This window comes from Toxotes jaculatrix, chromosome 17, assembly GCF_017976425.1.
Source record: "Toxotes jaculatrix isolate fToxJac2 chromosome 17, fToxJac2.pri, whole genome shotgun sequence".
Taxonomy (NCBI): domain Eukaryota; kingdom Metazoa; phylum Chordata; class Actinopteri; family Toxotidae; genus Toxotes; species Toxotes jaculatrix.
The window spans coordinates 5,947,835-6,058,408 of NC_054410.1; the positions used below are offsets into that span (position 1 = coordinate 5,947,835).

The 110,574-nt window shown below is 42.5% G+C and overlaps 2 protein-coding genes and 1 long non-coding RNA gene across 3 annotated transcripts; 1 reads left to right on the top strand and 2 right to left on the bottom strand.

Annotated features, from left to right (window-relative positions):
• Positions 1-620: 620 nt before the first annotated feature.
• Positions 621-95,956, bottom strand: LOC121197098. The gene is made up of 5 exons (XR_005896221.1): positions 95,815-95,956; positions 92,885-92,952; positions 32,185-32,262; positions 30,265-30,345; positions 621-2,852 (listed from the first exon to the last, which is right to left on the bottom strand). It is a non-coding gene; the product is annotated as an uncharacterized LOC121197098 (long non-coding RNA).
• Positions 23,554-28,273, top strand: zfp36l1a (zinc finger protein 36, C3H type-like 1a). The gene is made up of 2 exons (XM_041060500.1): positions 23,554-23,739; positions 25,026-28,273. Exons 1-2 carry the CDS (start codon positions 23,689-23,691, stop codon positions 26,091-26,093), a joined length of 1,119 nt encoding a protein of 372 aa, XP_040916434.1. The 5' UTR covers positions 23,554-23,688; the 3' UTR covers positions 26,094-28,273.
• A 3,528-nt stretch (positions 95,957-99,484) lies between the features above and the next one.
• tmem229b (transmembrane protein 229B) lies at positions 99,485-109,552 on the bottom strand. The gene is made up of 2 exons (XM_041061103.1): positions 109,309-109,552; positions 99,485-100,134 (listed from the first exon to the last, which is right to left on the bottom strand). Exon 2 carries the CDS (start codon positions 100,079-100,081, stop codon positions 99,485-99,487), a length of 597 nt encoding a protein of 198 aa, XP_040917037.1. The 5' UTR covers positions 100,082-100,134; positions 109,309-109,552.
• Positions 109,553-110,574: the final 1,022 nt, after the last annotated feature.

Here is a 110,574-nt window from a genome sequence, read left to right on the forward strand (position 1 = left end):
CTTTCTCAACACTCAATTCTTGATGGCTGCAAGAAGTATGTGGGTGTAACCTGGTGTTTTGAGTTTATCTTTGACATTTTTAGGGCTGCAGTCAAGAACCACCTGATGTTGCGTTTTGTGTCAAACTCTGTAAAAGAGGTATGGAAAAAAATGGTCAGATTAGATCAGCTTTTTATTGTCATTGCACAGAGAGCAAGTGCTGTGACAAATAAATGCAGTTTAGCATCTAACCAGACATGGCTTGTGCGATGCGTTGGGTTCTTTTCGGTCCGAGGCAGAGCACTTGCCATGCCCTTGCTGAAGTCGAAGAACAGCATTCTCATATAGGTGTTACTGTTGTCAAAGTGGGAGAGGTGGGAGTGTAGTGGTGTCAAGATTAGCTTCCTCCATACTCCTGTTATGGCAGTAGGTGGATTGGAGGCGGTCCAGTGTGGATGCTAGGCAGGTTTTGAGATGAGCCAGGGCCAGCCTCTTGAAGAATGTCATGATGGTGGGGGTAAGTGGAACAGAAGTCATTGAGGCTTCCACCACTGGGGTATGTAGGCCCCCCATGCATAAAAGCTGTTAAGCTCATCTATGAAGAGGCATTGCCGGTTGGTGAGGTGGTGTAGGTCGGCCCTGTGCTTGGCCCTCCTAATGCCCCTCTTCAGGTTAGCCCTGGATGAACTGTAGGCATATCTGTGTGGGAGTCCTGGGAGGCCAGAGCAGCAAACACAGTCCAGTTTGTGTTTTCAAACTGAAGCTGTAGTAGAGAGACGGCTCCCTCTGGCCACACTTCAGCTGTCCTCACTGACGGTTTCAAACGTTTGATGCGTGGTGTGTAAGAAGAATGAGAGGTCAGACTGTCGTAGGTGGGGGAAGGCTTTACAGGGCTCAGCCATGTTGGTGTAGACATGGTCCACAGGGTCGCCCTGTTAATGCAATTGCGCTATCATCAACGCCGCTGTTGTCATGTTTCTGTGAAAAATCCTGATGTTGCAGTCCATTATCCATTTGTGGGAGATGATCCGCAGCCACAGCTTATCCGTTTTGTTCGCCAGAGACCGAACATTGGCGAGAAAAATGCATCATCATCAGGCCCTTGTCTGACAGTCATCACTCTCAAGGAGCCAGTATATCATCCTGCACAACACTCCAACACTCACGCTTTAGGGAGGGAATCAGGAATTTTCTTGACAGGGAAGATGTTTAAGAAAAGAAACAGACCTAAAAATGTAGAAGTTCATGCTGGATTGACATAAACAATCTCAAAATAAAAAAGCTGAGATGGATTTAAGTGAGATGATGTAAGTTCTGAGCGGACATGAATAAGACAGCCTTTATGAAACCTGTGATATGCTGAGTCTTAAATTCAAGCATGAAGTATTTCATTTTCATCCTTGATCTCCTCTTTTCTGAACTGTCTGCACATGTGGAAAGTCTATTTTTACACATTTACCTGCACCTCAACCATGCGGACAGCTGGTTTCCATTTCTACTAGTCGAGAGGAGAACTAGAACATGGCCTCCCCACTTAGAGACTCTGTTATAGCACACAACAGCACCCACAAATCTTGAAATGTCCTCTGTGGAAAATTGAAGTTTTGAGACTTACCCCTAAACTACAAGGAAAAGTACAAGATTTGAGCAGCAGTACAGCTTTGTTTGTTGCTTTAGCCTTCATGCATTTATGCATTAAAATAATTCTTAAACACACATTTTGTGTCATAACAAAGAGAAAACACTATGAGTTTCACAGTGGAAAATGTAATTTCAGCCCATTAAAGTAATAGTTTGACAGTTTAGGAAATGGGCTCTTTTGTTCTCTTGCCAAGAGTCAGATAAGAAGACCGAAACCGCTGTCATGTCTGTTTGGCAACTATGAAAATGGAGGCCGGAAGCAGTTAGCTTAGCTTATCATAGAGACTGGAAACGAGGGGAAACAGCTACACTGACTCACTACTAAGGTAACATAACCAGCCTACAACACCTCTAAAGAAAAGCATGGCAGGGGGTTACGTGCCACACTAACAAGATAAAATGTGTTTGTTAGTGACTTTTAGAGACTTTAGAGGTAAAAAGGCTAGCTGTTTCTCTCTGCTTCCAGCCTTTTTGCTAAGCTAAGCTAAGTGTCTCCTGGTTCCAGGGCCATATTTAAAGTACAGATACGTGAGTGACATTGAACTAGGATGATTTTACAACTGCTGAATAGAGCCAGGGCTAGCTGTGTCCCACTGTACCCAGTCTTTACACTATGCTAAGCTAACCAACTGCCTACTGTAGCTTCACATTTACCAGACAGACATGAAAGTGGCATCAATCTTCTACTCTAAATCTTGGTGAAGAAAACAAATAAGCATATGTCCCAAAAAGACCCTGTCTAAACAAATTTCATATATATATATTTCTATAGCAGTAGTACAAATCTATACAATACAGTATGTGATGCATTACCCATCACTGGCAAAGCCTAAAATGTGAATGATTTGCTCTGATTTCTTTCTCCTGAGGCTGGATGACTGAACGTCAAAGATCGCATCACTTTAAGAAACAAATTCCACATTTTCTTTGCAAAATCGTAACTGCATCTGTTATTGAGGCCAAAAGTCACTACAATGAAATGTGTGTGTGAGTCTATCCACCCTTGTTTAACAAGATATTTAATTCCAGAGTTCTCAAGATGCACTGATCCCACAGCACAGAACACACAGCTAAAAAATGATTACAAGAATATGATCACAGTGTTTGTTTCCTACAGTCATGCCCCCTGGGACAGTGGTCACAGCTTGGTGGGAGTCTAGTCACGTTTCGGTTCCAATGGGCTTCCTCTCTGCGAGCTGATTAGAAAGCCTGTAGTCCATTACAGATGTTTTCTGAGGGGAAAACAAAGTGATTTTCTAAGAGACTGTTTTGTTTTGCACATGACTGTGGAGCAGCACAGAGATAGAGATCAACTCTTCATGTTATACTACACTGTAGGTGCACATGTGCAGCTCCATGTGCACATGAAACTAGATACAGCAGACACTGTGAGTGGAAAAGTACCCAACAGCAATGGCATCAAAAGGAAGTGCATGAGGAAGTTTGTCGTCGTTTTTTTTTTCCAGTTCTTTCTCCAGAATTGGAAAGTGCTTAATCATCAATATCTGTTCAGAGCAGCACAGTCGTTTAGTAACACTAGAAATTCACTAATCTCACCTTCATGACATCACCAGTCTTCACAAAAGGTGACTGCTTAAGGAGGTCAGAGGAAAATTGCTGCTTTTTGCCGTGTCGAATCTTGCCAAAAGACTTAAGGAGACACAGGGTGAAAGGACATCAGAGGAGCGAGGAGGGGAAAAGAAAACTTGTCACATCATAAGTATAAATAATATCCCAGGGCCAGAAGTAAAGTTAGAGGCTCCCTCCATGCAGTACACGATGACACCGAGGAGTTTCCTCTTGGACTTTCCTTTGCCTAACTTGGTCATGGAGGCCTGCTTCGCCAGCAGCCTTGTGTGGCTTTAAGCTTTCAGAAGGATAAAGACGATCAACACACCTCAGCAGCATCTGGGCCAGGGTGTCAGCTCTGTCAGGGGGTACTGCGCTCCTTCTCATAATGCCCTCATTCCTTTATATAATCATTAAATCACTGACGGATGTGAGAGAATAATAGTAGGGGGCTGGGTAAGACGAGTGCAAGATGAAGACAGAAAAAGAAATAAACAAGGCTCTGCAAGGTGTTTTTCCAGCATCGCTGGGACAGTACGTCAGTAAGCACAAGTCTGACCTACAGATAATGACGTGAGCTCTTATAAAAGGCAGATGTTGCTTTAGCATCACAAATATGCTCTGTTATGACCATGTGTCTCCATGTGTTTGTGCTTCATAATTAAAACATTTACAGACCGTGAGAGCCATGCTTCTAATTCAGCGTCATCCCTTCCAAAAATTACTCATCTAGCACTTGTTGAGTGTGCTCTAACGCTCAGAGCTTTGCATATCTGAGACTGTAGGTGATGTTCTCGAAAAGGCAAACATGAGTTGCATGTTTTGCAGCAAGCATTCTATGATCAAGTTATTTGTTGAGGTAAGAAGAGCTTCGCCACAATCACATCATTAAATCCACTCACACCATATAAAATACTGCTTCAGTTTCATGAAGGCTGAGAAAGAACTCTGTCTTTGGCAGAGCTAACTACCCAATATTTGAAAAAAAAATAAGTTACTTGTGCAAAGTCATACTGTAATTCTTTTTGAAGGATTGTAGATTATTTAAGCCCTTGACAAAATCCCAGTCTTACTACTTTGTTAAAGGCAGTGATAAATTAACTTGATGTAAGATTTTTTTTTCATTCCTGAAAACTGTTTTGACAGGAGAAACAATGCACCTTTTATGAGACTAATATTCGACTTCCTGTGTAGTCCCTGAGCTCAGTCTATTGTCTCGAGTCTAATGCAAGATTTTGTGACATGGTTTCCTTTACTGAGCCAATTCAGCCCTTTTAAACTCCAGCAGTGGCGAGCTGTGTCCACAGGCGTGCAGCCGTCCGCTAGAACCTGAAGTGCAGCACGTATGGAGGAAACTGCTCCAGTTGGAGAAATCGGATCCATCTATGGGGAATATCCCAAAATAAACCCCTCTGTTCTCCCATATCAGGCCTTGTATAAATAAGATAGCACTGCAGGCACACTGCACCATGGGAATTAGCCATTCCAGTCCTGTAAACATCAGCCAATGACTTCTGGCAGGCTGGCTGGCTCTCAGGAGGGGAGGTTCTGCACTGGAATTCATAAATAAATCACTTTTCTGGGAGGATTATGTGTCCACAGTCCCCGTCCTCCCGGCCCCCTCCCCCCAAAAATAAACAGGGCCAAGCAGAAATAGCAGAGTTTAAGCACCACTACAGGAAATTATCTGGGCTTGTTGCTATAATTTGGGGACATTATTTTCATAGCATTTGCATTTTAGTAAGACCAAAACTTTTTCAGGCCATGTTACACAACCCCTTCCAGTCCCCTCTACGATGTGTGACCGTACAAACCTAGTAACATGAATATAAATAAATATAATGAGTCACCCAAACAGTATAAAGAATCCTCTGTAGCACTTTAATGACTTTGATTTGATAAGAAGCACACTCACTTTCTCCAATTCTTTAAATAGTTTCCAACACAAAACTGAGGTCAAGTGACCTTTAACTGTGTTGCTTGTTTTGCTATCCACTGGTTGTTTTGGGGGACCGTTTGTGCCATTAACAGGTTCCCAGAGGAAGTAATGCAACACTACTTAAACCTACTTAGCCTGGCCCTGCCCTGGCCTTCACGTAATCATCACCCCCCCCCCCCTTAGGTAAACACAGGGGCCAAGTGACAGACGTAGTGGAAATGGTAAGATGGTTGGAATTCAGCTTTGATCGTGCCATTTTTGATAAAATACAGAAAGTCTAAGAAAACAGCAGATCATTAACCTCTCTGGGTATAAAATGGTGTTTAACTTGGCGACATGCAGGTCAAAAGATGTGTGGGTGGTTCAAACTGTGGTTCAAACTGAAAAGTTTGGTTGAAAAGGGAAAGTGTTTTAGAAATGTAGGTTACTTGTAACTGTTGTTTAAACACTATTTCAGTGACTATATTTCAATGTGTACTTGGAACCTGGGGCCCATTTCTAATGATTTGCAAGCTCTGATTATAAATAATTGTTGCTCATATGTTGGAATTTGCAAGTTTTACGGGTCTCTCTCATTCTCACATGAGGGTGATGAGAGTGACATTTATTTGGATTAGTCAAATAAAACATAACAAGAGCAAGAAGAAAGTGATGATGCAGCCATTTCTCAGTGAAATACAGTCCTGAAATCTAACCCAGTTTTAAACCTGCGAAAACTGATGATGATTGATCATTTTGCTACTTGGGGGAGGCTGTAACACTGATAGTTAATCACCTTTTAAGCTGATTTATTGAACTTGTTGGTAACCCTAATATTCACTCTCCTCCACTGGTTCCTAAGAAAAATGTCTGGCACTGCTAAATGCTCCACCATGGTGCTGGGCATGTAAAATGGGTTTTAGAGCTTTTTCACTGAAAACAGCTCCCTGCTGTGGACAAAAAAAACAACAGTATGAGGGCGGTGAGAGTGAAACTGTAAAGTTGTGGTCAGAAAACCAAACCAATGAGCTGAAGGATCTGTCATGCTCCAAACAGATGAGGGGAACTGCAGAGTCGGGTGACAATTCTCTGTGGGTTTGTCACTACAAACAGCACTGTTCACTTTATTCACAGCTATTTGATCCAAAGTTATTATAAAAATACTGATTATAGCTGCTTTAACCTGGATTACTAGATGGTCTTTTGACCTGTATATCACCTATTTGATGTTTACCAGAAAAGCAAGCAAGGAAAAATGGATCAAGGTTGGTTTGATTTCTTGTTCTGGGTTGTTAAGGATTAAGGTGTTGTGTAATAGATCTTATAGGAAACACATGAAACACATCACAGCTGCCATTTTTTTGTCATCTTGTCGAACAACAAACACTCTGACCTCAATAACAAGATCTTTGGTCCAAGTGATGATACGTGGACATCATGGAAATGATAAAGAAAGTGCTTCAGTAAATTATAGGTAACAAAGGGAGGACTTTCCGAATGGAGGAGGCTGTTGTTGTTCTCGCTCTTTCATGATGCGAATTTAATCGTGTGTGGGCACGAATGGGTTAAACAACTGACGCCTCATGCCCTCATATGTGCACAGAGGCATCAAAGAATGGAGCACTCCTCGCCTCCTCTGCATGTTCCATACAGTCTGCAGCACAACCTTTGCACATACAGTACAACGCACAGAAAAGCCTGGTGGGTGGGACGGATGCCTGCAAAAGGACACACACAGAACAACCCCCAACATCCTGTTCGATAGGTCTGCAGACAGGTGCTGCAACACAACAAGCACACCCAACAAGCACACCCCAATGCATGTGTATGTGACAGTTATAATACAGGAAATAATGGTAATTTTCACATCTGCTCCGTGGTGAAAAATTCAAGCTATTTCAGCTCTGAAACAGCATTACTGCACTTTTTGTGTGGTAATGCTGTCTGTGATAACTGGGTCTGGGCAAAGTAAGGGGGCTTTCTCTTTCCACATCAATAAGATAAGAAAGGAAGTGACATAACTTCCCTTCAGCAAGCTGTATGGCAGTGGCACGAGTATGTGCATGTGCTATGTTCATCAAAAAAAAAAAACAACAACTGACATTTCGGCTGACGTGAATTGCTTCAAATCTGCAAAGGATCTATAATCGTCATCTTTATTTGTCATTTATTATCGTCAATGCTTATCTGATATTCTTTCCTGATGTTTGGTCAAGCATCAGAAAACAGAAAACAAATGTCATTAGCTGTGTAAGAATATAAACCAGGTTGTGTGGAGGCACTCATGTTAGATTTACAGTTTGTCAGTCATAATCTGATCATTTACAGATAAGAAAATGTCCTGCAGCCATTTTGGAAGATGTTGCTACTTGAATTTGATCAGATTAGTTAATATTTCTGAAACAAAAGCAAGTTCACCGTGGGAAACAGAACTGAGTGACTTTAACATGACTTTTATTATGATCATGCCTGGACATAAATTCAAATGAATATCGTCAGAGGAGCTTTACAATGGTTGCTCAGAAAGGCAGAGGGCAGGCATTGAAGCGACCTTTTGAGTCAGATCTCGAATGGCACATCAGAAGACGAGTGTGACCGTGGCCAGAGAGGACACATTGAGCAACACTGTTTGTAAACTGAACCCTGAACTAACGACTGCCCGGTTCACAGAGCGAGTCACAGCGTGTGGTGTCGCCAGAGTTTAGCAGCTTGGTAAACAAGGCGACAGACTGCCAAACAGGAGAAAGTGCCCTGGAAAGTACCCGAGACGCTCTTCGCTGTACAGACGGGGAAAAAATCATCTTCAGACTCAATCAATTGATAAGCGGAGATAATCTCAGCCCAGCCTCAATCTCTACACGCTCAAGAGGAAACTGGAGATCAAAAGTTGAGGCGAAACGTTGTGTGCAGTTTGTGTGTGTTTTTATCTTTGTGTGTCGCAACGCAACAAGCAAGACTGAAAGAGAAAGAAAGAACGTTAAGCATTGAAAGGAAATAAATGAGGGAGGCACATAAAGAGTCTGAAACTGCTGCTCCACTTTCAGTAAAAAGGTCCATTTTGTCAGTTTGTGTTACATCACCAGTCAACAAGAAGACCATTTAATTCAACCTGACCCTTCACCATCTGAGGGGATTTTTAGAAACCATCCAACCCAGACATGGTCTCACCTTTTGTTCTGTGGGCCATGGAGTAGTGACTCACCCTCATCCCAAAACCAGGGCTGGCGAAGGTTAGCATGACCCTCTACTTCTGATAATGGACCAGCTGGGCCACATGAAGACCGAGTCGACGCACTGTCAAAGTCAAAAGTCTGGAGTTTGAACCCACTCCACTTTGGACTTGGCTGGGACTCAGAGAGGCTACAGGCCACTTGCTCAGTCTGATAAACAACTCCCGGGCAGAGAAACAGGCCGGCTGAGAGGGAGCTGAGCTGAATGTACGCATATTTCACACACACAGACAGAAGAAGTTCCATTAGCATGAAGTGATGATTTACATATTGGCAAATAAACACTGAACTTGCTGAGTTGAAGAATGAAACTTGCGGACCTCACAAACAGAGCTAGTCCATCCACCCTCAACCTATTGTAATACAAGAAAATAAATCAAATTAAGTGACTCAAAGATGTCATAAGGAACACTACAATGGCTTCATCTTTGAGTGTGCAGTTGATGGACACTATTGTCCCACAAAAGAAAACTGAGGAGTTAGTTTAGACTTGCATTTAACAAAACTGCATGAACCTCGTACTTCTAACAGTCTTTGAAGGCAGTGCTGGAATTTGTAGTCGATGGGTGATGGCACATCACTAGAATAATAACTTCTCTGTTTCCAAGGACAGTACAACAGTGTTTCTGTTGGCCAACCATGCACATCCACACTGTCAAACTTGAACAGAGGTGAACAAAGGTTAATCGCGCCAAAACAGGAAGCGCACTCTTTAATTCGTCTGTTGCGCAGGCCTCTTTGGAAGTAAACTGAAGACGGAGAAAAGAATTCCCGGGACAAAAGTGTAGCGTGACCATACGAGGGTTTGTGCTAATATGACTGACTGTCTCGGAGAAGGATCCTGTGTCCACACATCTTTTTCACAACTATCATTTTGACTTTTCTTAGTAGGAAAACAGTGTGACAGTGAACCAGCATGCACAACACTACGATCCTGAAACTGAAGAGGCTGAATGGAATTAAGCCATCATTCATTTTATTATTTACACCTGTCCTTTTCCAAGCGCGACATGCCATGATGTTTGCTGTGAAAAAGACTTTGTGTTTAATCGAATTACAATACACAAATCTGAGAAAGTCATATTCTAGCATACAATGGACACACTGCACAGAGAGAGAGGGAGGAACTGGGGGTTCACGCAGCTCACTTTTGGTGAAACAATATCTAGTATCACTTCCTGTTATGTAAACAGAAAAGTACTGTACATTACTGTGTTGTATACTAACTGAAAAAAAACAATATACTATTAAAAATTAAAATTAAAATTAACATATACTGAACGGAATTGGTATGTAACTGGGACACAGCTCTAGTCTTAGAGCATAGACACACTGCAGTAGCCTACAGGAGGCAAACGTATTTAACTGACAGTGACTGTGGGCTTCTACTGTTCATGATTTCACAGGCATTTCCCAGTTTGTGGGCACTTTAAAAACTTTCTTCTGCATTTTTGTCCTTTTGTCCTGTTGATTATCGAGCCTGCTGTCTTTGCGCAAGCTCACCTTACATCAAGACATGACAACAGGAAGTGGGTAGAAAGGGGAGTTCTGTTACGCCAAAAATAACTTGTCAGACACCAAGATGTATGTTTCTGAAGTTTGCTGCTAGGGCGCATCCTCTATCACGCGACAGTAAGAATTCATTGTAATAATATGAAGGGGAGGTCTTTTGAAGGCCTCTTTGTTGAAGAGAACCGGTTCTCCAAGACTCCAAAACTTCAAAACTGTAGCTTATGCAGTCCAAGTAGAGCCTTATGCAACCGGCAAGGCAATTTATTTTAACCCACTTAGGAAAGAAAGAGATCAGTGTAGTGGCTGCAAAGTTCATTAGCTAGTGATACTGTTCCTTGGAAGTCTCGAGGGTGCCGGCTGTGTCGGAGGTGTGTGGAGTTGACGTGAAAAGTCGGTACTCCAGCTTCGAGGAGGTCACCTCTTTAACAGCCATGAATCACCCAAAGATCAACAAGCCAAGTCGTTCCCACTACGGCCTTTTTCCATCAAACTACCGAGGGTCATATAAAGTACATGGCACCGTCACTGTGCGCTGTGTAAGGGAGTGCAGGTCATAAAAATATCTCGCCATAGTATATGAACCTTAATACTTTAACCTACTTCAGGAAACGGCTGTGTAATAATTCACCTTAGATTTATTGTTTTTTCAAGCTGACGGTGTCTTAAGAGTGAAACTGTCATCATCGCTGTCATCAGAACTTTTCTCTTTTTATCATATCTTTTCACGATTCATTAAATTGGGTTGCAACAACAAATTCATGACTCTGACCTACAAGCGGTGCTGACATAATTCAGGACAGAGGATTAACACGCTTGTCGCAGGACAAAACATAACAGAGCCTCACATATAGTGGAAGGAAGATGTACCGTATGACTGCAGACTAAACATAAACACACCAGGAGTTTACATTGAGAGCTCTGGGACTGTAACAGCACTGGCATGGCTGGTAGCAGCAGCTTCACCACAGCCACAGATGGGCAAAGTACTGCACTGTCAGCTGATTCTTAGTCAAAGATGCATCTGTTCCTAATCTTCAATAGTGCTCTGAAAATCTGAAAATTACAAGTCACAATATTATTTCATTACTTTTTATGTGGGTTTTGGTCTTTGTACTTTATATCCCTGTTCCATATATGTACAAAAGGGATTTTAGACTCCATACAGACACTCTGCGGAGTGTCTAAGAGCTTCTGCTTTGTCATTCTTCACAGCAGAGGTCTCAGGAGCAGCAGGAAGGCAGGAAGCTCCACCCTGCCCCCCTCAATCCTCCTTTAACCTTGCTCAGACTGCAGCCAGGCCGAGTCAAGGCCACAGCCTGAGCCCCTCCTACTTTTTACTGTGTTATCATGCATGCACAAAAGCGTCTTTACACAAACAAAACGATTTTTTTTTTTCCTTTTCCACATGATTCTCTTTCAGACGCTTTCTTTACACAACTCCTAAGGCCGGTCAAACATGGAGAAGAAATAAATTAACTTCACTAAAACTCAATCTCAGTCTCTACCAACTTCTCCTATCTCCCTTTTCTCTTTCTAACTTCTTCCAAAAACCCTGTACTCCCACTCCCCCTTCACGTCCTCCATCCTCCCAACTCCCCTTCCCCCCCTTCATCTTCTGGGCCCTCTCACTGACAGCTGGCTCTGATTATGGCTGTGAAAAATGGGGCAGTCACGCCAGCAATCCCCCCCTCCAGCATTCCTACAGCATGACTCCGCACTTTCTCCCTACTGGTTCTGGGCCTGTCTCTGCCTCCCTCCCTCTGCATCCCTCTGCTTTTCTCTGTCTTTCTTCAGCTGCCTTTCTTTCCTTTTTGCGCGTTGTTTTGCCGTTTAAATACTGTATACCAGAAAAGAAGGAGGTAAAGTTTATGCAAGCAGCTGTTTGTTTGAGGGGATTTGTGCCTTGCAGTATAATGGATGTTTTAAAAAAGGAGCTGGACAGAGGAGCTGGATGGTGAAAGAGAAGAAAAAAACTGAATGGGATATTAGGTTTAAGTTAGTCATACAATAAGGACAGATGGAAGAGACACTGAAGCAGCAGTCTGCAGCTTCTTCGCACATGGAGCACAATTCAAAAACACAATGAGCCCGCACAAGGGTAAACACACTTCATCACTGCCTCGTGCTCTGACGTTTATAGTACATTACATGACTGTATAATGATTACAGCATGTACCAGAGCACATTGTTTTGGCAGATCTTTATTTATTTGTCTAATCTGAAAAAGAGTAAAAACCGCTCCGTTGCTGGCATGAGCACAAACATCAAATGCTTGTTGGGTTTTGTTACATGACTTTGCTCCGCTGAGGCAATTCAGACCATAAAAAGCTGCAGTTTTAGCACATCCATCCACACCTGTGCTGGTCTGCCAAACTTTCCACCTTAGTGGCGTCCACTCTTTTCTGCCTGATATGCTGGAAAATTGGAAACTTGCCCAGAATTCCTAACAGAATCTTGATGCCATGAAACTTAGAAAAAGTTGGCTGAGAATTTATTTTCTTCATCAAGAAAAATGATCATGGGATTAATAGAAAGGGTTTCACAAACTGAACCGCAAACCTAAACATTACAGCTGAATAACAGCGTATACTATAACATCTAATGGAACATTTTATTATATCTGCACGATCTTGAACTTATTACGACAATAGCAAATAGCTTCACCAACAGGATATGGTGATGTGGCTACATGACAGGCTTTTCTGTAGTTGCGCAAGCAACATCACCACTAAAGATGTCATGTCTGTTTGCAAGGTGTTTGTTTATGAAACATGGCATGGAGACAGGTAATAAATACAGGCCAGTGCTTTGCTGAAAGGTTTATTGTACTGTAACTATAAGATCAGATGAGATTATACTCTGCCTTTGACTGTGCCATTCCTAATTGCCAGATGTTAGATTAAAGCTAGGTGTTGCTCAAACTGTCAAAAGAAAAAAAAAAAAGTACAAATAAGGTCAATGATCAAATGAATTGCAGTAATTTTCCCTCCTCTTAAATCTCCTGCATTTAAAATACTTAGTATTGGACAAAGAAATATTTTGACCTGATGATGGTGATGGAGAAAAAGTCAGATGATCACTGAAGTCATTAAAGTTAAAGGATTTAGCCTTAGCCTTTAGCCAGGCTAGATTAAAGCTAGCTAAGCAGGCTATTGGATTTGAGCTATGTGTTGTTCAGAGGTCAGTCAAAAAGTCCCCCTAGCACAGGTAAAATTTCCAAACGGACCAAGTGAACTAAACGTCCTTGAGCTAGCAGTAATTTTCCTACACCCTCCACTGTACGGGCTGTATCTGAAGCACCTTGATAATCTCTGTTTCACTGTCTAATAGGGAGCGGAGAGGGTTGTTGCAGCATGAAGTGAACGCTCCAGAGGCCAGCAGATCTGCAGATATGCCTTGTGTCAGGTTGCATAAACAAGATGGAACACTTTCATCCATCATGCTGCTGAACTGGGTGCTTTAGGACCTCTTATCCGGCTCAAGGCATCTTGTTGAAGCAAAGAAATACTCAGGGCGCCAACCTTGATATTACCTCAGTGGAGATAAATCATGGCTGAATACTGAGCTGCACAAAAACCAACTCTATGCCCCTCTCTGTCTTTCTGATCTCAGAAAAGGGCAGAAACATTATTATTTCACAACTCTTCAAACTCTAACGGTGTCAAAGTGTTTGATTCTTATTCATTCTGACATGTTTTATGAAAATAGAGGGAAGTTTTAATCTCACATGACAGCAATGTGATGGAAGCCGTTGTTTCAGAGGCTTGTCAAAGAGACTCATATCCTGTGTGTGAGGACTCTCAGACAAAAACATAACAGCCTCTGGCCCGAGTCGATTAAGTCACTCACTCTAAAAGACGTGATCATAAAAGGTAAAAAAGTCAAGAGCTGCACCCCCGAGTGTCATATAATGACACATTTTCTAATGTAAACGCCAAAGGCGCAAATTGTACGTCAACACTGATGTCATCATTCAGTATGAGAGTTTGTAGGTGCGAGCACATTTGTCTGAAACTCATGATGTTTTCTGGGGTATTTCAAATGTACAACCATCTCATGTAGTGAGTCATGCTGTGAGAAAGTTGCCCACAGTGGAAGCTGCACTCCACCAAGGTCCCACCCACACAATAGTTTCTCACCTGCTAACTGTTCCATTCTGTCTCTGAATTCATAGACTTGGTAGACTAAATTAAAACTTGATTGTTTATAATTTAAGTCAATGTGGATGATCAAAGCAGCTCAAGTTGAACCCCCGAGGTGCCTGGAAACAGCTGTGCAGGCCAAGCCCGCACAGCCCAACACTGCGGTTTTATTAAAATAAAGTAAATGATTGAGGTCACCATATTAAACATATTAATAGGTTTCCCCCCATAGGTCTGGTGCTCATGTGGAACTCATTTCATCCTCACTCTTCATAATATCTTTGATTTTATTGGATCGTGCTGACTCCTTGTTGGCGTTTTCCGTAGACCTGAATGAATGTCTCACATAGAAATTGACCGCATCCTTCTCTAACTGTACGTGTGAACATAAGCCAGCATGAAAGCAGAGTAATGTTGTGTGTTTTTTTTTTCTAGTTTGAAAAGCATAAGCTGGAAAAAGAAAGCATAGTTAGCATCAAAAGCTCATTTTGTGACTGACTTATTACAAATCCATTTCTTGCTGCAAAGCCTGTAATGAGTTTTATTAACTTTGGATCGAACATACTTTAGGCGGTGCAACACAGCTTTTAGTCGAACAGCAAAAAAGGCAGTTCTTTGATGCATGTGTATGCCTGTTAGACCACTTAAAGCACTTTATTATGTTAACAAAGGTTAAAAATGAAGATTGGAGTATAGTGGTGAAGTAGGTGCATGTAGAGTTCCCACCCAGAGCACTCGGGCTGTTCTTCCCTCTGAGTGATGAGTTAGAGGGCTTCAGCAGAGTAAACACTATTAACAGACAGTTGGAAGGTTTCAATGAGTAGAAAGGGGGATTGTTTGGGTGTACTTTGGCAGCGGTTTTGGCATATAGAGGTACTGGTAATGGTATGAAGGTGGGGACTGTCGGCTTAGGAGTTTTGGTAAAAGTGCCATTATTTACGAGTCGGGTGGGCTGAGGGGGACAATAAACTTTCATTTCTGGGAAAGCCATTCAATTTTACTAGACTTTGTAGAACCTATAAGTGTACAAGGCAAGAAAAAAAAAAAAAGGGCAAACCAGAAAGTATTTAACAAGCGCAAAAAGTGTTTCCATATTCAGCTGTCGCACAACACAGCAATAATGTGAGTACTCCCCGGGGCTGACACGGTCACATGGGCTGTCATTTTGGCCTAATGTGACACTAATAGTGCTTACTGGAAACATACACAGCCAGTGCTGTATATGTTCCTGAGGGCATGCTAATGACATTAAACCACTCACAAAAGCTAAAACCACACTAAATGCATAATTCATACCAGTTTTTGCTTGTTAAAGCAACTTGCTGACACACATGTTGCTGGTCAAATTACAATAAACATCTGTCTTGACAAGTAATTTAGTCTCATATTCAGCCTTCAGATCGCATTGTTATTAAAGCAAAAGAAAATCTATGCCAGTCGGGTGAAGTAATTCCACTTGTTCCCAATTAAGTTTCTTTTGTTTAAGGAAGTCCTCTAGAAATCAGTGTCACTACCTTGAAATGAGACGTAATGCGGCAACAGCATGAAGAAAATGACATTCGATTTTAATAATTCTTTAAACATGTAGCTCTGTGTTGGAAACAAGTGGACCAGGTCATTTTTAAAAATGCACTAATTGACTTGTTAAAATGGTAGTGTTCAGTGGTGCGCCCAAGTCTGGACCCCTGGATGTTTCCACAGTTTGGCAGACAGGCTACTGAACCCCCGTGTGGTATATGGCTGTAGGACAATCTCCATTGTCCTGTTGGACACAAGTGGCTGGAGCCCAGGAACTGCTCTGGACTGGATGTTAGGCCCTGGCAGCAGAAAATTATAGCTTTGGCCAGGAAAGTCAACCAAATGGGCTAATTCTTCTCATTCAGCCCAAAGGACTCCACACAGCTGCACTTTCTTTCACTGCCAGGGGAGAAGACAGGAGAAGAGGGAGTGGAGAAAGAGAGGCGGAGTGGGGAACAGTTGGGGGCAGTTGGACTGGACTAGCCTCAAAGACCCAGAGGGTTGTTTTCTTTGCAAAAAAAAAAAAGAAGCAGCTTAGACTCATCTTGGACATCAAACTCTATTTTGGGCTGTGCCGTGTTTGGACTGTGGGCAATCACACAAAATCCCTCACAGTTGTTTTCTTTGAGTGATTGGGAACGTTTTTGCAAAATTACAATCAAAGAGGTAAGGTGGTGATGTATTCTGGCCCCTTTGAGAATATAAAATGCTGTTTGAGCCCTTGTCTATATTCCTCTGAGGAACTCCTTCTGCCATAGGCTCCTTGATCTTTATCCACATAGCTGGAGTTTTGCTCATTTCCTCATCACTTTCCATTACAGAGAGGACGGATTTACTTCACGAGCTTATGTGACTCTCTGGGAGTCACGGCAGGTCACAGAGAAGAAAAGAGCAGACGTTACAAGGACTTTTCATCTCAGGAGGGTAGGCAAAGGTGCAGTTTAACAGATGAATAATCTTTTGCTGAAGCTCAAATACCTGCAGCTCTCAAGATAGCCATATATTAAAGAGCACAGACTTCACCACTACATCCACCTACAGTAGGCTCACTACTCCTTGTCTCCTAAGAAACCTTAAACTACAGTGGCCCAGAGGGCTCAAGAAGAAAGAACTGAACTGAAGAAAACAGTGCAAATTGAAAAAAACATAAGAAAATGAAGAGAACATCTTCACCAAATTAATAACACATCAATTGATTAATATTTTTTTTTATCCCCAAGAGAAACTGGCTTGCAGTTTGCACACAAAATTGAGCATACGCAGTGAAAACAGTCCAAGACACAGTCCACACATGGCAGAAACCCAATACAGACCCAGACAGTCCACTGTATATGGCGTCATACCACACAGAGAGAAACAAAACAATACAGCACTTAGCAGTACGCAATACTACACAGCACTGGTCTGCTGTGCTTATACAAGTGCAAGAATCTGATGTAAGAAACTGATGGTAGCATAAGTGCAACATAAGAAAATGCAACTGCAGATACATAAAATAATACAACTAAATACAGAAAGACTAGCAAATATATATATGTACTACAAATATAGAAAACATGACCAAATGCAGAGACACTCTACAAATACAGAAAACACAACCAAACACTGAGGACACACTGAAAAACAAACACCATGAACAAATACTGAAAACATAACCAAAAACGGAAACATGATGTAAATACAGAAAACCCAACCAGTGCATTTCTGTGTTTGGTTGTGGTGTGTGCTGCATATGCATTGCCAGATTGGTGAACGTGTTTCTCAACTTGTTTTTTTTAAATGCTCAGCATGGGTTTTCCAGTTTGCTCGTGTTATTCTATTTGCAAATTCGTTAGCTGCAGTCTGTTGAACTTTCAGCGCATCCGTAATACTGAAAGCACTAACCAGAAGTTTACAACCAACATGGAAAAAAAAAAAAAAAAAAACATCTCAAACCAGAGAACCCAGCTGACAAGTCCTGCTGTGCTGTATTCATCAAGTAGTCTGCAGATGATTATAATTTGTAGAATTCAAACAGCAATAAAGACAGGCACCAAAAAGATTCAAATTAGAGCTGCAGTAACAATAAAAGCACAGTTTTTCACAATAAATCCTCACACGCCTACAGCATGAAGGATTTTGACATCACCATTTGCCCTGGGTCAACTGAGGACGGCTCACAAACAACTGATCCTTTTCTCACATCTCGACATCATTTAATCAAAACCACGCGCCCATCAATTCACACATCATCAAAAGCTAATCTATTTTACGATAAGCAAGCTGTTGTCAAACACAAAATGCACCCATGTATCTCCTCAACAGCATCTGGAGGGATATCAATGGAGAGAAGACACGTCCAATTCAATAAATGTGCGGGGATGAAGTGTGAGAAAAGTGGGCAGGGTCACACGGGCGGTTGGCTTTGTGTATTGTCCAGAGCCGGACACATGGACTATGTAATTCTAGTCCAGGAGTGACCACACAGAGCCGGTTGTGAGGTCTGGGAGTGGTGGAGAATGGAGACAGATGGGACAGGGGCAGGATTTTTTTTGGACAGAGAATGCTTTCCACTGTTCCTACGTTGTACAAAGCCCATTGATTTTTTTTTTTTTCCTGTGTTGAGTGAGGAGCTGAGGAATATCTCGTTTCAGCGTCCGCCGCATGGTCATGACACCTGGACCAGGGTCAGGTCTGTCCGGACCCCAGTGGCGGCACAAAGAGCCCAGGGGGAACTGGACACAACAAGCACCAGATTCCTCTGTGCGTCCCTAACCCTTTCTCCACTGAGTGTGTCTGCACGTCCATGTCATCTGCCATCCCTGAGTGTGCAGCATTGTGTATCATACAGCTGCGATCATCGGCTCATTTTCCAGAGCTTGATGGCTTTGACCTGAGCTTCTTCCCCTGCGACCCCTAATGTGTGAGTGGAAAACCAAACTCTCCCTTCCCATTAGCCCTCTGGATAGACAGAAAGATTCTTCCTCAGGAAATGCGGGTCAGGAAGTCAGAAGAGGAAGCTGGCCTTTCCTTCTAAATACAACTCTCCTCCAGAGACCGGTGTGTCAGCAGAGAATTGGACTGTAAATCTCCTTTAAGCGCCGACCCCTCACCCTCTCGTTTTGTTGCTATTTTTGTGACCTTGCGTTTTACCAAAACATCATTATTCCTCTATTTTGCTGCTAACTGGCACTGACGGGGCCAAAGACTCCCATTTCCAAGATGGTGTTTGTTTTGAACTCTGCTCGTGTAATGCTGTGACGTGTCAGAGCTATCCGAGCGAGCCAAGGCTCGCATTGATGCCACATCCCACCCAGTGTGAGATGAAGGGCAGTGGAAGTGAGTGGATGGGCATGTTGGACCGATTCATGGGAACAACATCAGCAAGAGCAGTTGGCGGTTCACCACTAACAATGCTGTGGCTACTCTTATGGACAATTAATCGCTGCTAGTTCTTATTTTCCTCCCTCCCTGCCTCTCTCTCCCTCACTAACTCTCTTCCTCTGAGGCTAGTTTCACCCTGCACGATGACCACAGTCCTCTCATATGAATTTGGCTGACATACCATGAGACATGAAAGGAGGCAATCACAGTGTCCTGGCTGTCAAAGCTTGTACAGACAAGAACCGGATCACACAAACTGGGACATGGGGAAGAGAATGTATACAGAATGAAAACCCGTGCGGTGTTGCAGCGAACGCGGGCTGACGCATGACAGCACATTCAAGAAATCAAACCCTGTTTAGCTTGAACTTGGCAATCCCTGACTGCTGATTGCTCAACAATCAGCGGGCTGATTAGCTGTCCTGGCAGCGTTTCGAAAGATGTGCTCACATGTTTGGTACAGATGGGAAGTTAGAGGAGTATTAAGTAATCTATGGCTTTTTATAGGCGTTGAAACATCACTGACACTTTTTGGTCATGTGTCACGCTTGAAGCCGAAGCACTGTTTTAAGTATTGGACATTATTTGAGTAATATGGTGCACTGTTTAAACAAGATTAAACTACCAATACATTCAGTGGTTAAAATGAGCTCCATATTAAAAATTGTTGCTGATAATATTGTGTGTTTTTACTTTTTACACGTTTACACTGTGGTGATGCCACTTGCACATAAGTACAGGATTTCTCCACCACTGCACACTTGTCCGTTATTGACATAAATAATTCAGTCTTACTTTCACCGCGAGATACAAAGTAAAACAGAAATTCTCGTGAAGCTGTGCTGTTCCACTCACAGTTGCTCATAATACCCTTCAGTGTTAAGGAATTGAAAATGCAAGTGTGTGTGTGTGTGTGGGGGGGGGGGGGGGGGGGATTGTTCTACCAAAACAGATACTGCAGCTGGAAAGTTTACTTTATAGGAAATCATAAAGGCCAGTATGTGCCAAACAGCTAAGTCCCTAGATTTCATCAACAACCAACAACAACATAATATGTACGAAGCAGCAGTAAAAATACTACTTATTTCTGCTTTAAGATGTCGTTAATGAGTCTGTGGTTGCCCTGAGTGGGATGTGGTGCAGCACAGCTTGAGATTACAGCACTGCTAGTGTGAGCATTTGTGTTTCATAGCTGATAAGTCTCTTTGCTTCATATAAGGCCAGTAAGTTAGTGTGTCAGTGTAAAGGCTGATTACACAATATACAGGCTTGTGCTGAGTCCTAATTCACCTCAAAGCCACACAAGGAAACAGTTGTGTTTGACTGCGCTGACCTGCTTGTGTAATCTTTTATTTCAAATTCTAAGTCAAGGTGTAGCCGCTCTGATAATCTAAATTTATGCTTTAGGCAAACACAGGGACACTTTAAATACTTTACAAAGAGAGGGGAGTAAATAGGAAAAGCTGCAACGTGAGGACAGAGAACAGGAAGAACTCTACCCTCTGTTGGCTTTAGTGGGGAACTGCAGTAGGCTGTTGCTTTCAGTCACCACAGCCAATTTGTTGTTTCTCCATGACTTCTTGCATCTCCAGTTCAGATAGATAAAAAAATTTAACATCCTGTCATCCCACTAAAACATTATCAGTGACCTCAAGCCTCATTCCCATCCTCCCTCCTGAGGAGAGGTCATCAGAGACGACAGGGCAGGCGGCAGAAATCAAACCATCCAACAAAGGCTGAGGAGAGACTGACTGCAGCTCCTACAGAGACTGATAGGCCCTACAAGCCAAAGGAGGAGCACAAATCCTCGGAAACAAACTCTCCTGAGAGAAAAGTCATCTCTGTCAACAGCCAGCGGAAAATCCTGCCTGAGGAGCTCAGATTTAGTTTGTTCCTTTTGTGATTTTTGCTGTGGAAGTCAGTGGAATGACTGGATGGGAAAACCTCATAAATACTCCACCTGCACTTTTATAATATGTGATAGGATATACGAGATAAAAGAATTGATTAATCAATCTAATATTTTCAATATGTCAAACATTCTTTAGTAGTGAGAAAAGTTGTCTTTAATTGAATATAATCTTTAGTTGCAGGCCTAATGGTCGGAGTCCAGCCTACAGCCTAAAATCCCCACCAAATCCCATTTTGGGGACTTGGTCTCAACTTTTCTTGCAAGAAAAAAGTTTGTGTGACGTGTATTAAAGGAAAAACATAGTACATAACTGCTAAGTCTAACCTAAATATGTCAAAAGTGAGAAACATTGCAAATGTTTTAACTTATATGTGAAGTAAAGTTACTGAATACTTGTTTTAAGTCCATTCTACACTTTAACACAAATTAATTTTGTCACCATAAGACTGGAGAGGTTTGGCATGGAGGCCAGTAAATGCATTTTAGCCAACATAGCTTCTTAGCAAAACTAAATGTTAAAGAGTAAAAAGTCAAGGGGCGTGTTCAAACTTCTGCAGGGCACTGTGTCAAAGTTATGTCAGTTATGGGGGTTTACTGTCTGTATCTTTAAAACAGGAACGCATCTGACATTTTCCCCAGAGAGCGCAGCCTGTTTTTTTCTTTCTTTATATTTTCACTTTGGCAGGAAACAGGTGCCTCCTCCTAAACCTGGAAGGATAACAGAGTCGCACAATATCAAGCAGGCACGATACATCTGAGAGTATTAAAGTAAACAACTGCGGTGTATGAGGCTTCTTGAGGCCAAGGTCCAGCTAAGAAGACATTTCCATCAGAGTCAGTGGCTTGTTGTTGAGTTCAGAACCCCGCTGACCTTGTAGAGTATTTGCTTTAAAATTTCCAACTTCAACATCACAGCCCCCTGTGCATTTACTGTACTTAAATAAACTCTGGTTCTGATTCAATTTAATGTCTGACATGTTACCACATCTTTAGGTCAAGAGATTTTTTTTGTATTGCCAAAAAATAGAGAAAAATGTTGTGATTCCCACTTCTACTTCCCTGCTATAGTTATTCCTCAGAGGGAAACAATCGATCTGATCCATTTAATCAATCAGTGACAGGGCCTTTGAACCGCAGACGTGATTTCCAGCAAGTCTGTCATCCCACCCTGTCGTCTGTGAAAACACTCCAGGGGGAGATTACTCCACACAGCCGTGGCTCGTAAAACTCTTTTTATGTTAAAACACACACCCTCGCTCGTCACTGACTGGGTCCAGAATAACTCCATGTTTGCATATCTACTTTTCTTAATGCATGGGGATGACTGAGAGTCACAACTTTGTTTGAGATGGAGAGAAGTTTAGCTGTATCCAGGCCTTGCATCTGGTCTTTTCTACCTCAACTGAATTCAACATTTCAGCGCAAAAAAAAAAACAACTCCCCCTGCCTCCTCGGCGGCTGTTTGCAGTGAGACAAAGCTCTCCACCCCCTGTGTGGCTCCTGTATAGGCAAAGAAGAGGAAGGGGAAAGGGAATGTTTTTGCCTCTCTCTCCCCCCACCCCTCTTCCCTCACCTCCCTGGGGCAGCGCTGTGTAGTAATAAACGTCCCCCATAAATCTCCCCCTCACGCCATCAACCCCTCCTCCAACTCCAAGCCTTTTTTTTTTGTTAACAGCTTCTTTTCTTCTCCCCCCAGCCCTGCCTTTCTTTTCCCTCTCCTCTATACTATTGCAACCCAACCCTGACATTGACTCTGCACATGGCCGATGGCTGCTCTGTCATGGATTTAGAGAGGGAGAGGAGGGGGGGGGGGGAGAAGATGGACCACAATAGATTTGTATAGGTTTCACTCTGCGCAGCCGGGCTCTTTTATACGTGGGTGCAAGTGTCACAGTGACTGGCTGTGGTTAAATTCGGTGAGATCACTTGTGTATCAGGTTATCGCCTGCCTGGTGGAATGACACATACATGCATGCACATATTCAGCTGAGGAGAGAGGAGCTTTATACCCGCTGGTAAGGAAGAGGAGATGAACTGTGATGGAAACAGTTAGAGGAGAGAGTGAAAGAAGAATGTGGCGGGGGAAACAACTGTGGTCGGGAAAGAGTTAACAGCCCTGGCTGCCTGAATTCACCGGAAAGTCCCACAAGTGACGTTACAGTCCAGCAATTAAGAGTAAATTAATTACAGAGTAGTGGATGGTAGCTGAAACCCTGAGGATACTGCAGCGCCTCCCAGTAAACAACTGTTTAAGCCTCAGATTTCCATTAGAAAAAAAAAGGAGGAAATAAAGTTGTAGCTTACTCTTCACTACTAGGGTTTAAAATCTACTGATAGTAACTCGGTTTTATTTATAGTTTTACACTATTTACTTTTACATTAATCTAAAGACACAATTCCTCTAACAAAGTTCATAAACAGAACATGCACACTCTCACACACTGTAACAAGTCACTTTTTTTTTTATGTGTAATCCAAAGTCTGTACTCTCCTGATAAACTAATAAACTAAGTACAGAGATAAAAGACTAAAACTAACTTAGTTTCACTGTACGTTTCTCAGAAATAAAAAGCATACAACTGTTTAGTATTCTTACTGCGTGTAGCTGTGTAGTAATCTCAAACAAACTGTCAAACCAATGCAAGTTTGTCCAGCAGAGGAGGACGAAAAAAAAAAAAAAAAAAAAAGTTAACTGAAAGTTAACGCCCAGCGCTTGAGGCTCCTCCTGCAAAGGATTATAAGGCAAATGTCGGCGCTGGTGCAGGGCAGAGGGGGAGTTCTGCAGGGTCAAAAATACACAGGAGCTGCAAATCAAAAAAACTCAGCAGACCTGCGCAACTTTCTAACAAGCAGTTTTTTTTTTTTCCCTTTTACAACTTTGACTTGATTCCGGTCGCTGCAAAGATGACCACAGCCGTGGTGTCGCCTTTCTTCGACTTCGAAGTAATGAACAAGGTAGCTTGGAAACTTTGTTTTTGTTTCTCTCTCGTCTTACCCAGAAATGTGAACTCTTGTTAGCCTGTTAGCAGCCGCGAGTTAGCCGCTGTGGAGGAATGATGGGCTGCATGCATCATGCCCGCGGCCCTCTGCCGTGACTCCTGTGCGGAGGCTTGTTTTGTTTTTGCTGTGTTGAGCTTGTTTCTTTGAGTCCACTGTTTGTTGATTGTTTTTTTTTTTTTTTTATCCCCGCCTGTTATTTCCTCCCTAAGCGTGGTCACAGGTTGTTGTTTTTTTTATTTGTGTTAAACTGGCGTCTCAAAGGTGAGCCGAAGCCTGGCGGTAACACTGACTGAACATTTGTTGCACTGGTAAACTTTCGCGTTTTCATATTCAGCCTGTTGCCACATCAGCTAAGTTAACATTTATGGTTTCGCTTACCGGGTACGGTGCACGGTGGAGGGCGGGGGGTGGGGGGGCGCGGACAGGCGGCCGTTTTACGTTGGCTCCGGTCTGAACTCGTGTCATCTTTCTTTAAATGGGAGCAGTTAGTTTTTTGCGCCACTTTTAATGCCCCTCACAAAGCGGCCACATGCTCGCTAATCATTGACCAGGTCCGTTTGGCTTTAACCTACTCTTGCTCCTATAAAACTGTTTATGTAATTGGCCGTGTTTAACGTTAAGAACATGTTGGAAATTGGTGTTAAAGTCGTAGCGACTCTGCGGCTAAAGTTAACGTAACGCTAACGCACCGTTTTGCATACATTTTCAACTTTTCAGTGTCAGGTTTCCCTTTAAGAAAACTTTTTTTTTTTTGCCGCTGCGGTTGTTTTGTGATTTGAATTCCCTGCTTGCTTTAATACTCATGTAAATCAGCGACTAACCGGGTCGACTCCTCTAGTTTGGATGTGTATTGAGAAGCGGATCGGCTGCGCCTTGTCATTCAGCAGGATGCTCGGCCACTTTCATTATCTTTCAAATGATGCGGCCTCTTTGTGGCCACTAGCAGCCCACTGGCCTCTCATGTGCTGCTGCTCCATTTACTAAACAGGCACACATTCCTAACCAGGGCAACTTGCCAAACCAGCTGCTGTTCTATAGGCCTGTATCCGCTCATGTTGTCAGAGCCAAAAAGAACACAGTCATGCAAGAGGAGGCTGTGGATCCCCCCCCCCCCCCCCCCCTCTCTCTAGCCCACCAGCTCTTTTTTTTTTTTAAAATTCAGGACCACGCTCACTGTCAGTGCTGGAGCATCTGTTGTTGAATGGTTGTTCTAATAGTGTGTTTTCTTTGTGTCTTTGCAGAACAACAAACTGCTCAGCTACAACAACAACCTGGGTGCCCCTCATCCCATGTCTGTCCCTTGCACTGGCACCAATGTGCCCCTCTCCAGCCCCACCGGAGCCCTGCTGGACAGGAAGGCGGTGGGATCTCCCTCGGTGGGAAGCGTGTACCAGCGGCGGCACTCTGTCAGCAGCACAAAGTTCAGCCAGAACCAGTTTCTGAACAGCCTGAAGGCAGCGGACCACTCCTCACTCATCTCAGGGGTTGGCAATGCCAGCAACAACAAGGAGAACCGCCTGCGAGACCGCTCCTTCTCTGAGACAGGTGAGAGGCTCATCAACAAGTGCCTGGGCCCTGCCAGTCCCACCAGCGGCAGCAGCCAAGTGAACTCCAGCCGATACAAGACGGAGCTTTGCAGGCCCTTTGAGGAGAACGGTTCCTGCAAGTACGGCGACAAATGCCAGTTTGCTCACGGAATCCATGAACTGCGCAGCCTGAGCCGCCATCCCAAATACAAAACTGAGCTGTGCCGCACCTTCCACACCATTGGTTTCTGTCCATACGGGCCTCGCTGCCATTTCATCCACAATGCTGAGGAGCGCCGTGGACCTCCCCAGCAGTCCTCCTCTCTAAACTCTTCCAACAAGATAGAGAGGCCTCGGCTGCAGCACAGCTACAGCTTCGCAGGCTTCTCCAGCTCAGCTGGGCTGAGAGACAGCCCCACCTCGGTCACCCCTCCACCCATGTTCTTCCCTGATGAAGTCTCCGACTGGCCCAGCAGTAACCCCTTCACCTACTCCAGCCAGGAGCTGGCCAACCTGTTTGGGCCCAGCCTCAGTGCCGGTCCTGTAGGCACAGAGCCCAACACCCCTGCACCTCCCTCTCCAACAAGCACACCTTTTTATTTCAGACCCATGTTGGAGTCCCCTCAGATGTTCGAGTCTCCATCCAGCCCTCCTGACTCACTGTCAGACCAAGAGGGCTACCAGAGCAGCTCTGGAGGCAGCCTGAGTGGCTCTGAGTCCCCCACGCTGGACACCACCCGCCGCCTTCCCATCTTCAGCCGCCTCTCCATCTCTGACGACTAAACTGCACGCGCCCACCAATGACTTTAAGTTTGATGACACAAAGAGAACACGGCACTCCCCTCTACCTCTGCCCCTTTCCTAAGCCTCCCTGTCTTCCCTTACACAACACACCGTGTTTGTTCCTTGTTAGCATTATAAGGATGTAGTCAATTAAGGGAACCCAAATGATCATTTCACCCCTGTTAATCTGCGCCGCAAGTTTTAAAAAGTACCCTGCCATGTGTCATAGTGCCAAAAAAGGAGAGGAAATTGAACAATGAAAATCACAAGAACAAGAATTGACTGTATTGCCAGGTGCCACTTGTTTTTTTTTTTTCTTTCTTTCTTCTTCATTTGTTCTTGAATGTGTAGCAGCACAAGTGGCCTTGGAAAGGGGAGTGCATTGCACTAGCCCCCAGCCCCCCTCCCTCTCCCCTCCCTGACGATACCACTTCCCCCGAGCTAGCTAGAGGGTGCTCACTAACGTAACTGTAGATCTACCGCAGCCGTTTTTACAGACTGAGTTAAGACAAAAGGAAAAAAAAAGAAATAACAGACCCTGAAAAGATATGAATAGTTTTTAAAAAAAAGAAAAAAGTGCCTGGGGCGGTTTCTGCATGTGTTTAGGGTGAATGGACTACTGTTTGTTTTTGGTTCTTTCTCATTTGCCCCCCCCCCTCCTCCTCCCCTCTGTCACGGTTCTTCTCAAGCCCTGTCTTATGTAATTGTGGACTGGGTGAGTCTGCAGGAAGGACTTTGAACTGGAAGTTGGTTATGTTTCCCCCACCCCCCTCTGAGTTTTCTCCTCCTGTTGCTGGTCACTGGCTTTTTTTTTTCTTTTTGGGAAGGAAGTCTTGATATCAAACTGATCATTAAAACCTGTAAGACTTTGTCCCGCTTCTCAACCCTGCCTCCCTCCCTTCATCCTCGCCGATCTGGGGAATTCCACAATTCCCATGGTGCAGTTGTACATCCTGCGACTTGACAAGATCGGATCTCCAAGCTATTTTACTTTACTTCTCTCCCACTTTAAAGCCTGCTCCTAGGAGCACTCTCTGTACTCATTACATCCCTTTTGCTTTCTTTATTTGATAATTATTTTTTATTAATGTTATTATTACGGTTATTATTATTTGAAAAAACTTTCCAGACAGAAGGTTTTCTTGTCACTGCTTATTTAACTTATCAGAACATATTTATTGGTGATCATATGCATTTTTTGTTAATTTTGTTTTGTATTTATCTGGATAATGAACAATAGAATATATTTTCTTTTATGTTAAATTATGATCTTCCATATTAATCTAAAGATTGTGAAGACGTTTTTGTCAGTTTTCCTTTTTTCACAGTTTAATATATTGTACTTCAATGACTTTTGTTCTGCAACTACACTTTGTTAAAATGAAACTTAATTTAAAGCAAAAAAAAATGCAAAAAAAGATGTTTTGCGTTTTGATTATTTATTGTACTTTTTTTTCTTTACTCCCTTTTATTGGACTGCAATTCCATTTAAACTAGATTTGCTTGTATTCATTCCTGATGTCTTCCCCCTCCACGCCTTACAATAATCTGACAGTAACAGTAGCTAACTGTTATTACATTGATTCAACTCGTCTGTTTTTGTCTCAGATCTTGTCCCGACTTTAAAGAGAAGTATTCTCACAGTACTTGGGTTGATGGTAGAAGTAAAAGGGGTGCTGAAAAACCTCTCTCATCACTGGTTTAGGTGAGTCTCCAAGTTAGAAGACAGATTATGTTGAAAAGTCTTCTCTCAGTAAGATTAACAACCGGTCTGTTTATTACAAGCAATAGCTGTGACCAAATGGGTTGAGGAAAGTTTATTTAGTTTTCTTTTAATTTGATTGGATGCTTGATGCACTTGCTTGGCCCCCCCTCTCGACCATTGGAAGTGCCTCATTGAATACATTCCAGGTAGCTAAGGCTTCTCAAGCCTTTTATATTTGATAATGGAGGACAATGAATTTTTTAAGTCACTTGTTCTGTGTTGCCTTCACGTGTTTGGAAGAGGTGAACAGATTTTGACACAAAGAAAGTAAAACTGTTGAATGTATTTTTTCAGCCATGTTTTTTTTCACTACAGTAATTTCTGTGAGTTTATATGAAAACCTGTTTTTTTTTTCTCTTTTGTAAGTATTGATTGCAGTTAAGTCAATAAACCCCATATTTTTGGAAAACTTAAATGGTGTTTTTGAATTGTGTACAAGGGTTGTTATGGGAAATCAGGCTGATTTAGATGCCCCAACACCTGAAGCAGTTACAGTTGCATTTACAGCACACATTCATGACGAACGATGCTGCAGAATCTGTGAAATATTGAGGTTAAAGTCGTCTTTTTTTAAATTTGTGCCATTAAGATTAAGTTTTAAATGCCTGTTTAAAAAAAACATTAAAAACCAAGTAAAATCAAATAAATATGGGAAACACAAGAGGCCTGATGCATGATGTGGAACTAAAGGGTGTTTCACTGTGGTGGAAGTTGATTGGTGAGCTGCACAGAAAGCAGTCAGGGGTATTGACCTGGGGATGATCAAACTCAGACTGAGCAGGTTTAGTTACATAAAGACACAAAGCTCCTGGTTTCAGTAGAAATATTGATCTAGTGTATGTGTACGTGTGTGTGTGTGTGTGTGTTGGGGGGGGCTGTAACACGTTTCCAAGAATGAAAAAAGTGCTGAGGTTATGACCTAATCAGTGATCCTGAGATTGCATGAGAGCTGATCAATAAGTGTGTGAGGACTTTCTTTCTAAGAAAGGTATAAACAGTCGACTGTCACAGATTGTTACGATTACCAAACGATCTAGTACAGTTCCCCCTGTGGTCTATTTTATGTATTTTCACATAGAAAGTAAATGGAGATAACAATCTTTTTTTTTTACCGTTAATACAAGCAGAGTGGTATTTGATTTCAGTAACAATATACTGTAGCTTCCCCCTCATACTCTCCACTCAACATCCACACTGCTTCTGCTTTGCCTTGCTCTCTGGACACTTCCGTCTTTCCATGTTTATATTCTCTCAGATTGCAAAAAGGAGCCAGAACAGGAACTCCCTTCCCTCCATACAATGGAGGGTGCTGACCCGTCACAGCTGACCCGTGGAGGCCCCCTTGTTGCTTTATTCCAGGGAACCTGGGCCTGGTAGATTCTTGTCTTGTTCCTTTGCTCCCACCACCCACCCTCCAGCCCCATCTCTGAACAAGCTGCCTGCCTGCCTGCTGAGGGTCTGACTTTATTTCAGGGTCCAGGGTAACTTCAAGTAACTCTCTGCATACCAATAAGCTACAGGGAAACAACCTAATATATCACTTTTCTCAATATTCACAGGTGGTTATGACTAGTTTTGGGATGATGACTCACTGCCTCGTATTGTTTCATTCTGTGTCACACATTCTTTAAAAGCAGCAAAAGTTAAAAGTCCCACAACGTGTGGGACCACAAACTACACCCAGGGACTGTTCTGAAAAATCACTGCATAATAATAATAATGCGGATGACATACAGTAATTACAAATTCAGGGAGCCACCGCATGTACAAAAGCAAAAAAGCCATCAGTGTTATGGTTCATGATTTATCAGAGCAAAGAGCAGGGATGGATGTTCTGTGTGGGATCCCAGAGACCACAGGCCCCTTTTCATAGCTGAGAGAAACAAACTTAACACTGTTTTATTAGCTTTAAACTTTAACAGATTATTATGAGAATTGCTTATAAGCATGATGTTACTTGGTTTGTGAAACACGGTTAAATACAATGGGCTGTTATATTCTGTATAAAGTCATGGTAAGTCTGTTAGGATAACATCATGTATATTTCTTTGTCTGTGAATGACTTTTTAGCGAACAAAAATATAAAAGAACTGTGCCCTTGTGTGGTGTGACATGGCCATTTTCATATTTTGTCACCTTCATCAAATGTGCCAGTGTAGTTTATGGCAGGATGAATGGTTAACACTTTGAAACGTTTCTACATTTTGGGTTTTTGATAAGATGAGAAGAAAAACATATTTAAAGACTTAGGTTTTCATCTCATCTCCTCAAACGAAACCAGGTGAGTACGACTCACGCGCACCTTCATTTCTTGCTGCAGCTTTTCAGAAGAGCTTAAGCTGCATGCAGTGTGAGGGACATGAAAAAGAACTGTTTCCTGTTTGTGTGGTGTGTGAATACAGGCACCTTGAGATGAAGTACCAGGAAGTGGGTTTCTGAACCTCCAGCAGCAGGTCTGAGGTTTGCAGAGGGAGGGGGTCACCTGCTCTTTGATATGTGGCGACAAAGAGAAAAAGAAAAAGAAAAAACTTCCATTACTTCATCACATTTTAGAGCGGGTTACTTTCCAATATGGAAATAGTGCAGTGACACAGATCAAGCTTGTGGTTCAATCATTGCTTCCTGCACAACAGGATAAAGCAAGTGTGTAGTTTTACTCTCAGTCTTCATTCTCAGTCAATCTTCATTCACCTTTAACCTGCAGGGTTGAGCAAGAGAATGTGGCGGTGTGTACACTTTGTAAGTGTGTTATCAGAGGCAGGTTTACCTCTTTGTTTGAGAAAGAGGAGAGCAAATAGTGCTGGATGTGCTAACTGTGCTATTTTCCTTATCTGCACTCACAGCTGAGAGCAGGGTGGCTGCAGAGCTGCGTGCATGCATGTGTCTGCATCCCTGCAGAGTGACAGGTGATGTGGGCGGGATAATTAATCACCAAATAAGGGCTGAGGTCAACAATGAATGATCGGGTTAGGTTAGAGGGTATTCAGAGGCTGCTTTGTCTGTAGCAGCACGACTAACCTTCTTCAGACACACATACCAGAGCACAGAAAGCTGCATTAGAAACATCCACTCGGGTAAAAACTGCACTTTTAACATCAGTGGAGGGATTAGATGTTGCTCTGAGGAGGGAAAAGCACTGACCCAAGGTGAGATTATAATCTCACATGGAATAAATGTGCATGGTGCTCAAGATTAAAGGAGTAGTTCAACGATTTTTTGTGAAGATTTGTACCACTCTCATGTCTCTTATGAAGCTACAGACACCACGTGGTTAGTTAGTTTCCTTTGCCCAGGGCCAGGCTAGGGCTGTGTAACTAGTCACATAAAATCACATTTTTGACATTTACCTCCATTTATGGTTTTCTAAATTCCACAAAAAAGCATATAATGACTGAACAGGTATGGGTTCAGTGTCTAAAACATTCCTCAATGAGACGTGTCTGTCACAGTGATCGAACCTTTGACCTTGCTGTTACAGCAGACACTTGTAACCCTGCCACTGCTGCTAAAGGTCGCCTCTTGCTTACGTACAGTGAAAGTACACCTGTGCCTCTTTTATCTACACTCACTTTTAACTCTGCTGCTCTGTGCGCTGATCTGCCTAAGACTTCACAAGTGGGATTGTGGGGAGTTAGAGTCTTGTTTTTTACAAATATTGAAATTCTTAACTTAATTATGGGGATGTGCTTTATAATTTGTGCTAACAAGGGGGCTTCTTATCCCATCTCTAATCCCTTCCTGACTATTATCAGCTTGTAGCGTATACTGTATATTCCACTGTTTGGGAAGTTTATCTTCTGAATACAAAACAGTTCAGGTCACTGTAAAAATGTGGCCTCTGTCATTTACTTATTTTATTTTTTTACCTTCAAAACACAACAGAAACTATGCAATAGAAAAATACTCTATTGCAGCTGGCATAGAGGTAGCTTACTCATTATCAGCAACATCAGTATTGTCCTATTCTCAACCTCTCAGTTTCCCATAAATACAAACTTCTGGGTAATCACACAACTCAGACAATCATCTCATCTGATGATCATGCTTTAGCCGTAACTGCCAAGCTTTACAGTTAGCATTTCGGTAATCACATTGCTCTGATCTCAGTGTATGTAACACTACTTCATGCAGCTCTGCAGTTTTCTTTGCTGCCCGCAGGAAATGGCAGGCTTTATCTTTGTAGGTCTATGGCCATATATGTCACCATGAGTCTGATTGCAGATCAACAAAGACAACAGTCACAACCACTCCCTGATCCTGTGGGTTTAACCCAGGCGCTCCGCAGCCCTATTATCTAGGCGACTGAGGCTATGACACACTGCTTACCGGGTAATGACATTAGCCCTGCCGGGATCCAGTGTCACATGTGCTTTTCTTCCCTCAGGCAAAGTGGCAACCCTTGACCTGTAAAAGAAAGGAAGAGAAAACACATATGTGTTGAGCAGAGGAGCAGAGAGGTGAGGAGGCTTCAGAGGAGAGCACCAGTGATGGCCGTCTGACAGGTTGTGGAAACACACCCTTCCACTCCTTAGTGTGACGGAAAAACAAACACAGAGCCACTAAACTCTCACTGAGCCCCGCACTAATGGACAAGCGATGACGTTTTCCTAATGAGACACACTGGCCCGCTGGAAACGGGAGACAAAGAATGGCCAATGAGAGAACCCGTCCCGAACCTGACACTGTTGTGTTTTAGTTTTTCTGGCCCACTGGGCCGAGCGAGTCCCTCCTTCAGCTCCCCTGAGTGCCGAGCCACTTAGGTCTTCCTGTCTCATGACTCCCACCATCATGGCCTGATGGGAGGAAAGTGGCCTCCATTAGCAGGACCTGCTCAGCATTTTAACTTATGAACAGGATAAATCTGGTTTATAATAAGTTGGTTATTACAAACATGAACCAAGACGTTGGTCTGTTTCCTCCGTATAAGTTTGGCTAACCTGGGGGTTTGTTTAAAACCTGCCTGATTGTCTACCTGCTTCTGTTACATACATTTCCTTTTAGCAATGCTACCATTATCCCAGAGCTTTATGAGTAAAATGCTATTATTACCTGTAGATCTGAAAATATGACTAAATTTGTGTTCATATGCATTTCACAAACGCACAGTGACTAAAACACAAGGTGCATTACTGTACATGACATCTGGAGGAGATACTACGCAGCTTGCAAACTCCTCCCTTATTTCTGTCTGTGCGTGTGATGCACGGTAGTGAATGAGGTTAGCTTTAAGCCACTGAACCATGCTGAAGCTAAAAACAGCACGTTTCCTCGCACATGATTCTCAGTTTTGTTTTGCAGCATCTGTTTCCTCAGCGGCAGCGGTACTGGAAAACAACCTCTTTCTCACTTCTTAAACGTAGTTTTCAGTTTCTCACCAGTTCACTACTGATTTATATGACCTCAGAGCAGACACACACACACACACACACACACACACACACACACACACACACACACACACACACACACACACACACACACACACACTCCTTGTAATAAACAAACTCCTCCACCATTTCCTGCCTACAGATATGTCCTGGACCATGACAGACTTGTATGATTGACTAACCAGCCACTCTGAGTCACTCACGCCTGTCAGAGGACAGACAAAGATGACATCAGTAGTAGTTTTACAGGAAGTCCTTGCTCCATCTTGTATCGAGGCCAAGTCTGCGCTATGCACAGATCATCATCTTGTATCTGTGATCTGACACTCAACCCAGTCACATGATGTTAGCGAAAAAAATGACATTAAAATTAGGAAACGGTGAAAACGTGATAACACATAAGCTACTTCAAGGCTACAAAAGTTTTAATAAATGTGACACTGGCTGCTTGACAAACAAATAGAGAAAAGAGATAGAGAGACACAGAGGAGGACCAGACCTAAGTCACCCTCATGCTAAAATAACCATGGCTGTATCATTTTGTTGTTTGAACTGTAAACAAGCCCTCGATATCTGGCCTTGGGAGGTTAGGGAATAGTTAAAATTGAACTCTGTATGTCTCTCTCTCTTTCTGTGTGTATTTCACAATGATCTGCTGGCTGAGGCTCAGAGAGACGCAGATAAGAACTGACTGTGAGAAACCGCAGATCTCACACCCACTCACTGGGACAGAGCACACTGAAACAACCGGGCGTACACACCAAATGCACACACAGGAACATGCACGTACACACACACATACGAGGAGTACGTGCACCAGAGCTCCGGCTCATGTGTACGTCTGAACACACAAAGCAGCGTCCTCAGGAAAAGCACATTTAACAGTTGACACTGGGTTCCCTCGGGGACGTACGTGGGGCTCTTCATATTTGAGGAATTCAGTTGCAAAAACACAACACAGATTGTTTGGAAGTGACTGCCGCTCAGATTTCTCAAGGCAAGTCTTCCATCGAGATAAGGCCCCGGCCTGAAACATGTCAAGATCGCTCCTGTCCTGCACTCACCCCCGAGGCTCACCTGCTAACCTGCTGCGACATGCACTCTCACAGGTAGGCAGGAAAAAAGGATTAGAGCGTAACTTTGCACAAAAGCCTTGAGTAATGATGGTGTCAGGATATTACTAAATCAACAATCACAAACTCGCTCTACTTTCTATCTAAGAGTTTTTGTAAACTTTGATGTGATAGACAGTTGAGTCAAATTAGGATGATGATTATTAGAGGTGGGCTTTGGCTGGATCCACAGCTGTGGTTTTTTTGCACTTTAAACTTAGATCTGAGTCAGACACAAACCACAAAAACTTTGGACTTGACTGCTCTGAGACTCCATGACAAAACTGTGACATGACTCGAGACTTAAACTGAGAGAAACGTTAGACAACTTTTAAAAGAAAAACTAACGCAGTTTTTCATAAGAAAAGCTGAATTCAAAAGCAGTAAATAACACCCTTGCTTAATTCAGTACACTCAGGGTTTTTGCTTCTACAGCTTTTACTTTTCAACTAGTGAGCTTGTTTATCAAACATTAGACTTCATCTTTGTGCTACTGTTGTGACTGTTGTGCTACTCTTAAAATAGTATAAAAACTCATATAAGTAAAACAAGAAGTAAACACACCATACTTCCAGCTTGTGGTTCCATTTTCTTCTTCTTCATTCTTAGTTATGTTGCCTAATGATGTCTTTCAAGCAAGAAATAGCACAATAACACAATCTTCCTTGTGATTCTGAAAAGCTGAATTCATATGCAATAAAACCCACTGTAGTTCAAATTAATACACTTAGGAGTTTTGTTGCTACAGCCTTACTTGTTCTGGTATAATCGATAACTAGCTTATGGCAGCTAATGTCAGCAGATTTTATTATACAGTACAACTGACATAGTTACTGACTGTGCTTGTTCTGCAGTTACATTACGTTTTAGCATTTTAAAGATAAAAACTTCAATTTTTTTTTTTTTTTGTCGTAAAATGTGCAGAGACATAAAAAATACACTTTCAAAGTTTTCAGGGTCCATGTGCTAGCTGTTTCGTTTCACTTCAAAAAAATGTTTGAGTATTTGTATACCACTTCTTTTTTGTATACTGGTAAAACATAATATTTTTGATTATTTATCTTAAACTAGGGTGTGCATACAAGCATTTATTTAATCAAATGTGATTTGGGGCAACTAGCTAACTTCGGCTATCATAGGAAATGGTTGTTAGCTTGTACGACGTAGTAGCATACTTGATTAATGCATTAATTTCTCCCTCATCCTCTGGCATCTGATCTAACAACAACTCCTGGCTCTTCACTATGGGATTTGGCATTTAAAATGGGATTTGGACTTGCCTTCAAGGATTTGAAACTTAAGACATCTTGCTTCAACAAGACTTGAGAGTTGACTAGGAACAGTCCCAAAACAACATTTCTTGGGTCTGCATCTACCCAAGAAAAAGCCTAAACCACCTACACAATAGCTCTATGCGGGAAACAATAAATTTGTTCTCAAAGGGGAACTCATCTGGCTTTTCCACTCCGAGAATCAGGCATCATTGTTATCGGAGACACGGAATAACAGGCGAGAAGGGGAACATGATGTGTGAGGGCAGGCAAAGGCCCAGAGGAAGGCCGCAGCACAATGCAAGGCAAAGGAGAGCTCTATAAATCACAGCCCTAACTGATTCCCCACCTGTGTCCGCTGTCTTCCCAGAAACACAGAGTCACACAAACAGCTGCCCTGCTCTGGAAAACCATCACGTCCACGATGCTCAGACACAAAGTCACACAGTCAAGGGTTCTGGATATCAAACGCCGGCAATGCGTAGAACAAACTACGCCTTTAAGGGAGAAATTGCTGCTTTGGCATTGGATATCGGTATGACGTTCTACAGTGGCTCACACGCAGCTGTACAAATTAATGCTTTGCACACAAGCGATCAAACGGCACGGCCATTAATTTGATCAGAAGGCTCTTTACAATTTCCAGTTATCAATCTTAAAAGGGTATTGTGGTCTAAGCCAAGCCAAAAGCCTGAAATAAATTAACGTCATCCAAAAACCATCATCATATTAACAGTAAGGCGGTGCCATCCCGATTCATAGTATTTCCCAGTAAAACGTCGTCAGTGTTTCTGGAGGTGACGCAGTGTGTGTGTGTATATATATGTACATGTCTGCTGCATATGTAAACACATCCAAATGTGTATGAGCATACAAACACATATGTGTATGAGCATGTGTGCTGAAGGGGGAGGGTTGTTTACTCGGGCAGCCTCTCAGAGAGTGTTTCCTGGCCGGCTCCCACTTCCTGCCCCTGCGCCTGGAGCAGCAGCCTGTCTAGTCAGCCACCTAGGGCTGACAGGGAGACCACATGCTAAAAGACTTATTGGCCTACTTTAGAAGACCTATGGGAGAGAAGGGGGACTATAGGCCTGCTCTGGGTGGGGCTGGGACTGTTTTGAAGGGAGACTGGGGGGTCTAGGGGGTGTCTGATTTTTTTAATAAAGCACTCAGCCTCCCTCCCCTCTCTCCCTGCTTTTTCTCTGAGTGCTTACAGCTGCAGGGATGGGGAAGGGGGGCATAGCGGAACAGAGCGAACAGGCTCTGCATAGAGAGGGCCCTTCATGAAGTCACATCTGGACCTTTCCCAGAGAGCTCAATGGAGCGGAGAGGCTAATGAAAGTCTTAAGTTATGTAATTGAGCTCTTCCATGTGCACCAGACGGTAATGTTGGCTTGATCCGCAGCACAGGATGTTAGCAAAATCCTATGGACATTTATGTCCCTCACAAAGACATGCAAACTCATTCGGGCTCATGTTGCTACTGTCATGTCTGTAACAGCTCGCTAACACAGAATCTGGATATACTAGAGCTCCAGGCCCATACATGGAATCACTTCAGTGAGAGACTTGGCCTGTGAGGCATAACAAACAGGGTTTGGCATTTACTGCTACTAAAAGGCCTACTTAGGTTGATTGGCCCATGTTGTTTTGCTGTAGTTAGGCTTCCACTGTCCGGCAGCAGTGGAAAATCACTAGAGAATTATGAACATTAAGTACAGCGCATGATTAAATGTGGTGTACAATGATTCTTTTTGAACCTTGTTCAAAGTGTAAACTATTGTAATGTAATTTTGAGCCTTCCAGTTTATGACAAACATATGTCTGCTGGTGTATTGTTATGTTTAGCAGTGACTTGAACAGAGAAGCTGTAAAATAAGCTGCCCGGCTGGTTATGAGTGGGAGAGCGAAAGAAAGACCTGCACTATAGGATTACATGGTGAGAGGTGGAGTGTTGAGTGTTATAAAACACACATTTACAGTATACGTGTAGATGCAAACAAGCAAGCAGCCATGTGTATGTATGCATGCATATGTGTGTGTGTGTGTGTGTGTGTGTATGTGTGTGGGTGTATCCATATGTGTGGGGCAACTGTGGGATGGGTGTAGGTGTAACCACAATCAGATTGAATCGGGTTTCCAGTATCAGCCACAGCTTTGATTTTTCTTCCACGGCCGAGGGGAGAAGAAAGAGAAGCAGCCGAAGCAGAGGAGATGCTCCTGAAATGAACACCTTGGTAAAACCTGCCGCTGTATAAAGTGTCAGTGCTGGGCCTCTCTGTGGCACAGTGCCAACCCCAGACCACTATCACCTCCACCACCATCACCACCACAGCGCTGTGCCTTCCATTAATAAAGGAGAAGAATAACAGTGACGGAGGGGAAGATAGGCCAGGGCTACGATACATTACCTGCCAATTAGATGAAGGGTGGAGGCAATGAGGGGAAATGCAGACCATATGGGAGGCTATGTGAGAGGCCACCTGACCCAAGGGGCCCACAACTCTCACATCAACACTCCTCGCCAGACTGGACCTGTTTGAAGTCTTACATAATGCTCTGAATACCACCCTCTTCTCCTTCTCTCGCCACAGTCTTTCCAAACTACCCCTCACCCCCCGCCCCAAGTCCCCCTCCCCCTCCCTTGCCCTCTGCTTTCCACTCTGAGACCACAACCACAAAGACGGGCCCCAGCCAAGACAAACACAGCCCAGAATCAAATCAATTTTAAAAAGTTATGGTGCAACTATTACAGCTTAACACGCTGTTGACAAGCCGCATGAGACGATCCCCTCATGAGTGTGTGAAGAGTGAAGGCCGTTTCGTCTGTAACATAAGTGATCAGACACACAAGAGACATAACAGAGCCTGCTATTGACAAAGTCCTTCTTCATGCATCCTTTATATAACACGCATTGGTAATCCTGATGATTATTCCTTGGAAGGTGCTCAGTGGAATCAAGCATACCACGACACAGATTATCATTACATGGCCTTTCCTTGTGTTTTCTAATACTTAAAAAGAGAATTTTCCAAACATTTACTTTCAGTGATGGAGCTCAGGGTTTGCATTATTTCAACAAGCATGGAGTAAAAAGCTTAAAGGAGCAGTTTGGGAAATACACTTTGTGGCCAAGAGTTAGATGAGAAGATTAAAACCACTCTCCTAAGCGTATGTTCATTATGAAACTGCAGCCAGCAGCCAGGTAGCTTAGCATAAAGACTAGAAACAGGGGGAAACAGCAACAAAGGTAAGAAAATCGGCCTGGCAGCACCTTTAAAGCTCTTTAATTAACATTTTATGTCTTGTTTGTTTAATCTGTAATGTAATAAATAACGCCCAGTATATAAACCCCCCAAAATTATGTTTTTTTGGGGTTTTGATCTGACAAGTTTTGCTGGGTGCAGTGACTTCCTGGAGTCTTCTAGCAAACTCACAACCTACAAAATAATTTTGGACATACGCCTCCATTAAACAACAACTTGTCAGTGTTACACTATTGTGTCTATATGGACAAACAAGATATAACATGTTAATGAGTGAGCTTCAGAGGTGCTGTTTGGCAGATTTTGCAACTTGACAGAGCCAGGCTATTTGCTTATAGTCTTTATGCTAAGCTAAGCTAAACGGCTGCTGGCTAGCGTACAGATCGGAGAGTGACGTTGATCTCCTCTTGAACTCTTTGCAAAAAAAAAAAAAGAAAACAAATGTATTTCCCAAAATGTCAAACTCTCGTATTTAATCAGTATACACACAGGCACACAGTGTTCAGGGCTCCTCTGCTGCCTCAGCCTGGCTAGTGTATATGAGCGGCTCATGGCCAGGTCTAGTCAGAACCAGAAGGGCCAGCAGCAGCTCTATGGAAACACTGACTCACCAGCCAGGGGCCTTAACTCAACTCTGCCTCTTCACAGCTGGCTGATGGGGGAAAGAAACAATTTTATTTCTAAAACACCTTTATTGTTACCACACGAAACGTAACACAACTAAAACAAACTTGCAAGAAAACCCTACCGCAGTCCAGAGGAATAAATCTCACACCTCACACAAACTAGCCCCAGAAAGAAAAAGAAAAAAAACCCACATTAAAAATCAAGCAGCACTGCGCCACAGATCCTAAAAGAGAAAAGGAGCGAGAGAAAAACAGACAGAAAGTTGTATCATTAACGTGGTTGGACCCCTGGGAGACTGCAGGCCCATCATAAGCCTCTTATTAGACGACTCTCCTCAGAGAACTTGTGGCCTAATCTTATAAAACTCTGTACACCCACTCCCTGCATGCTCTACCACCGGCTTATTAGTCACAGCTCTGTTCTTGGTGCTTTGGTGTGGTTAAGTGGACTTGTTATACTTCAGGCTAACTTAAAAAAATGGCACTTTGACGGGGTCCCGTCTGAAATATGGTGGAAAAGCACACGGCGAAGAGGTGTTGAGGTGTCGTTAGAGTGGCACAGGTTTTTTTTCACACTGTTCCGTGCTGTTGCTGAAAGCTGAATCTTTCATCAGCCTAGCCTTGCTCAAACCTTGTAGTCATACACACAGGGCCCAGCCTACACGCCGCAGCGCTTAAAGTGAAGTCATACTTACCCAAAGCCAAAATAGAGTTTAACGCAACACAGTGTACGAATTTCTGTATAAATTCTGTGGTTTAATATTATTTGTGTTTTTACACTTCAGGCCTAGAAATCGCCATTGTAGCACCATGTTTACAATCTACAAGGTTTTATTTTAAACAGGTAATTTTACCTTGAACCACAAAAGAGGAATGAATCACTCAAGCATCGTCATTCTTGTTGAACTAACTTTTGACTTACCTAAGGAAACAGGAAGCAGCAGTGATAAAGGAAGTCAGAGAATAACAACAGCAATAGTTGTGGTGAAAGAGGCAGCTCAGAAAAAAATATGAGAATTTAACTGTTTGCCTGGAAGGTTTCAGATCCTCTAGCACAAGAAAAAAAAACATTCTGAAAGTGTCAATGTTAGATCAAGATGTAAACAAAGGCAAAGAAGCATAGCATAGAGGAAAAACTGACTGCGTTGCCAACAGATCGTATGATATATTTTGGGGCTATTTGCTGACGAGGCCAGTGCAGCATGAAGGCAATGCAGCATTGTATTGCTCTGCAGGTTTGTCTCAACTGTCACTTCCAGCCTATACGCTGCCATAAACTTTACCCATATCCGCTCACTCTATATTTATATTATCTTATATACGTGGTGACGAAAGGGCAGCAGTTGCAGTAAGGAGAGGTTGTTTTGAACTAGAAAAGATTTTGCAGGATCACAGAGATGCAGATTTATTCGGTGTTACACTGAGGAATTGCTCAATGTTTTGAGAAAGATGCTTTATGTTTTTCTTTCTGACAGTTAATTGAAAAGATTGATACCATTCTCATGTCTGTGCATTAACTACAGGGCTACAGCCAAAGGACAAGTAGCCTAGTTTAGCAAAAAAAAAAGGTAGCAGGGGCAAACTGCAAGCCTGGCTCTGTCCAAAGTATACAAATCCTCATACCAGCACCTCAGCAAACTCAGTAATTCACTCACTGTATTGCACATGTTTAATCTATTCAAAAACAGAAATGTGAAATGAACAATAATCAGACCCGGTGGTGTTTAGAAAATTAACTTTCAAGGGTCAGTTCACCCAAATTTCAGTTTACATAGAGACTATTTGTCCAGTAGAAAGTAGTTCTGATGAAATGAGTTTGTTAGCGAGGCCTGTGCTCAGAGATGAGGATGTTGAAAACAGGTTATAATAAACCATGGCTGTGTACCACTCACTCACTGGTAACTAAAACTGGAAAAAAAAAAAAAAAGAATCATTAAAACCTTGAATAAAATCTCCAGCCTGTGTCCCTGCACCACCTACACCCCCTGTGTTCGCTCTCCAGGCCAGGATTTGGTGTGAATCTGAGTTCCAGCAGCTGTGTCCAGGGCTGCAGAGACCTCTTGGTCTCTAGGCCAAGTTCCATGTCCGCTCTGATTATAGCACTAGAACAATGCGAGCCATTGTGGCGCAGTGAGAGTAGAGTCTCTGCAGTTTTCTCCATCATCTCTCTCAAATGCTCTCATTCAACACACACACACACACACACAAAGTGCTGTAATGGACTATGGCGTTAGGTGAACCACATAAAGGTAAAAATGTATGGTGTTTTTTTTTGAGTGAGCATGAAATATGGTTGACTGGGTCCCTGGTGTTCAGGCAGCCTGCCAAGACTTGAAGCAGGCAGTTGAAATTCATCACACACACACACACACACAGACTCACACACACACATATGCAGTCACACACATTCTCGCTGCCGGAGACCTCAGGCCACAGGGGAAGAACAATCTGACATGCCACACAGCGAGGCTCTCTGCAATTAGACAGTCACTTTATCACACTACAAACTTCTCTCTTTCCACCTCTTTCTCTCTCTCTCTCTCTCTCACACACACATACACACACACAGACACACACACACACCAAAACAAGCACACAAAGGTGTAATCACTCACAAACACACTGCCAAACTCAAAACTGCTATTATCTGTCATTAGGGACTCAAACACACACACACACATTTTGCAGCCCCACATTCCCCATAAGCAAACACAGTCAGCTTACTAACCGGCAAGTTCCCGAGAAGTGCAGTAATACACAACACTCTTGCAAAGAGAGTTATAAGGAGTTATAAATAGAGATGTGTTATGTTGTGCCTGTCCCTCCAGGGGAAGACCGGGAGGATCAGTCATAACCTCTGCAACCCATGACCTTTGACCCCTTACCCTGGGGATTCAGTGGACATGCTGAGAGTCAATGATGTCCAGAGGGGTACACAGGAATATTAGCTTTTATATGGTCTGTGCTCACCCCTTATATCAGCACACTCTTCAGCATGTGTACCCATTTCAACCTGCGAACCGATAATTGTAAGTCGATTTTAACACATGCTTATGCAGCTAGTACATATGTATGTACACAAACACATACGCAAGCACCACCGTGATCCTTGCATTTGGTGTAAATGTTTAATGTTTAATGTTTAAAGTGTGAGCAACCTCATCAACAAGTCACAGGAAGACTGTTGATGACAAAGCAAACATGGAACTCCAGACAGTGGATGTGTGGGTGGTCAGAAAGGCTCTTGGTCATGAAATTTTTGTCATGCCTTGGCATTACATGTGAAATTACAGGAAAAAACACTGAGCATGCCATGTTATGCTATGAGTTTGTTATGTTATGTAAAATTAACCATGTTTTTTCCCTTCAGACACTGTTTAGTTCTACAGATGCAATACTGAAGGAGCCTCTCACCCATCATCCACATGTGGTCACAACAGAGCAACCCATCAACCGAGAGGCTCACAGTGTGAACACAGTGTCAGAGGTCACACAGTGACTGGCCAATAAAGGGAACGTAATACGCAGGGCAGAGGTTTGCTGAAGATTTGTCACCCTTCGTTTCACTGCCATCCCTTTACAAAACAGATCCCTGCTCTGCGGCGTGAGTACAATAGCTTAAAAAGGACTTAAACCCCAGTTTAGAGGATGTTTTTGATTAGGTGGATGCAACAGTAAGAAGTAATGTGTGGACCGGATGGCACAGGAAGGCTGGGCGTGGAGTAGGTGGGGACAAGGCAGGACTGAACTGGCATGGAATAAATAGAACAAAGATAACTGACACTGTGTAAGTGATTCACACCAGTAATTGGACGTTGAGAGATGAGTTAAGATTAGCCACACAATATGTCACATTATTCGCCTGGAGTAGTTTACGGAAACGTGGCACCGTGAGATGACATAACATTTTTTACTGGAAGTAATGGGGGAAATTTATCAAGTTTTTTGCATCTGAAATAAATTCAAATGGCAATCTATAAAAGTACAGCATACTGTAGGTATACTGGTTCCCAACGTGGAGGTCGGGACCCTGCAAAAGGTCATAATTAATGTGGCAACTAAGGCCATAATCACTGATGAGGGGTTCACAAGTAGATATTGCTTCATTTTAAGCGATTACATGCCAAAAGGGTTGTGGATCAGCAGCTTGCTGCACTTGGGGAATTTAAGCCTGTTTGTACCACCAACCCTGCAATTAGTGGACGACCTGCTCTACCTGTTGTGTCACACATAAGTTTCTGTTACAACAATTCCCACTTCATAAATGAATATGAATATGTATACAGCACAAAATCACATCCACTTCAACTGTGAAAGCTGTTGTCACAGGAAGATTTGTCTCAATGAATCCAACCTTCAAATTAATGAGGGCAGACTGCATAAGTTTTGGATAGGTGTATCTAATGAACTCTGTGTATCTTAACTCTGTGTTGCAAGTAACTTTCATGATGCAACCAACCCATTTTTACCAAGTTAGAGTCTAACTTCCACAAATGTAAAGTCTGCTCCTCCTTACTAAAGCTGGGAGACTTATAAGTTAATCATAACTGAATAAATACAACTCTCAAAATGTTCTCCTCAAGTAAATGCTGCAGATGTTTTGCTCATCTGTTTCTTCACCCCCCCCCCCCCCCCCTCCCCGGTCTCAAAACAAACCCTCTGAGTAGAATGTAAGCAAAGCAAGAGTAAAGAGTAAAGTCAAAAGAAGACGCCAGGACAGATAAACAAATGCAATTCAACTTGACATCAGTTTTTATGTAGTGGGAGGAGTGAACACACAGACGCAAACAGCCCCAGGTCAAGATGGATTGACTTGCAGAGAGAACAAGAACGAGTTGTGAACGCCCTCCATGTAAAATGCTGGAGTGTGTGTACATTTGAATGTGTGTGTAAGCTACTAAGAAGAACATTGTGTCCACTGGTTGCAGGCATTGACTCAAGGCTGCAATCTGTGTGTGTGTGTGTGTGTGTGTGTACTTGTGTTTCAAACCTTGACACCACTGATGCTGCTGTGCGCTTTAGCCTGACTCCCTCACACCATGTTTTCTGCATAAACATTTCAATGATCTCTGCTCAGAAACAGTATGAAAGGAAGTGACTGGGGGCTGTACCTGCCCGTGGGGTGTTCTCCTCAACAGCACCTCAGATCAGTGTCTCCTTTCACTCTTCTGATCTTTGTAGCTGCCATCAAAGACACCGGAGCTGTTTGGCTGAGGCTGAGATGGGCCCAGCCCTGCCTGCAGTGCATATACACCCTGAGCTATTTCTCTTGCCCTGTAAAGGTGGTTTGGTTTCAGACAGGCTGCTACAGGCCTGCATCTGGGATCAGGATGGGGAGACACAGAGAGACTCCTGCTTGTGCGTGCTTTCCTGAGTCTGTGAATGTGTGTGTGTGTGTGAGTGTGTGTGTGTCATTGTATGTTTGCAGAGAGTGAAACAGATTTGCTAGAAAGGGCAGACGGGTTGCTGCATGCTGCCCTGTTCTGCTGTGTGTGTAATACTGTAAAACAATCTTCATATAACTACTTTTGAAACAGAAAAGTACGACACAGAGCAGTGCATCACAAATGCATCCATGTAAACAGAGTAAAGTAAGAGACAGAAATAACAGAATAATCATACATAGACCAATTGTGCTTGCTCTGGGGTCAGGCTCTGTGTCTCTGTAAAGTGCTTTGAGACAATTTTGATTGTGGAAGGCTCCATATAAATAAACTTAAAATAAATAAAAACTAAATCATACGCAATACAAACACTTTAAGTTAAAAGAAAACATATGTACACGTCTACAAACCATCTCCAGAAACTCAAAGCTAAATCCTTGGCCATGAATATAAAGTCTTCTTGAAATATAAGGTGCTAGGTGACGTAGTGAATACTTGTAGAGCTAGTTAGTGAACTACTGTATCTGGCAAGCCAGCACTCCTCAGTCACAACAGATGTCTGGAGTTCTTTCTTTTTTCTCTGTACTGGGCTGTTTATCCCCCCCTGACATGCTGTTCTCAGGGTTTTACATCATTTATTTCGATAAAGGTCTGCTGAAAAAGGAAATGAAGTTCAGTTTATCCTATAGACAGAGGAGGTTAAATAAAAATGGATGGTGCAACACAACTACGTAGCTTTGATAGCTTTCAAAGTAGTTCACCAAAGTTAAACTCACTGTCACAGATTTATTTACTGTGGTGATTGACTGAATTGATTTTGCCACAACATTTTGCTTTTGCTAGTGTGACAAGACCTTTCAGGTCATAATACTGTATGTTAAAGGATCAGGCCCAAACTTGCTGTTGTAAACAGTAAAAGTAAACAGCAAAATGTTGAAAATCTGTTCTATAATGCAAAGGTCGACCATTTAAAGAGGTTAAAAGTGGCATTACATGTCTCTTCTTTGGGATAGATACTTCTCTAATCTAGAAAGGTCTTCTCGGCTCAAACAGTAAATTGCAGCCGTCAAGATGAGATGATTTACATTAGGGCCTCTGGAGAATTTGGGTCGAAAGATTCAAAAGATACATGGGTGTGTTTTCTGGTTGTACGCATCTTATCAGTAAAATTATTTAAAGAATTCCTCACAACTTTCACGGGATGACTCACTGGTTTAACACAGGGTAACCTCTGCTAACAACACTGAAAAACACTTTTATATCTGACAAAACAATCTCACTGCACGGCCCATTTACTGCAGAGGCTGTTCTGGAGCTTTCCATCGTTCATCCACATGAACTTCTTTCTACTTGCTTTCTACTTCTTTTTTTGGCTTTCTAGTTTTGTGCTCTAGCTTTTTATTCTATCACACAATCAAGACAGACATGAAAAACTTAAATTTAAACATGTATAACTCCATGAAAACTGGGTAAACAACAGAGGACTGACATAATTTCTCCTTTCTAAGTTGAATTATTCATTAAGCCTTTAACCACAAAGATAAACTGGCTCATAAAATTTCAGTATCATGGCAGTGTTGGTTTAGTCTTTCTCCGTCTGTGCTCAGCAGAAGTGTTTGATTAACCAAGGCTAAAACATACAGGAACTTAAGGAACAACTTGGACAATAATCTGTGGTCTGAAAACCCAACATCAGTACCTAACATACACATTATTTAGTGGTTAAACGTAATTGAAAAGATGATCTAGAGTGTGGCTTTTCATACGTGTGGGATTAACAATAAATAAAAATTTCAGGAGCGGCTGAGGTGAATGTCTGTGAATAACCCCTAATAATAATAATAATACACTATCAAGGTTAAAGCTTCCTACCACAGCCTGTACTCGTCTGTCAGGAGGTGATTGAGCAAGGTAGCCTTGCATTAGAGACACCCAGTGACAGGTTTGATAAGAGTTGATGGAAGTGATTGTACTTCACGCCTCAGGTCCTCTCAATGTGGCGGGGCTACATTCAGGCAAGACCAGACAAGCTGAAACTCATGAAAAAGAACTCTGTGATTGCTTTATCGGCCATTTAAAAAAAACATATATATATATATATATATATATATATATATATATATACACACACACACACACACACACACACACACACACACACACACACACACACACACACACACACACACACACACACAGTGCAGCTATATTTTTTTTTTGAGGGTTCAGACAACAGGGTCATCTCACACTAAAGCGGCCTAAAGTAGTTCGAAACCAAGTTCAAGTGCATATCGGCACTGATTGACCCATTTACCACAGGTGCTTTATCTCAAAAGCAATTCATTTACTTATGGAAACTGCACATCAGGTTTCGACACTTCGTTGCAGTGTGTTTAAATTGGAAATTGTGTGCAGTTGGGTGTGCCTGTGTTTTCCCCTTATAGAAGCTTCTCTAACAACATTCAGAGATACAGGTACAGGTATCTGCTTTTGTTGCCAAGTTTGTGACAGACTCTTCTCTTAATGTGCAGAGCTTCGAAACGAGAGGCTAATGTTTAAAACTGGCAGCCAAACTTTAATGACACGTCTGATTTTCAAATAAGCTCATGAAAACCTGAAACCCTGAAAGGTTCAGGACACACTGACTGATAAATGGTAGCTCCTTATTTGAAAAATTTGTTTGTACTTCAATTTATTATATTAATGATGTCATTACTTGGTTCATAACCCTCAATTCACCATGTTTTACCAGCTGTAGGTATGATTGTGTAAACTCTAGCCATAAAGATAAACTAAATCACCATTTGCTAAGTCTTGTCCCCCTCAATGACGCTTTGACAAAAGGTCAATAAGGACGATCTGTTTCCTCACATGCTGTTTTTATTCCTCTACGGGTAAATGTCTGCTATTTCCTGCTGCTCTAATTTTCTCCATCACTTCCGCTTTCCCACGCTGTTAAAATCCTTACATTAACAGTTTCAACCTCAGCATACTCCGACCAGTCCCTGGTCTCTAAAGCTGAATATCAAAAAAGTACATATCAAAAAGTCAGAGCCAGAATATTGACTACTGTTGGCCAAACGCACCACCATCTTGGGGCCACCATCATCGAGTTTGGCTCGGCTTAACGTTGCTTAATCCATTCCTTAGCGATTTCAGCCATTTGTAATAAAATAGAACAAGAAAAAACCCAGTAAGCATGTACATAAGCATCAGGAAAGACAGCACATGCACTTACACATTCAAGCCTGTATGATATGCATATCCATACCTGTATCACATACACTGTTGCCCATAAAGGAACAATTGGAATAATTTTCTTCTTAGACAAAATCCACTTTTTATTCCTATTTATACACATGAGTAATCACATTGGAAGAGACTGATCAATAAAGTTCTGAGAAGATATACACTTAATCTATAAAGAATAAATCACATTGTAATAAAAAATAAAAAAATAACTAAAAATAAAAATAAAGGAAATAAAAATATACTCTAAGCATAATAAATTCAATAAAATAAAAATACGTACGCTGTACGTTGACGTTAAAGGTCAAATATGACTGAGTAAGAAAATGTGCGTGATTCACTTTTCTGTGTTAGAGTATATAAGCATTAGCCCCAAGACAATTAAGTGGGTGATGTTTGTTTGATTTCTGAGAGGGTGTTGCTCTCTTCTAAGGAAAATAATACAATCCATTACAAAGGTGCTTCGGTGCTGAAACATGCCTGTGTCCGCTTCCTTTACTTTGACATAATAGAAAAATCAGTCAGCAGGTGAAGGCCGCCAGGTATTTGGAGGAGGAGGAGGAGCCTGCGAGGGGTTCTCCAGCCAAACGTGTTCCAGCTGGGAGATTTTATGGGCTTGTCACATATGAACTCACTGCTAAACAAAACAACAGTTTCCTCATCCAAGGGCTCCCATTGTGCGAGGTGTGTGCTGTGTATCTGTCTGATGTCTAAATATTTTCAGTCAGGATGGAGGGACTTTGAGAGGACCAGGTCCCCCCCCTCACCCCCCATCCCCTCCTTCTGCAGCCCATTCCAGTTCCTTACCGTAAACGTGTGGTTAACCAGAAAAAGCTGTTGGTGGGGGCAGAGCAAATCTTGAGGGAAGCGCACTTTGAGAAATCCCGTCTTTTTTGGTAATGTTGAGGGCGCTGTGGATTTGTTTAGGCCGAGTCCATGACTTGCCCGAGGACGTGATGATTATTGTGATTGAGTTTATGCAGTTGTGTTGGGGGTAAAACACGTACGTCGCCTCTCTGTCAACCTCTGGCTATACACGAGCTTGGCAGCCAGAAGTCAGCCTCTGTGTGTTGAGACAGAAGAGAGGAGAAAGAGGGATAGAGACAGAGTGGGAGGAGAGGTGGAGGGCCAAAAACAAGGCTATGAATGAAAGAAACAGATAGGACTGAGAGAGGAGAGAATGACAGAAACAGCACGAGAGCGAGAGAGCAGAGAGGCAGAGCAGGAGGAGGGAGGGAGTGACTGAGCATTGCTTTTCAAGAGCAGAGAGAACAAAGGCTCCTTTGTGTGCAGTGCTGAGAGAGTGAAGTGGAGCCAGGGCTTAGGGAGTGTTTAACAGTGTACACCGACTGCATTCCTGCAATGTGATTACAAGACGCTTTTAATTTATACTCAGGAAATGGACTTAACTCTTCCCTCTCCTTGCATTCCCTTACTCTCTACCTGTCTCTGTTTTCACTCTCGCTGGGTTTCTTTCAGTGTTTTAATGAGCTCAGCTGTACCCGGTCAGCTTAAACAGTACAGTATGTGAGTTTGTACAGTAAAGTTCACTTTGTGCTCACTGACCTGCTTGTGGGGCCAGCCATTACAAACTCATATAGTAGAGCCAAACACTGTTGACATTTGTGTACTTCACGTTTTTAGTAGAGACTGATGATGAATCTAAGTCCAATTTATTTTCACTCTCCTTTTATCCCTATTTTGGTCTCCACCATCTTCTGAGAGGAATATCTGGCTCTTTGAACGGATGAACTGGTGATCATAAATGTCAAATCTACTGAAAAACAACTTCTGCAGTCGCCCCCCCCAAAAAACTCCACAGCATTGTTAACCAACCAGAGTGCCATTACATATTGTGGACAGCCTCCATCTATCTAATTATCTAATTTAGCAAATAACATTTGGGCCTCACAGTCTCCTGACTTGACTTGCCGAGTCAAAAAGGCCTGCTGGAAAGGGGGGGGGGGGGGGTCTGGAGGATCTGGAGGCCGAGGTCAGGGCACGTGGACATCAACCTCTGGCCTCGCTGCTGAAAAAAACCTGGTGTATGTCTGGAAGTGATCATCACAGCTGCTTGTTATCAGGAGGAAACATCTGATCTCAGATCATCGGCTCCCCCCTCCTCCTCCTCCTCCACCCCCTTCTCCTTCTCCGTCTCTTTGGGATGAAGACAAAAGTATAGTCTCAGTGTGTCCTCCTTACATGAGACTGGCCACTAACTGCTTCTTTTACAGCACACTTCCTCTCCTTTTTTTGTTATTCCAACCATCACCCCACTCCCCCACACCTACCACCCACTGCATTCATACATTCAAATGTAAGATAAAACTCCTCGCATTTCTCCCCACTCTAAATCCTCCTCCTTGCTGTGTGATTTACTTTTTTCCTTTCCCTTTCTCTTGCGACATCTCTGCTCAGACCCTGTTCCAGTAATGAGGCTCTGCATTGTCCACCTCGCTCTCAATCTTCCATCAAACGCAGAGAGGGGAAAAAAAATAATTCACTAAGGGTAAAGAAAACCAGGGGTGGGCTGAGAAATGGAGTGCATGAAACAAGAAAAGTTTTTTGAAAACTCTTTTATAAGCATGGACAGGCCAGTTCCCACCCACCAGATTAGCTTCTCCTCAGAAAGACGGTATAAAGATTTAATTAGTGAACTGATTCTGCGTGGCCCACTATTCACCCTCTTTTTTTCTTTTATCTGTATTTCAATATGCCCACTCTGCATTTTCCAGACCACCTCAAAACCTTAACTCCAATTTTCTTTTTCTTTTTTTTTTTTGTGCGTGTCTTTTCTTTTCCCTAATCACAAATGCAGGTCTGTGGTGAAAGGAAGGGCTAAAGGGTGAGACGAGTGAGGAGGGAAAGCGTTTGGAATCGGGAATGGGGGTGAGGGGTGTTACAGTATATTGTCCATCAAAAACAATACCAGCTTTTATAATTCAGCGGGGATTAAGCGTCCAATCAACAGGTCTTGAGTGCAGTAAGAACCACATGAGAAGCTTATGTGTGTGTAGTGAGACAACTAAGCAAATCTATGCGTGTGTGTTGCTGCCAAACTTCTGGGTTTTGACACTGAATGACTTGAAAATGCTAAGGTGCATGGAAAATAAATCCATTCTCCAACTGAATATGACAAAACTGCTGCTCCTATCAGGAGGATGACATTTGTCCCCACACTCCCTGTACAGTTTTATTGTAAACAAGCTAATTTTTTTGTTGCACCAAATGCAGGCAGTTACATCAAAATAAAACTAATAAAATTCATTCAGCTTAAGCCTCAGTTATACTCCTTTGCGGACACAGATAGCTGCGGATATCATTGGCATGTATTCGTTCTTATTAGTCCACTTGGTTTCCAGTGGTGCGGACCATGTGCAGCTGGTGCCCTTGCAGCATAGTGGCACCTGGAACCACATGTACACCCAAAGTTTACATCACTCTGATGCTAGCAGACCCTCGCATACTTCTGGATGTGGAAAGTACAACTCTAGCCTTATTTAAAAGGAGCAACACACTGTTTGTTTGTATCTGGTTTCGCTTGGAAACCGAATGCTACGAATACACAACGAAAGTAGCTAATTTAAGCTATTTATCTGGTGTGAATACAAGGTTAGCACTAGGACTAACCACCTTGGAATAATGCATGAACATTCCCGAGTTTGAATAAGGGTTGTTTTTCCTGATCTTCCCATTCTGCTGACAGAAGAGTGCATTTCCTTCCTCATAAAACATTTGAGACTAGAGGGGATGGAGGAGAAAAGAGTGGAGGAGTGCAAAAAGAGCGGAGAGCAAAAAGAGCTGGATAAGTTTGGAGGAGGCAGCTCAGTGTGCCCGAGGGTCTGTTTTGTCAGTTGAAGAGAGACAGAGTGAGGGTCAGAGAAGAGAGAAGCAGTGGGGGACTAAAGGCGGGAGGAGGCAGGACAGGGAGGGGAGGGAGGCATGGTGAAAGTTAGTCTGTATGAAATCCCTCTTTTTTCACTTTACATCAAAGCTGAGCCTGGCAATAGAATTCAAAGAGGCAATCTGCATTTCCATAGGCTCCTCCTGACCCTGCCCCCCCCCACACACACACTTTCCACCAACACCACCACCCTTCCTCCTCCCCCACGCCACCTTCCTCATCCTCCAAAACCTCTCAACCAACCACCAACCACCCTCCCATCCCACCCACACCTTTCTCAGCAGGACCATTGTCATCCACCCACATTATCCTTCAACTGTAACCCTGTCCAGATCGCTTGGCCCACCCCCCGCCCCCCCAGCCCCCATCTTCCCCCACCTTCACCTCCTCTGACACCCTTCTCTTGTATGTGTGTCCAGTTAGAACAGTATACACAAAAAAAACCAAACCAAACTAGAAATAAAATCATCAAGTATATGGCAGCGTGAAATGATGATGATATTATTGTTCATTAATCCCTTTAGAAAAGTTCCAGTTTTTGCTTCCACACTCTGGTAAAGCCTAAGGTCAAGTTCAGCTACAGAACAGCATCTCTCTCAAGGGCACATCAGCAGGGCAGAAGCTTGCCAACACAGGTTATGCATCCAGGCCATTCTCTAACAAAGCACCATGCTGTGGATGAGAATATTGATTTGTGTATAAAGATTCATATATACTGTATCTTTTCATATTTAATATCATTCTTAGTAAACTTCTCGTCTACTCATGTAAAATGCTCTCTCCTGTGTTTAACAGTTATCATACAAGATCATCTAGACTGATAGTCTTCCAGGAAAAGTTTGACATTTTGGGAAATACACTTATTTGCTTTCTTATCAAGAGATGAGAAGATTGATTCTGCTCCAAGTCTGTACTGTAAATATGAAGCTACAGCCAGCATCTGGTTTGTTTGGCTTAGCATAAGGAGTGGAAACAGGGGGAAACAGCTAGCCTGGCTCTGTCCAAAGGGGGAAAAAAAAATAGGTCCACCAGAACCTCTGAAGTCCACTTATGAACATGTTATATTTTGTTTTTCCAACTCATACAAAAACCCTAATGTAAAAATGACAACTGGTGGTTTAGCAGCTGTTGGTTTCAGCTTCATACTGACTGGACAAATATGAAAGTGGTATAAATCTCATCTAACTCCCTGTGACTGAGCAAATAAGCATACTGCCCAAAATATTAAACTATGCTCTTAAGAGTCCTTAAACTCCCAAACGTAAAATATGTACGTAGTAAAAATGTAACTTTTTTCTACACATCCTGAACACTTCTACACTTCCTTGTTGAATAAGTATTATTAAAGGTTAAAGGAAATTCCTAAAAATACAACAACACAGTTTCATTGTTGTTGTGGTGTAAATGTCATTGACTGTCCGGCTGGTGAGTCATGAATATCTATATCTATATATATCTATATACATATGTGGGGTAATGAATGAACAATGAGCCTGAACAACACTGTTCAGGCTATCAAATTATGTTTCATAGCCTGATTTTTTATTATATGTTCAGTGTTTACTGTAGCAAATAAAATCTACATTTATTTGTTCTGACTACTGCCGGTACTGGTTTTTATTTGTCTTGTTTTTGTTAATGCAGTGGTTTCTGTGGGTGTAGGTCGACATTTTGTTCCACTGACGGTTGTGTAGTGCCAAAATTTTCTTCTGGGTTTTAGATGCATGCTTAGTGGTTTTCTGATAAAAAAAAAAAATCTGCTCCATTTTTCTGGGTCAACAAACTCTGTGAAGAATCTCTTAGCCACAGATTCACCTACAGTGGCCTACAAGACATCTACGGCAGCCTTAAGGGGACAAGAAATGAATCTGAAATTGCAGCAAAAAGAACAAAAGCTAAATAAGTTACACTTATTTTGTTAAAAAAAAAAAAAAACCCAAAAAACTACTTTGGCCCTTTCAATTTTTGAATTCTAATTGTTATAAAACATACACATGTGCTTTATCATTCAGTTACTTACTAGTTCAGCTATTCATCATTGATACTTGTACTGTTTGACATTATACGGCATGTAAGAGGACAAAAACACAGTCACTATCTTTGTCTATCGACCCGTGCTCCATTGCAATGGGACTCCCACACATCACTAGTTTCAGGTTCTGGCCTTTCGTTTGTCTGTGGTTGAAGAAGACGTGTCAGCACACCTTAAAAGGTCAAACCACAAATGGAGAACATCTCTGAGAGGCAGAGAGTGATCGCCAAAAATGTCGGTTTCCAAACCCACCACTGGGGAGCCGGACTTTCAGAAAACTTTTGCTGGAAGATGTGAAGAAGGACCAGGGTAGCCATGACGCATTGGGTACCGCGCGCCGTGGCCAGCTAGTGTGATGTGGTCGGAAAAAGACATACAGGACATGACAAGTGGCACTGAAGAAAGTGTGCAAGATAAAGCACAGATAGAGGAGAGATGAGACCGTGTGAATTCGAAGACACAGACACTTCAGTCAAAACCAAAACATGTTGCTATTACTGTTTACTGTGAGATAAACTTTAATGAATCAGCCAAGAAACTATATGTTTGGCTTTTTAATGTGTGCTGTGATGACAATAAAGTTTCCACCAAATAACTAACTTAGTGGAAGTGATGGCAGAGAGAGAGAGAGAGAGAGAGAGAGAGAGAGAGAGAGAGAGCATTACTTCTACATCTAAATCATCTTTAAGTCTCCTGTGGCCTCCTTTGAAAATCTGAGAAACACACAACATACACACACACACACACACTCAAACACCCCCACAACCACCTCTCTGTTTAGACAATGGCAGGGTTTGGGAGATACGGGTGAACTCGTCCAGATTTCACGCTCCCTCGATCACAGTGGAGAAGTTTTGACCCCGGCGGTGCTGCGTTAGCACTCAAGACACTGGGCTCAATTCAACAGGGCCCTAAAATATGAAACACCCCGCTGTGTACAAGACTTCTCTGTCCCCTTCATCTTTTTCTTCCCCCAGTTCTCTCGCTGTCTTGTGTCTCTGTCTTTACACTGTATTCAGTTCTCAGCCATTGCTCATGCCACTGACACTGGAATGTGTCGCCTGGCATCGTTTCAGCGTTACCTCAGGGAGAGCTTCAGGCAAAACGCTTGATGCAAATTAATCTAGGTACCGTTTTAATTTGGCACCGAAAGGAAATGTGGAAAAATCTGGAAAAATGTGGTCAACTTGTGTTTTTTTTTCCCTTTGTGTGTAATTACAAATTGGAAATATCTACTTTGTGTGTTTCCGCTAGAGCAGTTCACCACAACAACGGGCATGGAAGTGTGGTATCTTCAATAAAACCAGCTGAATTGTTGTTGTTTAATTGCCCTATGGTTATGGCCTTATGATTCAACAGTTGGCATCCTTGTTTATTTACCACAACGATACTGATCGCAGCGTTCACGATAAAAGAAATCAAGTGTGGCGGAGGATTTACCAACAGAGCAAAGTGGGGGTTTGCCAACACTTGGATAAACCAAAAGCCTTTGTAACATAAGACACAAAGCTTTTGTTGACCTCTTCTTCGCAACTACAGCCCAATACACAAATTGTCCCCTTCCAAAGAACCACGTGCACTTTATTTAAGACAAAGCTGGGTGAAATGGAAATTATTAATGGATCTCTTCTAGCTAGCCTTGTGTGACCCAGATGAGGAAAAGAACGATACAATACAACACGATATTTTTAGAAGAAAAAAAAAAAGGAGACATCTAAACAACAAGAATACCTGGAAGTTAGCTCAGGTGCTAAACAAGCTCTAAGAACAGATAGTCATCTCAGTAAGTACCAGAGTACGATCTGGGTGTGCCACATTTCACCTTGGCACTGATTTGATTGGCTGAGGTGTGCCAATCCCTGGATCATACGAGCCCAACACAGGGGCAGGAAGTCAAAGGGTGGATTTTAGTGTTCAGATCAAAACAAGGCTGAGCTTGAAGTCTAATTCACTCCTCTGTCATATTTATTGTTTCTCTCAAGTAATGACAATGTAATATAACATTACCTTTAGTGCTTGCGACTATGGTTCTTAAGTAGTCGCAGCAAATTGGTGACTGTAGACAATGAATGTAATTTTATATCAACAATAGATCAAATGGCATGTATGTGAAAAGTATGTAGTCATGAAGGTTGATCAAAAGAGAAATGATAAAATATTAACTCCTGCAGCCTTTGGAGAAGGTACTGAAAACCATTATTACTCCCACTCGTTTTCACTTTAGTTTTGTCCTTTTCTCATTTCTCACTTTCACAAGACTCCTTTTGATTTGCTGTGCCCAGTGAGAACTACCACAGTGGTAACACCAGCAGTAAGTTCTGATGCGGTCACCTTTTCAGGCGTAAAAAAAAGGATTAGCTGCCTGACGACTGATTGACAAGCGCACCAGTTTATGTAACTCTTTCTTTTTTCACTTCATCTAAAAGGTTTCAGAAACTCAGCCCAACCTCAAAGTTTCTTAATTCCCTGGGGAGGACAAAAATATATATATATATAAATAACTGGAGCGATATGAGTTTCACCCGGCAGCGACAATGTCTAACTCATTATTCATAACTTAGTACTTCAGAGTCTTCAGGCTGTACAATAGTGTGTGATTGCACCTTAAAGTAGAATCGTGTTCTCATCTCCATGTGCAGCAGGGTCTTCACACACCTGGGAGTAATTTGTGAGCAATGTGGACTCAGATGAATCCGGAGCACAGATTTAGATTTAATAATCCAAATTGGAGGGATTACATGAGTGGAAAGACAAGTGCGCCTTCTCGTCTGGCTTAACCCCATCTTCTTTTTTACACCCCCTCGCTCTGCTGCCGCCTTCATCACCATCATCATCACCATCATCGTCAGCATCCCCCCCACTCCCCGTCCTCCCCACACTCTGCGCTGACCCTGTGACCCCTCCCCCACATCACTCACGGGTCATCAGTAAGAAGAAAGGGGGATTTAACGGCTAACTTGGCCCGGGAAGGCCTGTGGAGGTGGGGGCCAAGCACGTCTCAGAGAATTCCTGTCTTCAGCTGACTCCCCCCCCTCTCCCCTTACCTTCCCACTGCGCTTTTCTGTTCCCACTGAGCGGCAGAGAGAAAACATCTCCCCTTGTGTCTTGGGTTGATTATTGGGGCTGGAGAGCACATCTCTCAGGGGTCCACAGATGAGGAGCGGAGACGCCAACTCTCTCAATGCACAATCTTGTAGACACATGGCAAATGACCTGTAGGGGGAAAAAAAAAGTAACTTAAAGGAACAGTCTGACATTTTATAGAAAAAATACTTACTAGCTTTTTTGCTCAGAGTTACATAATAAGAAGGTCAATATCACTCTAATGTATGCATGTTATATGTAGCTAGACATAAAGACTGGAAACTGAGTGACACCATATCACTATATGTATCCTTATGTACACTTTGTCTGTGAGTCTGTGTCATCCATTCATTCTTACGGAGAGTTAAATGAGAACTTTAACACCACTCTCATCTGTTTCCTAAATATGAAGCAAAAGGTTAGCTTAGCTCAACATCTTGTTTATTTAATCTGTTCAAAAACCTTTGGAAATAGCCAAGCTGTTGCTCCTGTTTCCAGTCTTTACGCTGTGCTCTCCTAACAGTCTCCAGACTCCAGCCACATGCTGGATGGACAAGCGTGACAGTGGTATTGATTTTCCTATACTGGCCTGAATATGGGACGATTTGTGCTGGAAATTAGGTTAGAAAAAACAGGGCTTATCTTATATTTGAGGACTAGACAAGTACGTGTTCATCACATCAGATATTGTTTTAGAAAATAGAGAGAGCCGCCAGTTTAATACAGTCTTCTACAAAGAGAGTTGAATTATGGACTGTTTGTAGCCTTAATGTTGCTGGGCTAGCGAGTGTTTTCAGTCTGTTTACAGTGACTCTTTCAGAGTTAGTCAGCAGTAAAAGTGTTTTGTTAGCGCAGTTTAACTTGCAGGAGCTGTCGAAGACTTGTGTAACGTGTTTTGCTGCCACGGAGCAAATAAATTCATGACAACTGAAAACCAGTTCATGGTGTGTCCGGACGTCTTTAGTGCAGAAATGAACCAGGGAGAAAATATGTCAAACAGCCAAGAATTACAGCTGTTGCAGATGATGAGCTCCAAAAAAAATGTGTCTGAAAAATGTCTTACTGTCAGAGAAGATGATTCTGGACGCTTCAATAGTCTGACAGAGAGTGTGAGTGTGTGACTGATGCACTTATATGGGTTCTTACGTATTACTACATTTCATATTTCACTTATACCAAAAAAAAGGAGGACTCTCTTCTTCTTGGATTAATGGTATCTGTAGTGTAGTCTAGCGTTTAAGTATTTCCTATCCGAAAAGTCTTTTTTCTCAAAAACAGATGTTGGAAAGGCCCAATAAGGTATTTTCCAACAGTGGTGTGCTGTCAGGACAAGCAAGGCAAGCAGCACTTGACCAGATAAAGCTAAAAATAGACATCAGAACTTCCACCTCGATATCTCTCCTCACATCTCGGACCAGCATTCTGTTCCATAAAGGTTCTGATTTAACCTGTTTACATTCATCTTGTAATTTACTACCCCGCTGTGGCTGCAGTAAGCTACTGTCTCAGGAAGCTATTTCGACTACCTGCCTTTGCATCTACCATTTCTGTCATTTTTGTGGGTGTGGCCGTGTCCCCTCGACAATGGCTGAGGCTTGACAACCAGAGGGGGGGACCAGCATTTTTTGGACATTTGAGCACACGAATTGTGGACACTCCTGGGATCTCTGACGGGTGACTAGCTATAGTTAGCTACAGACAAATGAGCTTGTCAAGCTTCCCTTTCCTGAGATCAGTTACGATATTGCACGAAACTGTACTTGCGCATTAATAAATTATTTCTCTTCCTAAGCATTAAGAAACTCAAATCTGTATAAGGTCTTCCTAAGCACCTTGGTCAACATGCGTGACTATGGGGAAAGCTTTCACAGCCATACTTATTCAACTTACATATTTACAGTTAACCATGAAATATAATTCCCAAGGCTTTTAAGTCTGTTATACTTTTCAGGTGTAGTGTGTTCAAGATCTGCAGGAAACTCGAGACAGCATATTGAGGCATGAAAATATACACAACAGTGTGTCACTGTCTGTTAATCCTTGTCAGTTTTTCTCATCTAATTCTCAACATGAAAGTAAATAGGCATATTTCCCAAAATGTCACATACCTTCTGCAAATCAACGAGTTACTTTTTCAGCATTTGCAGGGCAAAATAAGGATTTGAGGAGTGAAATTATGTTTTGTTGTCTAAGAAAAGGGACTAAAGGATTAAAGGATCAAGCAGGAAATCACAAATGCAATCCCACCTTTACTCCTAAGAACCTCATATTGCCCATTGAGAGGGAAAGTCATTGGAGGGTATTTGTTCCTTCCAGGACTCCTCAACTCACTGCTTCACTTCTGAAGCTGTGCAGCCGAGGCCGAGGTGGGGGGTTTAGCCTCGAGGCGGGCAAAGAATTGAGAGCGAGACTTGTAGAATTATTCTAGCCTGATCAATAACGCTATTAAACACTAATGCATTCAGTGGAGGCAGACTCAATTTGATTGTGAAGCTTTATTTGAACATGGCAGGAAGCAGCAGCAGTAGAAGCACATCAAAGGGAGGCTTTGTGAGGAGAGGACCAGATTAGGGCCTCTGACGCAAGGATGGACCCAGCCAAGACGAGGCCATGAATACACACACACACACACACACTAACACACATCAAGGAAAACTGCTTCAGCACACAAGCCAACACACTGCAAAGGCATTCAATCTAATTCCACATTTTCCGTTCGCCTTCATTGGATGTCTACACGCACAGCTATGCCGAGGCATATGTGCACACACATTCAGCAGCACTGGAAAACACACAAATGCTCCACAAGATTTTTTCATACCAGCTAACTAAAAGATGGGTAATACACACAAAGATCATTCTGTTAAAGGAACTCTTTGACATTTGGGGACATGGGCCTATTTGCTCGCTGAGAGTTAGAGAAGGAGACTGATAGCACACTCATGCGGGTTACATCCTGGAGCTATTTTCTACATTGGGAACTGTAAGATGATTGAATCCTCTAACTCTCACTAATTACATATGATATCTTGTTTGTTTAATCAGCACAAATCAGCACAAAGACTTTTGTACAAAGCCAAGCCAACTGTTTCCAGTCTTAAGGTAAGCTAACCTCCATATTTAAGGGACAGGTCTGAGAGTGGAATCAATCTTCTCATCTAATTCTCATCAAACAAACATATAAAAGCAAATAACTCCATTTCCCAAAATGTCAAACTACTCCTTCATCTTCACCCTCAATTCACCAAATTCAGCATGTTTCCAGGAAAATGTTTTTGGATGGATTTTGGCACATAAACATTTATAAGCAGTATGACTTTGCAGCCCTTTTTGACCTTGAAGCAGTATCTACACACAGCTCTTTGTTACAGGTCACATATGTCCATGCGATACGAGCAGCGTAACATGATGTTCCTCTCTCAGATAGTTTCATTTGAATATTTTCCAGTGGCCTGTCGAGGAACAACTGCCCAGTATTTCATTTACATATTTACTTTGTGTTACAGAAATGTGTTTTTTTTCCTTCTTTCCTATCTTATTAATAACCTCAGGATGTTTCACTGAGGTCTGGCAGTGTTCTATGTTTTCTTTATTGGCAACAAAAGACCAAAACCAACAATTTCTCTCTCTCTCTTCCACCCTAAGCCCAGTTGTTCTCATTGTATAACATCAGATCACAAATAGGTAGTTTAAGTAACTTCCTAACACTGCACGGGTGCTGTAGTTTTCAGCGGCGGATCGATATACATTTTGTGTTCTCGTAAGTTTTTCAGCAACAGGACGGAATGACTCAAAATAAACTACAGCTCTTGTGTTCGTCATAATGAAGGAGTTTGGCACAGATACAAACAATACATTATGATTTGACTGACACACACTGCTGCATGCTTCCCTTTTTTCTAAGACTTATAACAGCCACAACAAATTTGGTGAGAAATACTGAGAAATAGACGCATTCAGACAGTTCTCAGACTTGGGGAATTCCACTTTTTGATTGCATTATTTTTAATAAAGGACACTGCAGCAGTATGTGGTCTATGAGGAAGCATCTACCTCCACTCTGTTAATAATGTTTGGGAGGCTGCCAAAGGTTACATCTATGTATAACCGGGCGACTGCTGTCACTTGATTTGCATCTGTCACGCCAGTGAAACTGTGTGGGAGAAGGCTAAAAAAAAAGATAAAAGTAGATGTGGAAAGTTTAAAAAGCACCTGGCTGTGCTAAAAATACAGTCCCACCAATGGTAAAACAAAGAAGCATGTTAATGTTAATCTACAGCAAAGAGGATTCAAAATGAATATTCTGCAAAAACAAAACAAAACTACCCAGACTCCCATATCTCCCCCACTACCTCACTCCCCCATCGACTTACCCTCCACCCCCACCTCCTACTTTTACAATGCCCTGCTTCCTAATAAACTTTTGTGGTGTTTGGAATCCATTAGGAGCAATATCCCGCTTCTCAAAACATCCTGGCTCATTCTGGGGGAGTGGAGCAAGGAGACAGGGGAGCCGCGGGAGGGGAGGGCATCAAATTTCCATTTCTATTGAAGGCAGACTGAAGGGATTTGAGGAGGGAGAGCTGGGCTGCAGGGCCACTGAGCGTACAGTCAGATAGTAAAGAGAAAGAATGTCACAGGAGAGGATCTCGGGGGGGAAAACATGCTGCTGGCAACAAATGTTCGTTGGAAAGGAGCTTTTTTTCTACAATGACATAGTACTTTAGAAAACACATGCCATAATAATTTACTTTTTTTTGCCCCAAAAATACTGAAATGTTGCTAAATTAGAAACAAAGAGAGTAAATATATCAAATGTTATAAATTAGATATAATAGAAGAATATCATAAGAAAGGATCTCATGGGAAAGCACACTGCTGGCAAAAATACCCTATTTCGTATGGCACTGTTTTTTGTTTTTTTTTTCCAGTAAACTAATGCCATATTTATCTAGATTTTGATGGATTTGTTTGCCTGAAACACACTGAAATGTCTCTAAATTAGAAACAAAGTGAGAAAATCCATCAAATGATAGAAAATGATTGATGTATTTGAAGAAAGTCGCAGGAGATGGTCACGGAGGAGAAACGTTCCTTGGACGCACTAAAATGATTCTAAATTACAAACAAACTGTGAAAATAAATCAAATATTATAACTGAGATGTACTGGAAGAATGTCATAGGAGAGGAACTCACTGCTGGCAAGAAATATTCCTTGGAAATGAGCTATCCTTTACAATAGCATAATGGTAATAATGTTTTTTTAGTAAACGTATGCCATATAAGTCTGCCATAAGTGTATTTAGTGTAAGCCACAAACACAATTGTACTGTTTTGCTGACACTTGGATCACACCAACACCAAACTGTGAGAAGTCTTTTGGAATTAAAAAACCAAAGATCAAACTAACAGGAGCCACATGGAACAATGAAATGTTCCTCAAATAAAATAAATGAACCATGTAGGTGTTGAACCAGTCCTTCAGTTAGTGGTCATAAATCTGTTTTGCACCAGTTAGCACAGGAACTTTTGTTTTTCAAGTGTAGAGGCTGTTTCTTGGTAAAGCACAATGAAAAGTGTCTGATTTCTTTCTTCACTGGACGATTTGGTAAATCCGAACAAAAAGAAGATATGGGTAAAGCCTCAATGCGCTAAACACTGCTTTTAAGGATCTGAGAACTCACACTTGAAAGAACTTTTAGTTTCCTTTTCTTCCCTTTATTATCAACCTTCACTCTCTTGCTTCCACCTTTAAATTCGCAGGTATTGTCACAGGCTGCTCTTACGCATACGTATTCCCACCGTATCAGTTCTAGTGGGTGTTATCCAGCTCTAAACAAACCTTTAATCCAATTCAGATAGCAGGCACTCAAGTGTCGCAACAATTGTTCCCACAGTGTGAAAGTAAGCCACTATCTGGAAAACACAAGAGCTGCAAGACAAATGTGTGGCGGCGTGCCAGCGGTGGGAGGCACAGGAGCGAGGGGCCTGAGATTACAGACAAAGCAGGAGTAAACAGTGCCTTCAGATAAAAAACACTGACGGGTACTTTTAACAATAGTTCTTTCCTGGCAGGGAGCAACAACAAAGTGTCTTCCTGTATGCGCGCCCCCTTGCATGCGCCCTCACTTCCTGTGGACGCTCAGACATGCGGCTCGCCGCATTCGCATCGGGGCTGGCCGACCCCCCGTACCATCAACCTCTGACCCAGACACTGCTCTGTCCTACACTGTAAGAGTGGGAGAAGCATTCAGATCCTTTACTTAAGTAAAAGTAGCAATTTATGTACAACAACAGTGTTGTATTGGCTGCTTTTGTTTTATCCATTTTACCTTATCCATAACATTATATCAGTTTGGTACTTGATTATTATCTTTATATTTGATTCCATGGTCTGTAATTTTATAACCTTGGTACAGGGGGCCCACGGTTCTGGTGGTAGAGTAGGTTGGCAGCTGATTCCTGGGGCAGTGGTTCACTCCCCGGCTCCTCCTCAGAACCCAGGTTGTGTCAGGGAGACTGTCCAACATAAAAACCTTTGCCAAACCAAACATGTGGATGTCTGGCATTATAGTTGTATCTAAACTCATTTCACAGACATGGGGTTGTATTTTTATATGACACTAACTGATTGTTAATACTGATTCATCAGGGTTTAACTAGCATTTTACTGTTGCAGCTGGATAAATTTTAACTATTTCATATACAGTTTGGTAGAGTAGTTCAGTGGTTCGCAACCAAGGTCTCGAGCCTGATGAATCTGAGGGTCTGTAAAATTATTAATTTGACCTCTTTGGGCCTCAACTGTTAGCTAAATAAAAACTTTGGAAAAGTTTTGAGGGGAAATGTCTCCAAACATCTGAAACGTGACAAGTGTTCTGAAGTCAGAAAGATAACAAACCACTGGTTTAATCGTTAACAACGTATTGGTCTTTATAAGTCTCTCAGATGTTTTTTAATATTAAATGTTAATTTGAAAAGCAACTGTGCCTGTTAGATGTACGGAGCAGAGTAAAAAGTATGATATTTCCCTCTAAAATGGAGTAGAGCAGAAGTATCAAGTAACTTCAAATGGAAACACCCAAGTAAAATACCTCAAAACTGTACTTAGGTACAGTTCTTGAGTAAATGCAGTTACTTTTCAGCTCTGGAAACCGCACACACACACAGATACACACAGTCCCATAAGACATCTATATCATCAGAAACTGCTCTCTTTCCCACTCCCACTCCTTAGTCGGCTGCTTCAAAACAGCACGAGCATCTCAAGGGGCAAACAACTATCTAGAGAAGAAATTACGGTTCAAACTGGGTAACCGATTCATTATGTTTGTCTTTTATAAGTTCTGGCAACACATGCTCGGCTGAGGAAAAAGCATATTTCTGGATGGCACATCTCTACAGACACCAGAAAGCCTGTTTCCTTCTAAATCATGACTATAAATGACGTTTGTGTGCTCCATGCTTTTATGATTTGAGCCGAGGAGGGGGCTGAGGATCATAAAAAGAAAAGAGAAAAGGAGAACACAGGGCTTGTGGGTAATTACGGCACAGAGTGGTGGGAGAGGGAGCGTTTGGGAAAGACTCGGGGGCCAGATGTGTGAGGAATGTTCTGGCTGCTGCAGCGTGCAGAGAGGTGGGTGGATGGATGGTGGGTGGAGGGGAGTGAAGACCAGTCGAATTACACAGCCTGCAGATCGTTAAAGAGCTGTCAAGCCTCCAGCACTCTACTGTGTATTTCACATCATCTCACTGAGCAGCTACAGCCTCACCTTTCTGCCTGACGGCAGTGGAAAGTGAGTACGTTTACTCAGGTATTGTACTTAAGTACAGATTTCAGGTACTTGTACTTTACGTAAGTATTTCTTTTACATACTACTTTAGACTTTACTTCATGTTAGAGGGAAATATTGTATTTTTTCGCCACAGTAACAGCACAGTGCTGGATGGCAATGTCAGTCCACAACTTTGGTCCAGACTGAAATATATCAACAACTATTGGATGGAGTGCCACACACACATTCATGGTCCCCAGAAGATGAATTGTACCAACTTTGGTGAACCCCAGACTTTTCCTCTTGCGCCTGCAGAAGGTTAACATTTGTAGTTTTTAGTGAAATGTCTCAAGAACTATTTAAGGGATTGCCACGACATTTGTTTCTCACATTCATGAGCCCTTCAGGACCAACTGTGATCACATTGGTGATCCTCACTCTTTTGTGTAGCGCCACCATGAGGTTAAAATTTTAATGTGTCTAATACTTTGGGTTATGACCCCAGTGAACTTTATGTTTAGTGCTAAACAGAAAATGTTAGCATGCTTAAATGCTAAAATAACATGGTGAACATGAGAAAAATTACACCTGTACTTTTGGCTTTTGAGGCTTTAAGCACATTTTGTAGATAATACATCTGTACTTTAAGATCTGAATACTTCTTCCACCGCTGCAGACAGCTGCATCGCCGCAGCCCGTGCTCCGTGATCAATTTGGAGCCACAAGAAGCTGGGCATATACTCCTCCAGGCTACCCACAATGCACCTGGAGAGCTCAACCTGCGTCACAGGCAGATAGTTTCTGAAAAAAAAAAAAAAAAAAAGAAACTAAAAAACACGCCCTCCATCTGCTTCTCATCATTCCCATCCATCTCCTCTTCCACCACCCCCCCTCCCCACCTCTGTCATACAGACTCCTTCTCCCTCTCTCTGTTTCATGCTCTGCCACACTAACTCATCCAACCCTCCAGCACCACAACCTCTGGAACTGTGGCATGGATAAATAGGCCACAACAGCTGGGTCTGACTCCTGACCAGGACCACCCCTCCAGACCTGACCAACAACACTCCCTTTCCTTCCACATGACCACCACCGCCACCTCTATGAGTCCAAATGTTTTACTGAAAGAAGTTTCCCCATTACTGGCTTTATTTACATAACGATTTATTTGGGTGTGGACAATTTTTAATTCATTAAAATTCATTAACTAAGAGCTTGATAAATGAGTCGTTAGTTTGAGCTTGTAAAACATTTGTTTACTGTTGTAGTTTGTAAAAAAAAAAAAAAAGTTGAGGTTTTGAGTTATGACAGCTCTACAAAAATCTATTTTCCATGTTCCTTCTTCAGAGCCATACACAAATATACCCAAAACGTACATGGTTCAAATAAATTCCTGATTGCGCCTTTAAGTTGAGAGCGTGTTGTTTGTTCAGCTGCTGAGGGCCTCAGAGAGAAACCCGGGGAGGCCGCGGAGAATTCATACCTTCCATTCATCACAGAGGAGAGGGATGGAGGAGGAGGGAGGAGGGTAAAGAAAGAGCAAGGAAATGAAGAGACAACAAGAGTGTGTGTTTTTTTTCTGCTCTGCTGAGTAAGGAGAGAGGTAAGCTTAGCTTTCTGACAGCTGGGCTGTGAAACCTCTGCTCCACTGATTGACTGCTCATGCCTCATTCATGTGACCGTTTTGTACCAGTCACCACAGGTTTGCAACCGTCTGGTTTAAAGCCATTTCAGTTGTGGACTCTCAGAGAGGAGGTGCAGTTTGCAATTTTAGGAAACAGCACTGAGAAAAACACCAATTGGCAATTAGCTTAGCTTAGTACAATGACTGGTAGCGGGGGCAGGCAGTTAGCCTAACTTAGCCCAAAGTTGAAAATATATGCATACCAACACCTTTAAAACTCATTAATTATCATGCCATATATCATATAGCTAATCCATTTGCAAACAAAACTTGCATGCTAAACATCTGCATTGTTTAGATTTTTTGCTTAATTGCTAACATCTTCTTCTTCCCTTCCTTCTTACATCTGTATGAGGTTCCATCATCTGTAGATCGTTTGGATCACACTACAAGGGGCAAAAAACTTTATCAACATTATCTTTATCCCAAAAATGTAAGAGTGGTGTTGATCTTCTCATCTAAGTCTTGGAAAGAAAACGCAAAAAAGTATTTCTTGACTGATTAAAACACTTGGCATTTTTGCGTCATAAATAACTTCATCACAAATGGATTCACTGGCTAACCTTTTCACCGCTAACTACAGCTCCTGACAGACTGCACCAGAACTGACAGGACACAGAAACTTGTGAGGCCTGAGTAACGTCTGGTTATGGAGACATACTAATATGAAGACATACAGAAACCATCTGGGTCCTTATGGGAACATGCATTCTTCTTTACGGTCTCCCCTTGCAGCTGTCATCATCACAAAGTAGTCATAGTATGTTACGGTTTGTCGAAAGCAGAACCTGTCAAATATGCAAGGTTGCTATAGGGCTAACGAAAACATAAAAACTAAGATGTACACAAGCGGGGGAGGACTAAAGCCTGGTGGTGTGTCCATACTTAACCTCAACTGACTGTATTTTTACTGTCACCATGATTCAAACTGAGATGCATCTCCACTCGGTTCCCACTTCCCCAGTCATGTCCGAGGCCACGCCAGAGCCTTGCTTCATCCTGTTGTTACTCACTCCAGTTGCACCAGCGCTGCTACACAACTGTCTCATCAGCACTTCTCACTTCCTCTAAACTTCTGCGGCAGAAAAACATAGCTGGATGGCTGACTTCAGATCAGGAAGAACACACACTGCGGTCAAGGAATAATCCCAACCACGTGAACCACGCTGTGCCTAGAACAGCTGTGAGCCCTGCTGATTCAACAGAATACTAACGCTGCGGAGGGAATTTTTTTTACCATTTGACCATGTTTGAGTAAAATATTTTGACATAATCACATTTGCTATCATACCAGCGCCTGTCGGAGCCAAGCCGAGGCCCGGGCGAAGGAACTGGGACAGGAAAAATAAGGAAAGGGCGGGAAAGAGAACCACACGAAGCGGTTGTTTTGAGAGCCCCAATCGTTTATTACCCTCGATTTTCAGGGGCTGAAATTTCAGCCTCGCTGTGAGGAGAAACTCGAAACGGTGGTCCAGCTGTCCACAGCCTGCCAGAGTTGAGAAAACCTCCACCGCACACGCTCTCCCAGACCCGCTCGCCCACCCTTCCCCTCCCGTCTCATCTCTCCCAGTCAGGTAATCAATGGGAAAACGCACACCCAAACACAACACGGCTGTGAGAGGGATCAGGGTGAGCTGTTAGGACATGTAGGCCCTACAAACAAATCTGTCACTTGGCTGGGTGACCATGTTCCCAGCTGTATGTTTTGTGTTCCTTTGCTTGTTCTCACTGTGGAGCTAGAAAACACAGATAAGAAGTCAAACAATTTCAAACATTACTTTCTTTAAGGCCTTTCCCACTACAGGAACTTAACAACTTGTAACTTCAAATGCAGCCACTGTCACGGTTTCTGACTTAGTTTCTACTGTACTCGCCACGCTTTGGGGGCGAGTTCCTGTGACTAAAGTTCGGCACTGCTCATGAGGTGGAACTAAATCTAAGTTCCAGGTAGTCTCAGGGGAAATGAATGTCACAGCTGGTGTGCAACACAGCAAATGCAGCACTATTTTAATGCAGGACATGTGTTATTTAATAAGCACGGTATAGAAGAAGCTGCTCTTGTTATGCAGTTGTCTGTGTAATCTATAGATTGCGTGCATAGTGTTGGGGAGTATAGTAAATAGTGTAATTAAATTTCCTAGCAAAGTCATGTGTCCAGAGCATAAGGTATTTTTTTTACAAAGCAGCAGAAATAAACAGCACATCAATATGTTTATGTTCACTTTTTCTACGGGAGATTTAAAATATCAACATAATTAAAAATCTGTATAAGTGCCACTTTTACATCATTGTCATCATTGTACCCCGCTCACCTTCCAAACACTGCATAGCAATGACATTTGTCCCAGTGCTGCCATATGTGGTTGATTACCGATTAATCAGGGGGTTACCTTTCCAGTTTGTTGATGAACAGTTTGGTCAATAATCCAGCAAAAAAAAAAATCCATTACAGATTTCACAGAGCAGTTTTTTTTGTTTCATCTGTTTAACACTCAAAATCTGAAAATACTGAAGTTACATTAATATAAAACAGAAGAAGCAAATTCTCATATTTGAGAAGCTGGAGCTTGCAAATATTTGACAATATTGCTTGATAAATGACTTAATCATTAAAATCACAAATATATGTAAACAAACATCTACCGTTGCTATAACCATGTATATCAGCATATGGTGATTATAAAATTTACAGATACTGTATATGGTGGGATCAAGTTTCCTGCTATCGTTTAATCTTCTACCTCTTAAGGGTAAATGAACCATGTAAAAACTAATTGAATTATCTGGAAAAACAACTTGCCACTAAGCTGAAAGCAGAGCTGTTTTTCTCAGATCATGAGGGGTCATGAAGGGACAGTGATGCTAGATTAGCACCATGTTTGTCCCGGTGTTGCCAGATGGCGTTGCCTTTTCAGTGACGCAACCCTGAACTGCTCTGGTTTGTAAGGCAGATTGTCATGCTATGTTATGTTATGAGAAGCTCCAGGTTACAGGTCATTTAGTGGGAAAGAGCTTTGGCTGAGCACTAGGAAACTGCTGAATAGGTGATCATGATCTGCTTGCCCAGAAGCTCTTTCGTCTCTGTGTCTACCGCAAATGGAAGGAAGGGCACTCCGACCATGCAGTGACTCATCATCGACGCCTCTGTCACACACGGGGAATTAGTATGACCTTGGGCACCGGACAATGAGGGGCTGTCTAAACTGCTGGTCTTATCAGTCTCCTCTGGCAGCCAGTCTGTATCTGGGACACTTATCAACAGGCCTTCTCAAACAAAACTCTCCCACAGCCTCCTACAACTCTCTTCAGCTCAGAAAAGATATGTTACCAAGGCAACGCAGGGTCACAGAAACTGCTGAGCTTTGTTCTTGGTACAGTAGATCAAATCATCACCTTCATTGCTTTAGTTTGTTTTTTTCATTTATCTTCCCACACTTCCCACATTTGAGTGTCTTTTTTTTTTTTTTTTTACTTGTTGGTTAAAATAGCCCCTGTGTGCAATTTAGTCATGATTTCTTTCTTTCTCAAACATGTAGATGGTGTTTTGGTCAAGCGGGGAACAGCGTGTACTTTCCTTCAAACTAAACATTACAGAGGTGCAGGACACATGTGCAACTTGCTGATTTTTTTGGCCACTTAGGGGCAGCACAGCAACTTGTGAAGTCAACAGCTTAAAAAATTGCCTACATAATCAATGTAGCAACATAATAATTTATGTGGAGTTCTGTTTGTGTCCACCTGATAAATTTAAGTGAAATATTCATTTTCCTTTTAGCTCCATTTTGTTTTCCTGAGGGAAGCATCCGGCGTCTTAGCCGCTAAATGCTCCACTATGTTCACCGGCTAGTTGGTAACTCTGTAGATTGGTACTGGGCTGGTAGTATACAGTTTAAAAAAAAAAAAAAAAAAAACAGAAAAAAGATAAGGGTGAGAGTGAGAGTGAACCAAACTAGCTAAAACTGCAGGTTCTAAAAACCAAAACAATGAGCTTAAAGACATTAAATTCTCTGTAGAGCTGAGGGGAACTGCAGAGTTGGGTGACTCATGCCAAGATTTTAACCATTTATGGCAGCAAAATGCATTTTGTGGGGGGGGGGGGGTTGGCTTTGGCTGGCAGTTCGCTGGCAAGAGGCAGAAACGAAGACTTCTTGCTGATGTAAACATGGATGTATTATTCAGCATACATTTACAGTCTAATCTAAGCCAATACAACTGTTCTGCCACTGTGCTAACTTGCTGCTTATTTTGTCCCGTAAAATATGTCACTGTAGGTGTGTTGATAGGCTCTAGATGGCGAGCTGCTTGGATTTTGTTCTCATGGAAGTCAGTTACGTTGGCACCGAGAGATCAACAAGTGCCAGAGCTGAGTGAGAGGGTACAGGAGGAGGAGGAGAAACAGGCTTCACGGGCCAGCAGATGTTTCAGCTTTTGGGTTTTGGCTAGAAAAGGGCAATTAAGAGCTGCTCTTAATGAGGCTGGCAGCCACCCCATAAACTGTCTGGTTCAGTGAAAGACTTGCTCATTAGACAGAGCTGCCCAGAAAAACGCCCACCTCCCCCAACTCCCACCATCACCCCCCGTCCCAAACTGGAACAGGAAGTGATAGATCAGACATTTGAAAAATTGTATGCTAGCATCGAACAAAGTTACTTTATGTTACGTCTGGGCTTACTGACATTGGGTCTTGTGTGTATATGTATGTGTATGTGTGTGTGTGTGTGCACATGCTTGAATGCGTTTCCTTGTGCGTCAACATGTTTGTTGTGCACCAGGCCAAGTGTGGTAATGATGCACATTTTCCATGAGGTAGCTAGCTGTGTACCTCCAGCATTAAAGCCTTGGAGCAGCCAACTGAACATTACCGATGAAAACGGCAACATTTAAAATACCAGCGACCAAAATAGACCCCGCCGTGATTCGCAGATCTTGTTTTCCCACCCTCAATTTCTGTGCATCATAAATTTCTAATTTAACTAACAAAGAACAAGAAGCAGAGCAGGGACTCTGCAGCGCTGGCTCACAGCACGGCCGCTGGTTATGGCAGTCAGACACAAATACAGACACTGGCCTTCTTTCCTCTAAAGGTGCGCTCACTTGATCTCGGTTCACCCTCACACTTCCAAATCAAGTGCAGGGACTCCAGAGACAGAAAGTATATTTGCTGTAGTAGTGTACTTCAGAACAGATTTGACTTTACTTTAATATTCTCATCTCTACTACTACTTTATATTTCTGCTCCATTACACCTCAGAGGAAAAACATAATACTTTCTGCTTCACTACATTTATTTTTTACTACTACTAGGTTACTAATAAAGATTTTGTATTGAAGATTTTATGGTTCCAGTTTCTCAAAAGTGAGGATCTGAGCAAATTTTCCTTCACTTTAACTATAGTCAACCGAATACCTTTGAGGTTTGCGGTGTCCAGTTGTGAGGAGGTAAGAAAGGAGCCAGGTGCATCACAATAGTGAAATGCTGCTTACACATGAATGCGTGAGTAATAGTATGAGTATTATGAGTAATAATGATATGATAATAATAGCCAAAAGGACTGCATTGACTACTTCCAGTGACACTTTCCAGGTTATACTTGCATATTTTTACTCAAGAAACATTTTCAAAGCAGGGCGTTACATGTAAAGGAGTATTTCTATAATGTAGTATCAGTGCTTTCACTTAAGTGAAGGAGCAGGACACTTTCTCCATCACTGAAGGATTCCCCACTCTCACGCTATCTGGCGTGGCCTGTCCTCAGACCTGTCTGGCATCGGGGGGCGCTTGGCACAACGCTCCCTATTGAGTCCCGACAAAAACTAGGTCATTGGCAAAACTATCAGTGGACACGCGCAGTGGAAAGAAAATAAGCGGGGAGATGAATGGAGCTCGACTGGAGGTGGACGAGCTTCCTGCGAGGGCCACAGAGGGATCCTGAGAGCGAGGTTAAGATAATGCAAAGTTGTGATAATGCATGGCTGTTTCTGTTATTTGCTATAGCTACAGAGATAATCATCCCTTTGATTTCTAAGTTTTTCTTTCATTATTCCATATTTTGTGTGGCTGTCCAAGTTTCCTCCTGGTGGGTTCAACAACATTTATCTCATCTTATAAATCATGCAGGAATTCCACGTCCCATGTCTCTTTCATAATGCCCACCCTCTCCCCTTTATCTGTAGTCCTCGCAAGGAAGTCCTGGTTTATGTCTGACATCAATTAAGCTTCAGAGGACTTTATAAACAAGTCAGTCACAACACATATGACCTATTGTGCACATCACACTGAAGCCTAAAACAAGTTTGCGGCACACATGTTGTTGTCATCATCCCTAAGACAGGGCTTCTAGAAATATCTGGTGGAAACCAGCCGTGCAGGAAGTGAGAAGAGAGACGCTCAGATGAGAGACAGGAAATCAGGTGACTGTAAAGTTGTAATGTTTTTTTCCCCCCGTAGAGTTACAATAGACTCAGATTCTGGCTTAGAAATAGCTCATTAGTGCCAAACCAAACGGCACAAAAATGCTCACACTCACACCTGAATGGGCCATATTTCTCTCCCTGAAAAACACTCAAGTTCTCAGTCAACAGTGCATAGAGTTATGGAATCGATCCCTGCCCCCACATCCTCCCTTCACCGTGAGCCTGAAGCGTATGTCTGCCAGATGTCCAAACCAAAGGGGGGGGGGGGTATGAAAAGGCTGAAGACTGCCAGAGGTGTCTTATATCGGAGGAATTATTATCCTAACGATATAACATAACACATGCCGTCAGTCCCTCCAGGAGTAACAACCCCCAATCTATATTAGAGGCATGTCCCTTTCATTTAGCTGACCTTTTGGAAAAGCGGGAGGAGGAAGACGACGACGAGGATTTTCCTTTTTCCAGCTAAGACTAATCCACCTTCAGTCTGTACCTGAAAGTACAAAAAGGTCAAATCTCTATCATATCTTCCCATATACAAATATTTTCATTAACAGGTTTATAGGTGGATAGATTTCTGTATGTTACAAGAATGCGGATGTTTATTTTGGAATGTGCATGGCACACATAACATTGTGGTCTGTCGGACCAAAACAAAGAGCTGAGGGGGAACTGCAGTCAGGTGATGAACTCTCGGTAGTTTCACCACTATGAGTGACCACTTTCACATTAACTATGTTATTTGACGCACTGTTAATGTAATAATAATAATACAAGATTTGGTTGAAACTCAAAAAAGTGGAAGCATTTTAGTTTTACTGAAAATGATAAATTGTGGTTCTGTTGTCATCTGTGTTAAACAACCAGGGGAAAAAAAAAAAGGTTTTCCTGTGCAGACTGAAACAAAATTCTCCTTCCCAGACACAGGACTACTGATGAAAGTTTACTTGTGGCAGCCAAGTGCTGCTCTCAGGTCAAAGCCCCAAACTCATGATTTCAAACAGCGATTTGTCTGATAATCGACCAATAAACTAAAATGCTTGGGACGGAGGAAAGCTCTAATAACTCCTACATGTCGCTAAGATGCCTGGAATCTTTTCCTGAGCTTGTGTAAGTTCTTGTAAACTATATACATGAAGGGAAACTTGAGCCAGTGTCTTGACTGGAGCTGCACCGTGTAGCACACATGTATACAGACCCTGCTAGATGGATATCTACCCCTAAGCCCCTAGAGCATTTCAGTGAATAGATGAGGAGGAGGGTAGACAGTACCTGACATTTACTCTGTACCACAGGATAGACAGGCCATTGTCTTTGCTGAAATGAGAAACTCTGCCGCAGAAGGGCGAACGGGGGAGAAAGAGGGTGGTGTCAGACAACCTGATATCAATCTAATGAAATAATAGCAAGCGCTCTGATGTGGATATCTGGGATATCTAGACTTTATACCCCATTGTCAAAGTCTTTCTCGACCTTGGGAAGGATACAGACACAAAGAGGGTGAACCCTTGTACACACACTCACTTTCACTGTCTCTGTAAGAGATGACACATGTCAAATAAAACAAAAATCCCCTGAACTTGAAACTTCTGCATCTCTGACCACAGATTTCAAAGGTCTGATTTAGACGGCACTGATGAACGTTTCAGGCCTGAGTGCCACTCTGCCTGGAAGTTGTTTTTCTGATCGTCTGTACCTAGAAAGGTAAACAGCCAGTGAGAGGAGAGGAGAGACAAACAGCACATATGGCAGGCAGAGGCAAACATATAAGGTAAAGTCCAAGCCAACAGCACAAGCTGTCTCCTGATCTGTCCCCGCAGTGTCAACAGCCTGGATTACTTTCCCGCGTCCGTGCAGTCGGGCCAGACAAACAGGCTTCCATAAAAACAGCACGAACCACTCAGCATCCATCAGAGAAAAAGAGGAAGGGAAAGAAGAAGTCGAGAACTGGTGAAAGGAAGTGAGACTGAGGCCAACGAAACATCTGCTCTAGATCCTTTTTAGTGGAGTCCGTCCCCTTCTCGTGGAGCGTTTTGTTTGTCCATGGGTCAGGAACACAAGCCAAACACACAAACACACACAGACACACACACACAAAGAGATGCTCAGAGATGTGTGCACACAGAGGGAGAAGTTAATAAGTCAATAGGACACGGCTCCATATCTTATTGGGCCTTGTCTTAGCGGTTCGTCCGGGAGAATAATAAACGGGGCTGACACAAATCAATGTTATCTTTTCACTCATGAGGGTGGAAGGAGCGAGCCAAAGAGCCAAAAAGAACAAAAGAACAAAAAGGAGGAGAAAAAAGGAGGGAAGAGGAGAATGAAAAGCCCCCTTCTGACTCGCAGTGACCCACATACATTTGCCCAGCTTTTCTGGGGCTCGCTCTCTCTTGGCAACCGGCAGCCTCTGTGAAAGAATCCCAGCGTTCAGCCAAAGGCAAAGCCCATGTGAAGGGGAGGGAGGGGAGGATGGCAGAGAGAGAGGGAGGGAGGGAGGGAGAGAGAGAGGGAGAGAGAGAGAGAGAGAGAGAGAGAGAGAGAGAGAGAGAGAGAGGTGTGGACGGGTGGACACCAGACCCCTCCTCCTCCTCCTCCTCCTCCTCCTCCTCCTCCCAAAGGCCTGTTGCCCCTGGCGACCGGCATTTAATGGATTCCTCCAAATCCAAGAGGCCAAACACACACACACACACAGACGGGAAGAAGTGGAAGAAGTATTCAGATGCTTTGAACTCATACCTAAAAGTACATGAGTATTATCAACAAAATATACTAGTATCAAAAGTGAAAGTACTTTTTGTGTAGATAAAAAGTCCCCTGACTCCTGCTGCATTAGATATGGCCTTATTAGACCTTATTATGCGTCAGTGCATCAGTAGTAACTGTTTAACTACTTGAAATACTATTTGGTAATGTAATTAAATGGTGCCCAAACTACGGGTCAGGCCCCTCCAAACGGTCACAGGGTAAACCTGATGGGTCAAGAGACAATTAATGGACTAAAACAACATACATACATACATGTTTACATAGTTGTCTATTTATCTTTATACATTGGAGTAGAGAACTATAAAAATCTTAATCTTAATCTGCACAGTAACTATAGCTGTCAGGTTAATGTAGTGCAATAGTAAATGCAACATTTCACTCTGAACTGTGATGGAGTAGAGGTAAAACATGGTGTAAAACAGAAATACTCAAGTAAATAATTTGATCAAAGTCCCAAAGAAAGTGAAAGGGGGTGAAAATAGATGATTCTAGCCCATGGGTTTTCTTGGTACAGAGCGGCAGCTGCAATCAGGGGACAAACTGAAAGAGACCAGTAGAGGTTTTAATAGGGCGTTTGATTGGGGCGCTCAGACTTGTAGCCTAATGATGGATGAATGCGAAGCCTTCTAAGCGACAGTGACATAATCAGAGAGCTGTAGGTCAGCTAGTGACAGCTGAGTGGCTGTGGCCGAGCCGGAGAAAGGGCCCTTTCAGCTCCAACGCTCACGGACGCCGGTCCAAGTTCATTAGCAGTCAGGCTGGCTACAGGGTCTGCTGCAGGCTTCTCCAAGCTACACGACACACACATACGCATGCATGTATCAGCATACACAGACACACTCAACATCACATAACAAGCAGCTTTTTCTTCCTTAAGTGAATCAGTTTTTGTTCTTAATGGTCCAAGGCTGTGATTTTTCTCCCCTTCTCTCGCCTTTTAATGGCTCTGGCAAAATTTTTTATCTATAAACAATAAAAGGTTGGGGCTAAAACATTTTTCTCTGGTTTGGCCCCTTCACTACTAATCATCTATACACTCTCCCCTCTTTTCCTGCCATTAAGCTACGATGGAGCCAAACCCGCAGCCCAGCCAAAGAACCTGATAGTCGTGGAACCCGTGGAGCTCCCCCCCCCCCACCTTGGAATGCATTTCTGCTGTGCTGCACTTTTCGCCATCCACCCGGGAATGGATGCAAACCCCCCCAAAAAAACCCCACCCACACCCACACCCACACCCACCCACCCACAGACACAAACACACCACCGCTTGCTTTTGAGCTATTGCCCTCCAAACCTCATCAGGCCTGCGTTACGTGCCTACACAAACTAACTGACACCATGAGGTGGAAAGTAACTACGTACATTTACTCAAGTGAACATGAGTAAATGTACGTGTTTACATGGAAAACACATGATGATCATATAAAATACAATATACTGATAGAGATTAAACCTTTAGCCTTTAAGATTAAGACCCACTGGACTAAACAACCTCACTGTAAACAAAATAGTTAAACTCCACTTCAAGTGGCTACAACAGTAAAATACTATGTCAGTATTACCAATCCAATAATGAACCGACTCCTAATATTTGCTTAACAGTAATGGATGGAAACACACATTAATTTGTATTTTCTTTTGAGGATTTTCTGGAAATTCTACAAAAAAATAAAGTGCGATAAATTTGGATGGAAACTTGGCTTGTAAACTGTTAGCAGTTTCACCAAAGAGTGATTTCCTCTCTGAACTTCTCAGATGGTTTCATTTAGATAAATGTTTCGTGCTAAACGAGGTCAAATTATCCACTATTTCACAGAGAACACCAAATATTGGACAAAAGGTCCGAAAAAGGAGACCAGATTTGTGCAGGACATGCTTTATTTGCTTTTGGTTTTTTTTTTCTTCTTTTTTCTACCACACTTATGCTGAGACCCTGAAGGAGGCCTGACCTTTCAGTTTGTAATCACTGCAGAAAACCACCAAACTGTATAAAGCAACTTGACCAGCTACAGAAAAATACTACTTACAGACTAATGAATCAACATTAATGACCTAATAAGGTCATATATAATAACATATCAGTCACAGGGGGACATTTTCTGCAGAATGAGTATTTTTACTTTTGATATTTTAAGCACATTTTGTTGATAAAACTCCGTACTTTTACTTTACTAGCATTCTGAATGCAGGACGTTTGCTTGTAATGGAGCATTCTTACATTGTTGTGTTGGAATCCGAGCACTTCTTCCACTACTGCTGACACCAGATCTCAGGGTTTAATAGAACACATTTAACATTAACAGGCTCACTCACACACACACACACACACATACAAGGAGCCACAAACACTCACACCCCCTCTCCTCATAAATGACCACAACTGAACAGAGATAAATTCCTCTCCCATCACACTTTTCAGCTTCCCTAAACCACAGTAGCTTTCATGGAAGAAAGACAGCTCTGGCCAGACATTTGTTCTGGCCGTTCACTTCAGCATGTGATCTTGTGTTTCAAAGTCAACACAACAGGGAGACCATTTCGCTTCACCTGCAGCCCACACTCACTCTCCCTAGACGCAGCATATCCTTTCTGGTGCATCTTTCGCCCCCTTGTTTTGATCTGTGCCTCCCACATACTGTACTCAAGTCACTTCTTCCATCCCGCCTCCAAAACATGTAAACCTCTCACCTCTCGTGAGTGGGCCTTGAGCACGTACAGTAATTTGGTTAGCATGGCAGTCGAGAACTCGGAGGTGTTTGTGCTGAAAAGAACTCACCGGTGAGAGCTAACTGTCAGTGACAGGACTGAGGCTGAAAGTCTGAGAAAGCAGGGAGTGAGGGCTGAGTGGGATCAGAGAAAACAAGGCGAGAGGAGGAAAACCAAAGAGAGACAGAGAAATGGATGAAAAAAAAAAGTGAAGGAAACAGGGGAGATAAGCAGAGTGTGACCTGCATCCTGACAGCGAAGCCCCCCCCCTGCTCCTGTGGGAACTATTCTACTGCCCCCTGGTGGTATAAAAATATAATCTTCTCAACACTGACTCAACATGTACAGTATACACACACCTCTTTCCCACACCACAGATACACCATGCCCCCCCCCCCCTCCCCACCCCCCCCCCCCCTCCACCCCCCACACAGTTCATTCACTCTCTCTGTGATGACTCAAATTATACACCACACTTGTTCTATAATTACACAGACCCTAATGTGTATACTTCACATAAAAAGACAACTCGCCCACTCTCAGGTTAGAGTCGGCGGAGCTGCAGTGTCCCTGTGTGTGTGACGACGGGTTTCCACGCCCTGCCACCCTATACTCTTCACATGTACTCGCCTGCAGTGCAGCAGATTATTTCATAAAGGCATCAAGTGGGTTATGACCTGATTACAGATGTAATGACTGTGGAGGCAAAGAAAAATGACACCCAATCTACCTGAGACTATTCCCCCACCCTGAGGCCTGCTATTGTGCCATGGGTGTGAGTGTGTGTGTGTGTATGGTAAGTTATTTGAGCATGTGCGTTGGATGTAAATATGTCAGCATGCTTGCGAGTGGGAACAGTTTACGAGTGGAAATGATTTTTATCAAAATTCTGTTTGTACATAATTTTCACTTGTGACTTGTGTGACTTTTACGCCTGTGATTTATCTGTGGCAGAACTCGACGTCGTTTCGCAGCAGGTGGGAAGTTACAAGATGTTTACTCACTCAAAACCCCCAACACTGGGCCTGAACTATGCTACTCTCACTGGTGCTACAGTGCCAGGTATCATGCAAATGTTTCACACTGATAATTAAACTCTCAGCAGACATACAACTGTCCCCCACTGGTCTGGCTCCAGAGAGCACAATGTAGGCTACACAGATGGTCAAGTCAAGTCCGTTTTATTAATTTATTCCCAGATAACAAATCAGAAATTTGCCTGACATTCTGTACAGTACACAACACCCTCTATCCTTAGGAAAAGGAAAAACATGAGGGACCGACTTAAAGCCAAAAAGAAATATTTTAAGGAGGATACTCGTGATGAAGGGAGGATGGCGTGTCCTTTACTCAAATATCTTCCCTCCAACACGCTAAAGTAAGGACGTAGCATTTTTGAGAACTTGAGAGGAATGAGAGCTCGTCAGGATAAGTTATGGCTGAGTCCACCTTTGATGAAAGCTGAGGCAAACGTATGAATGCAGAGCTGAGCCTGATAAGCTGAGTCTGAGAAGGTTTAAAACGGTCACAGTACAAAGGACAACCCGCTGGCTTTCATCTGGCACCACCCTCAGGCCAGACAGGACATTTGTTGTCATACTGGTGGTAAGTATCTAACTTGGAATCGGAAGTTATCTCACTATTTTTCATCCAGCCAACATTTTATCCTCTGGTCTGTAATGACCACTGCGGCCTCACAGGGCCTCCAGCACGACTACATACTTTTTGACATAACCCACAAAACATAACTTAGTGAGTTTGTGTTTGTGTCCCTGCTCATTTGTGTCTAAATGTACAGTTTGTCCACATGCCAGGGCTGGCATGCTAACAGTTGCTAAAATGTGTGTATGCCTATGTGTGTGTGTGTTTCTCCACTGCTCTTCCTATGGGCCCATAAGAACTGTGGGCACTTTTCCCCCAGCCTGCAGTTGAGCAGGTTATGGGCTCTGGCTGCAGTAGGAGGGAACATAATGGTCTCATTGACTCAATCACAAGCTCTGACCTGCCAGCGTGCCAGCTTTGTGAGCAAGCTGCGGAGTGAGCATTATTGTAAAAAGCCTTTTAAAACCTCTATTAAGCCACATTAGGTGTGTGTTTTGTGTGTGTGTGTGTGTGTGTGTGTGTGTGTGAGGTGTTGGGGGATTTGTACAAGAGGGAGGTTGTTTTTACACCTTTTCTAAGAAAAAAAAAAAAAACATTGGAAAGGATCTCAGATATTGTGGAGTGTTTCGCTTGTATAAAAAAAAAAAAAACAAGACAAAGGAGCAATTTTGCTGACAGGCCTGATGGAAAAAAGAAATCGTGAATCACAGTTTTCATGCCTCCTTTTCCCGTGTGGTTTCTTGCTTGGTTGCTTGATTGCTGCTGATGTAACTCGCAGAAAAATGTAGAGGTTAGTGAAAAACACACTCCCCGCAATGTGGATCAATGTTTTGATCCTGCTGCTGCATGGTCACATGTTGGGTGTGTGTTTATGTGTCTGTGCAATACATAAACACTGAGAAACAAATAAGATTTCATGCATTCTATCTGTAATATCTGGTATTTGTTTGTAATTATCCAGGTGGTAGGTGTGGTATAAGATAATTACAATGAAAGTAGGAAAGCAGAACAATTAAGTGTCGTTAAGGATGACTTAATGTAGCTACAGTAAACTATCTAAATTATTATAAGGGTGCACCACACCCATCTCATACAACCCTGATACATCAAGCCAAGAACTAGTTGGTCTGATAAAATGTTTTGCCTCATCTAATGTTTTCCACTAAAGGTTCCTGTTGATCTCACCCGCAAGACTGAAGCTGACAGTCAGATAAAGGCCGACAGGCATGTTTGTTTGCACCTGCATGGGAGGAAATAACCTGTCAGTAGTCTGTACTCCTCAAGTGAGATCCGGTGAATATTAGCACCCCTCCCTCAGCGTCTTTAATTTAGAAAGCCACTTGTTATTTGTATGGTACAAGAAGAAAAAAACGCCAGTTGAAGAAGTCTTTGTCACTAACAATCTGCTCCATCATGTGAGCAGCCACCAACAGGGCCATAAAAAAACTTGACCTGGCTCAACTTTTACTGCAATTTTCAAATGCAAATTTCAGCTGCAATGTCAGTTCACTACCATCCGGCAAGGTGCTGCGTTTGGCGAATCTGTTTTTTTTTTGTTTTTTTTTTTTTTACTGATGTTGCAATGAAAGATAAGATGATTGCCACCTATGATAACTTTCCAGAGATGTAAAATCCTTCTTAGTATCATTTTAATAAACAGCTGTTTATTGTTTTGCCATCAGATACGTGTCCAAACTCACCAACGACGCCACTTCCATTATTCTAGCATTCTAGGATGTTTTTTGGTCCGAAAGCTCCGTCACCTGGCTCAACTTTTACTGCAACGCCGTGCAAAGCCACGCTGCGAGGTGCTGCATCGGCCAATAAAACACATCCAAGCTCACATTCCTGGTAGATCTCTTTGTTGCATGCATGCCATATTTCCACTGTTTACCTGGCAATCACTGCAACAAATGATAAAATGATTGTCACCACGATAACTTTCCGGAGTTGCCTCATATTGTTATAAACCGCTGCTCTGTTTTGGCGTCTGATAAGCCTTGACACTCGTTAATCTACATGTCTTAATGTTTTATGCTTTGCTTTAGAGATTGTATTTGTTTTTGTTTTTTTTACTTGTGTACTGCAGTGTACTCTGAACTGAAGTGTTCAGAGTACACTTAGCTTAACTGATCATATTTCATCATCTCACTGGTACCTGAGAAAACTCTCACCAACAGTGCAGTTCCTTGGAATATTATAAAGCAGGGCTATTTTCAGTCTAAACACCGGCTAACAAGTCCCAGCCTTACAGCCATAGTCTGCTGTAGGTGCTGAACAATTGGTCATATGTTGATGACAGTGTGTGTGTGTGTGTGTGTCACATTCTGAGACAGACCAGTAAGATGATCTGATCCGTCTTTGCCAGCCGACGAACATTATGACTCAAACGCAGCCACAACAACACAATAGTGACAGACACAAGGCTCAGAGTATCACAAAGTTTCCCTGAGAATTCTGGATAAATGACTTCTGACTCATATCATCACACACTCATAAACCTATGAGTGTGTCTCGTAATTTATTGTTCCTAGAACTGCTGTGTTTGTGAGTTTGAGTGGCTCGCCAAATATTAAATGATGAGGATCAAAGAACAAAGACCAAAAGTAAAAGTGGATATATTTGGACAGCAGACTCATTTATTCCGTGACTAATTTTTTTTTTGTGTGTGTGTGTGTGAAAACAACGGGCTTTGCCTCGCCACCAAAGTCATTATTTTTCTCATAGCAGGAAAACCTTTGCTGTAGTGCTTCCTTCTCATCCTGCATGACAACTGACAGGTGAGCAGACAGCAGCATGAAGGTTGCAAAATCTAAAGACCATGTCCATGCACAACCAAAGGCCTTCTGCCAGTCACCAATTTCATAAAACTCACAGACACAGACACACACACACACACACACACACACACACACACACACACACACACACACACACACACACACACACACACACACACACACACACACACACAGTGACACAGACAGGTGCAGCTTTAGTCTCAAGACCCAAACAATCAGGTTAGTTGTGTCAAACAACCGTCGGCCCTTCCCTCCCCCTCTCCACCTTATCTCCTCAAACAGCCACTTTACCTTTTATCTGCGTCTTTAACAGCACTTAACATTTCACATCTGCTCCGACAAACTCCCATAAACATTATCGAATGCTTTCCATATCAAAGCCAATCACTTGCCGTTGGTCTGAATAAACAACAGTGCGAGAAGACTTTGGCCTAAATGAGCAACGGTGCGGTGGGGTTAAAGTACTCCAGGAAAATGCAGAGGAAAGTACCTTTAGCCTGCGCAGGCTAATCTATCACTTCTATTCAGCCAGTCTTTGTTGTAAAACGGTATGTGTGTGGCAAACATTATTGTCCAAGGGAGCAGGTATCTTGAGTCGCATGAATTCTTTGTCACTTTAGCGGAGTGTAAATCGAACTCTGAAGAATTTATCGACTTCATACAGCTCAGCACACACGAGCACATGTGTATTTCTTTAGATGATATTGAGACTTTGGAGTTAACTTACAGAGGGTTTCACTTGTCCCCAATGACAAGGCCACACACTCGGAGCAGGCCGCACACCAAACACATACACTGCCTGCAATCATCGCAGGGTGTCCCAGGTTAAGAGGGGTCCAGATGGGCTGGGAGACGCTCAGATGGGCCGCATTCCTGAGAAAACTTAAACCTGGCGGGACATTTTTTCAGACATGGGTGGTCTGCCAGTGTAATGTGGGACGGGCGGGGATACAGAGAAGCACCAACTGTCGGCGAGCCGCGATGAGCAGACATCAAAGGCGTCGGGCGTCCGGTGGAAAGTGACCCGCGGTCCAGTCTGGCTCAGTCTGTCACCCTCAGCAGCGTCGGCCTGCCGAGATCACAGCCGCTCTGTCACAGATCTGCCTCACATCGTCCCCAGAGGACCCCGCGCTGATACACTCACATTCCCAGCATCCCGGATTCCAAGTCAAGGTCACATTGTGGCACCTGCTGGACAATACTGCGAGGGAGGGTTAGGGGCAGTTGGGAGTGAGCGTGAACCCCTAACCTAGTGACCCTGTGACCTTTGCAGCACCAGTATGGCCCTGTCCTTCAACAGTTGCAGAAGACCAACCAAGTTGTCCTCCAAGGTCTAAAAATTACTAACAAAAAGGTCAACATTAAATGTATAAATATCAAAATGCACATTAAATGTACATCGACACAGTTTTTGGTTGCTGTTGTCTATGCTGTCTTTATCACTCCAACACAAGAGAAGGGGGACAAAATCCACAGTCCTTGTTATATGCAAAAAATGCATTTTAAGATCAAGTTGAAGCTAATAGGAGACTTTAGCAGACTGAGTTAAGGTGGATTCCTAACACTGAATTAAAGGGTTACAGCTAAAATACCGGATTGCATTGGATTTATGTCACTCTAAGAAGTACATTCAGAAACACTTTTTAAACATTTTAGGTGATGTTGGAGAAACAAAAAGATGGTATCATCATCATCATCATCATCATCCTCCTCCTCCTCTATAGTTAGGGAGAATAATCTGATTTTAATAGGGGCTCTTACTGCTTTTGAACTTCAAGAGGAAGTTTGTTTTCCACTGAAGTTCCAATGATTTTATTTTTATTTCTTTCAGTCAAAATTAGTGGTTGACATGAGAATAGGATTCCCTGCAATCAGCCTCCCCACTTGGCCCTGCTGGTTTCACAGTCATTGTCTAGACCTGGTAATCTTGGCTCCATGGGAGCCTGACCAAGTTGTTTTCCAGGGAAATTAAAGAATGAGGTCAGTGATGAACTCACAGACAATGCGACAGACCTGCTTACTCATCCAACCTTTGGACAACCATTCAAACAGCTCACTGCCTCTGCTGAAAGCCTGAAACCTGCAATTCCAGTTTGTGCAACCTATTTTCCATCTGTGTCAGTCATCAAAGTGCAAGCGCGCATGTGTGTGTCTAAGTACTTGCCTACTTGTGTGATTGACATGTCAGGACAGCCAGAGCAAACATTAAAGGAGCCTTGTGAGCACTAATGAAAGGTTGAAGGGTGTGTGTTTGTGTGTTTACAGACTATATCAATCACTAACGTAAAGCATGCTGACTAACAGAGGTCAAAAGCAGCTCAGGAGAGACAAAAGGGGAGCCCTCAGGTAGAGTTCCCACTGTTACATCATAATGCCTGTGAACTCAGTGTACTGTCTGGCCACTGGCTCTCAGCCAATCGCTGAGCTGAATGGAGGGAAGGGCCTGCCAAGATGATGGATGAGGATTAAAGACTATTAAGAGCTGGCATTGGTTTGAAAACAAAACAAGAAAAAAAAAAACAGAAAAAAAAAAACACCACATGACCACCTAACAGGTCAGATCATGCCTCGGTTTTTTTTTCTGTCTTCTGTGAGCTCAGAGATTTCGTGGCGTTTCTCAGCTGTATTTTTCCGCAGTAAGTGAGGATGTGACAGATAAAAAGGTCAGAGCCACTAAAATGGACCAAATATTACTAAGTAACTTTCTATAATCTGATAACGCACATTTTTGTGTCTAAGGCTTGCAATGATTTACAGGCTGCAGCAGTACTAAAGAGTGTCATTGTCCTTTTATGCTTATAATGCAGTCCTAACACCAGACGTGGTAAAAGCATTAAAAACTGCGCCGGAAAGTTGGAGTGTTATGTTGCCTCCACATGAACTAAATGTTAAAAAGCTGTGAAAGAATGTTCTTCACAGTTCCCCAGAGTTCAAGGTGACAGCTTCAAACGTCTTGTTTTCCCAGCCTACAGTCCAAAACCCAAAGATATTAAGTTTAAAATGATGTAAAAGAGACACAGCAAACCTGAGACAGGGGAGAAACTGATTCCAATGAGAGTCTGGGGTCTAGTTTTCGGTTTGACCATCAACCAAACTGCAGCAGTGAGTCCATAGATAGTTAGATATGCTATCCACAGGCTAACAATCTCTGCGTGTGAGTGTGTGAGTACACAAACATATCTGACGAGCGGCAAAGCTCCAGGTTTTAATTTGTCTCATACTTTGGTTTATGTCCACATACCTGCAGGAAACAATTTTCATCAGCCTCAGAAACACTTTGTGTGTACTGCTATTCAGAATAATTAATGCAAATTATACTTGTCAACATGTTAGCCGTGGATATGTTAGAATACTGACGTTAGCATCTAGCTCAAGGAACCACTGTGCTTAAGTGTAGCCACACAAAGCCGCGAGCACAGCTGGAGTCTCTTAAGTCTTGTTTACAGATTCATGCTAATTTATGACTTGCCATAGAGTAACACTATATTTCAGAAACAGCTAAACAACATTTGGTTTACTGTTGCAAACACATTTCATGTGTTTTGCTTCAGTACTGTTAGGTGAAGGCAGAGTTAGCCAGAGTAAGTGTTGGGTTATGCTTGAAGTGATTCACACTAGAAGGCAGGGTTAAAAGCCGGCCGTGACAGAAGGGGAGGGAAAACATGATATTGTTTAAATACTGGTATAGCAGCCAACACTGCTGTTTTTATATGCATTTCCATATTTACATTATGTTACAGTGCTGTTTGTTGATGTTTTCCTACTACGTACAGTACAGGGAGTGTGAGAGCTGCATACATTCTAAGATCTTAACACTGTCCCTGACACTGAACACCCCCTCCCTTTCAGAGACACCTGAGCTATGACCTCGGCCGTTTGTCATAATTACACCTGACGTTGGAAACTTCTCCTGTCACACTCAAACCAGCTCCTATCGAGCAACTCGCGCTGCAGTCACCTGCAAGCAATCACTCATCTCCCCTCTCCTATTCCATGAAACACGCACTTTGACACACACTTCTAAACACACCGTACCCAAACCTCACGTCCACAGAGGGGCCATTCTATCGCCAGACGCTGGCGTGCAAAGCTGCAGCAGAGCACTATTTTTATAATGACAAGAGAGATTTGTAGGGAGGGGGAGTGTTGTTGTGGAGGGTAGACATGATGTAAAATAACTTAACTGCTTCATAAAGTGCAAGAGTGGAGAAGCGAGGCCGGGGAGGTCGGGGGGGAGGAAGGAGAGGCTCCCATGAGGGGAACGGCGAGCTGAGGACCACAGTCGGACTACACAAACCACGCCGAGCTCTGCGCCAAAATCAACACCAGTGCACCAAACAGATGCTGTTTATGTTGCTGCCAAATTACGCTTTTTTGCTACTTGACCCTTCTCGTAGGCGGGTAAACATGTCCGACCGTGCAGTTCTCACCCTGAAGTTGTTGCCGTTGGTGACATTTTACTTTAACCCCCTCTATGTGGTGTTTACAGGCTGTATAGAAATACGTAATAAATTTGTTATAACACAGTTGCAAACAGATATAAGTGCAATTTTAACTATTAACTGTGGTGTTCATTAATGAACAATGAAGCTAGGAAGTGATTATGCTTAATTAATTCTTGTGTGAAGCATCTATAAGTGGTGTATTAACAGTTAATCAATGGCTAATAACACTGTATAACATGGATGTAATAACATTTAATAATACATGATTAAACACATGAATATAAAAAAATAAAAGCTATTATAAGTTATTTTTATTTATTTATTGTTTTCAATGACATTTTTCTCTTGTAAAAGAGAAAATGAGTGTCCCCATTTTCTGTTTTCTTACTGAATGTCTCTAAAGCAGTTTGTGAACTTGTTTTTAAAGTTTTATTTAAATAGAAGTTATTGTCATTATTCATTTATTTTTATTATTACTAAATAGTTGCTGATTCATTTTTGTTGTCAATCACTGCAGCTCTAAACTCCGTTCATTATCAGATGCTTCGTCGTTCAGGATCAGAGGGAACCACTTTAACTCAGAGGAGTTAAAGTTGTTTGCAATTAATAAACAAAGTCATTATCTCTACCGACAGCTATTGTGTTATAAACAACTTAGTGTTTATATGCAAAGTACTTTGAAATGTTACCCTTCAGTTCAAGAACACAGTAAACAGTCTTCAGCTGCTGAGGGTTGATTGGTGCCTGTAGGGAGCCAATTACACAACGCTTTATATCCTATAGCGTTACAGGATGCCTGTCAAAAAAAAACGATGTTTCTCTCTCTGTGATGGATATTTAGACTGACAGCTCAGCACTGGCCCGATGCCAGCTACAGTACAGCCTCCCTCTCCACATCTCCATCGCTGTGAGAGGAGGAGGGCTCAGGCTGCAGCACACAGGTACCCCTCTGCAGAGTACAGATAAACGCTGCACGTTTGAAATATCAGCTGTCAGTCCACACATCAAAGCAGCTCTATAAATAAACAGAGACCATGCCCCTTCGCTTTCAGCTTCACCAGCTTGAGAGGGTGAAGGGAGTCTGGGTGGTGGAGCAGTGGTTGGGGGGGGGGGTTCACCACAGAATTGACCTGGGCCGGAAATCACACTGTTTTCCTTGACTCTCAAATGGGGGCTTTTTTGAACAGAGGAAATGGTTGAAAAAACAAAGGCTATGAATGTCCAGCATGTTTCATAATCAGACGTCATACTGCAGCACACCTGCACAAACAGAAGCTGCACTGTAGCCTCCTGAAGAGCGGCTCACATGCACACGCCAACAAGCCCCTCGGCGGTTCATATAGCGGGGGGCTGCCATGTTTGGTCTAACGCACGTTCGCATATAAAACTGGACTTTCCACACCGAGCGAAAAAGTAAAAGAAGTGGCTGACCCGGCTGAGAGCAGCACCGCTCACCCACCCAGATAAAGGTAATAGCTGAAATGGCAGGAGTGGTGTGGTTGAAGATGTTGATGTAAAGTCGCAGAAATAAAACCCATGCACATGTTCATACAAGAAACGTTCAGACACTTTAAGCACTAAAATATTCCTGTCAAAGCAAAAAGTCCTGTATTTCAAAACTTACTGAAATAGAAGGATAGAAATGTTATTAGTATGTACTTTAAGTATCAAACAAGCCAAAAGGTTAGATACTGTTCTGTGAGTTAATTCTGAGGGATGGCTCTTTCTAACAGTATTGAACAGTTTTATTATGGTATATAATGCAGTTTAATGTTGTTTTTATATGTGGTTGATCTAAAAAGTAACTACAGCTCTCAATCAAATAAATGTAGTGAAGAGAAACATAAAGTAGCATGAAACAGAGACATTCAAGTTCGTACAAGTACCTCAAAATTATATTCAAGCACAGATTGTGCCACGTATAAAGGAATCTCCTCCATGTGTTCCTGATATATGTCGTGTAGGACAGATGTAAGGTCACAGTGACCTTGACCTTTGACCTTTGATCAAGAAAATCTAATCAGCTCATTCTTAAGGAAGCGAAATGTTTGTGCCAAATTTAAAGAAACTTCCTCAAGGTGTTCCAGAGAAAGCATAATGCCTGCAGCCACAGCTGTCGCCAGCGCGGTGCCATAAAAATGCTGCTCACACGTTAATTAATTAATGTTAATAATTCCATCTCAGAAATGGATCTGAATATTTTTCTTTCACCACTGCTCAGTATATGTGCAGCACTTTACTTTCTCCACAGCTGTACGTTTCAAAGGCCCATCAGGTGTTGCCCCACCTGGGGAAAAGAAAAAGAAGGCCATGGCTGCTCAGAGTGGTAGGTACAGAGGCAACACGCACACACACACACACACACACACGGCCACAGCCAGTCACTCAAACTAATGGCATCCTGGAGATCCTCAAGAGGCCTGTGTGTGAGACTCGGCCACCACCACCACTGCCGGCGGCTTGGAAGCTCCGCATGGAAAACACAAACACTTCCCTCTACAAGGCAAGCCATTCTCCCACAGTCGGAAAACATGACGGGCAGATGACGACCAGGGAGGCTTATGCAACGAGAAGCCCCTGCAGCTGAGCTCGGGGGGGGGGGGGGGGGGCAGAGAGGGGGGGCAATTCTGTTAGATTCTTATCTTTGCTTGTTTGACTTATTAAATACAGTGTGTGCTGGCACACACATGACTGTTTGCACACCCGCACTTGTCATAAGTGTAAACAGACAGGTGATGTGACGGTACTGCCGTTAAATACAGTTAAGCCATAACTGGGAGATGACAGTTTGGTTAAACCTGAAGCTAATTTGCTCCCAGTGCTCCTGCAGGATCTCAGTTACACACATTATTCAAGCTGCACCCCTCTTCCACTGCTATGTGCATACTAAAAAAAACAATGAATTCTGAGTGTGCTGCTGATTCAGGCTGCAACTAACCATTATTTTCATCATCAATAAAAGTGCTGATTTGTTTGTGAAGAGCTTTGCAGATGCCAAAGGTGACATCTTGTTTTTCCTACTCTTGTTTTCTTCCAGTTGTGGATGGTGGTATTGATATTGGGCACATCGCAATATCTCCTCACATCAATACACAAACAATGACAGAAGAGTAAACACGAACATTATTCATAAAGTTCATCATTTATTTACTCTTGGAAAAAAAAAAAAGTTTATTCCACTGCCCCAGAACCACTGGGATGTGTGTTGTTTTTTTTTTAAACTTGTTAAAGGTTTACTTCCTTCCCTGGCCAACAGAGGATTAAATGGTACAAACTGTTCACTCCATAAATGTTTACAGGCATAAAGAGACATTGGTAGGTAGCATCAGCAGCCAGTTCCTGCAGCGTTGGTGGCCAAATGAGTGTCTAAGGTCATGTTTATGGGGAGAAACAGTGGGAATAAAATGTGTAGTTCAGAAGGAGCCAACATAACAGGGCCAGCCTCTGCATTTGGATCCCATCAAAACCAAACTGTGATGACGTTAGAACGTGCTAAGTGCAAGGATTCCCACTTCAAAGTAGGGAACGAGGACGGGCCCGGGCTCCAGTACAGTGTGGCGTCTGTTTGAAGCTTAGCGGACCATGTTAAGACACAAAGCAGACTGGGGCCCTTGGGCCTGCTGGACTGAAGGGAAGCTGGCATTGGCTATATTGGACAAATAAGACACTCTGATCAGCGCCCAAAAACTTGCATCTGAAAAGGCCAAGTGGAAAGGAAGCTGGACTTGAGATTAAGCAGGGATGACACGTGCAAATTAAAGACATATACGCACTGAAGTCCTCCGAAGCAGAGGAAGGATAGACACTGAATGGGCCCAGTGCGCCCAAACCCAGGTCAAGCTCCTCCTGCAGCCATACCCAGCACATTCGTTTTAATAACTCCTCTTATTTTCTCTCCTGCCAGCAGCTATTAACGTAATTCACGCTCTGCCACATACCTGGAGAGCAGAGCTGCTGTTAATAGTCCTGGACACCTCAGACAGAGAAACACAGGAGAGGGGACACGAAGGATAACCAGTGGTGGAACCTCTATAACAAGTAAAAGGTCTGCTTTGTCCGTATGGAATTCCAATTTAAGTAACCGTCCACAAGTATTATTAATTAACAACATGTACTTAAAGTATCTAAACCAAAAGCACTAGTTCACCTGAAAAATGTCCCCAGTGACTGATATCATTATATTTTATATTATTAGATAATACTGTTGTGCCAGTGAATGCAACTTAATTTTATTCTGAAGATTAATTAGTAACTACAGGTGTCAGCTGTAGACTGCAGAGTTAGAAGCACAGCATTTTCCTCTAAAATAAAGTGGAGAAGCTGTAGAAAGGAAAAAAAAAAGAAAAACCTAAATGGAAATACTCAAGTAAAGTACAAGTATTTAGGTACAGAGCTTGCTGCTTTACAACAAAACAAAGAAACCGCAACATTTGCCCTTTATCTGACAGACTGAAATCCAGGATGTTATAGATTGATTATTTACAGTGCAAACAATGTGAGTTTGAATATAGAAAACAGTCAGCACAGAAATGGGCAGGGCAGTGGAACATTTCTTCTTCTTGGCAGGTTCTCCATTGACCTCGGGCCTAGATCTGTTATGCTCGAATGCTCCCCGGTTATGAAAGCACTTTTCACCACTTATATGTTGCGCAAATTGGATAGACTGCAACAAGTTCAACCGAAGGCTTTGCAGCTCTGAAGTTGTTTATGTTCTAGATCCCTCCACTATCCCTCCTAACTCCTCTGAATCAGAGTTTGACTTAATATTCAGTAATACCTCAATCAAGATTTAGGCAATAACACTTTATCTTCACTAGTTAAGTTTGCAGATTTAGGCCACATTAAAGGCAGCAGTGATAGCTCCTCTTCAACTCTTCAGCTTCTATTTCAAACAATTACTCCTAAAATTAAGTACATGTAAAGCAGTGTGGGAAAGAGCTGCTCCTTCTCGTTATGCAAAGCGTCACAGGAGATAAGCTGTGACCGTTAACAGAACGGCAGGTTTCTAGAGCGCTACAGCTGGCCACAGGTTCAAACCGTCAACATCAAATATGCACAAACCTGCTGCCTGCCTGTTGTGGCTTTACACAGGAGCCCCGCATAATTTAACTAACCAGAGGGTTGAGAGACGAGAGCAAGCGAGGAGGACTACGCCAAATATGGACGGTTTTCATTCATCTGTCATCTCATTGCACTCTAAAGCTCATCTGCAGGACTCAAGGTTTCTCATGTCGTGTGCCTTAAGACAGGAAATGGATAGTGAGTAGCTGCGTTTTAAAAGTTACCTCAGGGGACACACCTGGAAGGAGGAGGGCTGCATAACTTTATTTAAAAAAAAAAAAAATCAACAGATCAGGTGTGATTCAAGTAACGCAGAGGGCCTCATAAAAAGTTAAATCCAGAGGATCTTTTAACTTTTCTGTTTATCTCTATGCTCTCCAAAGTCACTGGCATGTATTCCTGTACTGTAGATGTTATGGTGTGGTACAGTACGTGTCACATTGAGGACTTACCAGCCTATGGAGCATCCTGCAGGGTTGGGGACCTTTGTAGCATGTTACTCCCCATCTCTCTGCTGCCACTGTAAAATTAAGGCATAAAATAACCCAAAATATCAATAAAAGAAATAACAGAGAAAATAAGAATCATCATTAGGCAACTGCATTTTCAAAAAACATAATAAAGAGCGGCTCTTTACTTTAGCCCACGTAGATATATTATGTTGTATGTATTTTATTGGTTTGGTGCTGCTTAGTTTGATGTGTTGGCCTGGCATAAATTTATGTTTTATGCCAAGTGAACAAACATTTGAGAACCATTTGAGAAGATAAGTTGTCCTAACCAAAGTGTTGTCAAGACATATGGTTACAGCAAGGTCAAGAGGAAGAATAGAGCATGATAAACGAGCCGCTCTCCCTCCGCTGCTTGTCCGACCCTGACTGCAGGGGCGGTCTGGCTGCCAAGCAGACTACATGGGAGGGAAAAAGTGACTGTAAAAGTGAGTTTGAGTTTTCCAGCAGGATCCAAGTAAAAGACCCAGACTCTGTCCGAAGCTGTGAAGGCATGAATGTGTTTCGGCAAACGCCTGACGCATTCGCTCATTCACACGTCAAACAAGCTTCCCGTCAATGGAGGGGCATTTTCTTCGCCGGATCTGATTCAGTGGAAATGCAAATGTTAAAGTCTTGCCCTGATTTGATGTAACTATTCATCTCGTCAGTGCACCATGACGCTGTCACTTGCCCCACTACTTATCAATGCCAACCTGACTTTCAGCAGTCCAACAGATTTAAAAACACAATATCGCCCACACACACCTGCACACATTTAGTCAGTGGGTTAGATTACTTACCTAAATATCACAGTTTACATGTGTAAAATAACATGATAAAATGAAAACATCAGGCCCAAACAACATTTCATAAACAAAACATTAATGTCAACACTTCAATTAAATAAGTAAGTACAACTCTCATCCGTGTTCTTAAACACTGAACAAAGATAATTAGAATTGTCAATGTGTGTTTTTAGGCATGCCTGTTGAGCATTTATTTAAGTTTGTTGATATAATGCTAACTCTTGTTAGCTGTATCATTTCTCTTATGGGGTTTCCCATTGCATTCATATCTTGTTAGCATTGGGCTAATTGTGGATAAGTGTCCTGTCAGCCAACCTACCTGGAAAACATTATTAAAGAGATCAGGAGAAAAACATAATAATATTTTGTATTTTGTATATGAGGAACAACAAAAAGCACTTGGACTGTGGAAACTGGATGTTGTTATTTTTGCAATTGTGCGACCTGATAATGAGTTGATGAGGAAGAATGTGAAGTGTATAGGCCAGTTAAAACACATGAAAATGGATAAATAAAGACTGTTGGCCCATCTCATTGTGTCCCTGTACTTTAACAAGAAATTATAATATGACCACAGGCATTGTGCCCGTGGCCTATTACACCCATACCGTTTTTTTATCATCTCTTCTTATACAATGTGCTACCTTGTTCACTTGAACCAGGAGTACATAACATGATTCTTATGTTATTAAGGATATTTGTTCCTGGACTTTTATCCATTTATATTTCCTGTTAAGCAAATTGTAAACCTGACACCGAGAACAATGAAGTCACACAAGAAAAGCCCAGTGAAACTTTAGCCTAGCACACATCACAGCACGCACGCATGTGAACGCAAAACACACTCCCATGACAGGCCCGAAAATCTGCCTCAGGGACGACACTTGTCATCTGCACGAACACTGATTACAGGTTGTGAATGTCCATATTTGGAGTGCGAGTGACTGATTGGAGGAGACGTGAAGAAGCCACATGTTGACAGTGTCAAATGAGGCAGGGCCACGGCAGGTTCATGCCACAGAATGTGTGAAGTGGACACACCCTCATACAGGCAGGTAGGCAATGCTTTAGTGGAAGGCCCCCGGGGGCCACAGGGGACTCACAGCCAATTAGAGGCTTTGCCAAGACACGTTAATGACCCAGATTCTCACTACCTGGCCCAAGGTGTGGCAGCAACAGAGGGCGGAGATGAAAAATTTTCATAGAGGCCTTTATTAAAAGCAAACAGAAATCTGTCATCGCAGCATTATTTGAATAAATGACTTTGATTTTTTTTTATTATGCTTATATAACGCCAAAGTATGACAGGCTGTCATAAATGCACGATGGGTTAAAAACAAACGGGAGTGAACTGAAATGAGGGGGGAATGTTGTTTCGTATAAAACCTTACAACTGTCCAAAATACCAAGTTACATTTTAAGCCAATCTTTTCCCCACTCCCTGGAAAGTCCAGTCATAAAAGCAGCCTCCTTGGCAAACTAATCTTTAAATGCAGACTGATGACTCAGGATCAACCTGTGCCGTAAAGCTGTGTGAGCACAGCTGGTTTGTGTTTTCTGGTGAAAAAGAGCCATCGTGTGGCCAAATTAATGATCTGCAGCTTTGGACAGGAGCTGAGGTTGACTTTTTTTTTTTTTTTACCAGGCAATAAATGGGACAGAGGGAAGTTCCATGCAAGTCTTATCTCCTCAGCCCATAAAGTGTTGGTGTATGTCTTCATATAACTTGTTCAGAGAAAGAGGAGGTGGCTGGGGAAGCTGCTCTGGTATTTATGCTTTCATCTGATAGCATTTCTGTATAAGCCAAGCACAATAATAACACTGCAGGTCAATGGAACCTCAACACTTAGTTTAGGGTTATGTCTGTAGACTCTACATTTGGCTGTAGACTATAATAATAATAATAATAATAATAATAATAATAATAATGTTATTTATGTTATCTAAATTATTAAACTTGCTAAGTTACTCGAGGTTAAGGCGAGAGTTCACCCACAACTAGCTAGCCCCAGTTTGCAGCTAAAGAGGTAACTGTCAGTTTCGCTAATGTTTTAACAACCGAGAAGGTCGTTTTAAAGCACTTACCGCTGTTCTGAAGGTATCGACAAACTCTCCAGAGACTCTGCTAAACATCTGGGTTAATAAAAAATAAATATTTAGCCCGCGGAACGATTAAAAAAATATTTTTAATTCTCTCCCCAAGTGGTGGTTCTACCTTCTGTCCAGGTAGCCGACGGGCAGCCATCTTTGTTTTGATTTGTAAACAGTGGAGCAATTAAATAGGCAGCTAAAAATCAATCAATCAGTCAACCAACCAGTCATCTTCATCATTATCGTTATTATTATGTAAAGAAAACAAACTGGCCTACGCAATTTAATAGCCGATAAAAATTACTGATAAAAACTGCATTGATCCCTATCATCCCTACAATATTTCTGAAGAGTATTTTGTCAAATAAATTTATGTCAAAATAAATTTATGTGAAGACACAGCATTAACACTTAAAGTTGGGATTAATAAGAATATGTTTTATCAGCAGAAAGAAGAGAAAACGTTTGCAAAGCACACAGATTTTATGATCAAATAAATACATTTAATCCCAAAGTTTGATAAATCATACATGAACATAATCAAAGTTAGTGATATACAGTGCAGTCATTTCACTAAAAACCTGTACATTTTTATTTAAAAAATAAGCAACCATTACAGTACATGGGGATAATAACTACTTGGATAAAGTCAGAGTTTGGAAGAGAAATTGAAAACTTCTGGACATGCAGCCTCAAGGTAAAAATACCAGAGATTCATTTCAGTTTTAACATACTGTACATGCACATACACTTACAGAGACCAGGTCTCTGTACAACACATTATACACACTCACTTAATACTCCTCCACTCACATATTGCAGAGAACAAATACACTTCATTTTGTTTGTTCTTGTGATTTGTCTCATCAAAGCAGTAGAATTGGATAAAGATACTAGCTGCATATCAGTTCTCATTATGTAGTTTAGTAGATTTTTAAGAGAAAAAGGTAACGGCCTTGAGCTGAATAATCATTGTTGGGTCAGATGCCTCTATTGCTTTTAAGCCTGTTTTTTCCAGTGTGAAAAAAAATATGTATAACAAACATTTAATTCAAATTGATAAAAATGTGATAGGCAACATAAAAACAAAACAACCTTCTTTTTTTTTTTTCCTTGATCCTAATAAGGATTCTTGATCTTCATGTGTTTTTTGTACACGACGTAGGTTTCCAGATGCAGTCCACACACTGTCCACTGGGTGGCAGCACTTCATTTGTGAAGGCTGATGATACCTGCCATCCACCCTCTGGACTCCCAGGGAGACAGTCATGGGGAAACACTGAATGGCATTGCAGCCACACTGATGAAGGTCACGCCTTCACTTATTTGAGTACTGTTGTAGAAACATGGATTTCAAACCTTTTAACTTTTCTTTTTGTTTTGCATTTTTCCTATTAACAGTTAAAAGGGTGAAAAGCTGAGTTCATCTACTGTCAGCACAAAATGTAGTGACAACATAAATGGTCCTCCTGAGGAATACTTCTCAATGATCGTACTTCCATCTCACGCATGCTGCCAATCCACTGGTACCTTGGAATCGCTGTGAAGAGGGAAATGTCCAACCTGTTTCGTGCTTGAACCGGCAGCACCAGATCCACCGACTGAGGCTGAAAACATTACTATCAGCTCCTGTATGGATGGAGGTGAGTGTACAGTCTTTGATCCTTCTACTTCCAGAGTAGAAGGAGTCTCAGGATCCACATGGAGAGTAACAATACCAGAAGATTTAAGTGTTATTCTGTGCATTTTCAACCTGCATTAAGTACCAAATGTCTGACTGTTGCCAAGTAAGACATGAGTGCTGCTAAGTTAAGATTAAGAATATTGTGGTTAAACAGTTGCTCCTATGGATTGTACGCATCCTGAAATCTGCCTGCTCAGACAAACATGGAGTCAAACTCCAGGAAAATACCTCAAAGGTCATTATTCACCAAGAAAACCAAATCTAGTGTCGCTTCACAAATCTTGCATGTAGGAAAGAACTGAGCAGCAAATCCTGTTACCTGTTATATCAGGTGATATGTGCGGGTTTCTTCATTTAATAGTCACTAAGAGTTGCTGCATATTTCTTTCAGTTGGCTTCACGTACTTGTCAGAAACACTGTAATCTGTAAATAGATGAAAAAGGGTGAAAACCTGATTGAACATTTGCTCTTGTGGGCATAATGTGCCTTCTGAATGTGAGTCCTTGCCGCTCAGTTGTTACTCAAATTTAACTATTGCTTGCTCACAAATTCAACAGTATTTTATCAATGAAAAGACACTTCTTTGATTGTGAGAGTTTCCTTTTACAGCCAACGTTTAAAAAAAAAAATGTCCCACAGGTAAATTGTGTGATTTCACAGGAATGACAAATGGCTTCCCATGAATGAGAATTTCAAAATGAGACCCTGGCAGATCTGAGACAACATTAAAGCACATAAAGTGGACGTTCAGACAGTGAGTCATGAAAAAGCTTTTTGACAAACTGTAAAAAAGAAAAACAACAAAAAAAGGAAATTAGAAAGAGGTTTGGTGCTTTATGCTGATGGTGATGACTCATAGTTATTACCATCAACAAAGAGGCGTCCCTGTAATTATGATGAATGGACTGCATTTACTTAGCATCTTACAATGCCTCATTAGCCTGCACACACACCCATTCATACGCTGATAGCTTAGAAGCTGCCATGCACGGCCATGACCTGCTCACCAGGAGCAGTTTGGGGTTCAGCGTCTTGCTCAAGGACACTTCGACACGAGATCAGGAGGAGGAAACCGGGAACCGGCCACGATAATTAGTCGACCAGTTCTAACCTCCTGAGCTCCCGTCGTCCCCACCCAACACACAAGCAGCAGACTGACTCAAGAGAGACGTACAGTATGACTGCTGAATGAGCGCTGTAAAAATGTATATTATATTGGAAGACAACTTTTTTTTTTTCATGCAATTTTTTCCCAGGCATTGTGGGTATTCACTAACTGCAGAAAACATTCATCATGACATAAGCGGACACATTGCTCCAGGGTGGACATTATGTTCTTGAAGAGCCTTTTGTAGCTACATTACTACAGTACTTTGAATAATACTAAAGGACAGTATGTACATTTTAAAAAGGACATGTTACAATTGCAGCTACTTTTTTTTTTATTATGTTTTCTATGCAGCAAGCATTCTGCTTTCAGATAGACTGATGTGCCCTTGAAACACAAATACTGTATACTTGTTCCTTTGTTCCGCTTCACAACGATAACACAAATCCTTGCACCAGCTGTTTGTTTTTTCATCCCAAGTTCTTTGCAGTCTATGGGACAGCAGAGATTGAAAGTGTAGTCCTGGTCAGCCAAGACCCTGATCTCCTGAAGGTCAACCCCACGTGGAAATGGGTGGGTGCATTATGAGATGCAGCGAACACAGCAGCATGGAGTTATTGTGCCTCTGTTGACAGTGGAGGACACAGTGAGTGATATGGATGTTTTAAACTCCAGTAAGGTTTTGTTTTCTGGCTGTTCTGATACTCTGTACACCTCTGCACACCAGGCCAGTCTACACAGCTGTCTGTTTGTCTTAACCCCACACAGTTAATGGGGAGGACTGCTTATGAAATTGGCTGAGGAGGGCAGAAGGGATGTAGCAGAGCGATTGGGCTGGTTTCAGACTGTGTCCTTCCTTCGATACCGTGGTTCATTCCCCTTTAAGGTAGCCGTTAGCACTATTTCCCATCCCTCTGCTCCTCTCCCTCCTCCTCCCACCCCCCAAAGTTCCTCCTGCTCCTCCTCCGCCCCCATCATCCGACCGATGGTTTGACCAGCCGTCCTCGGGCCCCTCGTGGAAGCGCAGCCGCAGCGTTTTGCGGATGACCAAGCGCTCCACGATGAAGGAGGCGCAGAACCAAGGCACAGCATACTCTGCCGTGATCAATCCCATAAAGTTGTAGCGAAACTCGGAGTAGTCCCAGGGGCAGGCGTTGAACTGGCGCAGCAGTAACCCCGTGCCGAACTCCCACAGGTATGTCCATAAAGTGTAGATGATGCAGCGCAGCAGCACGGGGCAGCAGCCGCGCAGCTTCAGGTACATCCGCTCCACAATGAGGATGCAGGTGCCATAGATGAACAGAGCCCAGACGCTGGTCACGCCGGGGAATTTCCAGTTGCAGTTCACCACAAACTCCCAGGCGGCGGTGAACATGACCTCACAGAAGTAGCCATGGATGGCGTAGAGGTACCAGCGTGACAGCGCCGTCAGAGGCACAGGAGCCTCTGGGGTTTCCAAGGTCACCATCCTTCCTCGTCTCTCCTTCACTAAAATCTTCTGTCTGCTAATGAGATGCAGGCCTAAAGGAAAGGAAGAGAAAGAAACGTAAAAAAGGCAACATATTATATCAATTATCATTATTATTACATATTATAATCAATTTTATATAATTGATAATAGTCTCACCATTCACAGTTTACTCTCTTCACATCATGTCAGAGCTGTGCTAAATTACTGCTAATCCAAACGTTTCCTACTGCCGCTGATTCACAATAAAAGCGCCCAACTGGCAAAACATGGGGAGGCTTTTATTATGAAGAAGCCAGCGCTGTTAATGACGCTAGTGCTAACAGCAATGCACCTACAAAAACAGCACAGCAGTAATTTCCCACGTGTCACAGCAGATCACTGCAGGGAGTAATGCATTTTAAAAAGCAGCTATAGTGAGCTGTTAGATGAATGAGTTGCAGGCGACAGACTTCACACCTCAAACTCTTCAGAAAGCAACCCGCTCCTTTTACTGTGCATTGCTGTTGTATGGAAAACTGCTTGTGCTGTGCACAGCATGAAATCATCATGGTTTCTCATGACTTAATGGAGAGAAAAAAACCCGAGATGGAACTGCCTGATTTCTTTATTAAAACAGCTTTTGTCTGTTTGGCCACACTGTAAAGAGATAAACCAATTAGGGACCTGTAGCACTGAACCACTCTTGCTGTTATCTCCAGTAACCACTGTGCTGCCAAATCAACGAGGACTGAAATCTTAAAGATTAAAACTTTAATTGCAAACAAGCTTGCCAAGCTGAAGTTCAATTAAGGACAAGGCAATGAAACACTTGATTGACATCAGAAAGATTAAATTAGAGCCTACAGGGCTGCAGAGCACTTAAACTCTACAGCCCTCCCTCAGTCGATGCTATTTACTGACCGACTGAGGGGGTTTCTTATGTAAGGTATAGCTTTATCATCTGACTGCCTACATCATGTGCTCTTTTTCCTAATCCTGCAGCTTGACGCACACAGTCTTTGGTATCAGGTGTCAGGAGGCCCACGCAAGGTTGGATCCTTCCTCTACTCTATTTATCACACCGCGTGTCCAATAAAAAACACTGAAGGCAAACAGCATCATACCAAGGAGTTCAAAGACCACATGGCTGAGAAGGCCACTGAGTGTATATCATCTACTATACAATGCCTCCAGAGGAAACTGTGTCATAACAGCAACCATTATACAATGGATCATAACCGCTCTGTAAAATACGAGCTCAGAGAGAGGTTAGGAGTACAAAAGCTTGTCTGAAGAACAAAAGCCGATTTTTTTTTTGGCTCTTTTTGTCTTCAAAGGCTGGCTGGGGCCCAGAGTGGGCCCATGGGGATTAGCACATTTCTCCCAAACAAGGAACAAGGGTTTCATGTGAGGAACTGGGCCACAGTGATGGACCAACTGACCTCTCTAAACCTTTACACCATCTTTTCACTGCTGGCCTGCCTGGGAAACTCTCCCTCTCTCTCTGTCCAGGCAAGTCTGAGTCAAACAGTGTTTTGCAAAAAAAGATTGTAAGAATATTGCTTTACCTTGACTCCAATAGTCTTGGAATTATCAAATAAAATAAATAAATAAATACAAATACAAATAATACAAATACAAACAAAATAAAAATGTCCAACTTTAAATGATGAGATTGTACTCTCCTCTCAGATGTATCCCTTAATATTGGTTAGCATAATTACAAATAAGATGCAATGTGTTTATCTGTGAGCTTTCAGGACATTGACATGCAGTGCTTAATACCATGAGACAGAGACAGACTGGCTGTTTACCTCTGCTTCCAGTCTTTATGCTAAGCTAAGCTAATTGGCTGCTAGTTGTAGCCTTAAATTTACCATACACACATAAGAATGATATCAATCTTCTCATCAAACTCTTATCATCATAGTAAAAAAGCGTATTTCCCAAAACATCAGACTATTGTAATATAATATTTGCACTGTGTCAAAGCACTGCTGTAATAGATCCAAACACTCTCTCTGTTTGCTACCTTTTTTCTTCCTCTCATCACTCACATCCCTCACATGGGATCACATGCCTTCATTCTTCCCGCACACTTTTCTCTCCCTCTTTCACAATTCAGTTCCCCCTGCTCTCTTTCCATTCGCCTCTCCTCTCCGCCGCCTGCACAGACACCATTTGTTCAACACTCACATGCCCACTAAGCTGCTAATGATGAAAAATTTGTAATGCAATATTCATCCATGAAACACTCAACCTCCTGCCAAACGGCCTATATATACTCATAAAGGTGGGAGAAAAGATTTGAGAAGAATGCCCGCAAGGAACAGACTCATTCACTGTACTTTAAAAAAAAAATCCACTTTTCATCAAATCTCAATGTGTTTACTATGTTTAAAAATCTGTATGGATGATAGTTTCTTCTTTGATATACATGTAGGGTGAATAGTTATTTCAGGGGAGGTAAAGCCAGGTCAACTTGAAATTTTAGAGGCTTTAAATAGCACTGCCTGTATTGACAAGGTGGGGGAGATGTCTTAATTTCCTATGAGCCTGTACTTTTTTTTTTTTTTTAGGTGTGTAAAGATTTCAGATGTTCAATACCCATAAATCAGTGTCTCATGTCCTAAGTACATCAGGATTATCATAATGACTCCTTAAGAAGTTTGGCAGCATCTCAGTCAGTGGAAATCTCTCAGATTGTTTACAGTGCAAAGGCCCATTTGTTTATGCCACAAAACAGCAGGAGAGAAATTTTGTAACACAGCAAACAGATTTCTGAGATTTCTGAGGTCCATGCTAAGGCAGATGGAAAGAGTGAATGAATGATATTGTGATATATTGACATTTAAAACTAATGACAGTCAAACTTGTCAAAAGTTCATTCGCACAGCATTTTCAGACCATTTAAGTTTACAGTTAAGGCAGTGCTGTAAGAGATACAGGGACTGTAACTATGGTTGCAGTTGCTACTTGGCTAGCCAAGCTGCTAATTGCTAGTGACAGTCACATAAGTGGCATGCATAGCTGCTAACTGTTTGTAACATCATAACGGTTGCTAAATGACTTGCATGACAGCGAACTAATTGGAGCATTTCATCTCCAAGTAAAGCCACATACAAACGGTATGTGGCTCTTTTTTAATTAGCTAAATGAATTGCATTCGTGTTAATATTGGATTTCCTTTGAATAAATGCCAACAATGATGGCTGTGTAGCCATTTTGCCACTGGTTTGTTGACACTCCTGTAGTGTGTCTCGCCCCGTGGGAGATAGTGTAGCTGCCATAAATTCCTAACATACCCGACTTGGAATTACTACTAGCAGGTGTTGGTGTTTTTCTGTACACTTTTAGTCTCGACTTGACTGTAAAAATTCAAGTGTTAACGTCTGACATCCCAGATAAATTTTTACCTAACTTTTTGGGCATTTTTGCCATTGGGGAGCTGACAAGAAATTAGAGCAGAGAGGTTTGGGGGGTGACATATAACAAAGGTCCCTGTCCGGATTCAAACGGCGGCTGCAGTGACTTTACAGAGTCTTGAAACCCTAGGCTTCTAGGACATCCCCACTTACCCTTTCCGTGTGTATTTAGGCACATCTATCGACTTGTTGCCTCAGCATGACACAGTTCACACACAGGGTGCTATTTGATTCCACCGCTGTTGTTGTTGTTGCAGCTGTTGTAGGATATTGCCCACCAACCCACCGCCCCACCGCCTCTCTCATCGGCCCAATGTATTGATCGGCAAGGTTCGTGCCAGCTCTCGCTGCGGCAAGCCGCTTCGCCATTGCACTCTATTGAACCCCGCTACGGGACATCACAGTGTGATGGTGATCAGAATGGCAGATGTGATAGAGCTGCCTGCTTTGTAAACCTCATGATGACCACTGGGAGACACAATGCAGGTGGGGTGCCGTCTGAACGGAAAGGGAGGGAAGTCTAACCCTGCAGCGCCGGGGGTTTGTCTGGGGACGCAGAGGGAAGACACCAACTGAGTTTGTGTGCTCTTAGATGAAACAAGAAGGGAAAGAGGGAGATAGAGAAAGAGAGCGTGCAGGAACAAGCTTGCAACTGAAGGTTCTGGGTGAAAACAAAGCTGACAAGTCTGTCAGTAAGACACTACTCCGACAGCAGGTAAACAAAGACGAGCATGAAGAAAACACACCGATGTGGGAGTCAGTCAAGGGTGAACATAAAAACAAAGAAGCGCCCTTACTGCACCGACAGCATGCTGACAGCTGTGAACTCTGACACAGAGATTTAATCAGAAACCTAACACATTGCGGGCCCTTACATCACAATATAATCCCTGTTCATGTACTGTAGCTCTGTGGCTTTGGCTGTGGCACAGATCCCAGGCCTATGCAGACTTTTGGAAGGTCACTTTGGGAGGCTGCGGTGTAGTGTATAGAAACCAGCAGTATCCAATGCAGTTAAGTGCCAGTGACCAAGGTGACCTAACCACAGCTTCATCACCGATGATGAAAACAGCAGCTGCGAGAAACATGCTCTCGCAGTTGCATCAGTCATCATGAAATTACTGTAGATTCTAGAATAATATTTCTGTTCTGCACCTATTGTCCTTAAATACACAAGCCAGGATACCGGTGAGCTGATGAGACAGTGATTTGTCATTTAATTGACTGACAGACGACCAATCACCAACAATTCTGTTTATCAATTTATTGTTTTAGTAACCTATTAAGAACAAATGTGAAATATTTGCTCTATTCAGCAATTATTTAGCATATCTGCTAAGAAGATGTCAAACGCTTATTTTTCTCTGTTTCGTTATCCTCCCACTGAACAGTTAATTGATTCATGGATAAAATAACTGGCAGATTAATCAATAATGAAAATAACTGAGTTGCAACCCTATTTGTAGTTTCACTAATCTGACAGCTGACTGCTGCACAAACAGTACAACAGGTCTATGGCTTCTTAAGTCACCACTAATTCATCCTGATCAAACCTGCTTCTCAGTGTGTGTGATAAGCAAGTGATGGAGTGAGTGACAACAGATGGGTGTCAGGTGAGGTGGGGAGTTACAGAGATGGACAGGACAAGCTCGGGGGTGTGGGAGAATCTTCCGCGGCAGCACAAAATAAACTGATCCTGATCAATTGCAAAGGCAGATCAATTATCCCTGAAACAGCAAGCTGGCGCTCACTCACTCACACATGACTCCGTTGTCCACCCGGAGCAAGTCTAAAGCAAACGGATTGAAATGCTCTTTAAGATTAAGGTGTGCTTGAAATAAACTAGAGCCAGAGCGGAATCAGCAAAACGATCGACAGAATAATAATCAGCAACTATTTGTATAATCAAGTAATTGTTTCAGTCAGTTTTCAACAAGCACTACGTTTGAAGCATATGACCTCAGTGTATATTTTGGTTTGTTGGTTTCACTGACTATAAACTCTATGTTTGGGCTCAGACCTGTAAAACATTATGCTTTTGGGCAACAAAGCACTGATTATACATTTTTTTGAAAAGGTCAAACTCAAAGTTTTCTTGTGCGTCATCATGATAAACTTTTCTTTACCGTTTATTTTTCATCAGATATATTTTAATGAACAAAATACAGTATAGGGTTTGGTTCACTGGCCCACTAAAGCCTGCATCAGCACACCCTGGCATGTGGGATTAAGCAGCGTGTTGATATGTATTTATAGTGCAGCCTTACGGTGGGAGAGAATCACAACAAGCCATGATATTGTGTTACCTTCTTGGAAGCGGGGCCAAAACTTGGTGGTCTCCCTGCTCTGCCAAACTGTCTACTGTACATCACGGCCAAGAGATTGAAGTGAAAATGTGTTATAAAAGTGACGACACAGAAGAGAGTTATTCTAAAAAAGGTCATATGGTACATGTTAGAGATGTTACTTTGGAATGGGGCTACAACAAACGAACAAGTGCAACAAATCCTCAATGTAGGAGCTGCTTAAAAAAGGACTTAAGCAATGAATCAATTATCTAAATAGTAGGAGTTTTTCCTAACAGCACTTTCGACTAATTTATTAGTGACTAATCGTTTCAGATATACTTTAGAGAAGGATGGATTCACAGGTCAACTGGCCCGGCGAGGAGACTCAGGCGGTCCTTTAGGTGAGGCTGGAGGACAAGATTCAACACAACCACAAAGGCTTGATTGGAAAAGTAAAGATGCACAGAGGAATAGATCGGCAACCAGGGGGGTTACTTGTAGGGATAAAATGTAAAAAACTTATACCAAGAATATAAGATTACCAAAGACCATAACTATTCTATGTGTTGTAGGAGACTATTCACATATTTCACTTATTTAATTTCCAAAACAGTGTTCTTATAAAGAACTTCTCCCCACCTTCCCTAAATCCAGAGATTCCCCCAGAGACACATAAAGCATCACATCACAAAACAAGTTCGGGTTCTGATAGAGCTGGAGAGACGCCATGAGGGCTGAGACTAAAAGCCTAGACGCAGCAGCACAGCCAACAGAGGCTCATATAACTTTATAGTAGGCATCCTTTCTATATCCGCAAGGTGAAAGCCTGAACAAAACAGGCAGGGTGGTGGGGGAGGAGGGCGCTCTGTAAACAGAGTGGCAGGAGCTGCACTCTGAAGGGTTCACATCCAAAAGACTCTATTGACTGTGAAGAAATCCAATCTGAGGTTACCTGAGGTTCATAACTCTTTGTCTCTAACACAGTATATAAGATGCATGTGTAAAAGTTTTTCTGTAACCTGGCGACATTTCAAAAGAGCTGTCTCGTCACTTTTCAGTGACGCATGATCCAATATACTGATTTGAGATTTAGTTATATAATAAGGATGCTTTGTTAAATGCTATCCTTTCTGCTGAAGGTGGGTAATAAATATTGGAACAACACGCCTCTTGGTCACTTCAACGGTCACATTACACATATTGATGTTTTAGTGTAGTGTGGAGTCTGTTCAATCTTCAGGATGATGCCTTATCTTTGGGGCTGGGAGCACAATCAGCCGACTTTTAATCCATTCTTTAGAGTTATCTAAGCCGCTGGGGGAAGGTTTTCTGTTCTACCTCTTCTTCTCCTCTGTAACTTACTGCCTCTCTGCCCGTTTCTGAAAAACCCAATAAATATCCGCTAAATTACCTTTAAACAAATTGACCTTAAGAGTTTAAACTTCTCTGAACACATCTTCTCTCTCGTCCATTCCCCTCACCCCTTCTCCCACACACACTCATTACAACCCTTGAACTGTCTGCAGTTTAATGAGAGACCCTAAGACATGGGAGCTAAGCCCTCTGTCCTGAATAGCATGTGGGTCATGCCCTGTAGATTAGAAATCTTGGAGCAGCTACAGAGAAAGCAGGAGATTTACTGGTCATCACAGTGCCACGGAGAGTAATGCCTCTAATGGAGGGATGCATGCGCATGTTAATCTGTTATCAGACAAAGAAGCTTTATAATCAATCGTTGACAATGCATAATTGATGCTGGCTGCTGTGCAAAGGTTTCAGGGACAAAGATCTTTGAACAACAAAAGAGGTTTGGAGCTCAACTGTCACCTGCTTTTAACAAATATTTAGAATGTTATTTACTGCTTCTGTTTGTGTGTTAACCCAAAGTAAAATGAGCTTATATGTTTTTTATCCCTCTAAAGATGTAGTTGGGTTTCTAAATCAAAACCTACTTATACACACTTAGATCAAACTAATCGCTTTGACTGATACTGGTCAGTTGGTATTTGGTTATTAAAGAACCAATATGCGGCCACAGTATGTGCTGAGTAGGACACTTTACAGTTGAAAAATAAACTTTTTCAAGTTTAAGTTCCCGCGTGCATTGCATATATCCCGACACGTGTATACTGTTTCTGTGTTAAGCTAATATTCTGTCCTAAAAGTCCTTTTGTAATAACTGTGACTGGGATCCGTATCTTTAAACAGAGGAAAACTTTGGTCAAGCAAGCAAGGACACTCTTCTCTTACTCCGCAATCGATTTTAAGTGCCTTGACTCTAAGTGAATATAACCAACAGCTGTCTTTTTGTTGATCATTGTCAAAAAAAAAAATCCACATTAACTCTACCTTAATTTAGTGTTGCAGGAATAAACCATGAAGACAGGGAGGGTAGATGCTTTAGCTGAAAAACCTGCATTAGTGCATCGGGAAAAACAATAGGCCTGTTTGAGCAGGGGTGATGGGGTGAATGTTATTTTAACCTTTGTTTCTGTCACGGGTCATTCTAGGATTCCTTGCTGTGAAGGCTGTTGTGTGGGTTATAAATAGGTCCAGCATGTCAATACAGTCAGTGTAAGGCTGAGGGGGGAATATAGGCTGCCTCGGCAGCAGCAGGGATTATCTCACCCCAAATGATAGAGAACTGCAGGCCTTGTATGTAAATCAATAAGGGATTTTAGAAATCCAGCCCTCAGCCCCTATATACAGCCCAGTTTTTGAGCAAAAATGAATAAATAAAAATAAACAAATAACATCAATGCAACCATGTTGTCATGTGACACAATGACAGCAATGAATCAGTTCTGTATATACTTTCCACGGGATGCAATTATGCTAGATGGCCAAAGTCATCATATTTTGTCCCTGGAAACTACGGGCCACTGCGCAGGCCCGGCTGCTGGGACTCCGCTGCAGCAGCATCACGCCTCCTTCCCGCTGAGCAGTGCGGTACGTTTATCCTCTACGAATAATTACAGGAAAAAAAAGCCTAAAATTAAACGTAGGGGGAGACTTGGAAAGACTTTTAAATCCCTCATGAAGCATCACTGAAATCTACAAGACTCGATCGGATGCACAGGCTACTGCTAGTGTCCCCATCAAAGCTTACATGGCAAGTTATCCATATTTTAACAGGTGTAACAGCCCAACTGTGCAGAAAAAACACGCCGAATTGAGGGGAATTCATCGTGTTTTTAAACTAAACGTCCAGCTATTCTCTTTGCACAAGTTACAGTGCATTAAATTTGGGACACGGTTAAAAAAAACACGCTTTCACAGCTGCCAACTTGCGAGCAAACACTCATTAAGGATAGCCGAACGCAATTCGCAATCGGAGGCTGCGTAAATTCAGAAAACCTACAAATTCAGATCACTCACAAGCTGCACAAACACATAAGCTGTTATCATGAACAGACACGCTTCCTACAGCCAAACATGTTGAATACATGTCGCTGAGCAGTCGGCTCCTGCAGACGGACATGAATCATCCACAGTGCAGGCTTATTTTTTTATTTTATTTTATTTTTTTTACCTTCAGATTTGGCTCTGCGGTGTCTCCCTCAGCACACAAGCCGGAGCCGATCAATCTCAACACCGGGTCAGATTGTCCAGGACGCCTCGGTGGCTGCTCGTCTGTTGTCCCCGGCTTCTCCTCCACGGTGTCTCTGCCCTCGGATGGGAATTGACCATTTTACTTCACTGCAGCAGCAGCGGCGGCGGCGGCGGCGGCAGCACATGCTCAGACAGAGTCACGCAGTTCTTGCATCTCTGGTTAACCATTTCCTCACCGCAGCTCAGAGTCCAGACCCCCAGACTCACAGTCACCGGACTGAGAGTCTTCTCAGTCCGCCCGTGTGTATCCGCAGGGTGTAAACAGGCTTGGTTAATATTTAAGCTTAGCCGTCAACCATTAGGATAACACTGTCCACTTCCTGGATAACGTATGGACACAATAACACCTAATTCTATCTCCCACATTGATCCTTTACATACACCACGCACATACTACACACACCGTAGCCGTATGCATGTATGAGCACATTTAAAAGGAATAGTGAATTTTAGGAAGTTTGAATATTTTACATCAAGCTAGAAAGCTAGCTTAGCAAAAGGGGGAACTGCTAGCCTGGCTAAAAAAAAAAAAAAAGTTGTGCCTGTCCAAAAGTTAGAAAGTCTGCTTACCGGCAATGTTCAAAGCTCAATCATTAACACTGTATGTCTCCTCTGGTGAAGATAAACAAAATCAAAATGTGAAAATAATTGGTGTGTTGCACTGGTTAATGGGACACGTGTGGTTAATACCAGACTTGATAGGGTTGCTAAGCAACCAGGGGTTTCCTCATCTCCAGCTAAGCTAATGAGGCTGCTGGGTGTAGCTTCATATCAAATACACAGATTTTCTCTAATGCCTATTGTTTACACCTTGCAGGTAGTTGATCCTGATTTCAGTTTCTAGCTAAAATAGACTTCATTCTTCAAAAAAAATATATATATTATACATGTGCATCACATCCAAACATCCATTGTTCCTCATTCCTGCTCAGACTTTTGTTCTTAAACTTTCAAACACTTGGTAATGTTTTTGTTTTCCCACACTTTCAGACCTTTTTAGTAACCCTGTTTATTTTCTCCGGGCTTCCAGTTGGATGAATATTTTAGGAGTTTGAAGAGGTGTGAACCATCACATATATCCAGTGACACAAGAAGAGGTGACACCTGCACCAGAAGTAACGTCTCTTTCTCTTTGTATTGTTTTTAGAGAGAGCCAGGAGCGGTGTTGAAACCCAAACACTTAAGT

Excerpts from the sequence above, each read along its gene's own strand:
- tmem229b (XM_041061103.1), bottom strand. The coding sequence starts at position 100,081 with ATGGTGACCTTGGAAACCCCAGAGGCTCCTGTGCCTCTGACGGCGCTG.
- zfp36l1a (XM_041060500.1), top strand. The coding sequence starts at position 23,689 with ATGACCACAGCCGTGGTGTCGCCTTTCTTCGACTTCGAAGTAATGAAC. Across the intron at positions 23,740-25,025 it reads ACTTCGAAGTAATGAACAAG|AACAACAAACTGCTCAGCTA; the intron begins GTAGCTTGGAAA and ends GTGTCTTTGCAG.